General features: G+C 54.1%; 3 protein-coding genes and 1 non-coding gene across 7 annotated transcripts in view; 2 read left to right on the plus strand and 2 right to left on the minus strand.

Moving 5' to 3' along the window:
• The first annotated feature begins 6,920 nt into the window (after positions 1 to 6,920).
• Positions 6,921 to 61,647, plus strand: LRP5 (LDL receptor related protein 5). The gene is made up of 23 exons (XM_049781186.1): positions 6,921 to 7,049; positions 22,085 to 22,481; positions 23,909 to 24,106; positions 27,879 to 28,075; positions 28,428 to 28,559; positions 35,180 to 35,576; positions 36,679 to 36,850; positions 38,283 to 38,499; positions 39,840 to 40,129; positions 41,452 to 41,678; positions 42,658 to 42,842; positions 43,034 to 43,357; positions 44,900 to 45,099; positions 49,014 to 49,222; positions 49,975 to 50,165; positions 50,412 to 50,621; positions 51,466 to 51,591; positions 53,788 to 54,024; positions 56,162 to 56,272; positions 56,995 to 57,231; positions 58,204 to 58,340; positions 59,918 to 60,015; positions 61,211 to 61,647. The coding sequence occupies exons 1-23, from the start codon at positions 7,001 to 7,003 to the stop codon at positions 61,470 to 61,472; spliced, it is 4,803 nt and encodes a 1,600-aa protein (XP_049637143.1). The 5' UTR covers positions 6,921 to 7,000; the 3' UTR covers positions 61,473 to 61,647.
• A 3,604-nt stretch (positions 61,648 to 65,251) lies between these two features.
• Positions 65,252 to 65,324, minus strand: TRNAA-AGC (transfer RNA alanine (anticodon AGC)). The gene has a single exon. It is a non-coding gene; the product is annotated as a tRNA-Ala (tRNA).
• Positions 65,325 to 98,124: 32,800 nt separating this feature from the next.
• The window catches only part of PPP6R3 (protein phosphatase 6 regulatory subunit 3), a 59,667-nt gene continuing 18,664 nt past the window's right edge, over positions 98,125 to 139,127 (plus strand). For all 4 annotated transcript variants that reach the window (XM_049781194.1, XM_049781195.1, XM_049781196.1 and 1 more), the window contains exons 1-13: positions 98,125 to 98,261; positions 104,637 to 104,869; positions 114,184 to 114,370; positions 116,986 to 117,123; positions 118,179 to 118,244; positions 119,753 to 119,865; positions 123,360 to 123,473; positions 129,958 to 130,087; positions 132,085 to 132,237; positions 134,588 to 134,737; positions 136,450 to 136,514; positions 138,396 to 138,511; positions 138,933 to 139,018. In XM_049781194.1, the coding sequence (XP_049637151.1) occupies positions 104,643 to 104,869; positions 114,184 to 114,370; positions 116,986 to 117,123; positions 118,179 to 118,244; positions 119,753 to 119,865; positions 123,360 to 123,473; positions 129,958 to 130,087; positions 132,085 to 132,237; positions 134,588 to 134,737; positions 136,450 to 136,514; positions 138,396 to 138,511; positions 138,933 to 139,018 (1,545 nt within the window). In that variant the 5' untranslated portion in view covers positions 98,125 to 98,261; positions 104,637 to 104,642. The remainder of the gene's footprint in view (positions 98,262 to 104,636; positions 104,870 to 114,183; positions 114,371 to 116,985; positions 117,124 to 118,178; positions 118,245 to 119,752; positions 119,866 to 123,359; positions 123,474 to 129,957; positions 130,088 to 132,084; positions 132,238 to 134,587; positions 134,738 to 136,449; positions 136,515 to 138,395; positions 138,512 to 138,932; positions 139,019 to 139,127) is intronic.
• Positions 110,488 to 110,961, minus strand: LOC126019095 (60S ribosomal protein L27-like). Its single transcript, XM_049781282.1, has one exon. It carries the CDS (start codon positions 110,948 to 110,950, stop codon positions 110,540 to 110,542), a length of 411 nt encoding a protein of 136 aa, XP_049637239.1. The 5' UTR covers positions 110,951 to 110,961; the 3' UTR covers positions 110,488 to 110,539.

Genomic DNA, 139,127 nt, shown 5'->3' on the forward strand with positions numbered 1-139,127 from the left:
TCTAGGCTCCAGGCAAGCTAGATCGTCCAATCCAAGACATTGTCTGTAGTGCCAACACACTTATATTTTTCACACAGTCTCTGTTGTTGGTATCAAGCTTCTGTATTAAAGATCCTGGTATCTGTATATCCAACATTGAAGTCAGGATGTGGAGCGTCCTCTGGTTTCACGTCACAATCAAAGGGCAATGCAGGGAGCCCTGTCCTGTAAGCAAGTCGTTGTTGTTGTTAAGTCTTCTCAGTGTTAATGGAAGTCTCTTTTGAGCAGGACAATGTCTGAGCAGTGTAGAGTCTTCCTTGGTAGAGGATTGCTTCCAGGTGATGCTATAGAGCAGCCTGGATGTTTTGTGGATGGCTCCCCTGGTTCAGGGAAAAGCCCTTTCTTCTGAGGTCTGTGCCAGGTTGTTATGTCAATGTTCAGGGTGTAAGGTCCCTTTGCACTATAAGATTTGTCTGTACCAATCTCTATTAGATAGGCTCTTATTTATATGTATAGTATTTTCCCATTTTAATGTGCCTATGCAAAAAAGGAGCAATGCCACGTGGTGTTCTTGGCGCATATGGGGGTGATAAGAACAATTATGATTCAATCATAAGCATTAATCTGGGGGATTCTTTCTCTAAGATTACTTGTTAAACAGCTCAAAAAGAGAAGATGAAAAGTGGTTAGAATCGTCACTATATAAGACAACATTTAGTAAGAATTATAGCTGTCAGAGAAAAAACATAAAATATTCTAAAGAAATACGTGTCCATTTTATGTATCTTGAAACAGTTTGGGGTTGTTACACACAATACACGGCTTTGGTCTGTGATAAGGCTTGTACACTACTGATTAAAAAGAGTAATGTAGATTAGAGATGTTTGGGGGGGGATAGAGAGTAAAGGAATAAAAAAGAGCTTTGTAGGGATGTGGGAAAGGTCACAATACAAAATAAAGATTCTGGATACGTAAAATGTAACATAACAGTAAGGAATACTCTTAATATATGAAGTACGCGCGGGGGCATAAGCCCCCGCGCGGTTCTGTAGTTTCTGGATGCATAGGGAGGGATTTCTCCCCCCTCCCCCCAGGGCCCGATTAACCAGGCGTGGCCCTGAAGACCCACCAGGTTTGGGGGGATCTTGGTCCCCTGGACTAGGAGTTCAGCCCAGGGGGCCTGTGGCTAGCTGTCCCGCCCAGAGCCCCCAACATACCAGTCAAAGACCCAGAAATCCTGGCATGCGAGTGCTCTGAGCCCAGCCTTGCCCCTGTAGTTTCTGGATGCATTTATTTATTTATTTATTTATTTATTTATTTATTTATTTATTTATTTATTTATTTATTTTGGGCCACACCCGGCAGCGCTCAGGGGTTCCTCCTGGCTCTACGCTCAGAAATCGCCCCTGGCAGGTTCAGGGGACCATATGGGATGCCAGGATTTGAACCAATGACCTTCTGCATGAAAGGCAAAGGCCTTACCTCCATGCATTCTCTCCGACATATGTACTTTATCTACCACCAGGGCCCCATTCCTGGCCCCAGCCCCCCATGAGTTTTCATCCTGATAGGTGGGTGCAGAGGCTGCTTCCCCCAGTCGCCCTTTTGAGGAGCCCTGTCCCCGGGTAGTGTCCAGTGGGGTCACCGGGCCTGGCAGAGCTCCAGGATAGGCCGCTGCTGCCCCCTCGTGGCTGAATGACTTCCTGCAGACCCCAGGATATACTCCTGGGCCCTGCCTCACTCTTTTCCTCCCCCAAGAAGCACCCTGAACTCAAGTGTATGTATGTGAAAGGGGGTCTTCAGCTCCACCCTGTGCTTGCCAATGACCTGGTCAAATTGTATGGTTTTCTCCAGGCCCCAGTTTCCCCAACTGCAGGACGGGTATATGCAAAAAGATCCTTAAAGGCTGCTAGGATTCCTGAGCTGGATGGGGCTGGGTTTCTGCCAGAAGTCCTTGTCTTCCCTTCCTGAGGGACCCACAAGAGAAGCACAGGATCCTGGGGGTTGTGAGGGGACACTGTTCCAGAGCCAGTTGGCTCCCACCAACGTGCCAATGCTGGAGAAATGCAAGGGGCTGAACTTAGAGTCTGGCAGGGTTCAAGTTCTGGCTGTCCCAAGAGCCTCTTAAGTCTGAAAATGGGGGTAGGGTTCCCTGGGAGGTGAGAAATGGCCCCTGCTCCTGCTCTATAGGGATGAGTGGGGGGGGGGCCTGCATGGAACTAGCAGTGGCCCCGAGCCCCTGATTCAGGACAAGCCCCCTGCCCTGGGCTCCTTTCCCTCAGTACCCTGGGGTCTGTCTTTTTGTCTGTCTGTCTGTTTCTCTCTCTGTCTCTCTCTCTCTGTCTCTCTCTGTCACTCTCTCTCTGTCTCTCTCTGTCTCTCTGTCTCTCTCTGTCTCTCTGTCTCTCTCTCTCTCTCTCTCTCTCTCTCTCTCACACACACACACACACACACACACACACACACTTTCTCTTTTGTTTTTGGACCACAATAAGCAGAGCTCAGAAATTACTCCTGGCAGGTTCAGGGGCCCCTATGGCATCCCATGGATCAACCCGGGTGGGCTGTGTGTAAGGCAAACACCCTTTCAGCTGTGCTATCGCTTGGGCCCACCCTGGGGCCCCTTGAGGGTGCGTGGCCCAGAAAAGTGGGGTGTGCAGCCCAGCCCCAGAGGTGATCACCCAATAGCTCATTTGAAATTGGGATCGACTTCTCGGGGGGGGGGGGCGGGGGGGACATCTGCTTGGTTACACACCACAAACCAGGTGCAGTGCCCACTGGGTTTACCACCGTGGATATACCCTCTCTCCCTGGAGAATCTCCTCCTCGCCCCTCACCGCCAAAAAACCTAAATGCCCAGACACAGGACAGGGCCTGGGAACTGGGAACTCCCTAGTCACAGGGGCTCATGGAGGGGCGCAGGGATCCCCAGAACCAGGAATCAGGCCAAGACCTTGGGGGAGGGGCTAAGAGGCACTTCCCTGTGGCAGTGATGTCTCTGCCAGCCCCACCCCTCGCAGGGCACCTACCTGCTCCTGCACCTCTCGGGGCCACCCCTGCACCCACCATTCAGAGCTCTGGTGGTCCTGCTTGGGTTCGAGTCGTCTCTGAGCTCCGCACTGAAAAGCACTAGAAAGTTCTACCCCATGTTGCTTTCCTGGAATTGACAAACATTCAAGCTATTGTTTTAAATTAAGAGATTTTTTTTTGTTTGTTTTTTGGATGCACCCGGCAGTGCTCACGGGTTACTCCTGGCTCTGTGCTTAGGAATTTCTCTTGGCAGGCTCAGGGGACCATATGGGATGTTGGGGATTGAACCTGGTCCAACTGCATGCCTGGCAAATCCTTACTGATCATCTTATCCACTGTACTATCAACTCTGGACCTTTTAATTAATTAATTAATTAAATTTATTTTTGTTTTTTTGGGCCACACCCGGTGATGCTCCGGGGTTACTTCTGGCTATGCGCTCAGAATCGGTCTTGGCTTGGAGGACCATATGGGACTCTGGGGGATTGAACCGCTGTCTGTCCTAGGTCAGCTGGGTGCAAGGCAAACACCTGACCACTGTGCCACTGCTCCAGCTTTCTTTCTTTCTTTTTTTTTTTTTTTGTTTTTGGGCCACACCCATTTGACGCTCAGGGGTTACTCCTGGCTATGTGCTCAGAAATCGCCCCTGGCTTGGGGGGACCATATGGGACGCCGGGGGATCGAACCGTGGTCCTTCCTTGGCTAGCGCTTGCAAGGCAGACACCTTACCTCCAGCGCCACCTACCCGGCTCCTCCAGCTTTCTTTCTTTCTTTCTTTCTTTCTTTCTTTCTTTCTTTCTTTCTTTCTTTCTTTCTTTCTTTCTTTCTTTCTTTCTTTCTTTCTTTCTTTCTTTCTTTCTTTCCTTCTTCCTTCCTTCCTTCCTTCCTTCCTTCCTTCCTTCCTTCCTTCCTTCCTTCCTTCCTTCCTTCCTTCCTTCCTTCCTTCCTTCCTTCCTTCCTTCCTTCCTTCCTTCCTTCTTTCTTTCTTTTTGTTTTTTTGGGTCATACCCAGCAGCGTTCAGGGGTTACTCCTGGCTCTACGCTCAGAAATTGCTCCTGGCAGTCTCGGGGGACCTTATGGGATGCTGAGATTTGAACCACCGACATTCCGCATGCAAGGAGAACGCCTTACCTCCATGCTATCTCTCCAGCCCCCCTTTTTATTTTTTTTAACTAAAAAAAATGTTTAGGGGCTGGAGCTGTGGCGCAGGGCATAAGGCAGACGGATGGACCAGGGTTCAATTCCCCGGTGTCCCATATGGTCCTCCAAGCCAGGAGCGATTTCTGAGCACAGAGCTGGGAGTGACCTCAGAGGACCGTGGGGTGTGGCTCAAAGTTAAAAAAGTTTAAATTTATTTTTGGGTCACACCCAGCGATGATCAGGGGTTACTCCTGGCTTCATGCTCAGGAATTACTCCTGGTGGTGCTCAGGACCCTATGGGATGCCAGGGTCGAACCCTGGTTGATGGTTGACTCTGGTTGACCCGCTGTCTTTCCTCAGCCTTCAGGGCTGCTAAGCCACAACCTTCCCTGCAGCGAAACCGGCACCCCCTGCTCTGCACAGCCTCACAGTTGTTTATTTGCTTGCTCATTTTTCTTGTTTGTTGTTCCGGGGCCACCCCCAGGGTTCTCGAGGCTGACCTTGGCTCTGTGCTCAGGGATCACTCCTGGCTGTGTCTGAGAGGTCCATGAGGTGCCTGGGCTCGAACCTGTCTCCCGCCTCCACAGTGTGACCTCAGCCATTTGAGCTTTCCTGGGCCCTTCTGCCTGGGAAAGGCTTCCTGCCTATGTGCCCACCCAACGGAGGCTGGGTGCTGTCCACCCCTGCCCTGAGCCCCAATGTACCCCAGTTCCTAGGGGTGCCCCTGATCAGGGGGGTCCCCTCACCTCTGGGTTCAGGGCTCAGCCATAGACTCTCTTTCTTCCTAGCTGCTCCTTTGGACCATCATGGGGACAGGGAAGAGTTCCACAGACAGGTTCAGCTCAGGCCTCTGTTTTAGGATCAGAGGACGACAGAAATTGGGGAGTCTGTGCCCCCACCCATGAGGATTTGTTCCTTCTACTTACCAGTGTGTGTGGGGGAGACTGTTATCTTGGCCCAGTCTCCCTCCCCTCATGCAAATCTGGAACCAACTGCATGTCCTGCCTCGATTTGAACTGTTAAACTTGTATTCCAGTGGGCCTTGGGCTATGTCCCCCCCACAACGGCCCCTGCAGCGTCCCCGTCTCTTTCACCCGAGTCCTCCTGTCCCTTGTCTGTCCACTGCTGGCCCTGGGTATGACAGGTGTCCTGGCCCAGAATAAGTGAGTGGCCCTGAGTTCTGCTGGGACTGAAAAGCCACAATTCTTCTCTGGGACACCCTCTGGTGGGAGCCGGGAGGACACCCCAGTGTAGCCCCCAAGGACCACAGGGAACCAGTGGGTCCTCAGTTTTCAGTGTGAATTGAGGGGTGGGGTCCCTTGAATCAAGGCTGAGACCCAGGGGCAAGTCCTCCAGGGAATGGACATTGAGCGCTTTCCCCAGTTCTGCTCCAAGGATCCATGATGTCCTGCAGGGCACATCAAGGCTTTGTAGACGGAAATCTGCCGCCAACTTTACTTAAACTTCTGCCCACTTAGGATACCCGAGGTTGTTCTTTTGGGTGCCCCCGGCTCATTAGGGTGGGCATGGGGGACTCTGTGTCCCTTCCACAGTGGACTCGCCCAGAGCCAGCACTGGAGTCCCTCGGACTCCCGGGCTCTGTGCCCACTGTACCCCCTTTCTGTGTCCTCTGGGGCAGGAAGAATTCCCAGCCAAGGCCAAGGGTCACCTTCTCTTGCGTCATTTGCTTAATGGGGGCTGGGCCTGGCCTCCCACAACCCTTTTCCCATTGGGATCTTTTTTGTGGGTTTGTTTTGTTTTTGTTTTGGGGCCATACTTGGCGGTGCTCAGGAGTTACTCCTGGCTCTGCCCTAGGGCAGACTCGGGGGAACCTTATGGATGCCAGGGATTGAACCTGAGTTGGCTGCGTGCAAGGCAAAGGCCCTCCCCTCTTATCTATCTGTAACTTGGGCCCCAGTTTTTAGTTTAGTTTTTGAGCCACAGAGGGACCCTCTGTGGTACCAGGGATAAAACCAGGCTTAGTGTTTTACCCACCTTATGTCACTTGGACCCCTGGGACACTCAGACTGCATAAACCCCCGAGGTTGCTGGGGGCCCCTTTTAGTCCTGGCCACACTTCTCCTCTGCAGCTGACCTTCGGCCCCTTTCCTGGCCTCATTCCCACCCCCACCCCCTTCATCACCCTTGACCTTTGAGTTCCTCAGGGGGTCAGGGCAGGCCCTGGTAGTGTCCCCTGCTGGCAGACGGCTGTCCTTTTTGCAGGATCCCTGACTGGGTTTGACCCAGGCATTGCCAACCCCTCCCAAGGAAGGGGACTCAGCGCATCCGGGGGTGGGGGTGATGGAGAGTGGCCTCCACTTCTCTGCATACCCCAAGACCCTCAAGGCCTCCTATCTCCTGCAGGTGGGCGTAGAGAGGGTCTGAACCCTGCGCCGGGGGACACACTGGGCACCCCCTACCCTTGGGTGGGACGTCAGTGGGGTGAGAGCAGAGCAGCCCACCAGGGCACAGTTGGGGTGCAGGGAGGGGAGCAGCCTGGACCAAGCCCCAGGCGACCCCACTCTGCCTGGAGGGTCCCCCCCTTTGCCGGAAGCGGGCCTCAGTTTCCCCAGCGTGCGTCCTGGAGCCCCCGCGCGCCTTTGCGCCTTGGCGCCTCGGCGCGTCCGTCTGGGTCTCCGCGCGCCCGGGCTCCGGGGGGCGCCCGCGGGAGGGCCCGGGGGGCGCGGCGGGGCGGGGGGCGGAGACCGGCTCGGCTTCCGCTGCGGCTTCCCCGCCTCCTGCCCGCGCCCCGGCGGGGGGAGCTGCACCCCAGCCCCGCGCCATGGAGCCCGAGTGAGGAGCGAGTCGGGGAGCGAGGCAGCGCGCGGCGCCGTCGGGCCGGAGCGGGCCATGGAGCGGCTGCTGCTCGCGCTCTGCTGCAGCCTGGCGCCCGCCGCGGGTAGGGTCGGCTTTGGGGGCGCCCCGGACGCCACTTTGCAAGTTGGGGCGCCGCAGGTCTCCTCTCCAAGCGGGACCCTTTGTCTGGCCCCGGCCCGGCCCGGGTCTGGGGGGTCTCCCACCCCGGGCGGGCGCTTCCCCAGGGCTCCGGGGGTCCCTTGGGAGGCGCGATCGCGCTCTGGGGTCGCCGACCCCGCCAGCCAGGTGCGCACGGCGCGGGCGGGCGGGTCCTCACCTGCCCGGGCCCCGGGCGCGCCCCACTGTGCGCCCGCCCGCAGGCCCGCCGGGAAGGGGCCCCGGGGTGGTGGTGTGGTGGGCCCCGATCTGGGGACACTCCCGGCCCAGCCTTGGCCGCCCCGCCCTGGTCGGTCCTGCTCAGGCCCGTGGCCCCTTTCCAATGGCCACCAACTTCTTGCTGGGACCCCCCCAGGCTGGGACCTGGCTGCCCCCCGAGTGGCAGCCCCCCAGCTGGCACCTGCCAGGAGCCCCCTGGCGCCCCTCGAGGGTCCGGGCAGGGGGTGGTGGTGGGCAGGCACCCTGCCAAGCCGTGCGCTTTGGCCGCGTCCTCTCCAAGCGCGCGCGCGCCACGCGTGGGACGGGGCGCTGCTCTGTTTTGGGGAGCTCCAGGGCCGGCCCGTGGCTTTGCCCAACTTTTTTGGAGAGTGCCAGGGGTGCCAGGTTGAGGTGTCGCCGCCTGGGAAGCTAAGCTACACGTGTTGTTTGAATCCAAGTGAGCGTTCCATGTGGTTTTGGAGTCGGTCTCTGACCCGAGTTCTTCCTTCCTTCCTGCCTTCCTTCTTTCTTTCCAGGGGTTTGGGGTGAGGCACCCCCGAGTCGGGCCTATGCCCTCCTCCCTGTCTGCCCCCTCTCTGGGGCCGCTGGGTGCTGGTGGTAGTGGCAGTTGGTGGGGAAGGGGGGGCTGGTTCCCTTTGTCTGGGCCTCTCCGAGGCAAACAGCTGTCTCCCCAAATATCTCCAGTGTGGACACGGCAGGCAGGGAAGGGGCCTGGCCTGGTTCTCGGACGGGGGGCACTGCGCCGAGATTTGGAGATTTGAGGGGCAGGGAGAGAGCCCCCCTGTTTCCCAGCCAGAGCCCCAGAGGACTCTTCCTTCCCCCACCCCGCATTTGTGTCTCTCTCCAGCCTGTTTGCACTTCCCGGCTGGGGCTGACACTGGGAAAACAAGGTGACCAAAACAATGTCCCTATCTGGGACCTTCTGCAGGGCCTGCCTGCTCCTTTTCTTTCAGGAAATGCCTGGATCCCGCGGGCAAAGGGGTTTTGTTGTTTTTTATTTTATTTTATTATTTGCTGGGGCCCCGCGGTGTCTGTGTTGAAGGTGGGGTTCCGCAGACAGCCTGGCTTTGCTGGCTTTGCTGGCTTTGCTTTTCACTCGCTCCGAGTGTTGGATTTCCTGAACTTTTGGGGGAGACGTGACTGACGCTGGCTGGCTTTCTGCTGCTGGGGCGCCAGCCCTGGAGGAGGAGATGGAATTGGAGTGTGCAGGAGACAGGAAAAGACAGATTGTTCCCACATTGGGACGCCTGGGTGTGAGGGTCTTGGCGGCTCCCACCTCCTCCAATTACAGACCAGACGGCTGTGGGACTGGCCTGAAATGGAACTTGGGGAGGTGGCCCGGCCCAGCCCTTCTTGGGTTCATAATGGTTTTGGTTTTAGTTTTATTTTATTTGGGTTCTGAGTCCAAACCCAGCAACACTCAGGGCTTACTCAGGGCTTACCCCAGGCTCCGCACTAAGGGATGACTCCTGGCGGTGCTGGGTGGGGGGCCCTAAGGCGCAACTGGGATTGAACCCTAGTCTGCCCATGCAAGGCAAACGCCCTCCTCCCCACTGTGCTGTCCCTTCTGGATTTCTGGGGTGGGTCCCATGTGGCCTCTGCCACCCTGCATACCACCTGGACCGGGCATACTGGTGTGTTGATGGCTGATTATTTCTCCCGATGGCTTCCTGTTACCATTTGAAAGTCGGGGCCCATGGAAACGCCTTTGTTCTAGGGGTCCCGGTGGAGAGCTTGGGTGGCCTGGCTTCTTTCTGCTGCTCCAACCTGTCCAAGAGCCGCCCCTAGAGAGTGATGGTTACTCAGAGCTATGGGGCCCCCTGAGAAGGCCCCCCACCAACCCTCCTGCCGTCTGCCTCTTGGAGACTTAGAGACGCCTGACCCAGGCCCTGCCCATTGGGTTTGGAGCTGGTTTCCACTCAGTGGGAGCAACCAGTGTGTGGGGAGTCCTTGAGTTTTCTGTGGGGGACTCGGTTTCCTGCAGCAGTGCGGGGCTCTGGGGTCACCCTGGCTTGCTTAACTCGCAGCATATCCCTGCCCTTCCCCAGGAAGGGGAGCCTTAGAAGTGGGGATGACCTTAGAAGTGGGCAGGAAATAGGGTGAGGAGCGGACACCTCACTAGGACTGGGACATCTAATCTGTGGGCCTGACCGGGTGGTCCTTGGACAGAGGAGCCTCAGGGTGCGCCCACTTTTCTGGAAGATGGGGCTAGAATGCTTCCCGCCTTTCCCTCGGACGAGAGCCTGGCAGGATGTCTGCGTGTCTGCGCGCGCTCCGGAGGCGAGGGAAGCTTCCTGAAGACTCGGAGGCCGGCAGCACTCGATGTCCTGGGAAAGGTGCTCAGTTGAGCTTGGGTTGATTTGGTTTTGGTTGTCCTGTTTTGGGGTCACACATGGCAGGACTCAGGGATCACTCGCAGTGGCGCTCAGGTATCTCTCGGTGGTGCTCAGGGATCAATCTTGCTGGTGCTCTGGGATCTCTCCTGGAGGTGCTCTGAGGACCATAGCTGGTGCTGGAGATTGAACTCGGGTCGGCCGTGGCTGTGTGTAGGCGGGCTCCCTACCCCGCTGAACTATCACTGTTTTGGTCTGTTGGTGTTATTGTTTAACTTAAACCCCCGTGAGATCAAAGGACCCCCGAGAAGTATCTACGGGGCTGAACAGACCCTCACTGTGGTCCATGTCCGTCTCACGCTTTCTAGCACATTCTTTCTGCCTTGAATTGGGGGGCAGGTCCCTGTTCATTCAGGAGTGACCCCTGCTCCGGCCCCGGCCACCGTCCTGCTGTCTGTGTCTGCTGCCCGTGTGTCTGTCAGCTGTCTCTGTGTCTTGTTTGTCTGCTCTGTCTGCTGTCCATGTTTATCAGTATTATTTGTATGTCTGCTTCTTGTCTGTTTGCTGCCTATGCATCCGTTAGCTGTCCGTGTGAATGTCCCTGTCTGTCTGTCTGTCTGTATGTCTGTGTCTCTTCTGTGTCCCAGTGTCTGTGTGTTGACTGTTAGTTCATGTGTCTGCTGTCTGTGTCTATATTTCTGCTGTCCCTTTGTCTGTCTGCTGTCTGTGTGTCTGTCAGCTGTTCATGTGTCTATATGTCTGCAGTCTGTCAGCTGTTCATGTATCTGTGTGTCTGTCTGCTGTCTGTGCTGTGTTGGTTGTCTGTGTGTCTGTCTGCTGTCTGTCTGTATGTTTGTCTCTTGTCTGTGTCTCTCTTGAGTCCATGCAGCTGGCATCTCAGAGCGAGGGCTCTCAGCACTGGGAATCTCAGTTCTTGCAGAGTGTACTTGGGGTCGGGGTGCAGTCTGGCCGAGCGCCCCGTTCCCTTTTATGGCCGTGCAAGCTCCCCGAAGCCCACAGTGGCTGGAAGGAGGTTTGATCTAGGTAGGCCTCAGGGCCAGCTCTGCGGGACCCTGATTTTACCACTGAGTTTGGAGATGGGAGAGGAGACAGAGAAGGAGTGGGGGGGGGGAGGCTGATTGAGGAATGCTTATTCTTTGTGTCTTTTTGTTTCTGTTTGGGGGTGCACCTGTCGGTACTCGGGTTACTCCTGGCTCTGTGCTCTTAAATTATTCCTGCTAGGCTCTGGGAACCCTCTGGGATCGAACCTGGGTTAGGTGTGAGCAAGGCAAACATCCTCCTTGCTATGCTGTCCCTCTGACCCCCACATGCATTTTTCTGGGAAAAGAAACGGTGGTGACGTTGTGGCCAGTGCTCGGGGCCACTCCCTGGCATTTTTGGGGGACTGTGAGGTGCTGGGGATCCACTTTGCACCTCCTGTATACGCAGTCTGCAACCCACTTTCTCTCAGAGTCTTTCTGGGCCACTTCTTGCTGGTCTTCACACATTTTCGGGGGCTTAACTGAAACAAGGGCGTGTGCAGAGAGAGGCTCCTGGGGTCCTTTGCAAGAGTCTGGGGAAGATTTGTGCATTTCCCCTCACTGTCCCCTTGTGGGATCCTGAAGGACTGCTTGTGCCTCAGTTTCCCTTTTTGTCCAGAGACAGTGTTTCCTGCTTCCTGCTGAAGCCTTGCCTGTGGGTTCCTTCCTCTCCACCTCAGGGACTTAGGGAGCACTTCCAGAAGGACCACCTGTCTGAATGGCCCAGCCCAGCTCTGCTATTTCTGGGCACGGGTCAACCCCTTGGAGGCGGCCCTACTAGGCTGACCAGAGGTCAGAAAGGGAGATAGAAGGTGGGATCTGGGGGCTCCCGGACCTGGGGAATGAGTGGTCTGTGGTCATCCCTAAGGCTCATCACTCCATTCTGAGGGATGCTGGGGAGATCTCTGCCATCACCCTTCTTTCTCTTCGAGAAATAAACCTGATATGGAGAGCTGGACCAGATGCTCATTCTGCTTTAGTTCTTTTGTGGGGGGCCCCTTGGGTAGTGCTGGGGGGCCCTGGTTTCCCGGGTTCAGCTCAGGGCCTCATGAATGCAGGACAAGTGCTACCACTTGGGGAAACATGCTTACTCGGCCCCCGGAGGTTTAGTTTTGAGAGGGGCTGCCAGACTGTCACCTGTGTGTGTATGTGTGTGTGTGTGTGTGTGTGTGTGTGTGTGTGTGTGTGTGTGAGAGAGAGAGAAGTGGGTGTGTTGTGGGTTTGCCTTTCCTAGGGTGTGTGTGTGTATGCAAGGGTGGGTGGGTGTGTTGTGGGTTTGCTTTGCACTTTCCCTGATGACTAATGATGCCAGGCGTTTCTCCCAGCACTCCTGGACTCCGTATTTGCCAATAATAATAATAACTGATCAGACTGGAGAGAGAATGTAGTAGACAGGCCATTTGCATTGTACTTAGTCAACTTGATTTAGTCCCCTCTAAGGTCCCCTGAGCATTGCCAGGTGTAGCCCCAAATCCAAAACAAACAAACAAACAAACAAACAGGGGTCGGAGAGATAGCATAGAGGTAGAGTGTTTGCCTTGGGTTTGAATCCCAGCATCCCATATGGTTCCCCCGAGCCTGCCAGGAGTAATTTCTGAGCATAGAGCCAGGAGTAACCACTGAGCACTGCTGGGTGTGACCCAAAAACAAAACAAACAAACAACAACAACCAGAAAACAACCCCAAGACAAACTCCAAAGAACCAACGCATATCTATTTGTATTTAAGTGCAGGACTGACCTGGGAACCATTTAATTTATTCACATTTTTGCACTTGGGTCAGTCGCGATGGTTCTCAAGGGTCACTTGTGGCCGTTCTTGGGGGGACTACACACGCTGGGGACCGTACTGGGACTGGCCACGTGCAAGGACTGTGACTTCCCTGCAGGGCTGGTTCTTTGGCGCTGTTCCCGAGTTTGATTTTGGGTTTGGCTTTGTTTTTATTTCTTGGGAGGCCACTCAGGGCTTATTCCTGCCTCTGCACTTGGGGTCACTCCTCCTGGTGGGCGCTGGGGACTACTCTCTGGGGTGCTGGAGGGACTGGCCTCCGGGCAAAGCAAATGTCTTCCCTGCTGCACTGTCCCTCGGCCTGTTCCTTGGTGTGAGGACTCTTGCTGTGTCTGGTGCGTTAGCTCTGTCGCTGTTGCCTTTTGCCCTGTTTCGGCTTAGAACTCGCTTCCTTTCCTTCCTTCCTGGGCTGTTCCCACTTTAGTGTTTTGCATCCAGACTTGACTGATTTTCTGTGGGTTTGGGGGGCGGAGGGGGGTTCTACAGGAAAAGCTCAGCATTTCTGTGTGTCTGGTCCATCTGGCAAGTGGAGGTGCTGCTGGCTCAGCCCGACCCCAGTCCCTTAAAACGCTCCTCTTCCAGGCACTCCTTTCCCGGTAGCTGGCTCATCCTTCTGGAACCTTCCATCCTGCAACTTTGCTTGTCAGAATCTGCTTTATCAGCGTGATGCTATTTGATTTTGAATTTTTTAAAAAAATATTTATTTTGTGGGTTTTTGGGCCACACCTGCCAATGCTCAGGTGTTCCTTCTGGCTCTGCGCTCAGGAATCAGTCCTGGCAGGCTGGGGGTGGGGGGACCCTGTGGGATGCCGGGGATTGAACCCCGGTAGGCCTCCTGCAAGACAAATGCCCTCCCCGCTGTGCTCTTGCTCTGGGGCCCCCTTGATGTTGTTTTTATCTCCGCCCATAGGATATTTTGAGATTTGTGAAGAACCCCCTCACCCCCCCATTGTTTTTTTAAACCCATGTTGGCTTTTTTATTTGTTTATTTTGGGGCCACACCCGGGGTGATCAAGGCTTGCTCTGTGCTCAGGGTCTCCGTGTTCAGGGTCACTCTGTTCAGAGTCACTCCTGTCCTTTGACCCTCGTGATCGACTTCAGAGGCGGCGACATCTGTCATCTGTCCCTTGATCTCTCGCTGGGTGATGCTGAGCAGGTGTCCTCGGGCGAGTCCCCGGCTGGTTTCAGCAGGGCTAAAGTTTGCCCCTCTGGAATTGGGGGATCTTTCTGAAACTGGGGTGTGGCCAGGGGTTGCTTTCTTTCTGCTCCCCCACCGTTTCATCACCACTCGCCCCTTCTATTCTGCAGGTCTCTGACATAGAGGCAGGACCTGGGATCCCTTAGAGGGCCTTTAAAAGCTGGGGACAGAGTAGAGCAGTGGTGCAAGCAGTAGGGCATTTGCATATGCTAACCTACGACAGACCATGGTTCGACCCCCCAGCATCCCATATGGTCCCCCAAGCCTGCCAGGGGCGATTTCTGAGTTCATAGCCAGGAGTAACCCCTGAGAGTCACTGGGTTTGGCCCAAAAAGCAAAACAACAACAACAACAACAACAACAACAAAAATCCTCAGGCCTGTGAACGGGGGATGGGGGACTGGACCCCTCGTGGTTAGGGGTGGCGCCATTTCCTTGGATTTCCCAGAACAAGCTCAGCTTTGAGCACCCTAAAGAATTTGGGGTTCAGGGGCCGGGCGGTGGCGCTGGAGGTGCGCTAGCCTAGGACGGACCGCGGTTCGATCCCCCGGTGTCCCATATGGTCCCCCAAGAAGCCAGGAGCGACTTCTGAGCGCATAGCCAGGAGTAACCCCTGAGCGTCACAGGGTGTGGCCCAAAAACCAAAAAAAAAAAGAATTTGGGGTTCAGCGGTGCTCCCCTGAAGGGCTCCCCAAGACCTAGGAAGCAACCTCAGGCTCTAGCCTTGTGCTCAGCCCACCCCTCCAGTCATAGCATGTGGTCCTTGGAGTATGCCTGAGTGGGGATGGGGAGCCCCCAAATAAACGAGTCAGTAATAAGCCTGTCAGGGGTAGAATCCTGTTTCTCGGGCTGGAGAGTCGGTACAATATTGAGGTTCTTACTTTCATGCCTAGGATGACGACCACCCTAGTTTGAGTCTCGGTTCTTTGCAACGTGGGCGTAAATAGCTCAGGTGGCCCGCAGCACCTCTGGGGCAGCCCAGATAACCTCTGGTACTACGGAACGTGGCCTGAACTTTTTCCTGTCGGGGACTCTCAATAAACTATCAGTCTGGAAAAGTCTCCCAAGTTTTGCAGGAAGTGGCCCAAACCTGGACTGGGGGGACCCGGACTGTGGTGGTCACTTGGGACTGGAGGAGGCCTAAGGAGCCCACCGTCTCACTACTGCCCATCCTGGTAGTGAGACGCCCGTCCCTGGGGGGCTGCAGTGGTGGCACCACAGCAGAGCACTTGCCTTGCATGTGAAGATCTGGGTTCCAGTCCCAGTGTCGTCTGGTCCCGAGGCCTGAACCAGGAGGGACCCCTGAGCCCACAAAATGGGCTGGAAATGGCTCCCAGATGGTGGCACATTTTTGTTTGTTTTGGTGCTCAGGAGTTACTCCTGGCTCTGTGCTTAGGGGTCAGTCCTGGTGGGCTCAGTGGGGGCCATATTGGGGGGCTGGGGTTGACTGTGTGCAAAGCAGGCACCCAACATCATGCACTATTGTTCCAGCCCCCTAGACTCCCTTTTTTCTTTTTGGGCTACATCAGGTGGCACCCAGGGGTTCCTCCTGGCTCTGTGCTCAGGGATCCCTCCTGGCAGGCGCTGGGGATGCTATGGGATGCCGGGGATGGAACTGGGTCGGCCACATTGGAGGCAAATGCTCTACCTGCTGTGCTGCACTCTGGCCCTGGTGGCAATTGTCTGAGCAGACGGCCTTTGCCTGAGCAGTCCCAGCCTGCCCTGGGGAGCCGGGACGTTTTGTGGGATGTGGGTGTCCCGTAGGCTCAGGGGCCTAGCCCTTGGAGCATGTGTTCCCCAGTGCTGATGTTCCCAAGGCTGTGGGCTCAGGGAGTTAGTTACTTGGTGTCTCATGCCTCAGTTTCCCCAACCTTGATGCTGCTGGGGTCACCCGGTGTGGACCTTCGGTGGGTCTGGGTGCTGTCAAACACAGGAACGCGGCCCACTGTGGGGGGCTGGGAGAAGTGTTTGGGGGCGCCCCGGAAGCTGCCCCTCGGAGAGGACATCTTGTGATGGCACCTGGGGCTTCGTGTGCCCGGCTTGTCCTGTTGGGCCTTCCTGGCTGCGTCCTGCTTGGCTGTGGTGCCCGTGGCCACTGTCCCATCTGGAGAAGCTCTGGAGAGTTGGTTTTGGGGTTAAACTGTGACTTTGGGGCTCCTGTGTGACCCACTCTGGGCCTGGCATCAGGACCGCGCTGCTCCATCGCCCCTCAACACCTGCTCTTGGGGCCTCCTGCATATGTTGCTGCTCCTGACCAGGAGGCACATCCCAGGAGGGTCCCCCCAGCCAGGAGATTAGGAGGAGTGTGGGGAAACACTTCTGAGGTGCTCGGACCTCCATGTATGCCCCTAAGTATCATGAGTTCCCTTGTGTCCATGTAAGCTCCTGTGCTGCTCTTCTGGGGCCAGGCCCACATAAGAAAGGAACATGTGTACATGCTTCTACATACCTGAACATGCACGCAAACACACTCTCAGACACAGGGGGGCACATGCCCGCTCCCATCCAGGAACACACACGGCGCACACTTTTATTCGTGTTCATAGCCACACGCACAGGTGATCCCATCCAGGAACACACAGGCATGGAAGAATAGGCGATTCCATACGTGTGTACCAGCAGGCAGGCACGAATGCAGCTCTGCAGATACATGCACACGGATCCATGTTTCCACTCCCAGACACATTAGTTAGCATGTGCACGGCATTTTCATTTGCAGGCACAGAGGCTTACGCACACAGACACTCATGCAAGGGAAGACATCTGTACACACATTCTCACACATAGACACATCCCCACACGCATGCACAGGGCTGTCACATGCACACACAGACACACACAGGCATACATGCACCTGCTACACACTAACGGACACAGAGACACCTGCACGGTGCTGTCATATGCATAGACAGACACACAGACACGCCGTCAGATGCATGTCCCGGTAGTGCCTGTCTGTCCTGCTCTGGGCAGCCAAGGGTTGCCCAGTCCTGGGTTCAAGATCCCTTAGGCCCACCCGACTGTCCCGCTACTCCCTCCAGGGAAACCCTTAGTTTCTGGGTCCCGTGTCCTGCTCTGTTCGGCTGGGCTCGGACTAAAATTAGAACAGTGTCGCCTGCCAGGGTGGCCACGCGCTGGCCAGGGCCTGACTCATTTCCTCTTGCCAGTGGCTTCAGCATTGGGCGCACTTCCTGACCCCATTTCATAGATGGGGAGACTGAGGCAGAGGCTTCGGGGTCACCTGGCAGTGCTGAGTTCTGAGCGTGTTTCTCTAGAGGCAGAGCTGGAGTGCGCTCGTTGTGCTGTCCAGGGGGTTCCTATTTGCCCCTGTCCCCTTTGTGCCTCCTGTGGGAGCTGCTGTCCGCTCTCACCCGGCGCCCCAGGCCCGTCTCTGTGTACCCCGTTCTGGGCTTTGTCTGGCTTCGACGGGTCATCCCCAAGCTATATTTTGTCGCAAATAAGCGTGTTCACGATGGGGTGGTTTCTGGCAAGTGGTACTGAGCTGGGATGGGTCACTTGTCCCCGCTCTGCCCTGAGCCTCTAATTACTGCGGGCACATGTGCCCCAAATCATGCGTCTTGCCCCTCTTCTCATCCCTGCATCGCCGAGGGTCTTCACGTACTTTTGGGGGTGCAGTGGGGTGTATGTGGGGGCACCTAGCTGGCTGATCCCTCGACTAGCTTTGTGCCCACGTGGTGCCTTTGCCAACACCCTGAAATTGTGGGGCAGCTTGACCGTTGGACTGTGGCAGGCTGATTGGGGCAGCGGAACCTCCTTTCCTTGGGCCTGACTCAGGGATCAGTAGGTTTTGGGGGCCAGAGGTCCTTTGAGCAGCCACTTGGTGGGGAGTGAGGCAGCCTAGGGGTGCTTGGGGGGCAGGAGGTGCTGATCTCTGAGCCAGGGCCCCCATGCCCCAAACACCATCCAGACCGGAAGTTGGAGATGCTTTTGTCCAGGGTGGGTAGGCTGTCCGTGGGTGTCCTCACAGTGGGTTCTCAGGATTCACAAACAGGGCCCTGGGAGGGCAGTGTCCTCTCCCCAGCACCCTCACGGGTGGTCCCCATGTACCAGGTCATGCCCAGTGGCATCTGCTAGCACTGGCTGCTGGCACCTCCTCAGTGACCTCTGGGTGCTGCTCCCTGGATGAGGGCTGGGGTGTCAGCCCCTCCTTATCCCTGGGAGGTGCCTGCAGCCTTTGTTATCTTGTGGATCCAGCACCTGAACTGCCGGGCCCCACAGTCAAGGCACAGTCAACGTGAAGGAAGGGCCCAGCCCTCCCCCATGGGCCTCCTTGCATTCTCCCTCTGGGCACCCCTCTACTGTGGCCTCCTGCTGTGATTCCTCCTGGACCCCATTGTGGTCTGTCTCTCCCTTGGCCCATTCCTGTGGTACTTCCTGGGGTATTTCTATGGTCTCTTCTGTGGTTTTTGTTGTGATATTTCTTTTTTTTTTTTGGTTTTTGGGTCTCACCCGGCTGTGCTCAGGGGTGGCAAGCACGGGGGACCATATGGGACGCCGGGATTCGAACCAATGACCTTCTGCATGAAAGGCAAATGCCTTACCTCCATGCTATCTCTCCGGCCCCGTTGTGATATTTCTTGTGTCTCTCCTGTGATCTTTCCTTTGGTCTCTCCTGAGGCCTCTCCTGTGGTATTCCCTGGGGTCTCTCCTTTGGTCTCTCCTGTGGTTTCTCCCGTGGCCCCATATGTGGCATTTCCTGTGATCTTTCCCGTGGTCGCTCCTTGGCTCTCCTGTGGCCTCTCCCTCGGTGGCCCTGCTGTGGTCCTGCTCAGTGGTCCCTCCCACTGCTGGACTCTGGGGTGCTGGATTGAGTTAGGAAGTGGCCCCTCAGGCCCGTGGATGTGGTTTCTGACTGGCCCTGTGGGTGCTGTCTGGGGATTTGTTTTGGTTTGGTTGTGGGGCCACACCCGGGAGTGCCCAGAGGTTCCTGCTGGCTCTGCACTTAGGGATCACTTGTGGTGGTGCTGGGGTGGTGCTCAGCCCTATGGGATGCCTGGAGGTGGGACCTAGGTGTAAGGCAGTTGCCTCCCCGCTGGGCTATCACCCGGCCCCTGACTAGGGGCCTTCAGATGTCCTCAGCGGGTGTTGGCCCGGAAGGCTGTGACCACCTGGCACTGCTGGCACAGGCTGGGCAGCTGGGCCTGGCGGGGCCCTCCGGGGCTGCCCTGACTCATCTCGGGTTCCAGAACAGGTTCTGGTTTTGCCCTGGGCTTGCAGGGGAAAGTGGGGCCCCCTTTGCCCTGTCTTGTGTTTCTCCTGAGGGGAAGAAGACCCCACTAAGTCCTCCCTGTCTTTTCTTGGTTTTTGTTTTGGGGCCATACTGGGCAAGTGCTCTGAGGACCTGTAGTATGTGTGGTGGAACCCAGGTCCCCTTTGTACCTTGTCTCGGCCCCTCCCTCCCTGCCTGGGGCTTGCGAAGGTGTGTCACCCCTGACCCTGGAAAATGCGTGTGTGTGTGTGTGTGTGTGTGTGTGTGTGTGCATATGCATAGATGTCATTGTCAGCCCTGCACAGGGCCAGGGGTAGCAGAATTGCAGAGACTGAGCTGGCAGGAGGGGGATTAGCTGGAGTTGTTTGGGAACCTAAATAGTGTAGCCAGAGTAACCCGAGAGCTGAGAGCTGGCAGGGGGAGGGAGCAAGAGGGGAAGGTGCAGGGTGAAGGGGGCTGGGCAAGGGGGAAGGAGGTGGGTAGTGTTGGGGGACAGGGCAGGAATGAGGGAAGCTGGCAGACTTTCGAGGCGAAGGAGGAGCCCCCACCTCAGCACTGGGCTGGGACAGAGTCTGGACGGTGGGGAGGGATCAGAGGTGGCGCCAGCCCCGCAGTGCCCACCTGGTATCCTGGGACCCAGGCAAAGAGCAGAGCTCCAGCCTTCCGGAAGTTTCTTTGAGTCTCTCTCCAGCTTGGCCCCATGTGGGAGCACCTGTGGGGTCCGGGGCTGCCTGCTCATGCCGCTCGCTCTCCGTAGTGCTCTCGGGCAGGCACTGGGGGGCCTGGTGCCCTCCCCATGGTGCCCGCCACAGCGGCTGCCCTGCCCCGGCCTCGGGCAGGAATGCGCCTCCTCCCCTGCGTGCCTGGGCCAGCTTGGGAGGTGCGGCTGTGCCTATGGGTGGCATCTCCCACCAGGGCACAGACGGCACGTCCCAGGAGGCCCTGCTGCACCTGCGCCAGGTGGCACCACTGGGAGGGGCGAGGGTGGGGAGCAGCATGCTAGGGGTGCTGCGGAGGAACCTGGATACTTTCGGTTTAGGGGGCCTCAGGGTACTGTGGAGGGGCCCCCGGAGCTCTCAGGGGTCAGCAGAGGTGGATGTCAGACTCCTCTGGGTGAGAGAGATAAAGATAGAGATGGAGAAATAGGGAGAGAGACAAAAGGAGAGAGAGAGAGGAGAGAGAGAGAGAGACAGAAAGACAGAGAATGTCTGTTTATGTATGAGTGTATGCGGGTGTCTGTGCGTGTCCCCTTCCCTGCATCCCTCTCCTTGCCCCTGCTCCCCACCCTCTCTCCTGTTTGCTGCTCACCCAGAATTACGCCCCAGCTGGGGTGTCCTTTGTCCCCAACACGTGGGGCCCCTCTGTTTGGTGTGGAGCCCAGCTCCCCCATCAACGCTTTGGAGTTTCTGTGGGCTTCGCCTCTGCTGTTGGAGTTTTGGGAACCCTGAGTTTTGGGCCTGAGGAGGAGCGGGGCTCCTGCTGGCCCCCCTAGATGGCCTCGGTGGTGCCCTAGAGAATGGGGGTCATGAGGAGCCTTCTGGGTGCTCTGACCTCACATCTGATTCCTGCACACTTGTCCCTTTAAGGCTCTGTGGCCCCTGAGATGCCTCCCAGGGCGGCCCTCCCCACCTCTCCCCTCCTTTTCAGTTCCTGGCCCCTCCGAGCCCCCCCCCCTTCCGGAGAGCATATTTGTTGTATCTGAGCAGTCTGTGTTCCTCAAACCCCAAACCCCGACACACACAGACTTTGTTTTTCTTTTTTTCTTGTTTTTGTTACTGGGCCACACCTGGCAGTGCTGAGGGGTTTCTCCTGGCTCTGTGCTTAGAAATCACTCCTGGCAGGTTTGGGTGACCCTATGGATGCCTGGGATTGAACCTGGATCAGCTGTTTGCAAGGCAAACACCCTCCCTACTGTGCTCGTCGTTCATTTGGGGGTACTCTGTGTTCAGGGGCCTGTGGTGTGGGATGGGACCCTGGCACTTGGAGCTCCACATTTCTTAATTTCCGTCTCTGGTCCGGGACCCCCTTTGATCGCAGTCAGTGTGGACCAGAGGGTCGTGCACTGCGCCTATACCCGGGACTCCTGAGTCACCCCTGAATGTTAACTTGGCTCTGGCCGTTCTGCCCCCTAATCAGGCCCTACCTGGGCTGTGGGAGCAGGATGGCAGTGGGGCTTAGTTGTGAAATAGCTTCAATTTTTTTGGGGTGCAATGCCTGGTGGCACTCAGGGATGACTTCTGACTTTTGTACCAGAAATCGCTCCTGGCAGGCTCTGGAGACCAAATGGGATGCCAGAAACCGAACCCAGAGCCGTCCTAGGTCGGCCGCAAGCAAGGCAAACACCCTAATGCTGTGCTATATCTCCAATTTATTTTACAGTCATTGCCCATTGAGTGTGTCCACGTGGAGCTGGGCAGAAATGTTCTTGGGGTTGGGGCCGGAGCAAGAGCACAGCGGGGAGGACCTTTGCCTTGCACAGGGCCAACTCGGGTTTGATTCCTGGCATTCCACAGGGTCTCCTTAGCTTGCCAGGAGTAATTCCTGAGCACTGCGGAGTGTTGCCTGCCCCAAAACCAAAAATAAAAACAAAAAAGAAAATCCAACCACTTTTGGAATAAAACTAAAACCAAATACTCTTGGCGGGGGGAGAGATAGCATAGAGGTAGGGTATTTGCCTTGCATGCAGAAGGATGGTGGTTCGAATCCCGGCATCTCATATGGTCCCCGAGCCTGCCAGGAGTGACCCCTGAAATACTCCTGGGGGGGGGGCTCTTGTCCTGTGAAGGTACTGGGACCCCATTCTGAGCTGAGCCTCTGGGGTGGCTTCCATTGTGTTGGCCCTTGAAGCATGTTTGCCCTGGACTGTGAACTGTGGAAGGAAATATGAGGCCACAGTCTCAGAAAGTGGCCTGAACAGAGACAACGCTGCTCTGCCCTGGGCACCCTGTCTGTCCATGCTAGGCCTGGCAGGGCAGAGCCTGTCTGCTCCTCCTCCCATCCCTGGGTGCTTGGGGCAGCCTCCCTCACCCCGGGAAGTGTTGGGAACTGAATTGCAGCCTTTACAGGACTGTGTGGCTTTGGGGCTGCCAGGGGTCCTCCTGCAGCATCGAAGGGTCTGCCCCATCTGAGACCTCGCACCGTTTCTGCCTGCAGCCTCGCCTCTGCTGCTCTTCGCCAACCGCCGGGACGTGCGGCTGGTGGACGCTGGCGGCGGGAAGCTGGAATCGAGCGTGGTGGTCAGCGGCTTGGAGGACGCGGCGGCTGTGGACTTCCAGTTCTCGCAGGGCGCTGTGTACTGGACCGACGTGAGCGAGGAGGCCATCAAGCAGACCTTCCTGAACCGCTCGGGCGCAGCGCTGCAGACCGTGGTGGTCTCCGGCCTGGTGTCGCCCGACGGGCTAGCCTGCGACTGGGTGGGGAAGAAGCTCTACTGGACCGACTCGGAGACCAATCGCATCGAGGTGGCCAACCTGGACGGCTCGTCCCGCAAGGTGCTCTTCTGGCAGGACCTGGACCAGCCTCGCGCCATCGCCCTGGACCCAGCCCATGGGTAGGTCCCGTCTGCCCACCTCTGTGCCCTGTGCCATCCCTGAGAAGCCCCCCCCACATCATAGAGGGTTCTGGGTAAGGCACATGATTCCTATCGATCAGGATTTGTTGATGGTGATTTTTATTTATTTATTTATTTTTGGAGTCACACCCGACAGTGCTCAGGGGTCACTCTACGCTCAGAAATCGTTCCTGGCAGGCTCGGGGGACCATATGGGATGCCGGGATCCGAACCACTGTCCTTCTGCATGCAAAGCAAACACCTTACCTCCATGCTATCTCTCCGGCCCCCGTGATTTTTATTTTCATTGTTGTTAATGGGTTTTGTTTTGGGGCCACATCGGCAGTGCCCAGGGGTTCCTGAGCTCAGAAATACTCCTGGCAGTGCTCAGGGGACCCTCTGGGATGCCAGGGATTGAACCCTGCTTGGTCTGCTGAGTGCAAAGCAAACGCCTTCTTTGCTGCGCTATCTCTCCACCTCCCCAATGAAAATTTGTTTTCTTTGGGGTCCCAGGCCCAGCAATGCTCAGGGATCACTCCTGGCAGGTCAGAAAACCCCAACAGGTGCCAAGGGTTGACCCCAGGCCGCCTATGTACAAGGTAGGCAACTACCTTTCTATTCCATTGTTTTAGCACCCTTATCTCTTTTCTTTTGGTTTTTGGGCCACACCTGGTAGTGCTCAGGGGTTCCTCCTGGCTCTGTGCTCAGGAATCACTCCTGGGGGACCCTTGGGGGACCCTTTTGGATGCCAGGGATTGAACCCGGGTCAGCCATGTACAACGCAAACACTCTATTATGCTATCACTGTAGCCCCTACTCTCTTTTCCTGTCTTTCTGGGACCCCTGCTCTCAGCCCAGAGCCTGTCTCACTGTCTTTCTCCCTTATTCTGGTCCTGCATGTGGCTTCCCTGGATTCGATCCCCAGCATCCCATAGGGTCCCCTCAGCACCGCCAGGAATGATCCCTGAGCGTAGAGCCAGGAGTTAGCCTTGAGCATCACTGGGTGTGGCTCAAAAACAACAAACAAGGGGCTAGAGCAATAGCGCATCGGTAGGGCATTTGCCTTGTACGCAGCTGACCCAGGATGGACCTCAGTTTGATTCCCGGCATCCCATATGGTCCCCCAAGCCAGGAGTGATTTCTTAATGCATAGCCAGGAGTAACCCTGAGCATCACTGGGTGTGGCCCCAAAACCAAAACCAAGCAAACAAACCCACACAAAAAGAACATGGAATTTGTTCCTGGCTACAGGAAGCCCTGGTCCCCACAGCTCTAAGAATGTGGGTTCACTGAACTGGGGGACCTTAAGCCAGACCCTCTCTCCATTCCTGTTTGTCCTGAGGAGTCCCTCACCTCTTTCTGTGTCTCTCTCTTCTCTATCTCTCCCCTCTCTCTGTTTCTGTCTCTCTCTCTGCCTCCTCCCCTAGGTACATGTACTGGACCGACTGGGGTGAGGCGCCCCGCATCGAGCGAGCAGGCATGGACGGCAGCTCCCGCAAGGTCATCGTGGATGAGGAGATCTACTGGCCCAACGGGCTGGCCATCGACCTGGAGGAGCAGAAGCTCTACTGGGCCGACGCCAAGCTCCACTTCATACACCGGGCCAACCTGGATGGCACCTTCCGGTCAGCGCCTCCTCCTCCCTTCCCCTCGCCTTCTTCCCCCATCCCTTCAGCCCTCTTCATTTGCGGGCCCTCATTTGCGGTTTTAATCCTGGGCCCAGAGCCCCACTTCCTGCAACACCCTAGTTTGCTCCATTTGGAGTGACCTCTGCATCCACACAAGCAGAGTTCGTTTGCTTGTTTTGTTTTGGGCCACACAGGTGGCGCTTAGAGATTCCTGCTGGCAGGTTCCCAGGACTCTATGAGATGCAGGGAATCGAACTTGGGTGAGCCATGGGCAAGGCAATGCCCTCCTCGATGTGCTGTCGTTCTGGGCCCCAGAATTTTTTTTTGTTGTTTTGGTTTATTTTTTTTGGTTGGTTTTTGGATCACACCTGGCTGTACTCAGAGCTTAGAGCCAAGAGGGCTCTACACTCAGGGATCCCACCTGGTGGTGCTCGGGGGACCCTGTGGGATGCTGGGGATCGAACCCCATTTGATCACGTGCAAGGCCAGTGCCTTCCCCAATGTGCTATCACTTCAACCCCTGTGTAGATTTTATATCTATATGAGCCATGCTCATTCTTGGGCGGGGGGCCTAAACAAGGAATCCCATTCGCTTCACATCTAAATAAGCTGCAAAAGTCTTCAGAATGGCAGACAGGGGTGAGGTGTATAGAGCCTAGGGTTCCCCCTGCCCCTGCTTGATCTCTGGCCCACGGCATCACTGTGGACTCAAGGAGAGGCTCAGCTGGGCGCCTCACCCATGGCTGGTGCTCAGTGCAGTGGGTGCAGTGAACAGGGGAACCCAGACGATCCTTCTTTTCTGAGGTGTGATGGCTTTGAGGACCTTCGTCAGGGACTGGGCGAGCCTCCTGGACTCTTCTCCTCAGCAGGTAGTGCTCCGATCTAGGGAGCATGTGTGGATGCTAGTTTTGGGGAGTCTGAGGGATGTCTTTGGGGGAGATGATGTCAGTGGTCGGCCATGGTAGACAGAAGCCCCAGCCCTGCAGTTGCTAGTTTGATGGCGGGGATCACGGGGGGTCAGTGGGGAAGAGTGTGTGATGGATATGTGGGGTGATGACAGTGACGGTAATAATGATGGTTGCAGTGAAGACTGTGAGGGGTGCAGAGGTGCTGGTGGAAGTAATGGTGGTTTTGGTGCTGGTAGCGATGGTGTTGTTGATGGTAGTGATGGTGGTGGTATGATGGTGATGGTGGTCTGATAATAAGTAGAGTGACGTTCATGGGCGTTTTGGTGATGACTCAAGATGATGCTATGGTCATTGGTGGTATGATGATGGTGGTGATGGAGCTATTGATGGTGATGATGGTGGTGGGATTGCTGGAGTGATGGTGATGATGGTGGTGGTGGTCTAATGATAATGATCATGTGATGGGGATGGTGGTTTTGGTGGCGATAGTGATTATGCCAATGGTAGTGATGGTGGTGGTGATGGTCGTGTTGGTGTGACTGAACCATGGTAGTGATGGTGGGGGCTTGGTGGCGCCATGGTGACGGTCATGAAGGTGACAGTAGTGATGATGGTGGTGTGGTTAATGGAAATAAAAGTCAGTGGGAGAGTTACTGGACTTTCTACAGAACTCTGAGGCTCTGAGGTGTGATATATGGAGTCCTCTGGGCTGTGCCTGGCACAGAGGGATGGTAGCCCAGCTCAGGGCCACGTTGGTTGCCAGTCTTCGTCTTTTTGGAGGCGGTAGTTGATGTCTTTGGGGTCAGTGCCCGGGCTCAGCTGGGAGCTCTGGCCTTGCATGTGGGGACTCTGGACTCTGACACACCATGGTTGGTTTCCTGGTAATGCTCTGGCGTCCCCGTAGCCTGGATGCCCAGAGGCTCCCCTGGGGCCCAGTTTCCTTTTACCCAAAGGTGGAGATGGTAGAAAGGACACCGCATAGGACATCACCCAGGAACGTGGCAGGACAGGGGGCCCCTGGAGGTTACATGTTGCCCTTCCCCCCTTTTCTTTTTTTGAGTCACACCCGGCAGCACTCAGAGGTTACTCCTGGCTCTATGCTCAGAAATCGCTCTTGGCAGGCTCAGGGGACCCTATGGGATGCTGGGATTCGAACCACCGACCTTCTGCATGCTAGGCAAATGCCTTACCTCCATGCTATCTCTCCGGCCCCATCCTACTCCCTTTTCTATGCTGCACCCAGACCATGTGGAAGTGCGGGGAGGCAGAACTGATCCCCAATTCACATTTTTGTTTAGGTTTTGGGGGGCCTTACCTGACAGTGCCGGGCGAGTCTCCTGGCTCTGTGCTCGGGTCCCGCCTGGGGGTGTTTGGGAGGACTTGACCGAGGCTCCTGCTGTCTCCTTGGGAATTCGGGTTTTAGTAATGGGCCCTTTTGAAGGGTATAGAAACATGTGGTCGTCCTGTGAAAAGGATCCATTGTGCTGGTCATCTCAGTGCGGCACATCAGAGAAAGTGGCTTCAAGCTCTGCAGCCACATTGAGCGGGGAGGGCAGGCACTCACCTTGGCCGTGACCAACCTAGGTTCAATCTCCAGCACCCCATATAGTTCCCCAAGCACTACCAGGTATGATTCCTGAGCACAGAGTGAGGAGTAACCCCTGAGTACCTCTGGAGTGGCCCAGTATACAAAAACAAGTTTTTAAAAGAAAGATAAAAAACAAGTTAGAGAAATAACTACATTAACAACTATCTTTTTTTTGTCTGTTTTTGGTTTTGGGCCACACCTGGTGACGCTCAGGACTTACTCCTGGCTATGCGCTCAGAAATTGCTCCTGACTTGGGGGACCATATGGGAAGCGGGGGGATCAAATAGCCGTCCGTCCTAGGCTAGTGCACGCAAGGCAGACGCCTTATGGCTTGTGCCACCGCTCCGGCCCCACTAACAACTATCTTGATAATGACAGTGAGTGAGAGAAATAGAATGCCTGTCTCAAAGACTGGCAGGGCGTGGGGGAGAAGGGAGGTGGAGGGCATTGGTGGTGAGAAGGTTGCACTGGTGAAGGGGGTGTCCTTTTTTATAACTGAAACCCAACTACAAACATGTTTGTAATTATGGTGCTTATGTAAAGATATTATAAAAGAAGGAAGGAAGGAAGGAAGGAGAGGAATGAGGAAGGAAGGAGGAAGGAAGGAAGGAGGAAGGAAGGAAGGAAGGAAGGAAGGAAGGAAGGAAGGAAGGAAGGAAGGAAGGAAGACGATTACTTCCTAGGTGTCCTTTTTTATAATTGAAACCCAACTACAAACATGTTTGTAATTATGGTGCTTATGTAAAGATATTATAAAGGAAGGAAGGAAGGAAGGAAGGAAGGAAGGAAGGAAGGAAGGAAGGAAGGAAGGAAGGAAGGAAGACGATTACTTCCTAGGTGTCCTTTTTTATAACTGAAACCCAACTACAAACATGTTTGTAATTATGGTGCTTATGTAAAGATATTAGGATGGAAGGAAGGAAGGAAGGAAGGAAGGAAGGAAGGAAGGAAGGAAGGAAGAAGGAAGGAAGGAAGGAAGGAAGGAAGGAAGGAAGGAAGGAAGGAAGGAAGATGATTACTTCCTAGGTTCATTCCCAGCATCCCACATGGTCTCCTGAGCCTGCCAGGAGTGATTTCTGAGCACAGAGCCAGGAGTAACCCTCTGAGTGCTGCCGGATGTGGCAGCACATCAGAAATTCAGAAAGAAGGCATTACCGAGCAAAAGGAAAAGTCAGACTCCAAACCGTGGAGGTTGGGGTCGGGGATGGAGGACACCCAGGCTAGGGGGGCTGGAGCTGGGTGGACCATGCTGAGCCCCTCTCCTCGGCGCAGGCAGAAGGTGGTGGAGGGCAGCCGGATGCACCCCTTCGCCCTGACGCTGTCCGGGGACACGCTGTACTGGACCGACTGGCAGACTCGCTCCATCCACGCCTGCAACAAGCGCAGCGGTGACAAGCGGCAGGAGCTGCTGGGGGCCCTCTACTCTCCCATGGACATCCAAGTGCTCAGCCCCGAGCGGCAGCCGCACTGTAGGTCGGGGGGGTGGGGAGGGGGCTGGGGCGGGCATGGGGAGAAGCAGCGGCACCCCGGAGGGCTGGCTTTGGGACAGGCCTCAAGCCCAAGTTCCCATGGGGTGGGAGATTTCCCGCACACAACGCGTGTTTTCTGCCTCCACATCCCCTCTGTCTCGGGGAAACCTGGTGGCCCTCCTGATGGAGTGGCCTTGCAGTGCTCTCACAGGAGAGATGGGGAAAGGGGAATGACTGGCTAGAGGTGAGTGAGACTAGGCTGGGAGCCGTGGTTGGTAGAGAGATTGGGGCAGGGGGCGCCTGGGGCCCAAGGATGCACCTCTGAGCCTGCCTTGTCGCCTGTGCTCCACAGTCCACACTCGCTGCGAGGAGGACAACGGCGGCTGCTCGCACCTGTGCCTGCTGTCCCCGAAGGCCCCGTCCTACACCTGCGCCTGTCCCACCGGCGTGCGGCTGCAGGAGGACAGCAAGACATGCAAGGCAGGTGAGACGGACGGATGGATGGCGGTGGCAGGAGGCAGTGATGGGTATGGGCCGTGGGCGTGAGGCGGGACGTGCTTCAGGGATGTCCATGCCCCATGTGTGGGGGTCTTGGGTCCCTGCTCCGTGCCCAGGTGCTCAGGGGAGCTGGTGCCCAGCTGTTCTGGCCCCACTGGCCAGTGCTCCTCCTCTCTGCCCCGCACAGTGCTCTCAGGCTGTCCTCCAACCCCGGGCTCGAGGAAAACCGCAGTGCGGGGCAGGGAGGTGCCCGTCTGTCCAGCCCATGCCATCCATGCAGCCAGCTTCTCACTGTCTGGCCACTCATTCATTCACTCATCTATTCACTGCTGGGGTGACCCTGCCAGGAGGCACAGTTTTCGCTCGTCACGCCGTGGAGGTCCCGGCCAGTGTCGCAGACCCCCAAGCCTTTCCTCTGGCGTGATTAACAATTTGTTCCTGGCTTTGTACTCGGCGTCTGCAGGGCCAGTACGTGCTCTGTGGCCAGGACGATGTGATGTGCCATTTGGGATGCAGCCGTGGCTGCCTCAGGAGCGTAAAGTGGGACCCCTGGGCTCAGAGTTAGAAACACTGACACGGGGCCAGAGTGATAGCTTGGAGGTAGGGCGTTTACCTTTACCCGGCATCCCATATGGTCTCCCGAGCCTGCCAGCGATTTCTGAGTGTAGAGCCAGGAGTAACCCCAGAGCGCTGCCGGTGTGACCCAAAAGCCAAAATAAAAACCCAAAAACCAAACAAAAAAAGAAACACCAACATGTGCCTCTTTCACTCACTCATCCATCCATCCATCCATCCATCCATCCACTCATTTATTCACTCATTCACTCATTCATTCATTCATCCATTCACTCATTCACTAATCCTCTCATTCATTCTCTCATTCACTTATTCCCTCATTCACTCCTTATTCATTAGCTCATTAGAGTTATTCATTATTCATTCACTTATGCATCATTCACTAAGCATTCACTCACTCATCTCTCCATTCCCTCATTCACTAATTCATTCCCTCATTCAGTAATTCATTCACTCCTTCACTTATTCACGTTCATTCATTCACTACTAACCCATTCCCTCATTTGTTCTTCACCTGGCCACAGCGGCTTGTGCCAACCACCCTTCCAGCAGGTGTCCACACTGAGCTGTGGAATCCCAGTGCCCCAGTGGCTCAGGCTCACGGGGTGCGGTGGGGACCCCGCAAGTTTGAAATCTGGTGCCAGAGAAAGTGGGGGGTCTGGAGCTGGCTCCCTTACCAGTCAGTATTTCCCTGCTCCCAGACAGGAAGTGTGGGGTGGCTGAGTCGAAATTTGGGGTGGGCTCTGAACTGGTGCTGTTGGCAGGATCCTATCGGCCGGTGGCAGACATGGGTCGCTCGTTGCCAGGACAGGCGGGTGACATAGGGCTACCCGCTCTCTGCTGCGGAGGGTTCTAGAAGGCGGATCTCCCAGCTGCCAGCTGTGGGTGTCCTGCCCATGCTTGGAGGGGTGAGGGCTCCTGGGGTGCCGGTTGAGCCCTGGAGTTTGGGGACCTAGAGATCATTTAGAGGCAGTATCTGGGGGTCACACCTGGCTCTGGGCTCTGGGGGCGTGGCTGGGCCTCTGAGGTGGGGTGAAGGCCCTGTATTGGGGTCCTGGGCTCTGGCCTGACTGCGGTTTCTGTGGGCTCTTTGGCCTGACCCTGGGCTCTGTGGCCTTATTGTGGTTCCAAGGCCTGAATCTGGGCTCTGTGGCATGTCTGGGGCTCTGGCAGCGCTGTGGGTTCTGGGGTGTCTCTGTAGGGTTCTATCTCCTGTGGCTCCTGTGGCCGTGGGGTGCTTGGTGGGGAGGTTCAGGATGCAGAGAGGCCCTGACCTGGCTCCTACCTGGGATCAGTCATGGCCTGGCCTAAAACTATGGGTATGTCTGGAACTCCTGAGTCCCACAGCCAGTGCTTCAGGAAGCCGGGTGAGCCCCTCTGAACCCCCCAAACGCCTCAGGCATGTGTGGAGAAAGGCAGAGTCACTGGGTTTGAGTAGAGCCCAGAAAACACAGAGGGGCTGAGATGGGGGCTCCCTGGGATGCAAGGTTCTGAGAGCCTTCCCGGGGAGGGGGGGGCACCTCCCTAGGATCCTGGGTAAAGGGATGGGAATGGGGGAACGGGCCAGCATACAGGAGTGAGCGGGGTCCTGGTGGGGCCCAGAATGACTCAGGCCCATCACCCCCAAGCCTCACCTTTGACTCCCAGCACCCCTGCTCCCCCCCAAGTTGAGCCTGAAAGAGAAGGAGTTTCTTTGTGTCATTTTGTTTTGGGATCACACCCGGCAGCGCTCAGGGGTTACTCCTGGCTCTGTACTCAGGAATCGCTCCTGGCAGTGCTTGGAGGACTTTATGGGGTGTTGGGGATCAAATCAGGGTCATGAGAATCAAACCAGGGTTAGCATGTGCAAGGCAAGCACCCTCCCCGCTGTCCTGTTTCTCCATTTCGTGTGTGTGTGTGTGTGTGTGTGTGTGTGTGTGTGTGTGTGTGTGTGTGTGTGTGTTTCTGGGGGTCCAACCCAGGTCTCTGTGCCTGCCGTGAAGGAGAGGTTGATGGGGGCTGATGGTGGAGGTGTGGGGTATAGGGAATTCCGGGTCCCGCCTCCTTGTCCCACCCTCTGAGCTGCCTGTGTCGTTTCTGGCTGTGACTCGGGTGCAGGAGCATCTCCTGGCCAGCGGATGGGGAGACCCTGTGGCTTTGGGGTGCAGCATCAGGTTCCCCAAGTGAGGATCTGGAGAGTTGGGGCTTGGAGTTTGCCTCAGCAGGCCATGCTCCCCCATCTCAGTGATGGGGCACCCACAGGCTGCAAAGGCCGACTTTCCAGAGCTGTTGGGTCTCCGCCCTGAGCCGCTCTGGCCTCCTATGTCTAGGCCGCCGCTGGGCCGCACCCGCCAGCCCATCTTTTTCCAATTATGTGAATGAGCTAAAAACAGCAGCGGCCTTGGAGAGAGGGACACCTTCTGCCTGTGCAGAACCAGCCCCCAAACTCAGCGTTCAGGGACCAGAACGATAGCACAGTGGGGAGGGCATTTGTCTTGCACGCGGCAGACTGGGGTTCAATCTCCGACATCCCATATGGTCCCCGGGCACTGCCAGGAGCGATTTCTGAGTACAGAGCCAGGAGTAACCCCGGTGCACCGCTGGGAGTGGCCCTAAAACCAAAGCAAAACCAAAACAAACAAAAACTTAGCACTCGGCTTCTGGACAGGGATCATCTCCCTTTTCTGGGGGTCAAGGGTGTGTGTGTGGGTGTGGGTGTCTCCTGACCGTGTTCCCTGGGGGTCAGGAGTGTGTGTGGATGTCTTCTGGCCATGCTCCCTGGGAGAGGGTTGGATGGGAGTCTGACCCCTCATAGACAAGTGGACTGAATCCCTGGGGGGCCGTGGCTGGCTGGGAGCATCAGGAGGTTCATGTCTGGTCCATGGGCGTCCCGACAGCTGGGGGCCGTCGTGCAGCCAGTCTAGTTCTGGAGGTTTCTGGATGTTAGCTGGGCTGGCACTTGTGGCAGAACTGGCCATTGGTGCCTGGGAAGTAGGTCAAAGGGAAGAGGGGGGCACCCCGAGGCCAGGCAGCTGCTGTGCTCAGTGCTGTGGCTCAGGACCGGCTCAGGATAGTCTTAGGACACCCCAGGAACAGGCCTGGGGGCCATGCCCCTCACCTTCCTTTTGGGGGCTGGGGTGGAGGTACAGCGAACAGACCTCTAAGGGCTTGTCCTCCTGGAACCAGGACCACTGCAAGCCTGGACTGATGTTTGTTTGGGGGTCCCCTGGGTTGCCCCGGGCCTGCGTGGAGGGGCCTGAGCTCTGCCATAGAGTGGCACATGCCACCCCCAGGGACAGTTGTCCCCCTGCAGCTGGACACCCCGGGTTTCACTTCCCAGCTTGTCTCCCCACTGCATCCCAAACTCCCTTGGGCAGGCTCCTCTTTCCTGAGGCCTGGTTCTGGGGGGGCCCCAGAGTATGCCCATGCCCTGTCCCCTGCCTGGACTGGTGGCGGCTGTGTGCTCCCCTTTGAGTTCCCCTGGTGTGTGTCTATTTCTTGAGCCCCTATCTTGTAATCTCGGGTGGTCTGTTCTAGCAGGCAGGGACTCTGTTCCTCAGGGACTCCCATCCCTTCCCCTCCTTGCGTCCCTTCTCTCTCTCTCTCCCTTCCCTCCTCCCTGACCCATCTCTATGCCCCTCCAAACCCCCTTCTTCAGTGCCAGCCTGGCCTACCTAGAGATCTGCTGGGGTTCTGGGAGCATCTCCCAGGCCCACCAATGTGGAAGCATACCCAGGGTGCTTGTGGGTTCTGGGGTGCTGGATCCGGGCACTGCTGTCAGGTGGGGTTGCTCCCGATCGCTCCTGGGTTTGGGCCCTGCTGGAGAGGTTCAGGACCCTGGACCCTCAGACATTCAGAAGATCCTGGTCAGCTGTAAAGTACTGAGTTGGGTTGACCCTGTGGTCGCGGGTGTCCCTTCCTGTGATTGGACAGCATAGCCCCACGGACCCCTGGCCCAGAACTGCAGGGAGGAGGATTAAGACTGCTGCTTCTAAGGGTCTGAATCTGGGCACCCCAACTCTGTTCCAGCCCCCCCCTCCCTGCAGGGGCCTCGGAGAGCAGGTGGGCCCAGCTGAGTCAAGGTAGAGACCCCAGTAGGGTTGCCACACTTGGCAGGTTTTTGTGGACACACTAGCCTGGTATTGGAGGATACAGCTGCCTGCCCACTGTCCTGCTTTCAGCTCCCTTCATTCATTCATTCATTCATTCATTCATTCATTCATTCATTCATTCATTCACTCCGGGTTTCGGTGGGTGGGACCCAACTCCTGCTCGAAATTCATGGGGGAATCCTGCAGTGACAGGGATAGAACCTGGGGCCTTTTGCTTACAAAGCTGGGTCTGGATGGCCTCTAGCTTGAGACAGGCTGGAGCTGGCCCTACCCATGACCCTGGCTTAACTGGACTCAGCGTCGCAGCGTTCAGAAGTGCTCTCTACACCCTGCACCCTAGCAAGGATGGGACTGCCTGGCCTAACCCACCTTGGGGTGTTGCCTGCTTACTTCTGCATATGCGCATGCGCAGGAAGCAGAGCTCAGGGGCGCCCCTGAAGGAAGTTCCAGGAACTGCAGTGGGGTCTCTTCTGCGCAGGCACCAGGGGGACCCTGGGACCCGTCCCCAGGACCCCCCATAAGTTGCTCCCAGTTGCCCCCAGCCTGAGCCCTGCCTCCAGCCTCAGCAGCCGCATCTCTTCAGCCCAGTTTCTCCATTTTCTGCAAAACTCTGGAACCTCAAAGCCCTGCCTGGCGGGTGTCAGAGCCCCCCTTTGGGGCTAATTATCACCTGCTATTAGCTCAGCCTGGTGTGCTGCAGCGCTCAGCCGGAAAAAGGGGCTCCCTGCAGGGGTGTGAGCCTGTGTTTGGGCTGGAGATGTGGGGCTGGCCTGATTTTGGGGGACTGTGGGGCATATGTTCCTTGATAGCTCAGGACCTGCGGGGGGCGTCACAGCCCCTCTGAATTCTGGAGACTCCCTGAACAGCCCAGAATCCCACCTCTCTTGACCCTGGATTTGGAGGCCCTGCTGGGGGGAGTGCAAATGCATCGTGGGGGTAACCCTGCTTCTGGCCCCTGATCTCAGCCTTAGATTCCGAAACCAACCCCAGGCCCGAGTCCAGCTGAGCCAAGTGCTGGGGAGCTGGCACTGTGCTCCCACTTTCGGGCTTCATTTGGTGGGATCATCTGTCTGTGGCTGCTCTGTGTCCTGGAGCTCAGTTTCTGCCCTTAGGGTAAAGAGGTCACATACATTTTGGGGTGGTGTGCAGAGGACGTTGATCTTAGGTGATGGAACCCAAGGATGGGGGTGGCCAGGCTGTGTTCAGGTGTCCTGTGAGGCTAGAACTGAATTAGGGTGTTGGGGGCACTATGGTAATGGGGCTTCTTGGCGCATGTTTGAGCCTGGCCTGTGCCTCAGTTTCCCCAACTCTGATCTCCTTTTGCTGTTGCTACCATGTGGGTGTCCCCTAGTGCAGAACCAGGTGCCCAGTGCCTTCCCTGAGCCTGGGTTCGAGAGGTTCTGTGAGAAGACAGGGCAGGCGGTCAACGTCTGCCACTCCCACCACACACACCCTGGGGTCCTTGCAGGCAAGCCTAATTGCCCTGAGTGGTCCCCAAACCTCAGGGTTCCTGAGACCAGAGGTGGTGCCCAGCACTGGGAGAAGTGTCCATTTTTGGATCCCCTGGGCCCCGAGATGCCAGACGTAGCTTGGGCATGTGGTAGATTTGCAGGCCTAGCATGGGGAGACCAGAAAGTCCAGACTGTTCCTGGGGACCCCTGGGCAGCCCCACCTTCTCTGCCATGCAGGAGGCAGCATCCCTGCAGCTGGGTGAGGGCTGGCAGGGGGCAGGAGCATTGCATGCTTTGAGGAGCCCAGTGTCCAGTGCCTAGGCAGGAGAGGAGCGAGCGAGGAGGCTGTACTGTGAGCCTCTTGGCTGACCCCCCTCTCTGCAGCAGCAGCCGCCTGTGCCAGCACACAGGGCCTAGTGAGGCTGAGGGCCCACTGGTGCCCAGCCCTGTGCCCGCCTCTCATCCCGAGCTCGCTGATGTCCCTGCAGGCGCCGAGGAGGTACTGCTGCTGGCCCGGCGCACGGACCTGCGACAGATCTCGCTGGACACGCCGGACTTCACGGACATCGTCCTGCAGGTGGCCGACATCCACCACGCCATCGCCATCGACTACGACCCGCTCGAGGGCCACGTGTACTGGACGGATGATGAGGTGCGTGCCATCCGCCGGGCACGTCTGGACGGCTCCGGGGCGCAGACACTGGTCAGCTCCGAGGTCAGCGACCCCGACGGCATCGCGGTGGACTGGGTGGCCCGCAACCTCTACTGGACCGACACGGGCACCGACCGTATCGAGGTCACGCGCCTCAACGGCACCTCCCGCAAGATCCTGGTGTCCGAGGACCTGGACGAGCCTCGGGCCATCGTGGTGCACCCTGTGAGGGGGTGAGTGGGGCAGCGGCATACGTTCTGGAATGTTCTCTTGCTTGCAGGGTCCTGAGGGCTTGTGGAAGTTACAATTTAAAACTTGTTCCCAAGTTTTGGGGGGACCTCAAAGGGGACAGGGATGAGGCACACCCCCCTCTTCACTTTTTCCTCCAGTTCAACTGAGGAAGTGGAGCCCAGAAAGGTTGAGGATTTGGCTGTGGCCACACAGCTGGAGGGCGTGGTTGCACCCATCTGCTTCCAGGTCATTTCAGGGCTCAATGAATCCGAGAGCTGGTCAGTCTGTGCAGTCAGTCGGAGCCTGGTGGAGTTTCCCCCAAACTTTGTAGAGGAGCAGCTGGGAACCTGAGGGGCTGTGAGCAGGACAGCAAGAGATCGAGGGGAGGAGATGGACGCAGCTCCATCATGGGGCTGGAGATGAGATGTGGGGGATCCCTTTGGGGTGTCCCAGGGACAGTTTTATGTTTGTGTTTTTGGGCCACACCCGGTGGTGCTCAGAGGTTCCTCCTGACTCTGCTATTAGAAATTACTCTTGACTGGCTCAGGGGATCCATGGGATGTTGGGGATCGAACGTGGGTCAGCCGCATGCAAGGCAAACGTCCTTCCTGCTGTGCTGTTACTCTGGTCCCATCCTGTGGACAGTTGCAGGGGACTTTGGCAGGTATGGGGCTGGGTTAGACTTTTTGCTTCTGCACAGAGTGGGGGACAGGAGAGGGTCAGTTATGGGGGACACACCAGGGAAGTAGTTTCTTGAGTTTTGGGGGGTTGGTGCAGAGTTCTGGGCTTTCCAGCCCTGCTGAGAGTCTGAGGAGTCCCACAAAGGGGTCAGGTTCAAGTGTGGAGACATTAGTGGCTAGGGATTGGTGACCAGTCAGATATGGATATGGGAGGGACTGACTCTACCCCCCAACCCTCTAGACCCTGATTCTGTCCATGGGCCCCTCACAGCGACCCCCGGGGTCCCTGCTCTTCCCCACCCCTGTGCCACCAAACCCACCCTGGGTGCTCCTCTGTTCCTGCTGTCCTTGCCTTCCCTCAGGGGGTTGGGGCGCTGGCCTGGGGGTGCCTCATCTTCATTGTCTTGGGCCTCTACTTCTGCAGCCTCATGTACTGGACCGACTGGGGGGAGCACCCCAAGATTGAGTGTGCCAGCCTGGATGGGCAAGACCGGCGTGTGCTGGTGAATACATCTCTGGGCTGGCCCAACGGCCTGGCCCTGGACCTGCAGGAGGGCAAGCTGTACTGGGGGGACGCCAAGACTGACAAGATTGAGGTGGGTTGTGCCCGCTCCCCTGTCCTCCTCAGTTCCTCTGCATGGGGGGGGGGGGGGCGTGTCACCTGGCATTTCCCACCCTGCTTCTGTGCTGTGGCTCCAGGCATTCACATGTTGGACGGTCAGCCTCACCTGTATAGTTTTGTGCCTGATGTTTTCATCAAACCCCTAAAGGCTCTGTTTTTTTATTTTTTATTTTGTTTGGTTTTGGGCCATACCCAGCAGAGCTCAGGGGTTACTCCTGGCTCTGTGCTCAGAAATCGCTCCTGGCAGGTATAGGGGACAAAATGGGATGCCAGGATTCGAACCACCATTGGTCCTGGGTCGGCTGCTTGCAAGGCAAATGCCCTACCGCTGTGCGATCTCTCCGGCCCCTAAAGCAGGGGTCTCAAACTCGTGGCCCTCGGTCGTTTGCGGCCCTCTGTACAACATTTTGTGGCCTTGCCCTAGAGGAATCTTTCTTTGTTTTGTTTTGTTTTAGTTGTTTGGGTCACACCCCCCAATGTTCAAGGCTTACTACTGACTTTGCACTCAAGGATCACCCAGACTTTGCCTCCTGCAGCCCCCAGGTAAATTGAGTTTGAGACCCCTGCCCTAAAGGCTCTGTTTTAAAGATCAGAAATAGTTGGGGCTGGAGTGATATGATAGCACAGCGGGTAGGGAATTTGCCTTGCACATGGAAGACTTGGGTTTGATACCTAGCATCCCATTGGGTCTCCCAAGCCTGCCAGAAGTAATTTCTGAGTGCGGACCCAGGAGTAACACTTGAGTCACACCTGAGCCGGATGTGGCCCAAAAACAAAAACAAAACAGATCTGAGTCAGTGGCTTCCAGTGTGTTTGGGCCAGAAAACCCCAGACTCTGAAGTTTGTGGCCCCTGATCCTTGACACTGGCAAGCAAGAATCCAGGCCTCAGCTTGCAGCAGTGTTGCCCTGGTGTTCAGTATGAGCGTCATTGTGCTCTGGAAACACAGCAGTGTGGAGGGTGCAGGAGGCTGGCCGCATCCGAGCAAACATTGCTAACCGATGCGTGTCATTGCTGGAGGCCAGGCCACAACCCTGCAGATGTAACGAACTGATTCCTTCAGTTCTGTGTGATGGTGCTGGAAGCCAGTCTGCATCCCTGCAGACATTGATAATTGATGCCTTCAGCTCTGTGGCTGCACCCAGCAGACATCACGAATCGATTTCAGACCTCCTCCCTCAGAGCCTGCCTATGCCTGAGACTCACATATAAATCCATGCTGGCATTCACTGCTCGCTGGTGTGCCAGGGGTACCAGACATGCCCCCAGTATGCCTGCAACCCAGCAGTCACACTTGGGCAGGGAGGCGGGGCTCTGCCATATCCTGGCGAGGTTCAGGACGCTCTGGGGCTCCTGTCTCTCCTGGGAGGCTCCTGCCTATGCTGACCTGAGGCTCCCATCCCGCAGGTGATTGATGTGGACGGGACAAAGAGGCGGACGCTCCTGGAGGACAAGCTGCCCCACATCTTCGGCTTCACGCTGCTCGGGGACTTCATCTACTGGACCGACTGGCAGCGGCGCAGCATCGAGCGGGTGCACAAGGTCAAGGCCAGCCGGGACGTCATCGTGGACCAGCTGCCCGACCTCATGGGGCTCAAGGCCGTGAATGTGGCCAAGGTGGCTGGTGAGTCGGCTGCCTCTGGGGCACTGCCGACGGGGTTCGAGGCTGCTGCTGGTCTGTTTGAAGCTAGAGCAGTGGTTGGGTGTCCAGGTGGAGGGGTGAAAACAGCAACTGGGGCGGCAATCGCTCAGTACTCAGAAGCTACTATTTCTTTTCTGTAGTATCAAATAATTAACGATGGGGCTGGATGGCGGTGGATGGCGATGGATTTCTCTCTGCCATCCCAGGCCACGTGGCTCAGCAGCCCCATCCAGCCGGCGGGTCCCAGGCCCAGGTGAAAGGCGAAATCACTCACAGGCAGGCATCAGGAAGTATCAGCTTTATTCATCCCTATTTACCACATGTGTGGCCCATATCATAACCAATTAAGCAATCAGCCATTCTAGGCTACCCTGCATCTAAACTTCTTTTAGCCATCTCCCTTTGGCCTCCATCCTGGTCAAACACCAAAAGAGGCAGAGACCCAAAAGCCAGAGCGCCCAGCAGCGCAGAAAGGGCAGAGACCCTAATCCCCTCGCTCCAAGGTTTATCTACTTATTCCAAGACCCCTCCCAGGAATGGGCGGGGTCTATCAGGTAAGGTCACACCTAATATTCAGTTCCCAAGACCCCTCCCAGAAATGGGTGGGTCTTAGGTAGCTACACATAATTCCAGGGTCTCAGATAGGTACACCTACACTTTTCTTTTTCTTTTGGTTTGTTTTTGGGCCACACCTGGCCGCACTCAGGGGTTACTCTTGGCTCTGCACTCAGAAATTGCTCCTGGCAGGCTCAGGGGGACCATATGGTATGCCGGGGATCCAACCTGGGTCTGTCCCGGATTGGCCGTATTCAAGGCAAATGCTCTACTGCTATGCTATTGCTCCGGCCCCAACTATTTCTTTTCTTTTTGGAGCCACACCTAGCGGTGCTGGGGGGGGGGTCACTTCAGGCAGTGCTCGGGGTACCCTATGGTATGCTGGGGATAGAACCTGGGTTGGCCTCCTATAAGGCAAGCACCTTCCCTGCTGTGCTGTCGCTCCACAAGCTAATATCTGAGGGTTCTGGGGGATATCTGGCTTCATTTCTGGGGGCTCCCCATGCAGAGCTTCCCCAAACACCTGCATCCTGGGTCTAACCATATGCAGCAGCTCCATGGAATGGGAGTTGGTGCACCCCACTTTGTGGGGTGAACCCCAGTGCAGAGTCTTTATGGAGACTCAGTCAGGGGGTGTCTAACCAGTTCAGGGTCTGGGGGTGCCCGAAGTGGAGTTGTGTCCTGTCTGGCTGAGTTCTGTTTAGGAGGCTTGACTGCCTGCCTTATTCCCCTGCCTTGGCCACACTCACGCTGCCTGTCCCCTGCAGGGACCAACCCGTGCGCGGACCAGAATGGCGGCTGCTCCCATCTCTGCTTCTTCACGCCCCATGCCACGCGATGCGGCTGCCCCATGGGCCTGGAACTGCTGGGGGACCTGCGGACGTGCGTGGTGCCCGAGGCCTTCCTGGTGTTCAGCAGCCGTGCGGCCGTGCACCGCATCTCCCTGGAGACCAGCCACAACGACGCCGCCATCCCGCTCACGGGCGTCAAGGAGGCCTCGGCGCTCGACTTCGATGTGGCCGACAACCGCATCTACTGGACGGACGTGGGCCTGAAGGTGGGCGCCTGGGAAGGCAGGGCGAGGGCTTAGGGTGCTACCTTGCGCCCGGACTGAGATGGTTGGGAAAGAACTCGTGGTTTCTGGGACTCATGGGGACCCCCTTTTCTGTTTTTATTTTGTCTCATTTGGGGGCCTCACTTCGCAGTGCTTAGGGGTTACTGCTGACTGTGCTCAGGAATCATTCCTGGCAGTGCTCAGGGCACCCTATGGGATGTCGGGATTCAAACCCAGGTCATCTGCGTGCAAGGCAAACGCCCTCCCTGCTGTGCTGTCTCTGACAGGAACCCTGTTTCTATATGCTACGACCAGGTGTAGTTATCCCCCTGACCTGTCCTCATGCCCACCCCCTGGATGCAGCATCTACTGATTTGGGGACCTGACCTCCCCTCCCCTGCTGTGCCCTAGAGCCCCAATACACCTTCTGGCCATTCTCAGCCAACCCCTGAGTGAGGGGCTGTTGTGTCTGCTCTTTCCTGCCAGCAGTAGCTCTTTTTAATCTGCCCTTTTTTTTTTTTTAACGGAGAAGGGAGGCAGTGTTGAGGGTTTGCATCTGGGTCAGCCGCGTTAAAGGTGAGTGCCCTAAACTGACTGACCTGTTGCTCTGGCCTTATTTTTGTTTTCTTGTTTTGTTTGGTGTTTGAGTCATATCCAGCAGTGCTCAGGGGTTATTCCTGGCTCTACGCTCAGAAATCGTTCCTAGCAGGCTTGGGGAACCAAATGGGATGCCAGGGATTTAACCTGGGTCCATTCTGGGTCGGGTGCATGCAAGGCAAACACCCTACCACTGTGTCCAGCCCTTCTGGCCTATTCTTGAGGCAGCTGAGTGAGCAAGTGGGAAGTAAATAACATACAAATATTGCCCAGTACTCCCTGAGGCCACCTTTCAGACCTTCTTATGCAGACTTCCAGGCCTGGGGGCGGCTCAGTGGCCTAGGTCTGGCCTTACGTATGTGAGTCACACCCCAGCTTCTAGCCTGCACCCTTTCCCACATCAAAGATACGTTTTATAAACTAAAATAAAAACTCTGGGGCTGGAGTGATAGCACAGTGGTAGCATTTGCCTTTCATTTGCCTTGCATGTAACCAACCCATATTCCATCTCCAGCATCCCATAGGGTCCCTCGAGCCTGCCAGGAGTGATTTCTGAGCACAGAGCCAGGAGTAAGCCCTGAATGCTGCTGGGCGTGGCCCCAAAACAAAAAAACAAAAACAAAAACAAAAAACCCCAAAATTTGTAAAGTCAAATATTAAAACCCTTTGATACTGCGCCTCGGCCCTCATGCCGGCTGGAGCCGCCACTGACCCCACTTCTCCCCCAGACCATCAGCCGAGCCTTCCTGAATGGCAGCTCCGTGGAGCACGTGGTACAGTTTGGCCTCGACTACCCCGAGGGCATGGCCGTGGACTGGCTGGGCAAAAACCTGTACTGGGCCGACACCGGGACCAACAGGATCGAGGTGGCCCGGCTGGACGGGCAGTTCCGGCAGGTCCTCGTGTGGAAGGACTTGGACAACCCGCGGTCACTCGCCCTGGACCCCACGAGAGGGTGAGGACCGTGTGTGCAGGGCAGGGCCAGGTCCCATTTCTGCAGCGGTCTCAGGCTGGGACTTGGAAGGGATAATGGTGGCCCCCGTGTCTCGCTGTGACTGTCCTTGGCTAGGCCCTGGGGACTTTGGGGACTGCACCGGTCCGCGCTTAAGCTGATAGGGAATGAATTGTCAGGACACAGCACCTAGAAGGTTCCAGGCATGAGAGAGAGGGCGAGCGAGGTTAGGGGTCCTGAATTGAATCCTGTGTCTTCTGTGTCTTGTCCCCAGGGTCAGGCCATCTCCTGTCCTGTATCCCCATATCCTGTCTCCAGAGCAGGCCATATTCTGTGTCCCCTGCGTCCTGGCCTCAGACTTGGGCCGTGTCCTGTGTCCCCTGTGTCCTGTCCCAGACCAGGCCCATGTCATATCCTGTCCCCAGACTTAGGTCGTGGCCTGTCTTGTGTCCCACATCCTGTCCCCAGACTTCATTCATCTCCTCTCCTGTGTCTCTAACGTCCTGTCCCCAGACTCGGCCACTGCCTGGTCATCCCGGCACAGAGGCCCAGTGAAAATTTCTTGGAGATCTTGTTACTCCTTTACCCCCATGCCTGTGCCTAGGCCCAGAACCAGGTCCCCAGAACCGGGTCCCCACCAGAGCCAGTGCAAGAGCTTTGGCAGGGTCATCTGGGCATGTACTGCATACAATCTGATCAGAACCCGACCTTACTTCCTGGCACCATTGACTGCAGTTGGATCCACTGGGGACCCACTGGAAGGGACAAGTAGCCGTCTCCGCTTCTGAAACTCTGAGTTTGTCCTCCAGAGCTGTCCTCTGGGCCTGGTAGATGGACAGTTGCCCCGTCTACAAAATTGGGGTGTCAGCTCCTGTCTCCCCTTGCTCCCAGGGTGGTGGACAAACCCTGCAGGGGGAGAGCGGGCTGAGAGGGTGAGTGGATACCCTGGAGCCCACCGTGTGCACCCCTGGCCTGTCCCCAGCTACCTCTACTGGACCGAGTGGGGCGGGAAGCCTCGAATCGTGCGGGCTGGCATGGATGGCAGTGGTGCTGTGATGCTGGTGGACAAGGTCGGCCGTGCCAATGACCTGACCATCGACTACGCTGACCAGCGTCTCTACTGGACCGACCTGGACACCAACATGATCGAGTCATCGGATATGCTGGGTGAGGATCCGTAGGGTCACCCCGGCCTGGCTGGGCAGTGATGGGTCCCCACGTTTGCGGACCGAACTCAGGCCTTTTCCCCCTGCCCCTATGCGCACTGTAACTGGTTTATCACAGACGGGGAAACTGAGGCCTGGACAGCTCACCGACCTGCCCAGGGCCCGACTGAGCAAGCTTGCGTGTTCCCACAGGCCAGGACCGGGTGGTGATCGCCGATGACCTCCCGCACCCATTCGGCCTGACCCAGTACAGCGACTACATCTACTGGACCGACTGGAACCTCCACAGCATAGAGCGGGCCGACAAGCGCAGTGGGCGGAACCGCACCCTCATCCAGGGCCACCTGGACTTCGTGATGGACATCCTGGTCTTCCACTCGTCCCGCCAGGACGGTGCCAACGACTGTGCGCAGGCCAACGGGCAGTGTGGGCAACTGTGCCTAGCTGTGCCCGGCGGCCACCGCTGCAGCTGTGCCTCGCACTATACCCTGGATCCCAGCAGCCGCAACTGCAGTCGTAAGGGCCCCGTGATCCCCACACCAGGAGGCGGAGGGGGAGAGCCTCTCCATTGGTGCCTTGGAGCACCTGGAGAGTGGGCGGGTTGTGCACTGCACGGTGTGGGCTGTGGCCCAGAGGTCTGGCCTGGTAGTTAAGCTGGAGCTTCACCCAGACACCGTGGGTGGGGAAGGCCGATCACTGTGGGGAGGTTCGTGCCCTGAACAGTGGGCTTCCTCTCCTCTATTTCTGTTTTTTTTTTTTTTTTTTTTTTTGGAAGGTGGGGTCTAAACCCAGCATGCTCAGGGGTTACTCCTGGCTCTGTGCTCAGAAGTTGCTCCTGGCAGGTTCAGGGGACCATATGGGATGCTGAGATTCGAACCAGGTCCGTCCTGTGTTGGCCACGTGCAAGGCAAATGCCTTACTGCTATGCTATCTCTCTGGCCCCTGAAATTTTATTTTATTTTATCTATTTATTTATTTATCTATCTATTTATTTATTTATTTTTTGAGTCACACCTGGTGGCACTAAGGAGTTATTCCTGGCAGGCTTAGGGAACCGTATTGAGATGCCGGGATTTGAATCCCATTCGTCCTGTGTTAGCTGCTTGCAAGGGCAAATGCCTTACAGCCCTATTGCTCCGGCCCCTGAGATTATTTAACTTTATTGATTGATTGGTTTCTGGGCAACACCCACACGTGCTCAAAGGTCACTCCTGGTTTTGTACTCAGAAATTGCCCCAGACAGGCTGGGGGATCATATGGGATGCTGGGACTCGAACTAGGTCCCTCCCAGGTCGGCTGCATGCAAAGCAAATGCCCTACCTCTGTACTATCTCTCTGGTCCCATATAACTTTATTTTTGTTCTGTGGACCACACTCGGTGATACTCAGGGGTTATTCCTGGCTATGTGCTCAGAAATTGCTCCTGGCTTGGCAGACCATATGGAATGCTGGGGGATCGAACCGCAGTCTGTCCTAGGCTTGTGCAGGCAAGGCAGACGCCTTACCGCTTGCGCCACCACTTGGGCCCAGTTTTTACCTCTTTTGTGGGGACAGGGAAGAACGTCGCCAACAGTGCTCAGATTGTCTGAGGCCATTCCTAGCAGTGCTTAGCTCAGTGTCTGGGCCTCCTCAAGCTGTCGAGACAGACAGAATGTGGGGTTGGTGGCTATGCATGTTGGGACTGAACTACTTGAGGCCTCATGTACGTGTGGCAGCCCATGGAGTTAACGATTTTTCTGCCCCTTGTGTCGGGCTTTTTTCTTTTCTGATTTTGGGGCATACCAGGTTGTGCTCCAAGAGTACTCCTAGAACATTGCTCCTGAGTCTTTCCTATGCAGGACCAGACATCCAGCACTGGCCTGCACTGCATAAAGTCCCTTTGAACATCACTCCAGCCTCTGGGTTTCTGGTTGAGGCATCAGGACCGCCAGGACGCAGACATCACCTGTGTGGTCCCGTCCACCATCCCTGCAGGCCACAGCTGCTCCTGCTCACTTGTCACCTGTGTCTGCCTGGCACCTCCCGGTCCTGACCACAATCCCCTTTTTCCTCCCCCAGCACCCACCACCTTCCTGCTATTCAGCCAGAAAGGTGCCATCAGCCGCATGATCCCTGATGACCAGCAGAACCCGGACCTGGTCCTGCCCATCCACGGGCTACGGAATGTCCGGGCCATGGACTACGACCCCCTGGACAGATTCATCTACTGGGTGGATGGGCGACAGAACATCAAGCAGGCCAAGGACGACGGTTCCCAGGCAGGTGCCCCTGTATGTGTGTGTGTATGTGTGGGGTGGACCTCTCGGTTTGGGTGGGTCTTGTCCCTGCAGGAAAGGACCCTTAGTCTGTCTTCATGCAGGACCCGTGCAGGCCTCAGGATTTCTTTTCCTTTTTCCCAGGGGTTGCAAGTGGGGCCACCTGGTGCTGGCTGTTAACTTGTGGCTCCTCAGGCATTCTGTAGGATTGCCTGCACCTGACCCTGGCCCCACGGAGACATAAGGCTTTTGAAGAGAAGGCGCAGGACACTGGGGACTCATTAGGGGCCCAGACCCGACACTGTGTGTGGTCAGCAAGAGTGGGGAGCTGGGCAGGGCTGCCTGAGCCCCAAAACATGGAGGGATGGGCCCTGTAGCTCTGAGCTGGAAGGAAGACGGAGGGGCCTGGCTGTCTGTACTTCCTCACTCATGAAAGGACTGGGGAGGGTGTCTTGGTCCCCGACCACTGCCAGAAGTGATTCCTGAGTATAGAGCTAGGAGTAAAGCATCACTAGCTGTTACCCAAACACCCTCCACCCCCAAAATTTGCAGAGCACTGATGCCGTCTGTGAGGGCAGAGTTGGGGCTCATTTGTGGCTTGACCGTATGCCCTGCAGAAGCTGCATTTGCCTGTCAGGGCTTCCTGGCCTGGCTGTACCAGGCATCTCCCATTCACCAGGGCTGTGGCCTTGGTGCCCATTGGACAGCGCCTGGCACATTCAGACCTGTCTTTATGCGGGTTCAGCACCCCTTGCAGAAGAAGCTGCAGAGTCTCAGGGCTCCTTGCGCAGGGGTCAGGCAGGACCAAAGTCTCGGGTTATCCCATGAGACCTGTTCCTTGGCTGGGTGCTGGTGCAGGAAAGCTGGGGGAGACTTGCTGGAGGTGCTGGTGTCTCCAGGCCTAGCTGCCAGGACCCTGGCAGACATAGCTTTGTGCTGGGAAGGGAGGGAAGGGGCTTACAGCATATGGGCGGAGCTAGTTAACAAATAATGGGTGGGGCTTAGGGCTGGTGGGAGGGGGTTGTATCATAATGGGTGGGGCTTAAATAGGTGGATGGTGTTAATTTATGGGCGGGGCTTGTCATGAATGGGCAACACTCACAAGTGATTGGCGGCACTCACTGCAGTGGAATTTCCCTTTATCATCCCAGAGGCAAAATCAGCCAGTCCCTCTTTGGGTCCTTCATTGAGAACTGCAGGGTGCAGACTGGTAGGGGTGGGGAGTGATTTTTTTTCATCAGGCTGATGACAAGCTCTTTGAGTAAGGAGAGGAGGAGAGAGTGAGGCTGTGGTATCCCGCAGGGACTGTTACCAGGTGCAAATTGCCTTCCAGGCCCTGCAAAGCACTTTAGTGTCTGGGAAGGAGACCCTGGACTGGCTCCGGGTCCCACCTACTGCTGGAAGCCCTGTTCCCCATCTCATTAGCACCTGCCCAGGGTGTGTGCAGTCCTTCATTTGGCTCAGCTATTTCTCTCTTCTCTTTATTCATTTTTTTGTTTTTTGTTTTGGCCACACCCGGTGACGCTCAGGGGTTACTCCTGGCTATGCGCTTAGAAGTCCCTCCTGGCTTGGACACTGGGGGATCGGACCTCGATCCATCCTAGGCTAGCGCTGGCAAGGCAGACACCTTACCTCTAGCACCACTGCGCCGGCCCCCTCTTTATTCATTTTCATTGTTTGTTTTATTCTGGGGTCACAGCCCGAGGATGCTCAGGGGTTACTCCTGGCTTTGTGCTCAGGGATGGCACGTGGGCGTGAGAGACCATCTGAGAAGCTGTTAGAGACCAAGTTGGTTGTGCCCTGTCTGTGGTCCTGGGCTCCCACATTCTCCAGCTTCCACACCCCTTCACCCTTATCTGTGTGGGTAGCACATATTCATGACCCCTGCAGCTGTTTCTGCTGGCCCTCTCCGGCCCCCCTAGGTCCCCATCTGCTGACTGTTCTACAATGGCCCCCAATCCTTTCTGTTTTTCTGTGGGTCTGTCTGTCACTCTGCACATCACGAGTCCCCAGGTGAGAGACATATTAGAACATCCTTAAGGTGGAAACGTCTGCCAGTGCGTGGGGGAGGGTCATGTCACCAGGCCCCTCCTTTGTTGCCATGGTGGTCCATGTTCCTAATGGCCACTGGCTTCTGAGTAAGAGACAAGGAGGTGGGAGTGTCCCCGAGACTTGAATTTCTTAGTGTAAGTATTGCTCCCAGCTTAGAAAGTGGAATTGGGGGCTGACATGATAGTTCAGCAGAGGTGAGGGGTGGAGTGGGCGTTTGCCTTGTGTCCGTCCGACATGGGTTCAATCCACATTATCCCTTATGGTCCCCATGCACTGCTAGGAATGATTTATAGGCACAGAGCCAGGAGTAGCCCCTGAACATTGCTGGTTGTGGCAAAAAAAAAAATTGGAATTGGAATTAGGGGCCAAAACAATAATACAGTAGGAAGGACATTTGGGCTGCAGGTTGCAACACTTGGGTTGACCTGGGTTTGATCCCTGGCATCCCACATGGTCCTGACTGATTCCTGAGCACAGAACTAGAAATATAGAAGTAAGCCCTGAGTACTGCTGGGTATGGCCCCCAAATGAAAAATAAATAAAATAAGAAAGAAAATAAGGAGGCGGGGGGGGGGGGCGGCGGCGGAGAGATAGCATGGAGTAAGGCGTTTGCCTTGCATGCAGAAGGTTGTGGTTCGAATCCCAGCATCCCATAGGTCCCCTGAGCCTGCCAGGAGCGATTTCTGAGCGTAGAGCCAGGAGGAACCCCTGAGCACTGCCGGGTGTGACCCAAAAACAAAAAACAAAAAACAAAAAAAAATAAGAAAGAAAGAAAGAAAGAAAAAAAATAAGGGGGGGTAGAGAAATAGAATGGAGGTAGGGTGTTTGCCTTGCATGCAGAAGGACGGTGGTTCGAATCCTGGCATCCCATATGGTCCCTCAAGCCTGCCTGGAGCCATTTCTGAGTGTAGAACCAGGAGGAACCTCTGAGCACTGCCGGTTATGACCCAAAAAAAAACAAAAGGAAGGAAGGAAGGAAGGAAGGAAGGAAGGAAGGAAGGAAGGAAGGAAGGAAGGAAGGAAGGAAGGAAGGAAGGAAGGAAGGAAGGAAAGAAGGAAGGGAGGGAGGGAGGGAGGGAGGGAGGGAGGGAGGGAGGGTGGGAAGGAAAAGAAATTGGAGTGGGTTGTACAAGTCGTCCTTCCTTTCTTGTGGTCCTCCCAAGTGGTGCTCACCAGGCATGGGGACCCCTCAGGCTGATGGTCCCATGAGAGCCACAGCTGCCTTGCTGCCACAGTGGTGCCCAGTCCCCAGGACACACTGAGTGATGCTCTGGGGCTCTGTGTGGATGCTGAACATGTGGCTTAACATGTGGCACATCGGGCCCTAACCCTGGGCTCCCCCTGCCCTCCTTCCTGTCTCTCTGGGAAGGGACATCTGTATCTCCTCATGGGCTTGCTTGAAGTGTCCCCAGGATTGCTTATGGCTGGTTCCCACAGACCTGCCTTCCCCAGGGTCTCAGCCAGAGTCTCCTCCACTTACACTCCACTGCCAAGCTCTGGTCTTAGGGACCAGAGTGACAGCTGGGACGGGTCCCACCCATCCACATTTGGGAGTATGGGTCAGTCCCGCTGCAGAGAAGCATGACCTTCCTTCACTGGACTCAGATGCCGGGACTCAGCACAGTTGCCCTGGGGGGCTGGACCAAAGTCTGGGGCAGTCAAGGGGGACTGGGGACTCCCTTTTCCAGTCTCGGTGCAGGAAGACGACTTGTGAAGGGGGGTTCTTGGAGGTGCCAAGTACCTGCCTGTTTGTTCTGGGGGTGCACTGTGTGTCGTGGAGGTTCTCGGGGCACGACAGGGTGGGGATGCACGGGCAAGACAGGAACCCCCCGCTGGCTCTCATGCCTCCCCTCTCCCCCTTGCAGCTGACCCTCCTGACCACCCCAGGCCCCAACCAGAACCCTGAGCGGCAGCCCCATGACCTTAGCCTGGACATTTTCGGCCGCGCGCTCTTCTGGACGTGCGAAGCCACCAACACCATCAACGTGCACCGGCTGAATGGGGCGGCACTGGGCGTGGTGCTGCGCGGAGACCGGGACAAGCCTCGCGCCATCGCCGTCAACGCAGAGCGGGGGTGCGGTGGAGGGCCCGTGGGGGGCTCTGTTGGGTGGTTTTTGCCTGGGCAGGGACATCTTGCCGAGACCAGCTGGGCTGTGTGCTCTGGCTCTGGTTACTAGGGGAGACCTTCCCCGGCATCCAGTGTAGTATGTGTCATCTAGATGGGTTCCCCCTTCAGAGCTCGGGCACAAGCTCCCTTTCCGGGGTGCCCTTTCGTCCCTGGAAGGTGTCACAGGCTCCCCAGACAGAGGTGGAGCCTTTATAGGACAGTCTGACAGAAGGGGGGCACTCGGGGGCTGAGTGCAGGAGGGTGTCTGGCACTGGTAGGGAGCACAGATGGATGAGCATAAGTGTGGGTGAGCATAGGTGTGGGGTGAACAAGATAGGTGCAGAGCTATCCAGCCCCCACTTCTTGTCCAGAGTGATCATTCCCAGCTCATTGTCCTAGTGCAGACCTGGGTTTTTATTTATTATTTTGACACGGGGGCACTCACTTGGGAGTGCTCCATGCATCACTCCCCACAGTGCCCCAGGGTCTTTGTGATGCTGTTGATGGAGCCCGGTCACTCTCTCACTCAGCCTCGTCCCTCTTTCTCCTCACCTGGCATCACCTCTGCAGACTTATCCCTCATGCGGTCTGGGGTCCTCACTGTGGCGTTGGGTTAGACTTACACTAGAGTGCGGGGGGTCCCCTTGCAGGCTCGGGGGCAGCAGGCGCATTGGGGTCCCCGCCGCCCGTCTGAGGGTCTCCCTGTGCCTTTCCTGTAGGTACCTGTACTTCACCAACATGCAGGAGCGCGCGGCCCGGATCGAGCGGGCGGCCCTGGACGGCACAGAACGCGAGGTTCTCTTCAGCTCCGGCCTCATCCGACCCGTGGCACTTGTGGTGGACAACGCGCTCGGCAAACTCTTCTGGGTGGACGCAGACCTGAAGCGCATCGAGAGCTGCGACCTGTCGGGTAGGTGCCCCTGGTCCCCCCGGGTCTGGCCGTCAGGGCAGTGGGCACCGTCGGGTGAGTTCAGGTTCCACAAGCGACCCTGAGGGGGCATATGAGCTGTTGACCTTGTGCTCTGGGTTCTACTGGCACCGTCGAGGTGGGCCTAGGCAGGAGATGCAATGCCTGGGACCCCGTGGAGGGAACAGGGCTGCAGATCGGGACAGGGGCTGAGCTAAACGGCCCCCGTGGCTCTGCCATCTTCCACAGGGGCCAACCGGCTGACCCTGGAAGACGAGAGCATCGTGCAGCCTGTGGGCCTGGCCGTGCTGGGCCCGCACCTCTACTGGGCCGACCGGCAGCAGCAGCTGATCGAGCGCGTGGACAAGGCCACGGGTGACCGGCGGACGCGGGTGCAGGGCCGAGTGCCCCATCTCACGGGCATCCTGGCAGTGGAGGATCGCAGCCGACAGGAGACCTGTAGGTGGCGGTCTCAGGGAGGGTGGCAGGGTGGGTGCTGAGCTCTGATCCACTCCTAGGAGGGAGAGGGCAGTGACCGTCTGTGGTCGTGGGTGGTGTGTGTGTGTGTGTGTGTGTGTGTGTGTGTGTGTGTGTGTGTGTGTGTGTGTATACTGGATCTCACCCCATTGTTCCTCCTGGCTCTGTGCTCAAAAATTAATTCCTGGCAAGCTCCCGGAATCCTATAGGATGCTGGGGATTGAACCCAAGTCAGCAACATATAAGGCAAATGCCTTCCTCGCTGTGCTATATTGCTTTGGCCCTAAAATCTTCCCCTGTTTTTTGGTTTTTGGGTCACACCCAGTGGCGCTCAGGGGTTACTCCTGGCTGTGCGCTCAGAAATCACTCCTGGCAGGCACCGGAGACCAAATGAGATGGCGGGAATTGAACTCAGGTCTGTCCTGGGTTGGCTGTGTTCAAGGCAAATGCCCTACCACTGTGCTATCTCTCTGGCCCCCAAATCCCCATTTTTTTGGTTTTTGGGTCACAGCTGGCAGTGCTCAGGGGATTTTACTGGCTCTACGCTCAGAAATTGCTCCTGGCAGGCTCAGGGGACCATATGGGATGCCGGGATTCTAACCGCCGCCCTTCTGCATGCAAGGCAAACACCTTACCTCCATGCTATATCTCCGGCCCCCAAATCCCCATTTTTAACTCCTTAGTCAGATCCCACCTGGGAAGGTTCAGCTGCTCATATCATTGGAGTTCAGCCCCAGAGCAGGGCTGTTTCTGTTGGAGGCTGCTGCTCTCTGCTCAGTGCTCTTACCAGCAGAACTACACCGGCTCCCGTTGCTTCTCTTTGCAGTCACCCACCCATGCGCCCGGGACAACGGCGGCTGCTCCCACATCTGTATCGCCAAGGGCGACGGCACCCCTCGCTGCTCCTGCCCCGTGCACCTCGTTCTCCTGCAGAACCTGCTCACCTGTGGCGGTAGGTGGCGCCGTGGGGCTGGTTTCTTGACTCCTTCCACAGTGCTCGGGTTTTCTGTTGCTCTGTATTCAGGGGGTCCCTTATGGTGGGATATGGTGGGATCTGGGCACCATATGAAGTGCCGGGATTTGAACTCGTGCAAGGCCAGTACTTAACCCTGCAGCTCTTTCTCTGGCCCGTCTGTGCTTTCTGTGAGACACTGGGCAGTTGCCTGGGACACTTGTCTGGTCACTTTCTAGCACCCTTTGAAAAGCACATCATGGGGCGGCCAGTCCCTAAAGCAGCCCCCATGCCCAATCCTTTCTTTATGGATACGACAGCCCTCAACTTAGGGGGATCCTTTTGAGTTTTCTGGGTTTTTGTGGCTTCCCCATCGCGTCTAGTCGAGACGTGGCTCAGCTTTGAACATCCTGCCCTGTGTGAGTGGCCTGACATGTTCTTGTGGGTGGCGGCCAGTTCCTCTCCGGGGCAGCAGAGGGTGGTGGCTGAGCTCTCCACACCAGGACAGGCTGGGCCCCCAGACAGAGCAGCCCCTTGACCTCCCCAGGCCTCACTTGTCACCCCAGCAGCTCAGCGGTGACCTGAGTAGATACATACTTCTATCGGGGCACAAGGAAAAGAGGTGCTCAGAGGCTGGGGTTCCTGATCACAGGGGTTACAGCTTTATCCAGGCTTTCTCTCATGCTCCTGCCCTTGTACTGAACTGGGGGGCATTGTCTTGGCAGGGGGATCAGTGGAAGCAGAAATGAGAGGCACAGGGCTCGGAGAGATAGCACAGTGGTGTTTGCCTTGCAAGCAGCCGATCCAGGACCAAAGGTGGTTGGTTTGAATCCCGGTGTCCCATAGGGTCCCCCGTGCCTGCCAGGAGCTATTTCTGAGCAGACAGCCAGGAGTAACCCCTGAGCACCGCCGGGTGTGGCCCCAAAACCAAAAACCAAAAAAAAAAAAAGAAAGAAATGAGAGGCACAGGGGCCCAAGAGGATAGCACAGTGGTAGAGTGGTTTGCTTTGCATGCGGCTGACCCAGGATGGACCTGGGTTTGATCCCTGGGTTCCCATAGTCCCCTGAGCCTGCCAGGAGTGATTTCTGAGCACAGAGCCAGGAGTAACCCTTGAGTACTGCTGGGGTGTGGCCCCCCAAAAAAAGAAATGAGAGGCACAGGGACGGGAATCAGGGTGCGGGCGGGGGTTCCAGTCACATATTTCCCTGCCAGGATCTGTACAACTGCCAGCTAGGAGCTCCTTTCTGGCCACCCCCAGTATGGACACTCAGTGTAGACAGTTGGGACTTGCCCCCTGCCTGCCCCATCTCTTCTCCCCTCACTTTTTTGTTTTTGTTTTTGCATCACATCTGGCAGCGCTCAGGGGTTCACCTGGCTCTATGCTCAGAAATCGCTCCTGGCAGGCTCAGAGGACCATATGGGATGCCGGGATTCGAACCACCGTCCTTCTGCATGCAAGGCAAATGCCCTGCCTCCATGCTATCTCTCTGGCTCCTCTCTTCCCCCTTTTTATAGTTTGTGTGTGGGATGAAGCCGAGACCCTCTTCCCACTCGAGGCCAGACTGGGAGACGCACAATTTGCTCCCCTCCCCAGCCGACCCCTCTTCCAGCCACTCTGGGCTTTCTGGACTTTTTTTACGAACAGTGGGGAGGTTGGGGGGGGGGGCAGCTGAGCCGAGCTCTTCTCTCTCATGTCTTGTGTTTGTGTCTGTGCCCAGTTTGCATCCGGCTCCTGGAGCAAGGAGAAGGTTGATGGGAGTGGGGGTGGTAGGAGGGACCCTTCAGTCTCGTTTGTGCACTTGGTGAGGTGCCTGCTCTGCAGTGCTCAGGAGTCCTCACCTCCCGATATGTAATAGCTCAGCGTGTCTTGGACAGTGCCACTGACTGCAGCAGACCGATTGTCTGTGGAACCCCCACCCTGTTGGCAAATGGGCCAGTAAGGACCCGAGAGCCCAGTAGAAGGCAGAGCTAGTCTGGCTGCCAGGTTCCTGGCTCTCAGGCTGAGCCTTTTCCTGCAGATGGTTGGATCTTCGATTCCTTCCTTCCTCCTGCAACTTCTCCTGCCTGTACCCAGCTAGGCAGTTGGCAGGACAGGGCCAAGGGCAGGGCAGGGCAGGAGCCTTGGATCACAAAGACACCATCTTCTGTGGCCCAGCTAGTGAGTGATGGGGTCTCTGCCCTGTCTCTGTCCCCAGAGCCTCCCACCTGCTCCCCCGACCAGTTCGCCTGTGCCACGGGGGAGATCGACTGCATCCCTGGGGCCTGGCGCTGCGACGGCTTCCCCGAGTGTGACGACCAGAGCGATGAGGAAGGCTGTCCTGTGTGCTCGGCAGCCCAGTTCCCCTGCGCCCGTGGCCAGTGCGTGGACCTGCGGCTGCGCTGCGATGGGGAGGCTGACTGCCAGGACCGCTCGGATGAGGCGGACTGCGACGGTGAGTGAGCACTGGCCGCTCACTCTGCACCCCACCCTGCCTAGGTGCCTCACCTGGCTCCTGCACCTGCCCATGCAGGCCACGCATGCCCTCAGCCACCTGCCCGTCGAGGTCCTCCCAGGACACCTGCCCCTACCAGCCCCACAGACTGCAGCACACACACCCCAGGACACACCACAAGGCAGGAAGGGAGGGATAAATGGCAAGGACCAAAATGAGCCTGACACAAAGACCGGGTTATGAGCTGGCAGGGGAGCAGGAAGCGCTCAGAAATTGCCCCTGGCTTGGGGGAACCATATGGGACACTGGGGGATCGAACCGTGGTCCTTCCTTGGCTAGCACTTGCAAGGCAGACACCTTACCTCTAGTGCCACCTCGCCGGCCCCTATAATGGTAGGACCATTGTGTCCCTTCCCTGGACCTGTCCAGGACACAATGGTCCTAGCAGGCCCCGCCCCTTCACTTAGCCCCGCCCAACACACTAAATCCCAAGACCATGCCTCTTTGTTGTCCCACCCACTACTCTCCAGGCTCCGCCCCTTCATGTCCAGGACACACCTACCTCTGTCCCTTCCCTGGTCCTGCTCTGGACACAATGGTCCCACCAGGCCCCGCCCAGTACTCTCCCAAGGCCACGCCCCTCTATGCCCCTAGGCTCCACCCCTTTTCTGGTCCCACCCAGGACACAACTCCCACAAGACCCTGCCTCTTTCTTGGCCCCGCCCAGGGCAACTCTCCAAGCTCCACCCCTCTTCTGGCCCCGCCCATGACACAAAGGTCCTATAGGCTCCGCCCCTCTCTGGCTCCACCCACTCAGGAATACCACTCCCAAGGCCCCACCCCTTCTGGCCCCGCCCAGGCCACAGCTCCCACCAGGCTCTGCCCCTTCCCTGGCCCTGTCCAGGACATGCCACTTCCAGGCTCTGTTCCTGTCTGGGTTTTTTTTTTGTTTTTTGTTTTTTTTTTTTTTGGGGGGTGTTTGGGCCACACTCAGCATCCCTCAGGAGTTATTCCTGGCTCTGGCCCCAGAAATCACCCCTGGCAGGCTTAGGGGACCCAGGGATCAAACCCGGTTGGCCACGTGCAAGACAAATGCTGTACCCTCCTCTGTGTTATCGCTCCTGCCCCCTATGTTCTTGACTTTTTATGTTTGTTTTTTTTTGGGGGGGTCACACCCGGCAGCGCTCAGGGGTTCCTCCTGGCTCTATGCTCAGGAATCACTCCTGGCAGGCTTGGGGGACCATATGGGATGCCAGGATTCGAACCACCATCCTTCTGCATGTAAGGCAAACGTCCTACCTCCATGCTATCTCTCTGGCCCTCTGTTCCTGTCTTGACTTCTTCCTGCTCCCCTGCCAGCTCATAACCTGGCTTCTCCAGTCTTGTTCCAGTCTTGCCACCTGGGTCTTTGTGTCAGGCTCATTTTGGTCCTTGCCATTTGTCCCTCCCCTTCCTGCCTCTTCCAGCTTTGTCTCTTCCACTCTGACCCCTCCAGTGGCAGAAAGAGCTCCAGAAATGGTCAGAATCCAGAAGGAAATGTCCAGTCTCTGTCCTCCCCTGCTTGGGAGTGACAGACCTTTATGTTAGTTCTTGGAGGAGGTCGCTGCCATCTGCCTCAGTCTCTTTGGTTTGGGGCCAACTGGCAGTGTTCTGGTTCGATCCCCAGTACTCTTGAATAGTCCCCTAAGCCCCGCCAGAAATGATTCCTGAGTGCAGAGCTAGGAGTACACCCTGAACACTACCAAGTGTGGCCCCAAAACAAACAAACAAAAAGTTTAGATTTATTGAACACACAACAAAGGTGTTTAGTCAAACCCATGCCATCATCAGACTAGAAATACGATATTTGGTTTGGTTTGGGCCAAACTTGAGTGTGATGCAGAGGTCCACCCTGTGCTCCCAAAGCTGCCCTGAGTTTCCAACTACCCTGAGTTCCCCTGGGAACTCCATCCAGGGAGACTGCAGGGTCCCCATGCCTCTGTGGGGCCCGGCCCAGCTCAGGAAGCCCCCTGTGTGCTCTGTCCTAAACACCCAGGCCGTAGTTGGGTGTCAGGAAGTGGCAGGGTCACCACTTCCCCTGGTCAGAGACAGAGTAGGGAACACTCATGATGGCTCCTGTACCCCTGCACCCCTACAGTCAGCTGCCTGCCCAACCAGTTCCGGTGTGCCAGCGGCCAGTGCGTGCTCATCAAACAGCAGTGTGACTCCTTCCCCGACTGCATGGACGGCTCCGACGAGCTCATGTGTGGTGAGCTCTGGGACTAGGGCCCTGGGGTGGGCCGAGATTGGAGAGTGGGCAGGTTGGCACCGAGGAAGTCCCGTTCGTGGGACTGGACCCAGTGTGGCAAGTGTCAGGATAATAGTTTTGGGGGACTGGGGAGATCCAGTCCTTTCTGGCTCAGGAGGTGCATTGTGCGTGTATGTGCTCACATCCATGCACCCCACATCCAGATACCTGTATCTGCCTGCCCCAGATACCTGTAAGGATGCAGGGGTGAGATGATCTGTGGCAGAGGACCTCCTGGAGGTGGTGACCATGAAGGGCCCCAGTTAGGAATGTCTCCTCCCCGTGTCTGGGGCGTAAAAACTTTACTTGGGAGTGGAGAGCCTGGCCTGCAGGAATGAGGAGTCTCCCGGGCTTTATTGTGTCACTGTGGCAACGACCGGGCAGCAGAGAGTGGGCCCTGGCATCCAGTGCTCAATCCCATTGTCGCTCTGGCTTGTGTCTGGTCCCCGTTTTTGTGGTTGGCCCTCAGCCTACTGTGGCCCCTATGGCCCAAGGTGTTTCTCAGCAGCCAGGCCTCACAGACCTGCCAGTGTCTCCCGGAAAACTTGGGGGGTACCTCGACATGCTCTGACTCCTAGCTCTGAGTGTTGCCCGGACCCTAGCTAGGCCCTCCTGATCCTCCCAATCTGCCCCCCACTTCCCGCAACGAGCATTGCTTCCTGGCTCACCCTGTGTTTCTGCAGAAATCACCAAGCCTCCACCTGATGACAGCCCCATGCACAGCAGCGCCATCGGGCCTGTCATCGGCATCATCCTCTCCCTCTTCGTCATGGGGGCCGTCTACTTCGTCTGCCAGCGTGTGGCGTGCCAGCGCTATTCGGGGGCTACAGGGCCCTACCCCCACGAGTACGTCAGTGCCGCCCCCCACGTGCCGCTCAATTTCATAGCCCCTGGCGGCGCACAGCACGGCCCCTTCACAGGTAAGAACCCATGGTGTACCTTCTGGTGAGGCAAGTGGTGTGGGCAGGAGAGGGGATTAGATCCCATGCCGCCAGACAGTCTCTGTACACATGGCAGACATTGTTAGTTTTTTTCTCTGGGAGCTTGTACCTGGCATCCTCAGGATGGTGGTATCATTGCGTAGCCCTTTTCTTTGGGAGATGAGCACACTCTGCAGTGCTCAGGACTTACTCCTGACTCTGCACTCAGGGATCTCTCCTGGCAGTGCTCAGGGGACCCTGTGAGTCTCGAAGGATGAAACCCAACTATGGTTACATACAAGGCAAATGCCCTTCCACTGTCCTCTCGCCCTTTACGATGTGGGGACAACCCTTTGGAACTCAGCTTTTGCTCTTTTTTGGGGGGGCAGGGCACACACAGCGATGCTCAGGGCTTCCTCCTGGCTTTGTACCTAGGGCAAGGCTTGGGAGACCCTCAGGAGTTACCGAGCTCTGCCCCAGGTGGACCGCATGCAAAGCAAACGCTCTCCCTGCTTTTCTCTCACTCCAGCCCCAAGTTGGCCTCAGTTCCTCGAGTCCAGCAGCAGGTGTGGGGGCTGTGGGGCTCCTTGGGGAGCTGAAGGCCTCACTGGGTGTCACTGCAGCATGTCTGGGTTGGGGCTAAGCAAGCTATGTGACCTGAAGGTGCAGCCCGGAAGGAGCTAGGCCCAAGCCCAGGCCATAGCCTGAGCAGCACAGTGAGCACCCAGGACAATGTGATGGCTCCGACGGGTCTCCCAGCTTCAGTGGGACTCGAGTCTGTGTGAAAGTGTCTCCTGAGCTGGATGTGTGTGTATATCCCACTGAGTGCCCCGCCTATCTGCTGGACCCTAGAGACTCAGCACATCCCCCTTTATCCGATGGGTGCCCGCAGGGCCTGCTACATCAAAGCAGATGCAGAGGCCAGTGGGGGTGGCAGTGACCTCTGACCTTCTCTGCTGTGGTCCCCCCCAGGCATCTCCTGTGGCAAGTCCATGATGAGCTCTGTGAGCCTGATGGGCCGGGGTGCGGCGCCCCTCTACGACCGGAACCACGTCACGGGCGCCTCTTCCAGCAGCTCCTCCAGCACCAAGGCCACGCTGTACCCGCCGGTGAGTGGGGCTGCGAGCGTGGGTTCCAGATGTTTCTTTCTATGGCTTTCCCAGGCCCAGGCACTTCCTTTTGATAAGGGGGCCAGGTCCCCAGCAGTGTCAGAGAGACTGTGCTACAAATTATTTCTCTTGATGGTCTCCCGACACTTGTTTAGAAAAATTTCTCTTGCAGGGAAACTTCTCATTGTGGGTGATGGGGAGCCACAGTCTAGAAAAATCTAGAACCAGGCAGAACACTCCAGAACAGAAACCTCCCTCTGAGAGCTTCCCGGCTTGGAGCTGGCCTGGGTGTTTGTCTCTGTCCTCATTGCTGCCCCTCTACATGGTGCCAGTGCCAGCTTCCCAGTCCTGGTTTGGGCTCCCTATTTCCCTCCTAGGCTGAAGTGCTCCTGGGACTTCCAATGCTGAGAGGGGGCCCTTCTATTTTCAAGCACAGTTGGTGGTAGGGAGGAAACGACAGGGTGATCCGGCTCTGCTGTTCTGGGGGCCTGCATCCCCATCAGCACTGGAGTTCAGCATTGCAGGCCTGGGGAGCAGTTTTCTGGCCACAGAAAACTCTTCTCAGAGCCCTCCCACGAGTGACCCACAATGCCAGGCTCCCCAACTTGTTCCCCCCCCCCCCCAGCCAGCCTTGGCCCCCTTGCATAGATCAGACAGACACAGCAAACTGCGAGAGGGTTCAGGCCCACATGAGACTTGGTTTTACCCCCTTACTCGCATGGTCCCCCAGCACAGAGCTTGGATTCACCCTGAGCACTGTCTGGTGTGGCCCCCAATTAAACAAGCATCCCTATTCCTCTTTGTCCCTCTTGACTGCTCCCCCTAAATCTCCTTCCCCTGCAGAGACAGGTTGGGGGGGTCAGAAACCAGCCAGCTTTGGGGGAGATAGGTCCCAGAGGTGCAGCCTGCTTTTGGGGTGTTTATGTAATTCCCAGGGCACCCGTGGGTGTTAGCATGTTTGCAGATAAGTGCAAGCACCCGAGCTAATTTTAGAGCAGGCTCAGCACCCGCAAAGGCAGCCGGGCCTGGGCGACTATTTTTGGGTGCAGCAGCTCCGAGTGGGCTGTGGGGGGAACGGACCCCCCCCAGGCAGCACGCAGGCGCAGTGAGCAGAGTCCACGCCAGAGCTGGGTCCGTTTCGCGACTGGCCTCCAGGTGTCGCCGGTGCAAAGCAATTGTGGTGCAGGCTTGCTGGGCCAGGTCCCCTTGCAGGAGGCTTGGGCAGTGGAGAGGGGTGGGCGGTCTAGTCATGCACTCGGCAAGGACAACTGCAGAGGGACCCGCAGAATTGTCCCTTGTCCCAGGGTGCACCTGCTGGATACCAAGTGCAGCCCAAACTTTCCCACACAGAGTAGCTGGGGTCACCCTTGGAGAGGGGGGTCCATGTATACTCAGGGTGGACCTCCGAGTGTAGAATTGTGGGTTTGTAGTGGGTTAGTCTGTGCCCCAGGAGGGGACAAACTGATGCTGATCAGAGGCAGGTGCCCGGCTGGCTAGGGGCCTTGTTGGCTGCTGGTGCAGGCTTGGGGGATGACATGGGAGGTAGTCAGGCTGGTGACCTTGCTTCTTCCCCACAGGTCCTGAACCCTCCGCCGTCCCCTGCCACCGACCCCTCTTTATATAACGTTGACTTGCTCTACCCCCAAAACATTCCTGCACCTGCCAGACCATACAGGTACTGACACCCTCACAATCCTGCGTGCTGCCCCCCTCCCCAGCATCCTGAGGCGGGGTACAGGGATCTGATGACCCCATCCAATGCAGCCCCACTAGGGATCTGGATTCCTGCCCTGGCCTGCTGGGAGGGCCATGGGGACTAAGAACACAGATGAGGGTCCTATGGGTCCATCTCCATCTCTCTATGTGGGCTGGCTAGGTGGGGTCCTGCTGTCAGTCTCTGTCCTCCTGACCCCCTTAATGGGCCTTCTGGGCCTGGGAGACCCACGGCTGATCACCCGTGTTCCCCCACATGTCTATTCTGGGGTGACACTTTCCTTCCCGTGTCTCTCAGAGCAGGTGGAGTGCTGGGGCCAGGGTTTGGCCCCTCAGGAAGGGACTGGGAAGTATAGGGTGTTGAGGGTGAGCTCCCAGATCAGCTGAAGGGGCAGGTGCGGGCAGGTCTCCTGTGGACCCAGAAATCACGGGCTGGGCCGTCACGATAACACAGTGGGGAAGGCGTTTGCCTTGCATGTAGCTGGGCCGGTTTTGATTCCTGGCATTCCATGGGGTCCCCTGAAACTTCCAGGAGTGATTCCTGAGTGCAAAAGCAGAAGGAACCCCTGAGCACCGCCAGGTGTGGCCCAAAAACCAAAAGCCAAAAACCAAAATCTAAAAAAAAAAAAAAAAAAAAAAAAAACCAGTAACTGAACCTGGAGCCTGGAGGTGGTGCCTGCCATCTGGTGGCTATTTCTGGGAACTGCAGGTGGGCTGGTGTTACCCCAGGGTGTCCCCAAACTGTTTCTCTAGCCTCTGTCACCCACGCTCATGGTTTGCTCCATCTGCCTTAGGATCCCTTTCTGCTTCGGGGTCCCATGACCTTTGTAATGCACCATATGTCTTTGCTGGCTTTGGGGCACTGACCCAGGCAGCCTTAGGCTGGCCTCATGGTGACTTCTGCGGATTTCTGGGACATGAGCATGGGGAGACCCTCTCTCTGTAGTCAGCCACATGCTGTGACTCGGCTGGCTGAGACCTTCCATACTCACCAGGCTGTCCGGCTTCTGGAACTTTCCATGCAGTACCTCATGAACCTTTTTGGAAACACACCCTGCTCACATGCGCCCCATTTCATCTATGAGAAAGTGGGGTCCAGAAAGGGGCTCCTATCACCTCACCCCACCTTTTCTCTCTCCCCGTTACCCCCCCTCCAGACCCTACATCCTGCGGGGTGTGGCCCCTCCGACGACGCCCTGCAGCACGGATGTGTGTGACAGCGACCACAGCATCAGCCGCTGGAAGGCCAGCAAGTACTACCTGGACTTGAACTCGGACTCGGACCCGTACCCGCCGCCGCCCACGCCCCACAGCCAGTACCTGTCGGCCGAGGACAGCTGCCCCCCGTCCCCTGCCACCGAGCGCAGCCACTTCTGCCTCATCCCACCGCCACCGTCCCCCTGCACTGACTCGTCCTGACGTCGGCACCCGCCTCTGCGCCCCTGTACATAGTTTTAAATATGAAAAGAAAAAAATATATTTTATGATTTAAAAAGACAAGGCAAGACAGAGTTGGGGCTTTAAAGGACACGCGGGGACACTGGGAGGAGGAGGAGGAGGAAGTATTTATAAAGCTCGTGTTTTGTAAACGTCACTGCCATTCTTTCAGCCCTGTGTGCTCTGAGCTCAGCGTCCCCAAGGAGTAGACGGATGTGGGTCCCCACCCTCCCGGAGGTGATCACCCCCCTGCTGAATGAAGCCACACCTTCCCTCCCTACTCCTCTCCTCGATTCCCTGCCCCTGCAGGCTTTGAGAGGCTCTTTGGATCCCAACCCCAGGCATCAGGCTCTGTCTGACCCCCCTGTGTTTTGAAGGGGAGCTTGAGAGATGAGTAATGGGGAGTCACAGGAAGCAGGCAGGAAGGAGCTCAGCATGTGGGGGGCAGAACCTCCACTTGGACCTTTGTGGGGTCAGGAAGCTGGGCAGACACTGGATGCTGGAGAAAGATCTGGGGCCCTAGAAATGCAGGTGGGATCTGCACTGGTGAGGTCAGCTCCAGCGTTGAGGTGCGTGAGGGAAGGCATGAATCCCAGCACAGTCATTCTGGGGGACTTGCCTGCACCATGGACCCCGTCGCCACTGGACTCAGCCCAGAGTGAAGAAATCCTAGGAACTGGCCCTGGCTGTGATCCGTAGGTTCACAGCTGGGGCTCAGCTCTGCGTATTCCCCTCATCTTGCTGCCCCCTTCCCCTCAGGATCTGTGCCCACTTCCTCCCGGCATGGCCAAGTGCCCAGAGCTCTGCCCTTTCCTTTGAATTCCACGCAGAGGTGCCTTGGGCCAAGGCCACATGGCCGAGGGCTGGCAGGGGTGGGTGCCTGGCTCTGCCCTTAGATCCCTCCAATATCTGGGGATTCCACTCCATCCAGGCTGGCACTTGGAAACACAGACCCCAGCTGAAGAGAAGCCCCAGTCACTTCTGGGTCCCTGAGCCTCCCAAAACACTACATGCTGCCCAGCCACGCAACTGGCAAGGCCCGGGGAAGGGGGTCCAGGGCGGGGCTCATGTCCTCTGGTGCACCCCGGAGGGCCCGTCAATGGCACCACCTGCAGGCTGGGGGCCCCAGGATCTTGGCTGAACCTTTCTGCCTTGGGGTACCTGGAGGGGTGCTGAGACCCCCTGTCAGCACCAAGTCCCCTTCCTTTTGGGCGGGGACCCACTGCTGTCCCTGCAGGGGACCCAGAGATTAGGCGCCCGAGAAACCTCCCTCGAAGGTGTGGGAGCCCTGCAGAGTAAAGATAGTCCCGGGACCAGAGATGGTGCCGTGCTGGGTTCATGTACGGATTTATGGGGTTGGGGGGTCACCCCTGGTGGTGCTCAGGGACACGCCTGGCAGTGCTCAGGGGTCCTTATGCCTCTCTCCGGCCCAATTGTGTTACTCCTTTTGCATTCCTGATTGCCTCTTGGAGGCTTCGCAGTGTTACCAAAAGAATTGTCACTTGGGCCTGGAGAGATAGCACAGCGGCGTTTGCCTTGCAAGCAGCCGATCCAGGACCAAAGGTGATTGGTTCGAATCCCGGTGTCCCATATGGTTCCCCGTGCCTGCCAGGAGCTATTTCTGAGGAGACAGCCAGGAGTGACCGCTGAGCAACGCCGGGTGTGGCCCAAAAACCCAAAAAAAAAAAAAAAAAAAAAGATTGTCACTTGTGGGCTGGATCGATAGCACAGCAGGGAGGACAGTTGTCTTGTGTGCAGCTGGGTTCGATCCCTGACATCCCATAGGGTCCCCGAGCCTGCAGGAGTGATTCCTGAAGAGGCAGGAGGAATCCCAGAGCACTGTTGTGAGTGGCCCCCCAACAAAAAACAAACAAAATAGTCTCTTGTCCTTCCAACCCTTGTCCCTCTGCGGGGGCTACCACCTCACCAGTTTTTTTTCCTACTTTATTCTTTTTTTTTTTTTCCCCCCACATGGTGATGCTCCTGGCGGGGCTCCAAGGATGCCCAGAACCTGGTTGGCTGTGAGCAAGGCAAGTACCCTGCCTGCTATACTATTGCTCTGGCTCCAAATGTGCTTTCTTTTCTGAAATAATGGAAAGAGTAAATGGAATTTAAAAATAATCATTACTTGATAGTATTAAAGTCTGGCAGCTCTTGTGGGGTTTTTTTTTCTTCCTAAAAGTTGAGGAGGAAGAGCACAGAGAGAAGGGAATGTGGGCGTTCATTCTACTTTCTTACATTCCACAGTGAAACATGCCTGCAAAGACTCATATGCGTGTATTTTTTAAAGTCTAGGTAGATGGATTGAAAATTCAAACATTAGAAATAAGTCACGAGGGGCCAGACCATACAGCGAGGAAGGAGCTTATCTTGCACAGTTCATCTGGGTTTAAGCCCCAGCACTGTTGATGGTTTTTCTCAAGCCCATCAGCAGTGTCCCTGAGCACAGAACTCCGAGCACCTCTGGAGGTGGCCCCAAACCAAATCCAAAGTAACTCTCCCCCAAAATTACCGAAAAAAAAAAAACCCCAAAACCCCACGAAAGCCTTTAGAGGGGGGGGGGGTCACAGAGGCTCATTTAAAAATGATTCAACCAAGTCCAGCTTCAAAAATCACTGTCCTGCCTCTAGCCCGGCTCTCAGAGGTGGGCTGAGTGCAGAGACTGCCTCCAGGAAGTCCCCTGGGACTTGAGCCTTTTTCAACTGGATTAGGAGATCAGTATAATTGAAGACTTGGGGCTACCGTGTCATTTTATTTAATACAAAGCCCACGTCAGAGCCGGGATGGAGGCGACGAAGCAGGTGCTGGCAAGTTCTTTGATGATGAGTGCATAGGGTGTAGGCCCAGGGGGTGGGCGGAGGCCTGGCTCCCAGGGCCCGATGCCAGCTGCTGCCCACACCCGTCTCTCAGGCACCAGCCTCTGGCCTGGGACTTGCCTGTGGCTGTTCCCTGGGCCCGCCCTGTGCTTCTCCGGGCTAGTCTGACCAGCCCGGGCTGCGCCTTTCTCGGCCCGAAGGTCACCTGGTCTCCACGGCCCAGCATAAACCTGGTCCTGCCCCTTAGTGTCCTGGCCACCAGCCCTGCTCTGCCCTGCTCTACCCCGGGGGACTTTGCACCCAGACTCTCCCTGCCCTTGCTCCTGGCCAGTCAAGTGACCCGAAGGCCCTGGTCTGGCCACCAGCCCTGCTCTGCCCGGGGGGACTTTGCACCCAGACTCTCCCTGCCCTTGCTCCTGGCCAGTCAAGTGACCCCAGGGCCCTGGGCTCCCAGGGGTGCTGGATGACACCGTCCTTGGTGGCTATTCCCTGCAGCTATCCTGATGGGCTCTTGACAGATAAGAACTGGGGCGCCCAGACCGGACCAACAGCCAAGGTCATCGCATGCTTTGTGGATCTCAGTGAACTCATCTGCAAGAAAACAAAAAAGGGGGGGTCCTGGCCGGGGTTGTCAGTCATGGGTGTTCATTTTGGTCCCAGGAGCAATCATAGTGTTTGCACTGGGTTTCTCTCATCTGGGGTGGTGGGTGCCCCAGGACAAGGCTGGGAGAGATTCAAGGGTGGGGGGTGGGGGGGCTGGGAGCACTGGATCCAGAGTCCTGGCACCTGCAGGAGGCCCCACACTATTCAGAATGCAGAATGTGGAGACCAACAATTTTTGGGGAAAATAAAAACTCGATGAGTCCATTTTGCTTGGGGTGTTTTTTTCCTGGAACAGCACCTCCCGTAGCGCTCCAAGAGGCCAAGCCCCAAAAAGCGCGAGTGTGGAGAATGCGGGCATCGATCCCGCTACCTCTCGCATGCTAAGCGAGCGCTCTACCATTTGAGCTAATTCCCCAACGCCGTAAGGGCTTCCGGGCCCGGGCCGTGTTGTGCTCACGTCACCACCGGTTTCAAACCCCAGGCCGTTCCCGCCCGCCCCCTCGAGTCCGTCTTGCCTCCCTATTGGCTCTCCGGCGACTCCGCGGGCCGCGATTGGCCGGACTTGCTTTGGTTTCAAACAGTCTTCGCCTTCTGATTGGCGGAACGACGCGCCCGTCAAGCGGAGCCCCGGCTGTTGCTACGGCGCGGGGGGGCGGCGGGGGGAAACCCAGCCAGGTGGCTCCGGCTCTCCGAGGCGCCTCTGAAGAGCGAACTTCAGGGTCCTAGATTCCGCCGCCACCACCGAGTTCCTGGGAAAGAATGCGTTGCCCCCACCCTCGCGCGTGATGGACAGGCGCCGCGAGCCAATCGCAAGGCGGGGCTCCGGGGAGGAGCCAATCACCCGCGGGGGGCGGGACGAAGGGCCAATCGGAGCGCGCCGGGGGCGGGCGCTGCGTCGCTATTGGCGGAGGGGCGTCCCGGGGGAGGGCGGGGGGAAACTCCGGGCCTGCTTGATACGTCCGCCATTTTGGGCGCTTGGCTGAGGCAGTCGGGGAGCGCGTTTCCCGCCCGAGAGCGACGAGCGCGGCGGTCGCGGCACGTCCAGGTAGGGCGGGCGGGGCTGCGGGGCGGCGGGCCGGGTCGGGTGGAGTGGAGTCGCGTTGCGGGGCCGGGCCGGGCGGCGGGGCGGACGGAGCGGGCGGGCGGGCGCCCGGTCCCCTCCCCCTCCCCCGGAATTGGCGGCCCGGGAGGTGCTGGCGGCGCCGCGGGAGGAGGAGGACGACTCGGCGCCGGGCGCGCCCCTAGCCCGGCCGGCATGGGCCCCGGAGCGGGCGGCTGGGTCCCGCGCACGCGCATGACGGGGAAGGCCTTCCGGTCCGACCCCTGACCCCCGACCCCTGACCCCCGACCCCTGACCCCTGACCTCGGGGCTTGCCGGGTTCCGTCCTGCCCCGACCCACTTGCTTGGCACCGTTTGCCGCACTCCGACCCGGCTCGGCTGTCACGCTCTCCGCGGGGCGCCCGGCCTCCGAGTCGGGGATCCCGTCGCCCAGTGCTCCGGGCCGGCCGCGAGCGGGACGCGCGCTGCCTCTGGCTGGCCCTCAAGGTCACGCGGCGCGGCCGGGCGGGTTCGGATCGCCGGGGCTGGCGGGGCCCGCGTTCGGGTTCGGGAGCGGGCTTGGGGCCCCGGTGGGCCGAGGCCGGGCGGGCCGCGCCGCGCCGCGCCGCCTCCGCTTGCCCAGTGACCTTGGGCCGGGCCCGCAGCCCCTCCGCTGGCGCCGGCGGCGGGACCGAGCCCCGAGTTGTGGCACGACGCCCGGCACCCAGGATCCCACCACCGACGGCACCTGCAGCAGTTGCCCCAGTTGACGGCTCCGATCTCGGGGCGCCCGGGTGTCTCGTGAAGTGAGCGTGGACCCCTTGGAAAGCCCCGTGTAGCTCCGTGCACTCGGGCCGCGGAAACGGGTTGCAGGCCAGTCTCTCTGGCTCCCTGGCAGGCCCGTGGGAGACGGTGCCAGGGTGCGTGGGGGTCCTTTGGGCTGCTTTGGGCGGCCAGGGCCGAGGGGCGCGTCCCTTCTGCACCGCCAGATGCAGGGCTGTGACACCGGGGACGCCTGCCCGGTCGGTCGCACACGAGCTCTTCTTTCTCCGAGCCCCTTGTTACAGCGGGGAAAGGTCCCTTGGATGGGTGGAGAGACAGACACCGTCCCGGCTGGCTGCGCCGGTAGGGTTGAGGATTGTTTGGGGTCGGGGTACAGCAAAACCATGCACGACCTCTTTGCGAGGAGGCTCGCTGAGCTGCTAGGAAAAAGATGAGAAATCAAGCTCTCACGGAGATGCAGAAGAATTTGGAAAAGGAAGACTGACTGGGCCAGGTTAGGGTTCGTTCTTGGTTCTGGTTCTTGCAATGATTCGGTCCCACTGTTCCGACAGGACAGTATCCAGCAGGCTCGGTGTTGGTTTCCCCAGTCTTTTCTTTCCATGGTTTTGGGTAATTTGATCAGCAACGTGAGTCTGTTTTGGTTTAAAGTTTGGTTGTGTGTGTGTGTGTTTTTTTTTTTGGACGCCGCCCAGCAGTGCTCACTCCTGGCTCAGGGATCACTCCTGACAGAATGGGGAGGGTCCGAGGAGGGCCGAGGATGGAGGATGGAGGATGGAGGTTAGTGGGCCGCAGCCCTGCCCTCTGGACTCACCCGCCTTACCACTCTCCCATTCTCTATTGCTCTAAAGTGTGAGGCGGCAAGAAAGGTAGATGATGGGCACAACGAACCAAGCCAGCCGCGCAGTTAAAGGCAGTCAGTGCCTACTTAGGCTCCGTTGCAGAAAACGCACAGGCGGCTGTCGATTGCCGTGCACTCTTGTTCTTCTCTCTCATTCTCTTCTCTTTCTCATACGCACACACAAATTAACACACACCACAGTGCTGTGGATGGAACCAAGTGCCTCACATGTGCAACAGTTAGTGGCCTTCTAGTGTGTGAGCTTCTGACAGGAATTGGGTTCCTGTCTGAGTGAGCTCTGAGTGTCTAGAACTTTGAAGGGGGTGGATGGGCTCCACAGAGGCATTTGGCTTCTCATCAAATCACTTTTTCTTACTCCAAGAACCAGAATGATTATTTGTTTGTTTTTGGGTCGCACATAGCAATGCTGACTTAATCCTGGCTCTGCACTCGGGAGTTATTCAGGTTTTTTTGGGGGGACCGTATGGGGTGCTGGGGATTGAACCTGGGTTAGCCTTGTGCAGTGCAAGGCAAGTGCCTTAATCATGGTGCTATTGCTCTGGCTCCTGGTTTTGCCAGTTTGTTTGGGGGCCATACCCGAGGTACTCAGAGCTTACTCTGGCTTTGCTCAGGAATCACTCCTGGCAGGCGTAGGGGACCTTACGGGGTCCTGGGGATCAAACCCAGGTCTACTGTGTACAAGGCCTAAGCCGGAACCAGTGTCCATTTATTGGCTCCGGCCCCCGACTCTTGTTTTGACTCACTCTAAAATCTAAAGACTAGGTCATGGATTCTCAACCCCGAGTGGTGGTGATTTTTATCCCCAAAGAAACTTTTGAGAGTCAGGGATGTGGCTCAGTGTCAAAGCACAGGCCTGGCATATGTAATAACTGGGTTTTGGCCTAGACTGCCCCCAAAAGAGGTTTTGGGCATTGAAAGTAAAGTGGGGGCCCAGTGAGGTGGCGCTAGAGGTAAGGTGTCTGTCTTGCAAGCGCTAGCCAAGGAAGGATCGCGTTTCGATCCCCCAGAGTCCCATATGGTCCCCCCAAGCAGGGGCAATTTCTGAGCGCTTAGCCAGGAGTAACCCCTGAGCATCAAACAGACGTGGCCCCCCCCCAAAAAAAAGAAAGTAAAAGTGGTGTGTTCAGGAGTCCCTTGGGCTGCTCCTGTCAGTATGTGGCTGTGAAGTACAGTGCTGGGGCCAGCAGGGCTCTCCAGAGCTGTGTCTAGTAATGCTGGGGAGTGAGAAGAAGGCATGGCCTCCCAGGCTCAGACCCAGGTGCACCCACGTCCCTGCCTCCACCTCACTGGCCCCAAGGAAAGAAACTTGCCAGTGTCTAGACACTTTCCTTGTGAGGTCGCACGTTCCTGGCTTCCAGAGAGCCAAGGCCTGGATGCTGCTAGACTGTTATGCTCAGCAGGGCACCCCCACCCACCCCACCAAGAACCAGATGATTATTTAGCTCCAAATCCCCAGGGCAGAGGCGGAAAGGCCCAGCCCCAGAGAGATGCTAGGCCAGCTGCCTTCCATTCATTCGGGCCACTTGAGGGGGGGTTGGGCCCCTGTTTCCGGACATTTGTGATGAGATGATAAAAAAGTGTTGGGGAGGGAGAGTCACTCCTTGGAGTGCTGGTTGAGGGGGTAAAACTCATGCCACAGTGCTCAGACACCACACTGGGCCACGTACGAGAAGTCAGACCAGGGTGTCTGCTTGCCCAGTACATGCATCCATGCTTTTGAATACCTCCTTGTCCCCAAGGAAAGATTTTTGATTTTTTTTTTTTGGTTTACAGGCCACACCCAGTGACGTTTAGGGGTTATTCCTTGCTCTGCACTCAGAAATCACTCCTGGCTTGGGGGACCATATGGGATGCCGGGGAATCGAATGGTCTGGTCCGTCCTAGGCTAGCATGGTCAAAGCAGATGCCTAACCTTGGCCCAAGATTTTTGAATTGTAAAAAATTTTTGTCTTGGGGCCGTACCTGGCCGGCTCCTAGTTCTGCACCCACGGATCACTCCTGGAGGGGCTGGGGGACACTGGGGGGTGCCGAGGATCAAACTGTGTTGGTCACATGCAAGGCAGTTGTCTTCCCTGCTGTCCTCTCGCTTTGGCTCCAGAAGAAAATATTTCTTCAAAGCCCCACAGGCGAATCTGAAATGCAGTTGGAGTTTTGAACCTCTGTTCAGTCTGTCTCTGAAATTGGTCTTTGCCTCCTTCCTCCTCCCATAGTGGTGGCCGCAGTGACCCCGGGGCCACACACAGCCTGCTGTGTGTGCAGGTGCGCTGCTGACCTGTTCAGCGGCTCTGGGAGCTCACTGTGGGGACTAGCACGGGTGCGTGTAGCTGTGCCAGGCACTGCCTCACCATCTCACCATGCCCGCTCACCAGGTATTTGGCTTTGGCCCCCCCCTCCCCCGTACCCAGCCACTGTTTTTTTTTTTTTTTTTGGGCCACACCCTGTGACGCTCAGGGGTTACTCCTAGCTATGCGCTCAGAAGTTGCTCCTGGCTTCTTGGGGGACCATATGGGATGCCGGGGGATCGAACCGCGGTCCGTCCTAGGCTAGCGCAGGCAAGGCAGGCACCTTACCTCCAGCGCCACCGCCCGGCCCCCCAGCCACTGTTTTAAACCCTGTATTGTGGGTGAAGGAGCCCTTCAGACCAAGTCTTAACCTCAGAGGTTCCTTGGTAGTGAGGAGAGACGGTTTGTTATTTGGATACCGAAGACGGACCTTTCAGAGATACTGAGTGGAGCAGTTTCCATTTTTATTTGCTCTTATACCATGCCTGGCAGTGCTCAGGGTCTGCCTCCAGCTCTGGGCATGCTGTGTTGTGCCAGGGACCACACCCAGGCTTCCTGTGCACGCAGACCGTATACTCTCACCATCTCTCTGGTCCCAAGTTGTTTTTTTATTTTTTATTTTTTATTATTTTTTTATTTTTGGGTCACACCCGGCAACGTTCAGGGGTTACTCCTGGCTCTGTGCTCAGAAATAGCCTCTGGCAGGCACGGGGGACCATATGGGATGCCAGGATTCAAACCACCGTCCTTCTGGATGTAAGGCAAGCTCCCTACTTCCATGCTATCTCTCCGGCCCCTCCAGTGGTTTTTTTGGGCCACACTCAGTGACATTTGATTACTCCTGGCTCTGTGCTCAGCAATCACTCCTGGCAGGCCATATGGGATGATGGGTAACCAATCTGAGACTGTTCCGGGTTGGCCATGTGCAAAGCTAAAGCTCTACCTGCTGTGATGTTCTGGCCTCTCTCTGGTTGCAAGTGAATTCATTTTGTTTTGTTTTGTTTTGTTTTGTTTTTGGGTCACACCCAGCAGTGCTCAGGAGTTACTCCTGGCTTTATGCTTAGAAATCGCTCCTGGTAGGCTCGGGGGACCATATGGGATGAACCACCGACCTTCTGCATGAGAGGAAAACGCCTTACACCATGCTATCTCTCCGGTCCCGTGAATTTATTTTAAGATAACTCAGGTGGTTTTCTTTCCTTTATCACTGAAAGGCTGTCCTGAACCGTGCTGAAAGGTATAAGACGCGCCTGCAGTTGCTTTGGATGTTTGCTCCAATGCAGAATAGCCGCTACTCTGCAATTATTTTCTCTTGGGGAGGGTGGGCCATACCTGGTGATGTCCAGTTATTGTTCCTTGCTCTGTGCTCAGGGAGTCACTCCTGGCAGGCTTGGGGTACAGGGAATCAAACCTAGGTGCCCACGTGTGAGGCAGGTGTCTTACCCCACTGATCTCTTGCACACGTGACCCATGTGGTGAGGTTTGAATCTTCGATCTTTTTTTCCTTTTGTTTTTTTGGGCCACACCCTGCAGCTCTGAGGGTTTGCTCCTGGTTCTGCGGTCAGAAGTCACTCCTGGCACGCTCAGGGGACCTTATGGGATGCCAGCATCGAACTATCCAAGGTTGGCCTTGTGCAAGGCAAATCCCTTACTGTTGTGCTATCACTCCAGCCCTGAATTTTCGATCTTTTTTTGTTTGTTTGTTTGTTTTTTGGGCCACACCCGGCAGTGCTCAGGGATTACTCCTGGCTGTCTGCTCAGAAATAGCTCCTTGCAGGCAGGGGGGACTATATGGGACACTGGGATTCGAACCAACCACCTTAGGTCCTGGATCGGCTGTTGCAAGGCAAACACTGCTGTGCTATCTGTCTGGGCCTGAATTTTCGATCTTGATCTTGTCAGTTCTGTTTATATTTCTTTTTTTGGCGGGGGGGGGGGGGGGGGGGGGCCACACCCGGCGGTGCTCAGGGGTTACTCCTGGCTATCTGCACTGAAATAGCCCCTGGCAGGCACAAGGGACCTTATGGAACACCGAGATTCGAACCAACCACCTTAGGTCCTGGATCCGCAGCTTGCAAAGGCAAACACCACTGTGCTATCTCTCTGGCCCCACTTTTTATTTCTAACACATGACAACATGTGAGGTTACTTTCAGCAATGCCCAAAGGGCTACCTCCCACCCCTGTTCTGTCTTTCAAGTCTTCTTAATGTGGTCACCGTGAAATGACTGGGCTTTGGACATGCATGCAATTTCCATCCTGGTCCCTCCCCCAGTGGCCTCTTTCTCCCCCCCACCAGTCTGCCTCTCCCAAAAGTGTTTTCGCACTGTGGTTGGCAGCACTGTTTCTGCCAGGCTTTCATTCAGGACACTTTTCCACACCGCCACCATGGCGCATTGCCCAGCACCCCCCCCCCCCCAGGTCTGTCTGTATTTATTTTTGGGTTGCTGGGATTGAACAAGTTAAATGCTCGACAGCGGAGCCACCTCCCGGCCCACCAGTTAGTTCTGTTTTTAGATGCCACTTTCATCATCATCTTCTTAATTTGACGGACTATTTTCAGAACGTCTGTCCTGCATCTGGTTGCAAGTTCCCATAAGAGAACTTGGTCGCTGTGTCTTCTAACAGGGGACCATGGCCTGCCGGGATGGGGCGTCCTTTGTGCCTGGGAGCTCCAGGCGAGAGCTTCCTTCCTCCGGAGATGCTTCAGATTTAGAAATCGAGTCCTCGATAGCGAGTGCTAGTTTATGGAACCCGGACTCATTTTCTGCCACCGATTGTTAATTTAAAAGGTAGAAGTGGTGCTGGAGCAGGGAGACTCTGTTACTCGTTGCTGACCCACTTTTGATCCCCGGTACTCTGTATGGTCCCCTGATCCTATCAGGAATGATCCCTGAGTGCAGAGGCAGGAGTAAGCTCTGAACACAGCTGGGTGTGACACCCCCAAACCAAAGTGTCCCTCCAAATACAGGCATTTATAATTCTTTATTGTATTTGAGCCACACTCACCTATGCGCACCGGTTACTCTTAGCTTTGCTGTGCTCAGGGATCCCTCTTGGTGGGCTTGGGGAACCACATGGGATGCCGAGGATCTAACTCGCTTGGTCTCGTGCAAGGCAGATGGTCTCTCCGCTGTGCTGTCGCTCCACTTTCTAGCATTTCTGATTCTTCACTGCAAGTTTGGCCTGTGGAGTGACAAGGGCTCCCTCCCTCTGCCACTCTACTTCCTTCGTCAGGATTGAGTCAGCGAGTTCTTTGACTCCTTAGTCTCCTGGGGAGTCACTCGATCTTAAGGGTTCCCAGACTGGAGGAAGCGACAGTTCTGTGCACTGTGGTGGTTGGGTGGCCCCGGACGATGTGTGCTAGCCCTGTGTGTGTGTGTGTGTGTGTGGAGGGGGAACGGCAGAGACTTGAGTTCACCATCCCATGGTGGCCTGGGGTGTGCCTGTGCTGGCTGGTGGGGTGGTGAAGGCGGCTGGAGGGCTCCCCAGACAGTCAGCAGCACACCGGGGTTTCTCCTGGAACATCTTACCTGGGCTGCTGTGCCTAACGGTGGTGCTGTGCTTCTTGTGCTGGGAAGTTTTGTGGTCTTGTCAGGGAGAGGATGGATGGATGCACATTCTGACTCCTTAGAAGATGTGAGCTTGTTTTGTACTAATCAGCGGCTCTGACGTAGGGTCTCGCTAAACATGTGTTGCCCCGAGGAAATGTTTTTTTCTTGTTCCACCCAGGTCCTTGCGACTGGGGCCCAGTTGCCACAGGAGCCCCTTTTCTCCCTCCACGCCCCCTTCTTTTCTTTATGGGATGAGGGGAGAGGAGTCACTCACTGGATCAATACTTGGCTTGCTTCACGTCTCAGAGGCTGTGAGCAGATGCATCTGGGTATGAGGGTCATTGGCTTCACAGAGAGAGGTGCAACGGTGGGAATCGGGCATCTGTGAGACCAGGCGTCTCAGACCCTCGTGTTCCTGCCCTGCTGCTCACCCTGCCGCAGCAGGGTGGTCCCACACCTCCGCCTCACCTTCTGAGTCATTGGACTCCTCCGAACGACGGCCACACGACAGACTGAAGTTGCACAGGGACAGTTGGACATGCTCTCGAGGCTGCGGTCATGCTCAGCCCTCAGAGGAAACACGGCTTTCCTAGGTCCCGAATGTCATCAGTGGGCCTGCAGTCCTCCTGCCTTAAAGGAAAGAAAGGGGGCCTAGGAGAGACAGAACCAAAAACGTTCCTGCAGCCTTCAGGAGTGACGGAGCGTTGAGTCAGCCTGGGAGAAAGCCCTGTGGATGGGATCTAGGGCCAGAGAGCGCTTGGGCAGGAAGGCGGACTTGCCTGAGCCTGCTGCGGCGCTGAGCCCTGTGTGGGGGCAGGAGGGATGGAGGGGGCCGGGCAGAGGGACGGGGAGGGAAGGTCAGTGGAAGGACACGGGCTTAGAAAGAGGCAGTGAGTCCCTGGCTAGCGGGAATGAAGCAAGGTGGGATTGGGTCGTCCCTGGCATGCAGGTCTCTGCATGGTGCCCGTCCCAACCAACAGGGTCTGGAGCCCAGGGGCCCTCACATGCAAGGCGAACTGTGCTCTGCTACGAGCACTTTTCCCGCACCTTGGATAGCAAGTGGGTTCATGGCTGGCGCCGCCTTTCTGGGATGAGGAGCTGGGACAGTTTACGGGTCTGGTCTTCAGAGCAAGCAGGAAACTAGCCACGAGGCTCTAGCATAAGAACACCAGCCGAGACCCTTGTCCCCAGCAGTCCCTCAGGGTCCTGTGTTCCAGGACAGTTTAAGAGATCCTTTGCTCCATCTCAGAGGGGAGCTTGGGGGTGGCTGCAGTTTAGGTCTTGAGAGGAGTGAGTGGGGCTGGGCAGTTTCCTTTGGTTTGCACCTGAGGTCTGTGCCAGGCATTCCCCCAGGTCAGTGCCATTGAGGGTATATTTGCGGGTCAAGAATGGACAGGTCTGGGCCCGGAGAGATAGCACAACAGCATTTGCCTTGCATGCAGCCAATCCAGGACCTAAGGTGGTTGGTTCGAATCCCAGTGTCCCATATGGTTCCCCGTGCCTGCCAGGAGCTATTTCTGAGCAGACAGCCAGGAGTAACCCCTGAGCAACGCTGGGTGTGGCCCAAAAACCAAAAAAAAAAAAAAAAAAAAAAGAATGGATAGGTCTGGAGTAACTAGCTGGCTTTTCAGACATTTTAATCTTGAATCCTTTTTGGAGTGGGGCCCTCCCAAGCCGTGCTCAGAGGTCCCAGGGACACCTCCTGGTAATTCTCAGTCAACCAGACTGATGGTGAGGTGTGAGGGACCCAGGACCCAATGCTGGCTCACCCGGGGTGAGGGTGTGTTTGGGGGCACTTTGTGCTTTCCTGTACCTGGTGATACTAGTGGGACCATGGATGCTGGGAATTGGACCAGGCACCCTTTTCTATTTTTTTGGTTTTTGGGTTACTCCTGGCTGTCTGTCAGAAATAGCTCCTGGCAGGCACGGGGGACTATATGGGACACCGGGATTTGAACCAACCACCTTTGGTCCTGGATCGGCTGCTTGCAAGGCAAACACCACTGTGCTATCTCTCCGGGCCCGCCCTTTCTCTTTTTAACCCCGTGTTGGTTCGTTTGTTTTATTGGGGGGCCGCACCCAGCCGTGCTCAGGGTTATTTCTGGCTCTGTGCCCAGAAATAACTCCTGGTGGGCTCTGAGAATCTTATGGGATGCCGGGGATCAAACCCTGGTCAGCCGTGTGCAAGGCAAACGTTCTCCTGAACTTTTTTCTGACTGACTCCTGTTGGCACTTGGGGACCATATGTAGTGCCCAGGAGGGATCTCCCCAGGGTTGCTGACTAGCAGGCAGGGCCAGGGCTTTCTGCTCCATGTTATTGCCAGGTGTCTGGTCGTGTGTTCTAGTTTTCCTGGTCTTACCGCTGCGTGAGCGTCTCCGGGGGGTACCCTCTGGGCTCCCTCGCCCCCTCGGAGAGGTCAGGACACAGGAACCAATGGCCGTGTTGCTGCCACTTGGCTTCAGAGTCACAAGCGACTGTGCATGCTCTCGGGCGGGCGCATCAGGCCTCTGGGGCCTCTATTGGCTTGGAGGGCGACGTCAAAGTTGGAGGGAACAGGGTGGGGGGGCTGGAGGCTAGTGTGTGGGTACCCTGGAGCTGGTTTGTGTGGAACAGCAGGTGTTGGGTGTTGGAAGTTGCCAGAGAACCTACCCTCCAGGGACGGGGCCATCTGGGACTGTGTGTGGGCAGTGCTGAGGGCTGAGGACTGAGGGGCCGAGGGTTTTAAGGGTTGAGACTTTGAGGGGCTGAGGGTTGAGAGACAGCTGAGGGGCTGTGTGCTGGGGACAGGGGCTGAGGGCTGAAGGACTGAGGGGCCGAGGAGCTGATGACTGAGGGATTGAGGGGCTGAGGGGTGAAGACTGAGGGCCGAGAGCTGAGGACTAAGGGACTGAGGTGCTGAGGAGTAGAGGGGCTGAGGGATTGAAGCACAGAGAGGCCCAGAAGCTGGGGGCTGAAGGAGTGAGGGATTGAGGGGCTAAGAGGGACTGAGGGCTGAGAAATAGCTGAGGGCTTAAGGGCCTGAAGACTAAGGGGTTAGGGCTGAGGGGTTGACGTGTGACAGGCCCAGGACTGAATGCAGAGGGCCCAAAGGGCTGAGACTGTGTCTGGGAAAGGGAAGCTGTGAGTGTTAGCTGTGAGACGGGAGGTCTCGAGCTGACCTGGCTAAGGGTCTGGAAGGCAGCAGGTGAGAAGGTCAGGGTCACGGGGCCGCTGACCACATTTCTTGGGGTTTGGAACCCCATAAGGATTGACTGAGAGGGGAGAAGCCCCAGCCTGTGATTATGCCAGGGCAGGATCGGTTTGAGGGTTTGGGCTTGCTCAGGTGAACCATGGAGGAAGCAGGAGGGGCCTGGGGGAGGGGGCTGGGCCGTGGGAGGCATTGACTGGATTGGAGGCACAGCAGGGGGAAGGGGCTCTGGACCAGGTTCTCCCTGTCCAGGGGGAGAGTATCCCGAGGAGAGAGGAGTTGGCTTTGGAGGGAGGGAGGGAGAGAGGGAGAGGGACTAGCCACTGGACTGGGCACCTGTGAGCAGCACCAGCGACCCTGTGGCCAGAGGGGAGGCCTTGCCCTCGAGGATGTGGCTGCTTCCAGGGAGGCAAGAAACACTGGAGGGAAGCGGGGAGGGGGGTGTCTCTGCAAAGCCAGTGCAATTCTGCTGCCCCCTTGCTAGGCCTGTGCTGCTAGATTTTTAAAAGATGGACAGTTGACAAGCCTGAAAGTGAGAGCAGAGCTGCAGAGAACGCGTGTCATTCCCCCCCCCCCCCCGCCCACCCCGGGCAGCTGACACTGGTCACGGTCATTGCTTCTTCGTCCCCTCTGCCAAGAGCAGCTGTGTCCTGATAACCCAGTCGGGCTTGGGCTCTGGGCGCCTCCACTGAGCAAACGTCAAACTGCTTGCATTTATAACTTTGGGTTTGTATCAGGGCCACGCCCAGCAGTGTTCAGGGCTTACTCCTGGCTCTGCACTAAGAATTGACTCCTGGGAGAGCTTGGGAAACCATATGGGATGCCAGGGATCGAAGCTGTGTCAGCTGGGTGCTAGGCAAGTGCCCTGCTTGCTGTCCTCTCGCTCCAGCCCCTAGAGTCCTGACTTAAAGTCTGGCAGTTAATTGAGGCCTGATGCTCAGGCATTATGATTCACGCAGCTGAAATGTTTACTCGGACTCTCGATTTTGGTAGACTGAACTGTGTAGGGATCTCTTCAGTCTCATTTTCATTTTTATTTTATTTTTTCTGTTTCTGGTGTTGGAGCCACACCCAGCAGTGCACAAGGGTTATTCCTGGCTCTGTACTCTGACATCACTCCTAGTGGGGCTGAGGGGACCAGATAGGATGCTGGGGATCAAATCCAGGTCCACTGTGCTCAAGGCTAGCATGCCGGGCTCTTAATGTCTATTTTTATCACCCTACAAAGGAACATTGCACCCATTAGCAGTGAGGCAGTGACACCCTCCTTTCCCATTTCCACCTCATCCCTGAGCAGCCGCTAATATATTTGACTTTTCTCTGGATTCACCTGTTCTGGAACATTTCACTTAAAGGAATCCTTCATAGCCAGTCATTCATTCCGAGCTCATTCAGCACAAGTTTCCTGATGTGGACACATCTGCTAGCGTTGCCGCCACATCGCTCTCTGGCCAGTCACGCAGCCTCTTAGGACCGCATACACCTGGGGTACTTGTGCTTTGTGGCTGCCATAGGCATCTTTGAGTAGGCCTGTGTCATGTCATTTCCCTCGCACATCTTCAGGGAGAAAATCTTCGGGTGATGTGACTGTCACACATTTTGAAGAACAACTCGGGTCTTTACCGAAGAGGCTGTGCCGTCACAAGGCACTTCCTACAGTGCTTCCCCAGGGTTCTGCTTTCTACGTGATGCCCCACGTAGATGCTTTTTATCAAAAAGCTTATAGCAGCGGCCAGGGTGCTGGTCTTGTACATGACCAACTCAGGTTCCATCCTCGCACCCCAGGAGTGATCCCTGAGTTCAGAGCCTGAACCTAAGGCCTAAGGGTCGCTGGGTGTGACCCCAAAACACAAGGTAAGTCTTCCTTGCTAGCCTGCTCAGGGCAGCGTGTGGTAGCTCAGCTCGCTCAGCTCAGCGTGGTTTCAGCATTCTTTGCCCTAGTAGCCAGCATAGCGGAAACCCTCCATGGGCTTTCTGTGTGGCTACGCTAGTTTGCCTTCTTTTTCTGGGGTTTCAGGGAGGCACACCCCGCACCGCCAGCTTACTCCCAACCATGCTCAGGGATCACTCCTGGTGGATCCGGAGAATCATCTGGGGCGAGGGTCCGCTCTATTCAAGGCCATCGCACGACTTGTGGTACTAATTCTGGCCTTTCTTTGCTTGTCCTTATTATCTTTTTGCAGGTTTGTTTTTGGACTGTACCCAGAAGTGTGTCGTACCTGTTCTTTCTTCAGCCTGTGTTCTCTTGTGCTTTGATTATATGTGGTTTTAATAGATTTTTACCAGTATGTGACTTGTCTTTATACTGTTCTTATGGGAATCATTAAAATAATGTGTTTGTGGGAAACACAGAATAAACAGTGTCTAGTGTGTCTCCCATTCCCCAAACCTATTTCTTGAAATAGATTTCTTTATATAGCTAGTTGGAGTGTGTTGTTTTGCTTTGGGTCTATACCCGATGTTGCCCAGGGCTTTCTGGCTCTGCTCAGGTCAGTCCTGGAGACGGACTTGGGACCATATGCGCTTTTGGAGAAATGAATATGGTCAGCTGCACTCAAGGCAGATACCTTAACTTCTGTAATATCCAGTCCCCAAATCCTGCAAATGTTAAGTGGAAATTCAAAAGTCGAAGCATTTTGAGTAAAATAAACATAAATGAGCGACTGGATAGTACAGTGGGTAGGGCATTTGCCTTGCATGCTGACCTGGGTATGATCCCTAGTTTCCAATGGGGTCCCCTGAGCTTCCTAAGAGATTCCTGAGGGGCTGGCGAGGTGGCGCTAGAGGTAAGGTGTCTGCCTTGCAAGTGCTAGCCAAGGAAGGACCACGGTTCGACCACTCCACCCCACCCCACCTCCACGTCCCATATGGTCCCCCAAGCCGGAAGCTATTTCTGAGCGCATAGCCAGGAGTAACCCTGAGCATCACCGGGTGTGGCCCCAAAACAATATAACAACAAAAAAACCCCAAAAAACCCTAAAAAGAAAATGAATTTAGAGTGTACCAGTCAGAGCCCTATTTGTTCGGAAGAAGTGCTCGGAGCTCCCTGCCTGTTTGTCAGGACCCCCGTGAAAAGGGAGGTTGCTGGCTGCTTAGCCTGTTTCACCCAGTCCCTAGATTCTGAGCTTTATCTGGGGAGAGAACCAGTTACTGGGTCTCAAAGGTTCCTTCTGAGCTTTGGTCGGTTTGTTTTTGGGGTGGGGAGGGGAGGGGGCTCCCAAGCAGCAAACAGGGAGCTGGGTGCTGTTCCCTTAGTGGCAGGGTTGCAGTGCTGCTGTCAGCCCCAGGCCGTGGGCCACAACCAGAAATGGGCGTTCTGCCCTGCACAGCATGCCATCACTTTGTGTGTCTCCAGCCCCTCACTTTTTATTTCTTTTGTGGCCATGCCCGGTGATGTTCAGGGGTCACTCTTGGCTCTTTATTCAAGAATCACACTTGTTGATGCTGGGGATGGGACCCCGGCTGTGTGCAAAGCAGATACCCTCCCCGCTGTGCTCTTGCTCAGGCCCTCCTCGCTTGATGCCCGCCACCCGGTGGTCTGTGTTTGGGCTTCACTAGTGTCCTTTCATCACTCGGATCCTATCACCTGGAAACGACCTTTTGGTGTCTTGTCTGCCTACTGAAAGGACTTTCCCTTCTACCTCTGGCTCCGGACTCTTGACCCCTGACTGGTTTTCTTGTGAGCCCGCCCAGTCACCGAGAAGGAAACTATGAACAAGCCTTCCAGACCCTTCTGTGGATGGTTGCAAGGTGACTGTTGCATTTTGGTTCCACTCCTGGCAGTGGGAGGGCCCACGCAGTCTTGGGCATGGACCTGTCCCTCTTGCCTGTAGAGCCTTTGCTCAGCCCTCCAGATTCACTCTCCTCAAATTTCTTTGCGTCTTCATTGGCCTGTGTATTTGGGATAAGCAGATGTTCCTGCCCAGAGTGTCAGGCACCTGTGAGGTTCTCGCTGTGGCCTGTGGCTGTGCAGAGCTCAACTGGGCTTCCCGTGAACATGTGTTTGAACATTTAGTAAAACTGAGCTATGAAAGTTATGTGTGTTGGGGGGGACAGCTGCCCCGCGGATGGGGACACCCAGTTCTGTCAGTGCAATGGTCTATTTTGTTGTTTTTTTTTTTAAGAAAACAGTTACTCAAGGGTTATTCCTGGCTCTACCCTCAGGGATTGCTCCTGACCATGTGGGTTGATGGGGACGGAACCCAGGTTGCCTGCATGAAGGCAGACAGACACCTGACCCGCTGTCCTATCTCTCTAACCTTTGTAAAAGCTTCTTTACTCTGCACCTTCTTATGCAAGTAGGTTGCATAATCAAAGCGTCACTGAGATGTAAGACAGTTCACCATACACACCAATAAATGTACTTCATTGTTTTCTAGTACTAATGTTTTACCGGTCCTGGGACTCAGGGCCTCACGCCTGGGGAGGGAGGTCTTGCGGAACCACGGCAGGACCCCCACCCCCTGGTCGGTGCTTTTTCTCTATCCTTAGAGTTGTATGATTCTTAGGACAGTCACTTCTAGAATATCTTAGTTGCTTCCGAAGAAACCCAAAGTCTTCAACAGTTACTGCCCGTTTCTCTCGCACCCTCTGAGCATGAGTTTACTCTGCTTCTGCTGTTTCTGGGCATTTCCTATTGAGGTGGGGCGGGGCTGGGGGGTAGGTCCTGGCTTTCTTCCCTTAGGGACATTCTGAGATCTGCCTGTGCTGGAGCAAGTATCAGTCATTCCTTTCAGGGAGGCAGGAATCCTGTGGCATTTGGAAGCAGCACTTTGACTTCGTCCAGTCAAGACTCAAGAGCAGCTTCGGCATTTGTTTTGCCCGTTTGCTAGGTTCACAGCGGACGTACGCTTTCCCTTTTCCTCTTTGGCTGTCTGCCGAGCGGTCATAAGATTTCCCTGTTCAAGGGAAATCTGGGTGAGCGCTCAGAACTTTCTCGAGCAGGACTATATATATCTTTTTGCATTTCAACGAAGTACCTGTGAGCATTTGGCCAGATTGGAAGCAGCTTCGCTTTTTCCTGCGAGCTGATGGCATCAAGCACATTTCAGTGCCTGACTGCGCTTCATGGCCTTGTTGCTTCCTTGTTACTTTTAGGCGTTCCTTACTAAAGTCCATCTCCAAATCCTGATGGGATTTGCAAGCACTTCCTCCTGTTAGGAACTTTTTATTTTTCACTTTCTTGATAGTGTTATCAAGTACAGAATTAACTTGATGAAGCCCACTTTCACTTTTTTGTCTTATTTTCTGTTTTCTTCTTAGAGCTCTTAACTCCAAAAAAAACTTTTATAAGAGCACAGACAGGAAAACTGCAAGGCGGATGCCACTGTCTCCTATGCCCACAAGCCCAGTCACATGCCCACAGACCCACTCACTCGCATTGGCATCTTGAGCACCCCATGGAGCCCACTGCCATGAGTGCCCGAATGAAGGCTTCTCTCATGCCAGCCTTTCCTGGGGCTGACCCGGATGTGACACTGTGTCAAGTACCATGTCATGCACGGTGCTTCACTTCCCTACAAGCCCTCTGCTCTGCTCTGGCCCTAGTTGTTGCTGGGGTTTGGTAGGCGAGAGGCTCTGCACAGGTACTGGGTACCACGAGGGCCAGGGCAGAGCACTCCAGAGTAGCATGGTGCCAGTGCTCAAGCACCAGCTCTTTGAGCTGGCCCCAGCTGTGGTTTGTGTTTGTTAGGGACCACACCTCAGGGCTTCTCCTGTGCTCAAGATCGCACCTGATGCTGCTTGGGGTCACCTGTGGTGAGAGGGATTTGAACTGGGGGTAGCTTCAGGCAAGGCCTGATTGTCTAAAGTTCTCCCATTCTAGAGCTTCCGATAGTTGGAATCATACTTTGTAGAATTTTCACATTGGTTTCTTTCACTTAGTGATATAAACTTAAGGTTTCTGTATGAGTTTTCAGAACTCGTTCTTTTTGGGGAGGGCCATGCTGTCTGGTAAGATGGCACTTTGTGTGGGGTCTCAGCTTGCAGTTCCGAACAAGAAATCAGAGTCACGGGAGAAAATGTATTTTTGGCAAGGGGCTGTGGAGCATCTTCTTGGATCTCACTGAGCCAGCCTAGCTTCTAGCTCTGCTGCTTTCCCTGCCACTTTGATTAGCCAGTCAGGGTTGACTTAATTAATGGTCAGAGAAGGTGAAAGGGGAAAGTAGAGTGATTTTTAAAGGTGTGTGACAACACTTGGAGCTTATTTCTAGTTCTGTGCTCTGAAGACAGTCCTGGAGAGTGTGGGGGCATAAAGGAAGTACCTTCATCTTAATCACTATCTTTCTAGCCTCCCAAAACATTCCTTTTTTTTTTTTTTTTTTTTTTTTTTTTTGTGCTGAGTGCTATTTCATCCAATGTCACCTCATCCCCCATCTTTCTGTGTAATATTACCTGATGGTAAGACCAGCCCGTTTCTGGGAAGGGTCTTAGGAAGGTAACGAAAGGATTGCTTCAGGGGTGTAACAAGGCTGGAGAAGCTGGCTGGCTGGAGAGTTATCAGGGAACGTTTAAATTCAGGGCGGCTTATGGAGCCTGCTTAAAAGGTTAGCTGAGAAGTCACACATGTGGCCTATTATTAATAAAGCTTCATGTCTCCTGAAACCTGACTCCCTGTGGATCATTTCTTCACTGCTCCCCTGAGCACTCAGACCCGCCGGCTGGAGGGAGTTGCAGGCACGTGGCCCGGGCCGGTAGAGAAAGGCCTCACCATCCATCACCATCCACAACCATCCAGAACTCAATAATTAATACGTATCCTTACAGTCCAAAATGTGTTAAGTAAGTTTATCTGTTTACAAAAGATGGTCTCTGTTGCTTCCAGGATCTGACAGCATGACTAAAACTGTCATAAACCTCTGGGCAGGTGTGTGGCTGTGATTTCCAGCTATTTTGGACACACTCTGGAGGAAGACTGCCCTGTTGTCTGGGGAGTTTATGCTGGACTTTTGTGTCCCTGATGGGAAGCTTTGTGCCTCTGGTCCTTCCCTGTGATCCGTTCTTAGGGACTGCATTCATTTCTTTTTTGTTTTTGTTTTTGTTTTGTTTTGTTTTGTTTTTGGGCCACACCCGGTGACGCTCAGGGGTTACTCCTGGCTATGCGCTCAGAAGTCGCTCCTGGCTTGGGGGACCATATGGGACACTGGGGGATCGAACCGAGGTCCGTCCAAGGCTAGCGCCACCGCCCGGCCCCTGCATTCATTTCTTGAGGTAGGGGAGAGTTGGTGATGGAGCTTGGGGTATCCAGGTCCATCTGTCTGCAATGTCCTGGTGTCCTGGATTAACTAGTTGACCACTGGCATTTGCACTTTATTTTTGTTACAAACTCTGGACATTGTTGCATAAAGTCACAAAAGTGGGGCCAGAGAGATAGCATAGAGGTAAGGTGTTTGCCTTGCATGCAGAAGGATGGTAGTTCGAATCCCGGCATCCCATATGGTCCCCCGAGCCAGCCAGGAGCTATTTCTGAGTTTAAAGCCAGGAGTAACCCCTGAGTGCTGCCGGGTGTGACCCAAAAACAAACAAACAAACAAACAAACAAAAGCCACAGAAGTGCAGTAATTGAGCCAAAGGATGTGTTGATATTACTTTCTTTTGATAATTTACAATGTGATTACATCTTTGTATTTTACCAACAGTTTCAGCCAGTTTTACCGTTAAGGCATTTAAAAATCTTTACAGGGCCCAGAGTGACAGCACAGCAGGGAGAGCGTTTGCCTTGTACACAGCTGACACGGGTTTGAGCCCTGGAATCTCCCTGGAATCCCATAGGCCCCTTGAACCTGCCAGGAGTGATTTTGTTTTGTTTTGTTTGTCACACCCGGTGATGTTCAGGGGTTACTTCTGGCTATGTGCTCAGAAATCTCCTGGCTTGGGGGACCATATGGGACACTGGGGGAACAAACTGCAGTCCGTCCTAGGTCTTTCCCTACCACTGCTTTACTGCTCTGGCCCTACCAGGAGTGATTTTTGAGTGCAGAGCTAGGAATAACTTAAACCCCCCAAAAAGTCTTTACTAGGATTAGGCTATACTCAGTGGTAGTGAGCACTTTGCCTTGCATATGGACTTAGTGAATTGATTTTGATCTTTTATTTGTGTATTTATTTTGTTTTAGGGCCACTCCTGGCTCTGCACTCTGGTCACTCTGGGGCTCAGAACAGACGAGTGGATGAGTGACAAGGATCCAACCTGGTCAGCTGTGTACAAGGCAGGGCGGGGTGCCTTACCGGCTCATTGTCTTCTCTCTCTGGCCCAGGAAGTATTATATTTAATTAAATGAGCTGTTGGACCTCCACCCCTATGCAGCTTTTTGTTTTGTTTTGTTTTGTTTTTGGGTCACAGTGCTTAGGGATTACTCCTGGCTCTACACTCAGAAATTGCCCCTGGTGGGCTCCGGGGACCATATGGGATACCGGGATTCGAACTACCATCCTTCTTCATGCAAGGCAAACGCCTTGCCATTGTGCTATCTCTCTGCCCTCCCCCCCCCCTTTTTTTTGTTTTTTGGGTCACACCCAGCAGCACTCAGGGATTACTCCTGGCTCTAAGCTCAGAAATCGCTCCTGGCAGGCTGGGGGAACCATATGGGATGCCGGGATTTGAACCACCGACTTTCTGCATGCAAGACAAATGCCTTCCATACCTTCATACTTTCTCTCCGGCCCCATATGCAGTGTTTTCTAGCTCTTCAGTGTTTTCAGACAGATAAGTGAATGAATAAATGTCAAGAGAGGAGCTGGCTCTTGGTTCGATCCTCTTAGTGGGCTTGGCTGTGTGTTAAGTGTTAGGGTCGAGGGAGGCCTAGCCAGAAGGATTCAGCTGGAAGCGAATCTCCTATACCAACTTCCATTTCCATCTTCATGGTCATGTGTTGGGTTACACTTTATTTTACCTAAAACAAAGTTTATCCCTGGTTTCTTTGTCTCTGTTTGTTTACAACTTGGTTTCACTCAAAACAAAGATTGTCTTACTTGTAAATCTGGTGGGTATACTGCCCCATCCAGGGGTGATCTTTGGACTCAATAAAAACGGCAGTTCTGGCTGACAGCAAGCTCCATGCTAAGGAGAAGACTGCCTGACTAATTCTGTTTCACCTTCAGTCTGGTTTGGATTATTTCATGCACCCTGATTCAGACATATTCACCTGAGCTTGGAGATACAGCGTGTGGGGTGATTTTACAGTCATGTACTTAAAAAAATTACAGAGTTGAGGGTAGACCCTTTTGTGCTTAGGAGCGCCTGTTCAGCAGTGCTCAGAGGACCAGATAGATAGTGATTCTACCCTGGACTGACAGACAGGTACGAGGTGCGCCCTTACCTGCTGTGCTGTCTTCCCAGATGGTTGTCGCGTGTCTAAATCACTGTCGCTGTGACTTTACTCTTTCTCAACAGTTTGAGGGGCACCAGGAACTCTTGGGAAATCCTTTTTTGAGTGTTCATCCCGTCCTTCCAATCCTCATAGTCGTGACTGCAGCAGTTGGGGAGATAGTGGATCTTGCATGCTACGCAGCCTCCTACCAGCATTTCCCATGCAGGGAGGCCCATTTTCATCCCTAGTCTGAGTCTGATGGTTGTGACCAGCCTGAGAGGAATAACAAGGGGCAGAAACATCAGGGGACTTAGGGCCTTGGCATGCAGCACAGTGGCCAGAGGGGCCCCGGGAGTCACAAAGGGGAAGAAGTGGGGCCTAGCGATGGAGAAAGCCTTGAGCACCCCTGGGTATGGCCCCAAACAGAAAACAAATGGGGGAGGTCAATCCTCCAGGCTCCCCATCTTGGGAAAATGCAAGTAAGGCAAGAGTGCAACCCGAGACACTGGTGTTGGTGTCCGTCCTCCTCCCTCTTCTCATGAGGAATGTTGTTGATGAGTTGGGTCTAGCCTGAGTAGCCACCAACTTGAACCCGTGGTGACCCAAATGGCCCCTTTGTCCTCTACAACTACACCCTCCCTGCTAGGTGCACTAATTGGTTTGCTTATTTTCTTCCTTTTTTCTTTTTTTTGCCATACCCAGCAGTGTTCAGGGCTTTTTCCTGGCGAGCTCAGGGGACCATGTGGGGTGCTAGAATGGAGCCCAGGTGGGCTGTGTGAAAACTAGCCTCCTCCCTGCTGTTCCATCTCCCTGGCCCCCTAGACAGAGATCTCCGGAGCTTGCTTCTCTGTCTAAGCTCTTCCTCTTGACCTCCAGTGTGACGTAGTCCATGTTACTGTGTGTAGTTCTTTGTTTTGATTGCTGTTTGAAATTTCATCACATTAACTTGGACGTTTTGGCTGCTCTGGCCAAGTATGCGTTCCTCCCTAGTGGGAACAGGCCTGGCCCTGAAACTGTGTACAACCCTTGGTTCAGAGAGCAGTGTCTGACTTTGCTAAGGCAGTTGACAGCTAAATTCCCACCATTTCTTGCCAGCTATACTGGGTTTCCTAGAGGATGTTGTAGGATACTTTCAGTTCGCATGAGTGACCTCAGACACCTTTTCACTCATCACTTGGAGATCTTGTTTTTTGGAGATTGTGTTATCTGTCCTTCCTTATCACTTTAGCTATTTCCCCAGGCTTTAAAACTAAGAACATAGTCAACTTTTTGTAAGAGAACATGTACTAGTTCTCGGTTTCTGGGAGCAGAGCCTGGACATGGCCTGGCTGTGGTCAGCCCTTGGAAGGGTCCCTCCCTGGTACGCTGGGCTAGCATCTAGTAGAAGCTGTCATTCATTTCTAGGACACAGACCAGAAGTCACATGGCTTGGATTTTGCTGTTGTCTATTTGCAGGAGGCCAGGGATGTGAATTTTCCCACCTTAATCATCAAAGGGATGAGGCTCATCCCCATTAACAGGCGGGGGGGGGGGGGCACTGCTCCTGGCATGGTGCTCAGGGTCTCCTCTGGCATTTGGGATGGCTGAGCACAGGCCTTGTGGCATTTAGCACCAAGCCATCTCCCTCACCCTGGTTTCCAGTTCTCTTCTGGATCTCTTGTCTGGTGGTGCTCAGGGCTTACTCCTCACTCAGTGCTTGGATCACTGTGCAGCCTCAATGCCCTGCAGTGGACCAAGGCTCTTGTAGTGTGGAGGTGACACAGTTGCTGCCCAGAGCCATAGGGAGATGCCTTAGGGCCAGGGGAGCCGCCTGCCCATTCCAACTAAGGAGCAGTAGGGGCCCATGTGTGGTGGAAAGCCTAAGTCCTGCTGGTGTTTGTGGGTATGCTTGGGACTTGAGTGCAGATGTGGGTGTCAGCTGCGTTTATAGAAATGGTTTATTTGGTTTTGGTTTTGGGTCACCCAGTGGTGCTTAGGGGTTACTCCTGGCTCTGCACTCAGAGATCACTCCTGGCAGGTTTTGGGGACCATATGGGATGCCGGATTGGGGTTCATCCTGTGTTGGCCACTTGCAAAGCAAATGCTCTACCACTGTGCTGGCACTTTGGCCCTTATAGAAGCGTTTTTTTTTTGTTGTTTTGTTTTGTTTTTTAGAATGCACTTGGGGTGGTGGTTCCCTATGCCTTGCTGAGTGGGGGGGCTTAGGTTATGCCTAGCCATGCTGGGCTGCAGTGGATTTGTGACTGTGGCCTTCACAAAGGTATTATCCAGCCTTGTGCCCTTTGTTTCTTTAGTGGGAGGTGACAGATCCTTCATTGGATCCCACCTCCTGCTGCATTTCCATCACCTTTTTTTTTTGTTGTTTTTTTTTTTTGTTTTTTTTTGGGTCACATCCAGCGGTGCTCAGGGGTTACTCCTGGCTGTCTGCTCAGAAATAGCTCCTGGCAGGCACGGGGGACCATATGGGACACCGGGATTCGAACCAACCACCTTTGGTCCTGGATCGGCTGCCTGCAAGGCAAACGCTGCTGTGCTATCTCTCTGGGCCCTCCATCGCCTTCTGTTCTTGCTGCTCACTAGGGTGCGCCAGGGTCTGAACCTAGGGCCTAGCCCGACCTTAGCACTCAACTAGGGGAGAAAACCTCCATGTGGGGGGCTGTGAGGCAAAGAGGGTTGGAGCATAGGACTGGTGCTTTGGCCCCGCCTGGAGATTGCCGCTTGTGACTTGTATGAGTGGGTTCCTCTGGGCTCACTTTGCTTTCTTCTCAACAAGCACCACTGGTTGTTGGCGATCTCAGTCTGTGGGGAGCAGGGACAGAGGACAGGTGTCAAAATGGCTTGGATGCATGGGCGTGTGGATGGGTCCATGGCTTCATGGCGAGTGTGGGCAGCGGGCCTGTTGCTAACATTCTCCGTTCAGCACTTGGGAGGTGTCAACTTTTTTGTCTTGCCCTGGGGCCATTGGGAGGCTCCTTGGCTCTTGGGTAGCCATTCCTTGACTGTCAGGAGGGCAAGGTTGACAGGGGAGTTGTGAGACAGCTGGTTCCTTCCTGCTCCTTCCCGTACCCTGTGCTCCCCATCCTGTCCTTTCTCTTCTGTTGTGACGGCAGAGGCTGCACATTGGGATCTGGGCCTGGACAGAGCCTCCCCCCCACTCCTGTGGCAGCTTGAGGGGGTCGAACAGGCCACATGGCAGCTGCAGGGATTGAATGCACTACGCCAAGTCGGAGGCTGCCTGCTTTTTCCCTCTTGGTCCTTGGCACGCACTAGGTGGGGTTCGGGCTTCCTCCTGCCTTGATGTGAGGCCTGTCAAGTCTGCTCTCTCTGCACTCTTGCCCTCTGGCTCTGCTGCTCCTGCTCTCTCCCTCTCCGGATCCTGCCTGCCTTGCCTTTAGGAACCCTTAGCACTCTCAGGCTCCACTGCTGAGACACTTGTCACTTGAACCAGTACTTGGGCGGAATCTTATTCACGTGTCTTCTGTAAAGCTGGGATAATGTTACGCAAGCCCAGTGGTTGCAGCTGAGTCTAGAAAGTGCTTTGTCAGGGAGCTGCCAGAGGAAACGGATGGACTAAGTGTTTCTCCTTCTGGAACTAGACTTAGTGGACAGGGTCAGTGGGAAGGGTGGAAAGAAAACATGTTCTAGAAGAAGGAAGAGGTGGGAGGTGGCCAAGAACGGATAGTGCAGTACTTGTCCGTGGAGAGGTTTCCAGAGGGAGCTGAAAGGAGCATTTACATTAAGTAAAGCATAGTTTTTCTTTGCTTTTTGCTTTCTTTTTTTGTTTCTGGGTCACACCCGGTGGCGCTCAGGGGTTACTCCTGGCTCTGCACATGGTCAAAACAGGACTGACCCCACTTCAGTTCCCAGTATCCCATCAGGTCCCCCAAGCATGCCAGGAACAATTTCTGAGTGCAGAGCCAGAGCTAAACCCCTGAGCAACACCGAATATGTCCCGAAACTCCCACCCCACCCGCCCCCCAAAAAAGAAGAAATCACTCCTGGTAGGCTTGGAGGACCACGTGGGATGCAGGGATTGGACCACTCTCTGTCCTGGATTGGCTGCGTGCAAGGCAAACACCCTACCGCTGTACCATCTCTCCAGCCCTCTTTTTGTTTTTCCTTTTTTTTTTTTTTTGGTTTTTGGGTCATATCCAGCAGCACTCAGGGGTTACTCCTAGCTCCATGCTCAGAAATTGCTTCTGACAGGCTCGGGGGACCATATGGGTTGCTGGGATTCGAACCAATGGCCTTCTGCATGAAAGGCAAACGCCTTAGCTCCATGCTATCTCTCCAGTCCCTTTTTGCTTTCTTAAAGCATATTTTAAATAAAATTCATAAGATGTTGTCTGTGTTGTCTATTTGTTGCTTTGTTTTTGTGCCACACTTAGCAAAGCTAGGTTGCAGGGGCTAATGCAGGGGCTGCTGAGGTGCTCTGCAATCAGGACCCTGTGAAACGCCAGGGATCGAATCCGGGTCAGCTTCCTGTAAGGCAAGAACCCTACCTACTGTGCTCTCTCTCCAGTTCCATTTTTTTTTTCTTTTTAAGCAAAACTTTCATTTCTAGCTTTAGCATAGAAAAGTGCTGAGTCTGCCAAATCTCAGTGAGGAACAAAGAGCATAGCAACAAGGGAGGGAAGGCAAGTGTCAGTGGGCCTTGATTGGTCCAGAAGGCCATTGGAAATCTGCCTCTGAAGAGCCGTGGACCTTTCTGCCATTTCTCTGTGTCCCGAGTGAGTTCCCACTGCGTGTACCTTCACAGCTTATCAGAAGACCCGCAGTGAGACTGGAGGGTGGGCCAGAGTGAGAGTCCTGTTTGCCTTGCACCCGGCCAACCCGGCATTGTGTGTGTGTGTGTCTGTCTGTCTGTATCTGTGGTCTCTGTGTGTGTTGTCTCTCATTGTGGATCTGTGTGTGTTGTCTGTCTCAGAGTGTGTGTCCGTCTGTCCGTTCATCCCTCCATCCATCCCAGCCCGCCAGGCGTAATTCCTGAGTACAGAACCAGGAGTAGTAACCTGAGTGCAGCGAGGTCTGGCTCACGAACCACAACCACATACAAACAAAATCCCCACACCACAGCCCCTAGCAGAGTTCGTCAGGCTTCCTGAGTCTGGGCCCCTGAGTCAGCTGTGCTGTGCTGCTTTGGTGGAAGCCGGATGCCCAGCAGGGACTCTCCAGGCTGTCTGCTGGGGACAGCAGACTGCCGGTCAGCTCTGGGATGGAGGCAGAAAGGGCCAGTTAGGAACCTTGGTGAGGTGCATGTCCACTCCCTGCAGGACCTGGCTCGCTCCCCCCCTATTTGGGAACAGCAGGCTTGTTCCCTGGAGTGAGGCAGATGAAAAGAAAAGCTAACAAAAAAAATCAGCCCAAGTATAGCTGGTTCTGTTTTATTTTTGTTGTTTTGTTTTGGGGCTCGCCTGATAGTGCTGGCCCCTGGCTGCCATATTTCCATAATGAAAATATTAAATAATGAAGATGTTCCGTTTATTGGAAAGTAGAAGGGACAGGAAATAAACTCCCCACCTAGCTGCAGAAACTTCCTGTTGGACAAAGCCAAACTTGCTTTGTGGGGGTTGAAGAGGAAAATTGGGTCTTTGTGGTGCTTTATCAAGTGATAAGAATGTAAAGAGAAAATGCAAGGTTCACGTGGAGATGTCTGTCTAGTTTGGAACCTTGTAGTTTGCCTGTTTGGCCTTTGGCCTTAGAGGTTTCTAGCCTTTGTCTTTGATCTGGTTGGATTGTTAACTTTCTGCTTATCAGAAAGTGTTCAACCAGTGCAGTTGAGAAGCCGGAATGCTGGGCCAGAGTGATGATGCAGTGGGTGGGGCACGCCACAGACCCAGGTTCAATCCCTGGCATCCCATATAGGCCCCACGCCTGCCAGGCATAATTTCTGAGCACAGAGCCAGGAGTGACCCCTGAGCACTGCCGGGTGTAGCCTCAAACTTTCCAAAACAAAAGGACAGAGGGCTTGCTCACAGAGGAGGCAAGGGGAAACCGAGGCCTCCTTCGTCACTGACTCTTGGGCCTCTGCCTGGTGTGTGGTGTGACCTAGGGCGGGGCTGCCCAGACTTGGCACCATGGCCCCGGCCTGTTTTCGAGGCCGCATTCCAGGGGCTCTGTGGCTTCGAGCGAAGGTGCCTGTGGTGTGGGACAGTTCGGGCATTTCCGTTTGGAGGACTGAAAGTGGGAAGTGGGGGGTCCAGATCTTAAGGAGGGTCTACGTGAGGCTGTGTGGGTGTAGTGGGTTCCAGACCCGGAGCCATGTCAACTTTGGCCTTGCCAAGTGCTGTGGGCCTCAGGTGGCCTTTGCCCAGGTTTCGTATCCATCATTTCCAGGACGGTAATTAAGCTCCTGTCTTCATTCAGGACCTGCTTTTCCTTCTCAGCATTCCCGTTTGGGCACTAGCATCTCAGTTGCTGTGTTGGGGTTTCCCAGGAAGTACAGATTCAGTTCCTTCCTTATGGATTCCTACAGGAAGTGTCCATTCTTTTGATGCTGCCCTGGCTCCTGGAGGTTTTGGCTGTTTGATAAAGGAAGTGGCCCCACAGGATCCCCACTCTGCGATGCTGGACTCCAGGACAGGGCGGGGCCCTGGTGATTGGCTACATCATTGCCTTGTCCTAGTGTCCATGACCAGGTGATGAGGTCATCATCCAATCACTGCCAACACTTTACTTAACATTGCTTTACCTTCATGGTTTTTGCTTTATATATTTTTTTGTTTGTTTGTTTGTTTTGTTTTTGGGTCACACTTGGCGGCGCTAAGGGGTTACTCCTGGCTCTGTGCTCAGAAATCATTCCTGGCAGGCTTGGAAGACTATGTGGGATGCCAGGATACGAACCGGGGTTCGTCCTGTGTTGGGCCATGTGCAAGGTAAATGCCCTACCGCTGTGTTATTGCTCTGGCCCCTTTTGTTTGTTTATTTGATGGGGGGAACCATAGGGTTCCTGGGATCAAACCTGGGCTTCCTGTATTCAGACCATTGAGCTATTTTCCAACCTCTGGTTAGGTTATCCTAGTGCACTGGGCTTACTCTGGGCTCAGGGCTCAGTCCTGGACGGGTTCAGGGACCATATGGAGTCAAATGCAGGCTGACCATTTCAAGGCAAGCACAATCCTTCCGATCTCTCTGACCAGGATTTATAAATGATTGACATAAGGAGAAAATTAATTGAGGGGCTGGGGACAGTACAGTGGGTGGTGTCCTTGCCTTGTATGCCACCCATTTTGTTTCTATTCCTGGCATTTCACATGGTCTCAGGAGTACTTCCAGGAATGATCTTTGAGCCCAGAAGAAGGGAGTTACTCCTAAACATTGTTGGGTGTGGCCCAAGCCAAAAAGTTAAAAAAAAAAAAGGGAATTTAGTCCTTCCCTTTGTGCTGTAGACTAAATGACTCGTTTTTTCAGCCATTTGTTGAGGAGTTTAAGTCATTGCTCTTGGGCTTGTTGCAGTATTTGGGGCCACACCCAGCTGTGCAGGGTCAGGGTGTACTCTTAGCTCAGTATCATGGATCATTTCTCCTGGTGCCTGGTGTTTGTGGTGCCTGCTGTGCATAAGACAAGCGCCTTAACCTCTTCTCTACTGCATTGCTTTCATCTCATTTGGTTTTGGGGGCTGTACCTGGCCGTTCTCCTGGCTTGTATCACTGACCACTTCCGGGCAGGGGCCTTAGGGCTCTTGTGGGATGCCTGGGATGACACCTGCATCCACAGTGTGCAAGGCAGGTCTACCTGTTGAACTGTCTCTCTGGCCTCCTCAACACCCAGCAGAACCAGGCCTGGTGAGTCGCTCCTGTCAGGGCCAAGGTCACTGCATGGTCCCTTCTGCTCAGAAATGTGTTGGAAACTTTGGTCAATGTTTTATTACTAGCAGTTAAGTTGGCAAGTCCTGGGAGGCTGATAAGATAAGCAGCTTTTCTTAGCACTCCACCCTCTCCGGCCTGGGTGCGCTTGGGGTATTTGGCAGTTAGGAGCCTTGGGCCTGCTTAGATCTGGCCATGTGTGGGGTGTGGTTTGCCTGCCCCCCCATCCCCGCAGTCGTCCAGCCCTATGCCCCCCTCTTGTTCTGTGCTAAGTTTCTGCACTACTTTCCTGCCCAAGGGGACTCACTTGGCCCCTCTCTGCAGCCTCCTAGGATGTAGCTTCACTCATTCGATCCGACCCTGAGTTCCCTGCAGGTTTTAAGTATATGTCCTGGGTGGGGGAGGGGGTCTTCCCTGCTCCTCTGCTGGGCAGGACTGTGGTCGCCCTATGGGTGCTGCTGTTTCCCTGTGAATCTTGTTTTAGGGTGAGTGAGCCCTGCAGGGATCCAGGGAGATCCTGTGTTTGTCCACTCTAAGAAGGGAGTGCGAGGCATCTGGGTTTACTACAGTTTTAGAGGAAAGTGTCTGGGAGTTGTCTGGGAGATGGGTGTTTGGGGCAGGGTGTATGGGGCATATCCACTAGGATTTTTGTGTCTTTGTGTACCGAGTGTACTTCAGTAAATGAGGCCTGTTTGGAGACTTGAAAATCATTTTCCTTCTGTCTGATTCTTAGTGACTCTAAAAATAGGACCTTTGTATTTAGCAGATGTAAGTCTATTCTTGGGATATTGTTACCATTTTATTTAGAAGGAAAGACCAAATTCAGGAATGGAGATTACTAAATTCAGTTGATTGACTTAATTATGGAAATAATTAAAAAATGGAAATTCTCCATGATAGAGTATTTTGGTATGTATGTGTTTTGGGGCCAGAGCGGTGGCGTGGAGCCATAAGGCGTCTGCCTTGCTGATGCTCGCCAAGAACAGACCACGGTTCTATCCCTCAGTGTCCCATGTGGTCCCCCAAGCAGGAGCGATTTCTGAGCACATAGCCAGGAGTAGCCCCTGAGCATTACCGGGTGTGACTCCCCCCCCCAAAAAAAAAAGAATATATGTTTTGGTGATTCTGAGAATAGATACCAGAGGCTCCAACTTAAAAGGCAACAGACACTTTACCACTGACCCACATCCCACTTTCCCTTTAACATGTTTTTCAATTCAGTTAAGTATTTTTATTTGTTTGTTTTCGGGCTACACCCAGCAATGCTCAAGGTTTGCTTCTGACTGCGCTCAAGAATTACTACTGGCAGACTTGAGGGATTCTATGGGATTCTGGGGATCAAACTTGGGTTGTCCGTGTGCAAAGCAAATGCCCTCTGTGCTCTTGCTCTACCCCCAGCTGCCTGATTTCTAAATATAGACCCCAAGCCCTTCTCTTCGTAGCCTTTACTTTGCATTTGGTCATTTACTTCCTAGCCTGTGTCTTAGAATTTGGGATCCAAGGTGGCAGGACCTGTCCTGAGAGCTCAGGCCACAGGCATCATGGACAGTACAATCATCCCACAGCTAGCGTTGTCTGCCCAGACTCGAGGCTCTGCAGCTGTAGAAGGGAATCAACTGGGTAGGTGGGCGAGTGGGTGGGGGTGCCAGGGCACTGGGGGTTCCCATTCCTGAGTGCTGCTGGGTTTGACCCAAAACAAGTCAGAGAAGGGAGCGCCTGAGACCCACAGCCTGTTCCTGGCAGAGTGGGCTGCAGGTGGGCGCAGCCAGGAGTCTGCTTGGAGGGGGTGCCTGAGCCTCCTCTCTCCTTGCACATGGGGCATGCACTTGTGCGCGCACACGTCATGGAGTCCCACCTCCCTGACTTATCTCAGTGGGTACCAGAAGCCTTCAGGAAGGTTCCTCTCCTGGCTTAGGCGCTGCTAGCCTGCCTCAGGGACACGCAAAGCTCTGCTGAGGCCTCAGGTGGCTCGCGTGAGAAGAGGTGGCAGCATCTGGGCCAGAGGTGTGGGGGACACTTGCCTTCCTGGGCTGGCTGGACACCATCCCCACTAACACATGGGGAATAGCAAGAGGGGTCCTCCCAAGCTCGCTGGGGTCTTGGGCTGGCCCCTCCCAGCCCATGTAGTTTAGAAGTTTAGTGGTGCTGCCCTACCACTGTTGGGGTCCATTTGGCCACCCCCATGGTCTGCAGGGATCAAACCACGTGTCCCCTCCTCGGGATCTTAACATTGTAGATGGTCCGTCATTCCTTTTCATTTAACTGTACAATGTTTATTTTTTTGTTTTGGGGGGTTGGTGGGGGGCTCTGGGGGCCACACCTACTGTGCTGCACCTGGCTGAGTTGGGGCTATATTTCAGTGACACTAGGAATGTCCTATGATGGTGGCATAGTAGAAGCTTGACACGGGGCAGGAGAGATGGAGCCGTGGTCTTAGATGGTCTTGGAGGATGCCAGCCTGGGTTGATCCCAGACACGCCAGGAACAAGCACTGAACTGGGAGTAATCGTGAGCATTGTTGGTGTGACACAACACCACAAACAAAACACACTGTGTGTGGGCGCCAAAACCAGTGGTTCTGTATTTAGGGGATCACTCAGCAGTGCTCGGGAGGTTTTGTGGTGCTGAGTAACTGCTCCCGGCTGCATGCAAGAACAGAACCTTACTCCCCATTTTATTTTATTTGGGGGGGGGGAACCTGGTGGTGCTCAGGGGTTACCCCAGCTCTGTGTTCAGAAATCGCTCATAGTAGGCACATGGGGACCATATGGGATGCCTGGATCCAAATCACCATTGGTCTTGGGTTAGCCGCTTGCAAGGTTAACGCCCTACCGCTGTGCTATCTCTCGGGCCCCTGTATTTTATTTTTGAAAATGTAGTCACCGTGGAATGACAAAGTCCACTGCGATTGGTTCCAGGCATCCAGAGGTTCCACACGGAGCCCTACCCTGATGCCCTGCCCCTCTGCGTCCCCCCTCCCCAGTCTGCTTCCACAAGAGGTACTTTTTTGGTAAGGTTTTGGGTTTTTGTTTGTTTGTTTGTTTGTTTTTGTTTTTGTTGGGGGATTGGGGTTTTTGGGTCACACCCGGCAGCACTCGGGTTACTCCTAACTCTATGCTCAGAAATTGCTCCTGGCATACGGGATGCTGGGATTCGAACCACTGTCCTTCTGCATGTAAGGCAAACACCTTACCTCTATGCTATCTCTCTGGCCCCACAAGAGGCACTTTTTTTTTTTTTTTTTTTTTTGTTTTTTTGGGCCACACCCATTTGACGCTCAGGGGTTACTCCTGGCTATGTGCTCAGAAATCGCCCCTGGCTTGGGGGGACCATATGGGACGCCGGGGGATCGAACCACGGTCCTTCCTTGGCTAGCGCTTGCAAGGCAGACACCTTACCTCCAGCGCCACCTACCCGGCCCCACAAGAGGCACTTTTTATATTAGTTTTTGCACTGTGGGTTATAGCACTGTTAAAGCTCATAAGGCTTTATACATAACTTCCTTGGTTGAGTATCGTTTTTTTTTCTTTCCTTTTTATTATAATAATATATTTAAGCATCATCTTACAAACATGTTCATAGTTTGGTTTCATTAATAAAATATACACACCCCTTCCTTCACCAGTGTAACCTTCCCACCACCAGTGCCCCCATCTCCCTCCTCCCCACCCTCTGCCTGTCTTGATGACATTCTATTTCTCTCCCTCTCCCTCTCCCTCTCCCTCTCCCTCTCCCTCTCCCTCTCCTCCCTCCCTGCCCATCCAGTGATGCTCTGGGATTATTCCTGGCTCTGCCCTCAGAAATTGCTCCTGGCTCAGGGGACCATAAGGGATGCTGGGGATTGAACCTGTGTCCTTCTTGAGTCAACTGTGTACATGGCAAACACCCTAACCCTGTACTACCACTCTGGCCCCTTCTATCGTTTTTTCTTTCTAAAATTAATTTTTTTATTTTTGGTTTTTCGGGCCACATCCGATTGATGCTCAGGGGTTACTCCTGGCTAAGCGCTCAGAAATTGCCTCTGGCTTGGGGACGCCGGGGGATCGAACCGTGGTTGGTCCTATGCTAGCGCTTGCAAGGCAGGCACCTTACCTCTAGTGCCACCTCACCGGCCCCTCTAAAATTAACTTTGTCAAAATATTTTTGTTTTTGAGCCACACCCAGCAACATTTAGGGGTTACTCCTGGTCTGTGCTCTGGAATCACTCCTGGTGATGCTCGGGGATCATATGGGAAGCTGGGAATCAAACCCAGGTCAGCCCAGTGCAAGGCAGGTGCCCAGCCATTGTACTGTCTCTCCAAGAAAAGACTGATGCTGCCTCAGTGCAGTGCTCTTGTGTCCCCCCCCTCCTGCCAGTGCTCACTGTAAGTGCTCTTCTGGTTCCAGGCCAACGCTGAGGCTTTTCCCGCTCCAGTGCGGCCCTGCAGACCTGCCGATGCGATAACTTGGAAGGACAGTTGCCAGGAGGACCTGGAATGGGCAAGGAGCCACCGAGAAGAAACCATTTCTTTTAGTTTTTAAATTTGGTTTGAAAGGTAAGACCATAGGCAGCCAGCCTCAGTTCTCTCCCCAGTTCTCTCTGGATTTTTGCCAGAACCAAGTTGAAGTTGGTGTTCTGGGCTAGCACTGGGTCTGGGTGAGCCGGTTTGGGACACCATGTGCCAGTGCCACGTGGCTGGGGGGTGGGGGGAAAGCGATGGCAGCAGCACCTCTGGGGGCCCGATGTGCTTAGCTGAAGTGGCGAGTGGTGAGAGGAAGAGCGGAAGAGCCCCGCTGCTGGGGAGTGTGTGTGTCTATCTGTCTCTGTCTGTCCCTATCCACGCATATACCAAGGTGCACTTGGCTTCCCTGAGGCCAGCTGACTCTTTTGGGAACCCTCTGCAGGAAAGGTCAGGGGTTCCACTTTGTGTTTTTGATTGTGGTTCAACTAGCCCAGCGGGAAAGTGGCTCGGAAGCCCTTGGGGACAAGCCACCGTTTATCATCCTGCCTTGCGTCTGTTCCCATGGGTCTCAAGGAATACTGCGCGTGACTCTTCCCGGCTTCTGTATCTTGGGTGATGCCGCTGTCCGCTCTGAGGGGTGACTGCTTCACGTGGCTGCTCCCTTTCTAAGCGACTCCCTTTGCACTCTTCTGACCCTCTGAGTGACTCTGCTCCCCTAGGGTGGCCCTCGGGGATACCTCAGCTCCCTGCCATGCTAGCTCAGTCGTCGTAGGGTTCCAACTTTTTCAGTTTCCCCTGCATTCCCTGTGGTGCTGTGGGGGCCCTGTCCTCTAGGGTCACTCTTCCTGCCTTTCCCTGTACCTAAATTCTTTCTTATGTCCCAATTTTTCTTTAAAGAAAATGCAGTACACAGTTGACCATAATACTTTGCTTCCAGATAAATGAGAGAAAAGTTATTCAAAAAGAATAGGAAGGCGGGCCAGAGAGAGAGCATGGAGGTAAGGTGTTTGCCTTGCATGCAGAAGGGCGTTGTTAGAATCCCGCATCCCATATGGTCCCCTGAGCCTGTCAGGAGCGATTTCTAAGCGCAGAGTCAGGAGTAACCCCTGAGTGCTGCCGGGTGTGACCCAAAAGCAAAAAAAGAATAGAAAAAAAAAGAAGGAAGAGAAGAAAGAAAAAGTACTATAGCAAGCACATTTGTGAAAACTGTTGTATCTCCAGTGCAGTCATTAATACAGTGGCAGAAGGTTTAGCAAGCCCTTGTAGTCCATACAGTTAAATTGGGGTGATCCTCTAGGGCTAAAAGTATCAAACAAAGTTGTCCAATTCAAAGCACTATTATCGATACTGCGGCTTTTAGGGCTGTGTTCTCAGCTGCCAGGCCTCCTGAAAAAAGGAGCCTCTTACAGCATCTTGTTGAATTACTCAAGGACTTGGGGGTGGGTTGTTCGGGTTCCACCTGGTGGCACTCAGGGCTGACCCTAGCTCTGCGCTCAGGAATGACTCCTGGCAGAGCCCGGCCGGTCTCCTTTAGGACTAATTTTGCCCTACTTAGTAGTATGTGTGAGGGGCCTGCGTTTAGACACATCACTGATTGGTGATGGGAGCTAAACACAGGAATTTTTTTTGTATGTGTGTGTGTGTGTAGTATTTATTTATTTTTGGGTTTTTGGGCCACGCCCTGTGGCTCTCAGGGCTTACAGCATCTGACTGAATTACTCAAAGACTTGGGGTAGGTGTTTGGGTTCCACCTGGCTGCGCTCAGGGCTGACACCTGGCTCCCATTCAGAAATCCATCCTGGCAGGCTCAGGGGACCATATGGGATGCCTGGGATCGAAGCTGGATTCGTCCCAGGTTGGCTGCGTGCAAGACAAACGCCCTACTGCTCCATCCCAACCGGAGATATTTTTGAGGATGGCATTGTTAATCTCTTAAGAGCATTTACATTTTCTCTGCTGACAGCTGCTGCTTTGGCAGCCTCTAGGACAGTCCCTCTCACTGTCTGGAGTCTTCCTCTCTACTGTCTCTCTCTTCTCTGTCGCTAGTCTGCTGTTCCTCCAGTCCTCTGAAATGTCCCTAAACCTAGAGTCGATGCCAGCTTGTGGGGAAGATCCCTTACTGAGCCATTTTGGTTACAAAAGCCCCATGGTAAATATGTTGATTTTGCAAGCCAGGAAGTTTGTTTGTTTTTTTTTGGCCACACCCAAGCGCTTAGAGGTTGCTCCTGGCTCTTCGCTGAAAAATCGCTCCTGTCAGGTTCAGGGGACCATATGGGTTGGTTGCCTGGGATCGGACCTGGGTCTATCCCACACATCCCACATCGCACATCGGCATCATGCAAGGCAAATGCCCTACTGCTGTGCTATAACTCTAGCCCTGATACAAAGGTTTTAACACACTAGGTGTATAGCTCAGTGCTGAAGCCGTGTGTGTGTGTGTGTGTGTGTGTGTGTGTGTGTGTGTGTGTGTGTGTGTGTGTGTAGCTCAGTGCTGAAGGTGGGGAGGGAGGGAGGGAGGGAGGGAGGGAGGGAGGGAGGGAGGGAGGGAGGGAGGAAGGAAGGTAGGAAGGAAGGAAGGAAGGAAGGAAGGAAGGAAGGAAGGTAGGTAGGTAGGTAGGTAGGTAGGTAGGTAGGTAGGTAGGTAGGTAGGTAGGTAGGTTGGTTGGTTCAGTAGGTAGGTAGGTTGGTTCGGTAGGTAGGTAGGTTGGTTCAGTAGGTAGGTAGGTAGGTAGGTAGGTAGGTAGGTAGGTAGGTAGGTAGGTAGGTAGGTACTGGGTCAGACTGAGGAACAAAAAGATTTTGATTACACAGCTTCTTTTTTTTTTTTGGTTTTTGGGCCACACCCGGCGGTGCTCAGGGGTTCCTCCTGGCTGTCTGCTCAGAAATAGCTCCTGGCAGGCACGGGGGACCATATGGGACACCGGGATTCGAACCAACCACCTTTGGTCCTGGATCGGCTGCTTGCAAGGCAAACGCCGCTGTGCTATCTCTCCGGGCCCGATTACACAGCTTCTTATAAAAAGTGCGGAATATAAAATAAGCTAGTTAGTTCCACTGTATCTTCCCATGGACCTGAGAAAAATAAAACTGTTTTCCTTGGGTTACTGCTTTTCAGCCTTCCGAGGTCGTGGGGTCCTCTTTCTGGAAGGGCTGTGAGATCTAGTGCAGTGCTCTGGGGAGGACACAGGCCCCTGTTGCTGAACACCCTGCAGGGCCCAGGGAGATCTCCTGGCTTGGTGTCCAGGGTCACTCTTGGTAGCCTTCAAGACTACGTGGGAGGGCAGGGATTGACCCAGGACTGCCGGTGCCGAGCTCAGGCCTTAACCCTTGTGCTCTCCAGCCCGGAGTTTCTCTCTGCCCAGGTACAGTCCTAGCTGTGGTGTGACTGACCTCAGCCGACAAGCGCGTGATTTTCAGGAGAGAGAGCACTTGCAGGATTGTATTTGCTCTTGTTCTTCTGTTGTCTTCCTGTCAGATAGTTTCCCCGTGAAGACTTCCTCCAAGGAAGGGCAGAGTAACAAGGCTGTGGACTGAGCCAGAAACGGCCCCATTGTTGCCAGTGAGTGGCGGGGTGTCCCCTGCCTTGATCTGGGGGTGGGCAGTGCACTTATGAGCCACGAAGTTTGCTTGTGTTTTGTGTTGGGGGCTGTGCCTAACAGTTTCCTAGAGCTGGTCTTCCAGAGCTCAGGGATCACTCCTGGCGGGACTTGGGGAACCCTGTGTCACACTTGGGGTTCGAGTCTGTGTTGGCTGTTGCAGGTTTGTCCCCAGTCTTCCTGGCCTTATTGAGTTCTTTCTCAGCAGACTTCACCAGAGTCCATTGTTGGAGCTGTCTTTCTTGTCATTTTATGTAAAATAAATCCCAGTTCCAACAGTTTTACGGTGAATTTATTAAGCATAGAGACTTCAGGGGTAGGGTGGCAAAGTTTTCAAGCCACTCGCTGTTTGTTGTGTTGGAGTTCTGAAGGTTCATTTTCCTCATTCAGAACCATTCAGTCTTGGAATTTGGCCAGAAGGTCACACTCCCAAGGCCACCTCAATCTCTGGGCAGCAGGAAGCTCTTCTGTGGCAGGAGGTCTCGGTGCTGGCCATGGGAAGAGCCATGGTGAGCGTGGCGGATTGTCCCCTTAGACCCACTTGTCTCAGCTTCTAGGGGGGTTTGGTTTGGTTTTTGTTCTGGGCCACACTCAGTGAGGTGCAGGGGATTTCCCCACCTGTCACTTGGCCCCTCAAGGGATTTTGCTTGTGTTTGCCTTTTTTTTTTATTTTTTTTTTTTTTGGTTTTTGGGCCACACCCGGTGACGCTCAGGGGTTACTCCTGGCTATGCGCTCAGAAGTCGCTCCTGGCTTGGGGGACCATATGGGACGCCGGGGGATCGAACCTCGGTCCATCCTAGGCTAGTGCAGGCAAGGCAGGCACCTTACTTCTTGCGCCACCGCCCGGCCCATGTTTGCCTTTTTATTCCTAGTGTGTGATCTGGAATTTTTGGGAGACCAGCAAGTGCTGGGATTGAACCCTGGTCAGCCACATTCGAGGGAGGAGTTGTACATACTCATATTCTCATATTCTCTGTGTGTGTCTGTCTGTCTGTCTGTTCCTCCTTCCTTCTCCGTCCCCCACCCCCAGGGCCATATAGTGGCGGAAGGGGGGAAATAACCTCTAGATCTTGACTTTGGTTGACACCTCACCATTCCCTTTGAATCACATCCCTGACCCTCACCCCCCAGGCACCCTTAAGGTCCTCTGAATGTTACGGCCACTCTTTTGTCTCCACACTGCTGCTGCATCCTGCCACGCTGGCAGGTGCCCTTAGCACTCGGCCCCATCATCCACCTCTGGAAACTGGCTTTGACGAAGGTTTGCTTTTTCCTTGAATTTTCTGTTTGAAACTGCTTTGTGGGAAGTGCTGGCCGTCAGTGTCCTGTCTGGACTGATGGCTTTCACCTGGCAGTGCTCCTGTGTGGCGCCGGACTTCAGAACAGAGGGGAGTGCTGCTAGCCTGGGTTCACAGTCTCCAGCACTCAGTGGGGTTCCCTGAACCCTGCTGGGAGTGATTCTTGAGTCAGAACTAGGAGTAACTCCTGAGTGTCACTGTCTGTGGCCCCCAAACCCTGCAGGGATGAGGGGGGCAGAATTTGGTCTTACTGTTTTCTTCTGGGAGGAGGAGACTGGGAGGGGCACACCTCAGTTCCCAAGGGCTGCTCCCGGCTCTATGTTGTGCCAGGATGGAACTCTGGCCTACTGTGTGCGAAGCATGTGTTCTGGGCCCCAAGTTCTGAGTTCTCTCCTTGGTCCCTGAATTCTGAGTTACTCTTGGACCCTAGTTCTGAGTTCTTTCTCCCTGAGCCCCAAGTCCTGATTCTTTCTCTAGGCCCTGAGTTGAGTCTGTCTGGATCCCAAGTTCTGAGATCTCTCTCTGAGCCCTGAGTTCTGAGTCTTCCCCTTTGGCCTCTTTTATTGTTCTGACTGCTGCTGGTGTGTAGAAAGTCTTCTGGGTACCGGTGCTTTCAAGTACTTTCTGTGGAACAGTACTGTTGGGGAAAGAGAAGGTCCTGGAGCTGCTGAGATCTTCCCTTTCCGGCATACGTTGTTGTTGTTATTTTTAGGAGGTCACACCGGCAGCGCTTAGGGGCTGGTTACTCCTGGCTCTGCACTTAGGAATCACTCCTGGCAGGCCTGGGGGACCATGCGGATGCCTGGGTGGGGTGTGAAACCTGGGTGAGCCTTGTGCTCGTCTAGTGCCCTCCCGCTGCCCTGTGGCCCAGCCTTGAGCACCTTTGTGGGCAGTGTCTTGACTATCCCCTGATTGAAGAGGCTTCCTCTGAGTTCCTGGGAGGTCGGGTGGCACTTAGCTCTGGAGACGTGGGGACCGTGGCCATTCAGCTAGGCACCTTGGTGGTAATGCTCAGGGTGCTGGCAGCAGGGGTGTGGGGGATCTGAGGAGACCAGTGGGTCTTCCCGTGAATCCCCTGAGATGTTTCCTGTCTAGACCTTCCATTCTGAGTGTTCCTGTAGCTGGATGGGAGGTTTCGCAGGGTTTCTGTCTCTAACATCCCATATTCTCTCCTTGCTGCTCCCATTTGATAGAACTGCTGTGGGTTTTATGGACTTCCTTTTAAAAGAAATTGGGCCTGGCATTGCTGAGGGCATACTCCTGCCTCTGCACTCAGGGATCACTCCTGGTGGTGCTTGGGACCCTATGGGGTGCCAGGGATTGAACCCGGGTTGGCTGTGTGCAAAAGGAAGCACCCTTCCCACTGTACTCCCGCTCTGGTCACAGGGGACATGGTTTTCAAACTGCATTTGGGCCCCGGTCACAGGGTTCGCACTTGATAGGCTCAGCCCGAAGCACCTGGTCCTTAAAACGGCCCAAGACGACAGCTTCCTTGGGCTGCGCCTAAACTGAGCTTTGAAAGATGAATGTGGAGTCGAAATTTTATTTCCAATACTCTCTGCGTTTCGTTTAGACCAGCATGTTTTGGAAATTTGATCTACACTCATCATCCCACATAGACACGCTTCTAGAGAGGGACGACGTCACGCTGAAGGAGCTGATGGATGAGGAGGATGTGCTGCAGGAGTGCAAGGCCCAGAATCGAAAGCTCATAGAGTTTCTGTTACGAGCAGAATGCCTCGAAGACCTAGTTTCCTTCATTATAGAAGAGCCGCCTCAAGACATGGATGAGAAGATCCGATACAAGTAAGAGCCTTCAAAGTGGAGGAGGGAGGGCTGCTGTACTGGAGACACCACCGATGTTCTAGGTTGTGGTGGTGGAAGGTTTGTGCCAAAGAGCAAAATTGTGATGAATTTCCTAAAACGGGGGGGGGGGGGGGGGGGGCAGGATGAAGGGGCTCCCTGGGATCACACGCCCCAGCTAAGCCCGAGCTGGTGCTGCGGGACACTGCATCAGGAAAAGTTACCTGGCGTTTGGTGACCCTGAAGCGCCTGGCCAGGTAGCGCCTCGCTACCTGCTGTGGCTGCTGCCTCCTCCTTGGTGCTGTCCTTCAGGTCCAGCCAGGCCCTGCCTGGCTCTTTGCTATGAGGGACTGGCATGCACGGGTCCTGCAGAGACATTCTGAAACGACCTCCTCCCCCGAATTGAAAGGATTAGGGTTCTAGTGAAAATTTTTTTAACCTGCGATTTGTTTTCATTTTGTTTTGAGCCCACCCCCACCCCCGGCCGTGCTCAGCGCTTACTTCTGGCAGTGCTCGGGGGACCATATAGGGATCAGGCGCCTTCCCACTGTGCTGTCTTCTATCCCTATTTGCGACTTTTGGAGTAGTTGGTCCCCCAACACTCAGTATTGAAAGCAAACTATTCTTTGCACTGGGTAACCATAACAAGCTAGTAAGGACTGTGTCCTAATTCTCCTTTGCACTTCCTTGGGTGACCCCAGTCTGCCCCTCCTTCCAGGTACCTTTTTATTCCTGGGGAGAATTTGACGGTCAAATGCTGGTGACTTGGATTTCTGGAAGTCCTGTTCTGTCCAGCCATTAAGACGGACATTGATGTCCAACAGCAGCCCACCTGGGCTCAGCGCCCGGCAGGGGAGAGAGGCGGTCGCAGAGCTGTTGGTCTGGTGTTTCGCCAAGTGGCTGCAAGTGTGGGATCCCGTGCTGGCTGGGGGCTGTGCTGTGCTTGGTGCCTGCCCCAGTCCTTGGCAGAGCAGAACCCTACCGGTCCCATTTCTGCCTGAATGGAGTGACCATATCCGTCACTGGGGCCACCACTGTGCTTAGGGAAGGACTCACTAGACCCCAGAGTGCTCGTGCCTTTGGCTGAGCCTGTGTAACAGGGTGCCGGGGCTCTCTGAGAGGGTGCTACCCTCTGGGTATCTTCGTCCACTCTCAGGATGGCCGACAGGTCCCTGTCAACTGTGTCTGGACAAGATCTGAGCTTTGCAGGGTTAAAGATGGAGAGGCAAGGGACATGTGTGGCGATGTGGGTGCCACATTAGGCTCCAGACCCCATGCAAGCTGCCCAGGTCTGAGCCCAGTATTGCCTTTACTTCAGGCCATGTTTCCCAAGGCTGCTGCTTTTCTTCCTTCCTTCCTTCCTTCCTTCCTTCCTTCCTTCCTTCCTTCCTTCCTTCCTTCCTTCCTTCCTTCCTTCCTTCCTTCCTTCCTTCCCTCCCTCCTTCCTTCCTCCGTCCCTCCCTCCCTCCCTCCCTCCCTCCCTCCCTCCCTCCCTCCCTCCCTCCCTCTTTCTTTCTTTCTTTCTTGCCACACCCTGTGACGCTCAGGGGTTACTCCTGGCTATGCGCTCAGAAGTTGCTCCTGGCTTCTTGGGGGACCATATGGGACGCCGGGGGATCGAACCGCGGTCCGTCCTAAACGCAGGCAAGGCAGGCACCTTACCTTCAGCGCCACCACCCGGCCCTTTCTTTCTTTCTTTCTTTCTTTCTTTCTTTCTTTCTTTCTTTCTTTCTTTCTTTCTTTCTTTCTTTCTTTCTTTCTTTCTTTCTTTCTTTCTTCCTTCCTTCCTTCCTTCCTTCCATTCCTTCCGTCCTTCCTTCCTTCCTTCCTTCCTTCCTTCCTTCCTTCCTTCCTTCCTTCCTTCCTTCCTTCCTTCCTTCCTTCCTTCCTTCCTTCCCCTCTCTCTCTCTCTCTCTCTCTCTCTCTTTCTTTTCTCTCTCTCTCTCTCTTTCTTTCTTTTCTCTCTCTCTCTCTTTCTCTCTCTTTCTCTCTTTCTCTCTCTCTCTCTCTCTTTTTCTTTTTCTTTTTTTTTTTTTTTTTTTTTGGTTTTTGGGTCACACCCGGCAGTGCTCAGGGGTTATTCCTGGCTCCAGGCTCAGAAATTGCTCCTGGCAGACACGGGGGACCATATGGGACCCCACGATTCGAACCGATGACCTCCTGCATGAAAGGCAAACGCCTTACCTCCATGCTATCTCTCCGGTCACAGGCTGCTTATTTTCTGGCAGTTGGTGTCTGTCCCTTGGCGGGGTCCTTTGAGTTGAAAACCCTGGGCAGAAATTTGCACTGAGCAAAGGTTCACAGTGGGTCCTGAGCAGAGCTAGAGAGGCAGGTTCTCCTGAGACTGGCAGGGCTGTGGGCTCAGCAGCCTTGGGGGAGCAGAGGGAGAAAGTGGGGGCCCCAGGGTCTCTTTAGACTGGGGAGGGAGTTTTCCAAGAGGACAAGTGACTCTGGTGGGGGGAGTGGACTGTGGGTGCAAAGAAATTTGGAGGGAACAAGACGGGGGGTGGGGGGGGGGGAAAGGGACCGAGCGTGTCCAAGGGACGGGGGGTCCTGCAGATCAGAGGCGCTGGGGTTTCTCCCTTGACCTCTGCACCAGAATGAGGTCAGAGCATGAAATGGGAGCAAGACAAAGTGAGCTTTTCTAAAGGGGTAGGATTGAGAGTGTTTTAGAAAACACTTGGGGTGTTTTAGAAACACGTTTGATTTGAATGGGGAGGGAGAGAAATTCCAGCTCCGAATGAAGAAATCTCTAGGGGTTAGGGACTGCACCCGTTGGTCACCCAGTGGTGCTTGGGGAGGCCCAGGCAGTGCCAGTTGGTCCCAAGCTTACTGTGAAGCTGAACTCAGGCCTTTGAGCATGGCCTTGGGCTGTTTGAGTGTTAGGACTCAGACTTTTCTGGGTAGACCACTCACGAGTGCCTGTGACATAGACATGAAGGTTTTTGTGACCAATTAAAACTTCTCTTTCTTTTTTTTTTTTTTTTTTTGGTTGTTTCTTTTGGGGGGTGAGCTCCTGGTGCTCAGGGGTTACTCCTGACTATGCGCTCAGAAATCGCTCCTTGCTCAGGGGACCATATGAGACGCCAGGGTATTGAACTGAGGTCCGTCCTGGGTCATCTGCATGCAAGGCAAACACCCTATCACTGTGCTATTGCTCTGGCCCCCAATTAAAACTTTTCTGTGTCCTTTCCTGGACCCCGGTGCCGCACTCTTGTTTGCGGCGGGGACAGTGGCTCGGACATCTCCTGTATGTCACTGGCTCTCTCAACTATTGTGAGAGGGACTTTCTGTAAAATAATTCCACCTTGTGAAATCAACCACGCACTGTATTTCCAACCCCTGGTGGACAGGTCTGATGCAGGTAAGGTAGTTGTGAAGAGTTAATAAATCAAACCAGTCAGGAGAGGTCACGAAGTCAGTGGCTTCTCGCCTCCTGGTTTCACTCTGCACCTCAAGCCAAACTGACCTTTCTTTATTAAACCAGTACAAATGCACCAGGAGGGGAAAGGTCAAGTGAGATACAAAAGTACCTGTCCAGGTAGACTTTTATATATCAAAGGACTTGGTGAAAAGAAAGACGAAATTGAGGAACACCTTTGTTTTAGAGCTTTGCAGCAGGTTTAGGAAGTAACTGATAGAGGCGAGCTCAGCTCAAGTCCCTGTTCCTGTTCCTCCGTGAGCTTTTGTGTCTCTACAGGACAGATGTAGAGTGAGGTGCAGGCGCAGGATCGGAGCTCAAGGATCTGGTTCTGCAGCGTCCTGCTGTGGGTAGCTGAGGAAGGTCCTTGTCAGCTCCTATTACAGCTGGGCGCCCATGCCCACCCAAGTGTCCGAAAGGCAAGGCCAGCCTGACTAAGCTGTCCATTCTGCCATCTTGTCTCTGCCACCATCCCCACCCTACTTCCATCCCCCTATTCCTCTTGGTTTGGAGATAGTTTGGGACCTCCCCGGCTTTCTTTCAGGCCGTGACTTTTTCCAGTCCCTTGGCTTTGCTGTCCCCACAGCATTGAGTGGTGGCCCTTGGCCTTCCTCACTGCCTTTGGATCCTGGCCACTCCCTGGGAGCTGTCAAGGCAGAGCCGGGACCTGGGTGTGCATGTGCTTGGGAAGAGCCTGCCTGACCTTCCTAACACCACTGAGAGACCAGAGGGAGCAGAGAGACAGATCTGCTCCCTGGTCGGCCACACTCAGCTGCAAGCACACTTCTGTGGGCACCCAGAGCCAGGCATCTTCCAGGGATCAGCGTTGGCCACTGGTGAGCCCAGGCCCTGCCGTGTGGCTTCCCTGGGCTCTCAAGTCCAGCCTCTGCTCATTTCGGGGCGAAAGGTTTGGTTCTCTATGTAGCTTGGTTTCCAAAGCATGTTTCAGGCATACTAGCAAATTGACGAGCAGACGAGTGTAAACCATTTCCTAGTTTGTGAAGACATTGGACCTTTTCCTCCGAACATCCTGGATGCCTCCTGGGTGTTGCAAGTCAGCCCCTGAAGAGGTTGACTGATGGAGGGATGGAGGATGAGGTCTTTCCCCTCCAGCTCGGAGCATGCATCTGCCACCCTGTTCAGCTGGCGGTTCTGAGGTGAAGCGGCGGGTAAACAGCTCGCAGACAGTCAGGCTTGTGGAAATATGAGCTTTATTCGGTGGATAAGACTGAAGTCTTGTCAGTTCCAGCATCAGTTCCAGCCAAAAAGCCCCTCGCCTTCCACAGAGTTTTTTATCCCCCAGAATCAGGTACCACCCAATGGTGGGATCAGGTACCACCCTAGGGTGGGAGCAGAATGCCAAGTCACATCCTAGGGTAGGGCACAATCACTGATCAGGGTAGGGTCAGTAACATAATAATCCCATAAAATGTTTACATACACAATAATTCCCCTGTTTGCTTTTAGTAAACAATTTATTAAAGGAAAAACTAGTCAATAATAAAAGAGCGGCTGTTTGCCGCACAGGAAAATGTAAAGAAAAACTTCTAACCTAAACACAGGGTGTCTAAAACCAGAAACATGTATCAAGGAATCAACTACAAGCTCCTGAGAAGATAAATCTAAGATGAACATAGATCCAGAAAGGTTGTGTAGCAGGCGAGAAGAAGCACCTTTTCTTTATTTGTTGTTGTTGGTTTTGGTATTAGGTTTTTGGGTCACACCTGGCAGCTCTCATGAGTTACTCCTGGCTCTATGCTCAGAAATCGCTCCTGGCAGATCCAGGATAGGAACCAATGACCTTCTGCATGAAAGGCAAATGCCTTCATGCTATCTCTCTGGACCCATTTTCTTTTCTTTTCTTTTTTTCTTTTTGGTTTTTGGGCCACACCCATTTGACGCTCAGGGGTTACTCCTGGCTATGTGCTCAGAAATTGACCCTGGCTTGGTGGGACCATATGGGACGCCGGGGGATCGAACCTCAGTCCGTTCCTTGGTAGACTTACAAGGCAGACACCTTATCTCTAGCGCCACCTTCCTGGCCCCTCCGGACCCATTTTCATTCAAGTCCAGGTAGACCAGAAAGCCCATCTTTGAGGGCTTTGGATTAGGCCCTTATTTTGGAGGAAGAAGCATATACCCCCTGCACAGTGGGGGACCACTGCAATGATGACCAATAGGCTTCTGAACTTAATCCAAGTTCTTTTTTTTTTTTAATTTGTTTGGTTTTTAATGATGGAAACAAAACAGATTTAAAACCGCAGCTTCTGGAAGAACCACTTGTTCTTGCCCGTCTTGTATCTCTCCTCAAACTTGACCTTGGCCTCTCTGCGGGCCTTGCGCTTAAGAGCCGGGTCTCTGAAGACATCCTTATTGACGATGGTTTTGTCCAAAGGGATGTCCACGGAGTACCTTGTGGGCATAAGGTGATTATAGTTATATACTTTCACGAAAGACTTGATCTTTGACCTTTTCGCGATTTTCTTCTTGCCCATGGCGGCTGTCACTTTGTGTGGATAGCAGTCAATTCCAGCCACCAGGGCATGACTGTAGGGGCGGTCTGAGGTGCCATCATCAATGTTCTTGACGATGACTGCTTTGCATCCTGAGTAGCGTCCAGCTAGCACCAGGACCACCTTCCCGGGTTTCATAAACTTGCCCATTTCGACAGCAACCACTCGGGCCTACCTTAATCCAAGTTCTTAATCCAGGCTGAAGTCCGTATAATGTCCGAAATTGATGTACCAATAAGGTTGATTATTTATAGATGGGAGCTTAAGTCACAAACCAAAACAAAATGTTTAAGGCAGAGACCCTCCCTGTGCAAATAAACAACTTGAGGATCCATCCAAAATGGATGGAACCTCCTATAAACCTAGTATTTTGCCTATGATGCGCCCACGCAAAAAACCCTGAGAACAGACAAAAATATCATTTAGGAAATTATAGACAATATCTAACCCACTAATCTAAAGTCAAGAAAGCAAAACCCTAATGTAATACAACATCAAAGATTAAAAACTAAAATAGAAAAACATTAATTACAATAGTCAAAAGAAGTGTAGTACCAAATATAACTTCAAAGGATTACAATTATAAGAAAAATACAAACGGTGAAATTTCTACAGAGTCCCATACCAATCTGTAAAGATGAGGGGTCTGGAACTCCGAAAAGAATGGCAAAAGACACTTGATGGGTCTGGAAAAACGGGTTGAAGCCTGGTACAGAAGATAACATCAAGCTGAATGAAGGAAGGCCAGAACAGTCATCCATGTGTTGGGGAATCCCCAAGCGTTACATCATTACCATCATGAGTTGGTTGGTCTTCTACATTTCCTTTGGAATCGGTGCAATCTTGGGGTAGCCGTTGTAGAAATGGTCAACAGTAGTGCTGTGTATGTGGATGGAAAACCAGAAATTTAGATAGCACAGTTTAACTGGGATCCAGGGACTGTGGGTCTTATCCATGGATCTTTTCTCTGGGGTTATATTGTGACACAAATTCCAGGTGGCTTCATTTCCAACAAGTTTGCAGCAAACATGGTGCAAAACTCCAACAGTCATGGATTTCTTCCTCAGGCCAAGATCAGGAGTCTTGTAGTTGTGGGTGAAGGAGATGAGTTGCACATGTGAAGGAAATCCTGAAAATTAAATTTTAAGGACTAGGAAGAGAGAAGGAAGGATAAGGAAGACTAAATTGGGGAAGATTAAGTTAGGAAAAAGGAACTATATACAAAATAAGCAAAACAGACAGACACTGAACAAGACATACACATACAGACTTCACAAAAAATATGGCCATAACACTCACTCATACCAAAAAATATTTGTTGGAAAGGATCCAAAATAGAGCAAAAGAAAAAAGAATTCAGCTGAATCAACTAAAAACACTTTAAAGTGTAATAGCCGGCAACTGTTAGATGAATCATTTCAAATTCAAAAAATTTTTTTTGTTTTTATGGCAGAGCAGAGCAGATCTGGAAGAGAATTTCATGCATAAAACAAACATGGAAAACTCTACTATAAGTGTATAATAGTATATATACAAAGTTATTGTATAACAGTAACTCTATGATAGTCAGTCATAGGTGAGAAGCACTGTGAAGAAAGTCCACCTAAAAATTATTATGTCAGCGTCTTAAAACCTAAATTGAGGGAAATAAAGCAATGATGTTAAAATAAAAAGAATGAAAGTCATTAAATGAGTATACCTAGAAAGAAAAACATTAATATGATGAGAAATTTTTTTTTCAGGTGAACCTTGACTAAATTAAAGTGTAAGATTTCATGATTAACTGAGACCTAGAGCAATAATGAAATTAAGACATAAATCCACCATACAAGGAAACACATTGGGGGTCCATGATTTTCAATCCATATTCATTGATCATGCCTGTGGAAAGAAGCAGAGCATTAATAGCAACCGATAAGAAAGTGAAATATGATAATTTGGTGTTCATTGTAGATCTTTAAGAAGTATAAAACAGGGGCCGGGAAGGTGGCGCTAGAGGTAAGGTGTCTGCCTTGCAAGCACTAGTGTAGGACAGACCGTGGTTCGATCCCCCCCCCCCCCCCCCCCGTGTCCCATATGGTCCACCAAGCCAGGGGCAATTTCTGAGCGCATAGCCAGGAGTAACCCCTGAGCTTCAAACGGTGTGGCCCAAAAACCAAAAAAAAAAAAAAAGAAGAAGAAGTATAAAACAAGATATATGCTGCTGTGGATTTCACCAATGTATTAGGGACTTTTTTGATGATCTTGTCATCAAGATTGATCCACTGTTGTTTCGCAGCAATTTTACAGTATGAAGTACAGTGTCCATAGTGAACTTTACCATAATGGTTTGACACTGATGATAAGTTGTATTTCTTAATCTTGCTTTTATTCTCTGAAGTGAATTCTACTAAATTGAGGTCTTCTAAAGGGAAATCTACATAAGTGCAATTTTTTTGTTTGCCATCAAAGCAAAATGTTTCAAGTGTATTATAAGTACTGGTGGCAGTTTCCATAAATACGTTTTCTTTGAAAAATCTCTTCTAGGGGCTGGAGAGATAGCATGGGGGTAAAGTGTTTGCCTTTCATGCAGGAGGTCATCGGTTCGAATCCCGGCGTCCCATATGGTCCCCTGTGCCTGCCAGGAGCAATTTCTGAGCCTGGAGCCAGGAATAACCCCTGAGCCACTGCCGGGTGTGACCCAAAAACCACAAAAAAAAAAAAAAAAAAAAAAAAGAAAAATCTCTTCTAGTTTTGCAGCTGTTGCACTGAACTTTGTTGTCATCCCTTAACTCTTCTTCTTTAAAAAATTCAGAGGCATTCCTGTAATGTACATTTGTCTGTAGATGTAACAGCCAGAGACAATTGAACAAATGTCTCATAAACTTCAGACTTTTGGTGGCATGTGAGACAACATTTTATGGGATTGTTATGTTACTGACCCTATCCTGATCGGTGATTGTGCCCTACCCTAGGATATGACCTGGCATTCTGCCCCCACCCTAGGGTGGTACCTGATTCTGCTTCCACCATTAGGTGGTATCTGATCCCACCATTGGGTGGTACCTGATTCTGGGGGATAAAAACAAGGGTCTGTGGAAGGCGAGGGGCTTTTTGGCTGGAACTGATGCTGAGGCTTTGGACTGCAGTCTTGTCCACCTAATAAAGTTAATATTCCCACAAGCCTGTCTGCAAGCTGTTTACTCGCCGCTTCGCCTCAGAACCGCTGGCTGAACAGGGTGGCAGATGCGTGCTCCGAGCTGGAGGGAAAGACCTCATCCTCCATCCCTCCATCAGTCAACCTCTTCAGGGGCTGACTTGTAACACTGGGGTGCTGCTTCAGTTGTCAAGTCAGTTGTCCTTGGAGATGTGGAGACGTTGACATGCTTGTCCTGTTCTTCCAGGTACCCGAATATATCCTGTGAGCTGCTCACTTCGGATGTCTCCCAGATGAACGACCGGCTGGGGGGTGACGAGTCCCTGCTCGTTCGGTTGTACAGCTTCCTCCTCCGTGACTCCCCCTTGAACCCCCTTCTCGCCAGTTTCTTCAGCAAGGTGCTAAGTATCCTCATCAGCAGGAAGCCAGAACAGGTAACTAAAACACGCACCAGCCAGGAGCAGGGCCGCTCGGTCACCACGAGGTGTCCAGCAGATGCCCAGGGTCTCTGATTCAGGCTTCTGGGTGGGGCCTCTCCATAGGCACTGCCAGAAACTCACTTGAACCTGCACCTTTCTTAGTGCTCTCCTCAATGCACCACCCCATCCTGACACCCTTTTTGCAGGGACACTTTCCTCGCTGTCCATTTCCTTGGATGGCCTGCCAGCGGCGTGAGTGGGCCTGATCTGTTCTGGTGATCCGAGCACTGGGGTCACTGCGAGCAGACCCATGTCTACGTGCCCACTTTAAGCCCCATCCACCCCAGAGAGTGAGGTTGGGGGGCCCCCTGTCCTCTGTGTTGCCCCGCCCTCTGTGTTGCCCCAAATGAAACGTGAATCTGCTTTTTCTGGCAAAGGGCAGTGGGTTTCATGGTTTCTAGAAACGGTGATTTCTGTTCTGGATCAACACAGAAAAGTTCGTGTTTAACCTGAGGCGTTTGGCCACAGACTTCCCATAGAGAAAATGTCTCTGTGCTGTTCAGTTCATACCTGAATGCTGGGGTGGGGGTCCCCCTGTTGCACACCTCATTTTTTTGTTGTTGTTGTTTTCCCGCCCCACCTCGATCTGTTGTTGTTTTGGGGCCGCACCTGATGGCGCTCAGGGTCACTCCTGGCTCTGCGTTCAGAAATTGTTTCTGGCAGGCTGGGGAACCATATGGGAGGAATGCCAGGGATCAAACCCAGGTCCATCCCAGGTCTGCTGTGTGGAAGGCAAATGCCCGACCTGCTATGCTATCACTCCGGTTCCTTACTCCTCTTCTGCCTCCTTTTTCTTGACCTGCCTTTGCTTTGTTTTTATTCCGGAGACAAACTCCCCACTAGCAGTTGTACAGGTTTCTGGGACGTGTGGGCCTGGCCTGGCAGCATCACCTGAGGACTGGATTATGGCCAGGACAGGGGCTGAGCAACATTTTCTGAGGGACTTGGATGGCTATTCAGCCTGAGTCTCTCAGTTGAGGGGTGCCAGAGTGAGGGCTGTTCCACACAAAAAACAGGATCCTAGGGAACAGCGCTCGGGGCAGTGGCTAAGGGCATGGGTGTCGCAACTAACTGCTGGGGCCCAGTTACCTCCTTCTTTAATCAGGCACCCTGCCCTGCCCTGCTCTTCGCAGACCTATTTTAAGCTCAGGCTGTTTGTCCAGGGCCAGGGCGACGTGGACACGTCTCGTACTTGCTCTGCAGACAGGTCACTGTCTCCTGTTGCCAGCCGAGCAGAGCACCTTTCTCTCAGGTGACACCACGTCTGTATGGACACGAAGTCCCCGTACAAATACTCCTATTATCTCCACCCTCCTTTGTACCAGTTGAGCCAAGTGCAGGCTCTCGAAGCACTCTGGCCTTGCCGGTTTCCAACAGCACAGCTTCTGGGCTCTGTGGACTCAATTGGGCCACAGCCACTAAACACTGAACAGACGGCCTGGATCTTTCACGGGGGCTCCCTCATCGGGCTTAGAATGAGCAGAGTAATGTCACTCCTCGTCAGCTCCAGTCCAGGTCCCAGGTGGCTCCACCCCTGCTTGTGGGAATTGGGGCAGTAAAGACCATCTCCCAGCAGGAACAAGGCCCAGGTGCTGTCTGCAGTTGGTGCCTCATGTACCTCATGTGGGGCATGCTTCTGTCCTTGGACCTCAGGGTGCGCTTGCTGCCCCCCAGTTCCATGGAACCCTCTTCTCTCCCAGTGCACCCTCGGCACCCTGGTAGAAAATCCTGTGTGACTCTGTTGTGACACGGACCCCTGGGCTGCTGAGCAACGCTTTGTCAGCTGCTTCGGCCTGCGTGAGCAGCATATTTGGTCACCAGTTCTGGCTAGAGTCTCTCTTGTGTGCTCAGGGAGCCCACAGTTCAGTTTCTACCAAACCACATTTTACCTTCTACTTTCCCAGCCTGGCGCTCGGTCCCTCATCCCTGCACTGAATGCAGCAACCCCACTAGCCACCTCACAAGTGTTTGGGAGGGTCCTGCCACACTAGGCCCTTCCTGTCCTGTCCTGTATGGGCAGGGTCTGGATGACCCCCAGGCCCGGTGGAACTGTTCTCCTTGAGTCCTTCCTGTATCTCCCTTCCCTGGCCATCTCGGTGGATCTGCCCTGGGGATTTGCTGGTCACCGACTACCATTGATCTGGCTGAGTCCTCCTCCCTCCCTGGCTGGAGTCTGTCTGGGTTTCAGATGTCTGCATCCTAGTGCCAGGTCTCGGAAGCTGGAGTGACACACACTCTGATCTTGATAGCATTTCAGGGTTCTGGTGCAGTGGTCTTGTCTCTTGTTCTCAGGGCATTTCAGGGGTTCCTCACTGGTTGAGAGGTTGTCGTGGAAGTGGGCAGGCCCTAGTGCTTCTGGTGGGGAAGGGACTGGGGCCATGCGTTGCTTTTTTGAGACAGTGTAACAGCAGGCACAACTGTGTGGCATGTAACTGCCCACTCAGCATTTGCTGTGCACCCTGAAATGGGCGGGGTTGGGACCCGGGGGTGCCATGAGGACCAAGAATGCTCTCGGTTGGCAGTTCCCAGTGAGGCTGCGGGCCTTTCAGTTTTGGCTTCTGGTCCTGCAGATAGTGGATTTCTTGAAGAAGAAGCGGGACTTTGTTGACCTCATCATCAAGCACATTGGGACGTCGGCGATCATGGACCTGCTGCTCAGGCTCCTCACATGCATCGAGCCCCCGCAGCCCAGGCAAGATGTGCTCAACGTGAGTAGCCATGTGGGGCCAGGGTCGGGGCTGGGTCACCCACCGTCTGATGCCGCTGGTGGGGGAAGAAGTGGCTTCGGGATCGATGGAAAGAGACTCCAGTTTGTGGGTCCAGATTCTGAGTGCGAGGGTCTGCTTGGGCTGCTTTGCTCCCAGCCTGGTGTTCCTTGGGCAGCCCTGGAAGGCTGGAGTGTAGATGGTCCTGCGGGACGGGACTGTGGGTTGCAACTGCTCAGTTGCATGTGCTCAGAGGCCCAGGAGGGCAAGACCTCTCTCTCTCTCTGACTCATCCATCCTGCCTCTTTCCCTTCCTCCCTCTCTTTCCCTTTCTCCCTCTTGCCCCACCCTCACCCCTATGGTGGTGCTCAGGGCTTACCTCTGGCTCTGTGCTCAGAGATCATTCCTGGCAGAACTCGGGGCCATATAGGGTGAACCTATAAGGGATTAAACTGAGGTCAGCTATTTGCAAGGCAAATACCCTCCCCCCTTTTGCGCTCTTAAAACCTTCTGCGCTCTGAGCGAAGACCAGAGAAGGTGCAGCTTCCACCTTTCTTGCCTTCATGCCTTAATGGCCAAGCACTCAGCCCCTCCGGTTTGTGGGGACGGGAGGTTGAAAGAGGGAGAGTTGTGTGCAGGTCTGGGCCTTTGGGGAGTCGGGTGGTGCTGGTGGTGACTGGTAAAATAGCATTTACTGCCCCTTTCTGGGGGTTTGGGTGGGTGGGGACTTTTCATTTTCTGTGGCGTTTAAAGTGCAGAGGAATCAGTAATGTTTTGCTTAAAATGTGTCGGTTGTGGAGCTAGAGAGATGGCATGGACGTAGAGTGTTTGCCTTACATGCAGAAGGATGATGATTTGAATCCCGGCATCCCATATGGTCCCTGAGCCTGCCAGGAGCAATTTCTGAGCACATAGCCAGGAAGAACCCCTGAGCGCTGCCGAGTGTGGCCCAACCAAAAACAAAAAAATGTGTCGGTTATTTCCTGGTATCTTCCTCTTCCCTGGGCTTGAACCTGAGCTACTCACGGCTCTGATCACTCCTGTGATGTGTTTTTCAGTGGTTAAACGAGGAGAAGATCATCCAGAGGCTCGTTGAAATAGTTCACCCATCGCAAGAAGAAGATGTAAGTTCTCATGACTGACTGAACTGGGTTTATGCAAAGGTGCCTGGTGTAGTTGGCCCAGGGTGTGGCTGTGGCTGTCCTGGTGGGGTGGGCCATTTTCCTAAACTCCCGAATGCTCCCAGCAATGGAGCATTCAACCCGCAGGCTGTGACTCCAGGTTTGTGTCCTCTGCAGAGCCAAGTTTTGTGCCCAACAGACTGAATAAAGAGTGGGTCTTTATTCCAGCTCTAGCACCTGGTTTTTCTTCCCCTAGTAATGTGGCTCCATCTCCATTTGGGTTTTGTTTTGTTTTGGGGGCCGTACCCGGCGGTGCTCAGGGGCTACTCCTGGCTCTGAGCTCTGAAATTGCTGCTGGCAGGCTCAGGGGACCATATGGTATGCCAGGAATTGAACCCAGGCCCATCCCGGGTCGGCCACATGCAAGGCAAATGACCTACCGCGGTGTTATCTCTGGCGCATCCGTTTGAATTTTTTACTCTGGCAGCGCAGAGTCTGGGTGTTCTCAGACCCACCCTGGGGTGACCTCCTGTCCTCACCACAGTCTGTGTCTGAAGTGCCGAAGATGGGCACGGAGAGCTGTCAGGAGGCCTGCAGGGTAGCCAGGGAATGAGCTCTCCAGGAGCTGCTCCTGTTGCCAGTATAGGGCTCTGAGCCATGAGGAACAAAGGAGCAGCCCTTTTCCCTCCAGACTGTCTTCATGTTTGCCCCTAGAAATGATGGGTTCACGAGGCACAGGCTGTGTCAGGGATCTGTGAGGGGACCTTTTCTCTAGGCTGTCGGTTACACTGGAGCCAGAGGATTTTCTCTCATGAAGCAAATACACTCTGGAGAAGGCTCCGAGGTGGGGAATTCCTGCTCTGGTGCAGGGGCCCTGGCATACATACCCCCAAGAGCCTTGCCAGATGTGGCATAGAGAATTGATGGGACCACCTGGGAAAGTGCCAAACCTCAGGGCCCAAACTCCAACGCCAAAATATCAAACCCATAGGCCGGGTCAGGAGTCTTATTGTGTGTGTGTGTGTGGGGGGGGTCCCCACACCCCTTTGTGCTCAGGGTTTACTTCTGATTCTGCACTCAGTGATCACTCCTGGCAGTGCTGTGGGAAGACCAAATGGGGGTGCTGAGGGTTGAATCGAGTTGACCACGTGCAAGGCAAACTACCCACTGTACTGTCACTCTGATCCCCAGAAAATCTCTTATTAAACTGATAATCGTGTTTATTTTTCTGTGCTGTTAAAACATTTTATTTGGCGATGCCCCCCCCCCCCCAATTGTAGGATTTTTCTTTCTTGCCACAACTTTGATCCTGTCTTCCTGTTTAGTTTAGTGGTGTGTGGTCAGCAGAGTCACATACCCAGACTGTGTGAGAGCCTGGTGTTTCCCAAGCATATCTTAATGGCCAATGTAACTTTGCGTTCCTAAGCGATTTCTTCTGTGACTTTTTATTAGAATTTTAGCTTTTGGTGTGTTTTATGGCTAAAATTGAGCCTTTCTTCTTTTTTCTTTAGCGGCACTCAAATGCATCACAGTCACTTTGTGAAATCGTTCGCCTGAGCAGAGACCAGATGTTACAAATCCAGAACAGTCCAGAGCCAGATCCCCTGCTTGCCACCCTGGAGAAGTATGTCTGCAGCCTAGCATGTCTCCTGTTCTCTGTCCCTGTCCCTGCAAGTTGGGAAGTGATTCTTCTGTGAGAGTCTTGTCTTAAGAAGATGGCCCTGGGCTGGAGGCTAAGGAGGTTTCGCCTGGGGGTGTGGGCATTGCTGTGTTTGATGCCAGGAGGCAGCCTGCAGGGAGGGAGGTCGAGGCAGCTTTGCCCTGGGCTTTGTGCTGGTCCTTGTGATGGAGAAGCCTCCCGAAGGGGCTCACCCAGCATATTTGACCCTCACTGGGGGACTCTCAGTAGCAGTGCTCAGGGAAACCTGCTGGAAAGGTTTGATTCCTTCCAGCTGCTCCTGCCCTTATTTTTAGGCAGCTTCCAGTGAAAAGCTACCTCAGGTGGGAAACAGGCTGGGGCTTCTGTGGCTTTTTGGACTGTGAATGGCAGATTCGTGAGTCATCACGTTTGCAACAGGATCTTCTCCTCTCGGGACTGAGGGCCAGTTCGTGTAGCTGCCGGTTTCTGTAAAGCACCAGGTCAGGCCAGGGGCCGCTCCCTCACATACAGTTGGGACCCTGCTCACACCTATTGTCCAACTGTGACTGTGTCAGGGCCTACAGCACCACTTCTGGGAGCTGGGACTTGCCGTTGTAACTGCTGGTTAAACGGCCGTATAGGAATTCCCAACTTTGTCTTCTGAGAAGGAAAGTTGCCTTTCCCAGTAGAAGGACTTAAGGAGCAGAATCAGAGATGGTGAGCTTTTCGATTAAATGTCCATATTTTTATTCAGTTTGAGTGATTGCTGGCATTAGGATATCTGTCCCTTTTATAGCAAACAAATCATTCTGCATTTACTGTCCCGTGCTTGTTCTAATAGCTCAGCCTCATCTGTCAGTGGTTGAAGAAGTCTCTCAGGGCGGGGCCAGAGTGGTGGCACGGTGGTAGGGCATTTGCCTTGCAGGAGGCTGACCTAGGACAAAGCACAGTTCAATCCCCTGGCATCCCATATGGTCCCCTAAGCCAGGAGCGATTTCTGAGTACAGAGCCAGGAGTAACCCCTGAGCGTTACTGGGTGTGCCCCCAAAACAAAACAAAACAAAAAGACGTCTCCTAGGGGTGTCCAACTGAGCTGGGTACACTAGAGGAAATGCCACTGAAGTCATTGGACGGTGTGAAGGTATTTTGTTAGAGGTTTGTCTCCTCAAATTCCTCTCCGATTCTTTGTACAAGTTTTGGAAATCCTGCCCTTTTATTTCCTCCCTCCCTCCCTTCCTCCCTCCCTCCTTCCCTCCCTTCCTCCCTCCCTCCCCCCCAGGTTTGTACTAGGCTAGCTCTGGCAAGGCAGATGCCTTACCACTCCCTCCATGCCACCGCTCCAGCCCCTTGCCCTTTTATTTTCCCCTCAGGACAGATGAGTTCAGACTAGTTCGACTTTGGGACTCTGTCACCCCGGGAAATTAGCCTGAGCAGCTGTGGTCTCGAGGTGTTGAGTTGCTGCTGCCGCCTCTTCACACTCACCCCAACAACTGCTTTGGCCCTCGCGCCTTCCTGGCCTCTGCCTGACATCACAGAAGGAGCCCCAGGTGCTTAGACAGCAGTAAATACTAGAAATCCCTTAGGAATTTTTTTTTTTTTTTTTTTGGGTTTTTGGGCCACACCCATTTGATGCTCAGGAGTAACTCATGGCTTTGAGCTCAGAAATCGCCCCTGGCTTGGGGGGACCATATGGGACGTCGGGGGATCGAACCGTGGTCCGTCCTATGCTAGCGCTTGCAAGGCAGACACTTTACCTCTAGCGCCACCTTCCCAGCCCCTAGGAATTCTTAAGACCTGCTGGGTCAGAACCCCTTGATGCCAGAGCCCAGCAGTCACTGCCTAGCTGTGGGACCCCTGCTCTGCATTGCTCCCTGATCTCGGGAATGAGAGCCGAGTAGGGAATGATGCCTGTGACTCAGAAAGTCAAGGTTACGGGGCTCTGAGCTGCGCAGACCTGTGTTGGGTGTACAGTTGCTCAGTTCTCTGATAATAGTGATGCTGTGCCATGTCTCTGGCCACCCAGAGTCTGCTGACAGGTGTTCTCACACCTCAGACGGGCTGTCATGGAGCTCACAGCTTGTCATGTTTCAGACCCTTTTCCTCCAAACACAGGAAGAGTTGGTGAGAGTTCAACAGAAGGTCAAGAATGGCTCAGATACTGGAAGGCCTGGGAAGGATAGCCCAAGGGTTGGTTGAAGGATCTTAGTCTGGGGAATGTGACGGTGTGGTAGCTGAGCGAAGTCGAGCGGCTCAACGTATAAAACTGAAGTCCAGAAATTCCCTTCGAGGCAGCTGTGTTTGTGCAATAGTGAGCGTAGATCAAGGTGTTTTGATTCGGGTCCATTGTAGAAAGTGAATTGCTCCCCAGCTGCTCTTGCAAGGAACCAGTGTAAGCCCTTGTCCCGGGGCCTGGGGGCCTGCTTTGCTCAGAGCCTGAGTCTTCCTGCTGCGGACCCAGGAGCTCAGTTAGTTGGTGGAGTGGCGGATGGATCCCTTTCCTGCCACAATGTCCAAGCCTTGCGATGTTTAGGCAATACCCTCGTTTCTCTCGTTCTCTGCTAAGCTCAGTCCTGCCGTCTGGGTTTCTCCCAGGGTTCTGTTTGGTGTCCCGGTGACTTGTGTGCATCCACGCACGCGGTTGGCTCCTGGGATGTCACTGTTCTAATGGGTCACCTCCCTGTGCTAGTGAGGGTGTAGGATGGTGCCTCCCCATGGGCCAGCTTGGGCGAGTTTTCTGCATTAGCTCCCAGCCCATTTTCTTTGCTTCCTTCAAATAGGAAGCTACTGTAAGTGGTTGTAGGATTAAAGGGGTCTGGCTGTCCCTGGGTGGCTGCAGGACACAGTGGCTGTGTGACAGTTCCAGATGCTAATGAATTCTGGCAAGTTCTAGGACACTTGATGTGCTTGGAGACTACACCTCTCTGACTGCTTCTTGGGCACTGTTTTCTGTTTTGTTTTTAACTTTTTTAAAATGGAATGTGAGTTAGAGGAGAGAAAAAGAGAGAGAGAGGAAGGAAGGAGGGAGGGATTGGACAATGTCATATTCCAGTTCCCTTTCCTGCTGCCATTTTACTGTGATTTGCCAGATTTGACTGTGGGGCACACACCAGTTGGATGTTTTGCTGCTTTGCACCTCTGGAGGTTCACTCTGCATATGCCTTAGCCGGGAACATAAAGGGTTCCCCAAGTGCCACCTCCAATTCTCGAGTATGCACTGGAAGGAGACTAGGGTCAGAACAGGAAGAAGGAGGTCTTACAAGGCAAGTCAGCCCCAGGTGGTTTGGCCTGAAGAAAGGGAGGGTGCTAAGAGTGAATTCACCATTACCTATGGTAATGAAAGGATCCAGATAGTGCCCAAAGCACATTCATCCAGCCTGGCAACCAGAATGCCTCAGGCCTCTGACTGCTGCCATGGTCTTTCCCCAAGGGAAAGAATGGCATGTCACGATCAGCTTTTGACTGTTGGCTCATTTCCCCAGGCAGGAGATCATCGAGCAGCTCCTGTCCAACATTTTCCAGCAAGAGAAGAATGAGTCCGCCATCGTCAGTGCCATCCAAATCCTGCTGACCTTGCTTGAGACCCGGCGACCCACGTAAGCTGCCTTTCCCTGACTACGTCAGCCGCTTGGTTTGCTTTTGGGGGGTAACGGATCGAGATGGTTAATAAATGAAAGCATTCTGACCTGGGGTATCAGGTGCTGGGTCTTTTTCTGGTGTCTAATCAGGTACATGGTTTTATCTGACTGTTGACACAAGGGGTATTTGTACGGAGTATTGTTGGTGACTGCTGAGACCTGGTCTTCAGTAGGAAGTATGCTGTGGGGGCAGGGGACAAGGACAGTGGGGGATGGCGGACACTTAGTAGGATGGGTGGCACTAGAATGATTTGTGCAAGTGACCTCATCGTGATATCTAAAATGAAAGAGACTCTTGATGAAAAACATGGGAATTCTCATCACTTGGGTTCTTGCCACGATAGAATTCTAAAAAGTACTAAATAGAATTTGTATATGACTTGTCATACACAAAACGTACTGCTTTCTTGAGAAAATGAAAATGGGCTGGCGCGATAGCACAGAAGGGAGGGGGCTTGCCTTGGCAGGCGGCCAGTCCAAGTGTGATCTCTGCCTCGAATAGGGTTTCCCAAGCACTACTGCCAGGTCTGATTCCTGAGTGCAGAGCCAGGAATGAGCCCTGAGTACATCCAGATTGGTCCAAAAAATGGAAAACGGAAAAAGTAGATCAGGTGCTCCTAAGGGCAGTTGCCTTGCACACAGCTGACTGGGTTTCAACCTCTGAACCCCAGCAGGAGTAGTCCCTGAACACAGAGCCAGAAGCAAATGCTGGGCACTGTTGTATGTGGTCCCCCAAAAGAACAAAATTTGTCTTAAAATAGCTGAGAGAAAACGTCTGTGCTTGGTGTCCCAGAATCAAGTACAATTTTCATGCCTGGGTCTTGGGTCTGGGGCTCAGTGGGGCACATGATGTGAATGAAGGCCCCAAGCCCAGTCCTAGTTCCTGAAGCAGCAGCCAAGACGAGAAGAAACCCAGTCTGACCTGCTGGCGCACACACCTGGAGCTGCACTGCCCACAGTTCAGCCATGGCATTAACGTCCTTCCTGCGTGGCTCTGGAGTGTGAGCTGTCAGGGACCCGCAGCTCTGAGGCCCACATGCTTGTGGTCTGAGGTTCCAGCTTGTCCACCCTGTAGTGTGACGGGGGCCTACTCTGAGGAGTTGCATGTTTCCCACTGGTGATCTAGCAGCAAGAGAACTGCTCTGTGTCTCCAGCTCTGGCCAGCTGTCCATCCTGATTGTCTATCCGGGCTGTTCTCAAGCAGTGGAAGGCAGGTGGCTTTGTTTGGAGGTGCAGCTGCTGTTGGCCTGGTGGTGACCCTGTAAGTCTGGTGCCATAAACGACATACCAACATGGACAGGGCTCACCAGCTGATGTGGCACCACGTTAAACTCCCCAGGCTGGCAGGCAGTCTCGGTGCCCCCTGCTGTGATCTCAGAGGCAGTGGAGCCTCTTATTGGGGTGATGGAGAAACTTTCATCCGAGAGAGAGCAGATGCAGAGATGAGGGGATTGATTCCTGGAGGAGGAGAGTCTGGGCCAGGCAGTCGCTCTAGGGATGAAGCACAAGTCATCTTCCTCTCCAGACACTGCTGCGTGCCAAGGATAAAGCGAATCCTGGGGACCTGGACAGGAAAGTGGGGGTTCACCACGAAGCACCGCCAGTGCCGGATATCAATGAGTCTTGTGAACAGGCATCTCAAGAGGCTGGGCAATGTGGCTGTTTCCGTGTGAGAACTGGATGCCCAACTTTCCCAAAGCCAAATGGAGAAACACGAGGCGGCAGCTTAGAGAGGAGAGGCCCTGGAAGAAGTGGAGAAATGGGGGCCTGAGCACAGTGGGGAGGACACTCGCTGTGCACATTGCCCATTCATGTTCAATCCCCGGCTCCTTATGCAGTTCCTAGAGCTGCTAGGTATGACCCGAGTACCACCAGGGGTGACCCCAAAACCAAAAAGCAAAAGAAGCCAGGACTCCTGGAGATAGCAGCTGCTTCTCCGAGATGGTGAGAAAGGGAGACGCCACATCTAGCCTGATGCGACGCAGGCAGTGAGGATGGTCTCACGAGCAGCCAAACCCGCAGGAGCAGCTGTGCCAGCTTTGCTTTCCCAGCGGCATCATCGGCCGGAAAAGCGTGAAACTTCATGTGTGACCCACATGGAGGCCAGTCCTCGTCCCTCCCGTGAACTGACCAAGTGAGGAAGGGGAAGAAGAGAAACTCCCCGAGGAACGGTTCAGCTAGTCCCCAAGGAGATGAGCATGCCTATCCGTGTAGACCACAGGAATTAAATTTGTCTTCCCCAGAGTTTGCCCTGTTTTTCCTGGCAGAGAAACCAAGTCGGCCTCAGAGGACGAGTTGAGGGCCCATCTGCCTACTGGATGGATTGTGAACCGTCATGATGTGTACAGATTCCCTCCATCCCAGGGCCCTGGTCCCCACAGGACAGAAAGCAGAGTCCACGTCAGGGACCAAGTCCTTTTGCAAAGGGATCAGAGTCAAAGGAACTAACAGCCAAGAGGACACAGATGGGGCCCCTACAGGTGATCGATCCACACTGAGCTGAGTGAAGCTGCCAGAACTGCTGGGCTGCACTGAGATGTTGAGACAGGAGAATTGGCAGCGTGTCCTTTTGTAAAGAGCTCACGTTGGTTAGAAACCTCATCAGCCTTCCTCTGTTGGAGACTGTCCCCTTCATAAGGGACCTGGTGAGGGGCCAGGTCATGCACAGAAGTGCCTGTCCTGGACCCTTCCATGGCTGGCTCTAAAGTTCCCACAGCTCTAAGGCCTCCCGGGCCGTGAGTGGATTTGACTTGGAGTCTTGTCAGACACCATAGACAGACACAGACACAATGTAGCAGGGACGCTTCTGCAGAGGTTGTCATTGAATTAAGAGGCTGGAAGTGGCTTCGTGACAGTCCTGCCTCAGATAGACAGTGCTGGGCCCTCCCCACCCCCAGCACAGACACAGATAAAAACAACTTCTAGGAACATACATACCTTCTATGTGTACAGCCTTTTCACTTAAGAGATAAAGGCGTGTGACCCACCCACTCCTGGAGGGGGAAAGAAACATGTTTATACTCTTTTTTTTCTTTGCATCAAAAAGAATTCTAGATGAGATTAAGAAAAAAATTTTTTGTTAAAAAAATTTTTTTTTCTTGTTTTTCAGCCACACCCAACCGCGCTCATGTTCCTCCTGGTTCTAGGCTCAGAAATTACTCCTGGCAGGCTCGGGGGACCTTATTAAATGCTGGGGATCAAACCTGAGATCATACCAGTTCAGCTGCATGCAAGGCAAACACATTACTGTTGTGCTATCACTCTGGTGCCCCTCCTCCCAATTTTTTTAATGGGGAAAACAGTTGCATTTTTTTTTTTTTATGGAATTAAAGGCTTTTAATAAACTTCGAAAGAGAAGCTGGAGGCTGAAGAGATAGCATGGAGTTAAGGCGTTGGCCTTGCATGCAGGATGGTGGTTGGAATCCCGTCATCCCATGTGGTCCCCTGAGCCTGCCAGGGGTAACCCCTAAGTGCTGCCGAATGTGACCAAAAAAGAAAAAGAAAAAGAAAGAAAGAGAAGCTATGCTTAATCTTGTCTTTTATTCTGCCCTTGAGTTTCTGAAAATTTGGAGCCTTCCTTCAACTTTTCCCTAAAAGAATGAGAGCTCTCTCATGGTTGGGTTCAGGGTATCTGCACCCATCAATGTCTAGGGCCCATTCTTGGAGAGTGAGAGTGAGTGTGAGTGTGACAGAGAGAGACAGAGACAGACAAACACCATCCCATTGCTGGTTGTGTGTGTGTGTGCTGGTGTGTGTGTGTCTGTGTGTGTCTGTGTCTAGACCTGTGACCAAGTACATCAGTGACTGGGAAGCCAAGAGCCTGAGTTGGGCTCAGGCAGGGTCACTCTAGCACAGTGATCAGCAATCCACGGTTCTCGAGCCACATGCGGCTCTTCCGTGTGCCAGGCGGCCGCTCCAGTAGTCAGGACTCTGCTCCTAGCCAGTCGGGTCATGTGTATGGCGGGGTGGGGGGGGTCGGGGACGGGGGGGGGGGGGGACGGGGACGGGGGACGGGACGGGACGTGTGACTTTCTGTGTGGCGCTGCGGCGTTGAGGCAGCATCCTCTCTCTGCTGCCCCCAGAAGGTGTTCACTATCCAGAATTAACAAACGATCAGTGGATTCAAAACCTGTATTTCATGGTGGATGTTACTTCACATCTAAATCAGCTTAATCATAAACTACAGGGGAAAGGAAACACAATTTTTTTAGTGTTAGAAGTTATTTCATTTGAAAACAAATTATCTGTTTTTGCTCAAGATTTTAACAGAGAAACTTTGATTCACTTTCCAAATCTGTTGAAACATCGCCAAGAAAATAATTCTGATATTGACATTACCTATTTTAAAACAGCACCTTTAAATATGAGGGAAGCTTTTCTCGAGAGGTTTCAGGATTTCAGAAACAGCAAAGCATTGTTGGTCTTTGTTAAAAATCCTCTGGATGCACTGTAACGGAATTAAAATTTTCTCCCTTTAATATCGACATTGGCAACTTTGAAATGCAATTGCTGGATTTAAAAAACAAAGAACTGTGGAGCTCGAAATTTGAACGTCTTTGTGCTAATTTAGAAAGATTGGAGAAACACAAATGTGAACTTAGTTCACAGCACAAGTGGTCTGCTTTGAAAGACCTGGAGAAGGAAGATATGTTGATTTTAACACCTGGAATAGTATACCTGACTCATATAATCAACTAAAAAAAGCTAGCGTTTGCTGTTCTTTCCTTGTTGGGGTCTACATATTTATGCGAACAATCATTTTCAAGCATGAATTTTACCAAAAGTAAATTGAGAAATTGTCTCATCCATGAGAACCTGGAATCGTGCCTAACATGAAAAACAACATACAAACCTGACTTACTCAAACTATGCAAGGAAATGCAAGGCCAATGTTCACATTAGTGTTTGTGACTTTGTCAGTCATTGTCAGGATGTAATTTTCTCTACACTGTAAGGCAAATTTTATGGAATTTAATGTTACCGATTATTGTATCAAATAATTAAGGATGAAGCTGGATGGTGAAGGCTAGGCCCCAGCCACATGGCTTCATCCCCCATCCAGCCGGCGGGTTCCAGGCCCAGGTGAACAGCGAAATCACTCACTCACATGCAGGCATTATGAAGCATCATCTTTATTCATGCCCTGACCACCACAGGTGTGTGGCCTCATAACCTTTCAAGCATTCGGCCATTCTTAGCCCTGCATCTTATAATTCAGCCATCTTTCTGAGCGCCCTTCATCCCCAGGCTCCAGGGTTTATCAACCTATTCCAAGACCCCTCCCAGGAATGGGCCGGGTCTTGCAGGTAAGGTCACACCTAATATCCGGTTCCCAAGACCCCTCCCAGAAATGGGTGGGTCTCAGATAGGGACACCTAAATCCAGGGTGGAGTTACAACCGATATATAATATCGTTCTAAAGTTTTTGTTTTATTAGTTGTGTTATTTGTATCCTCCCGACCTATGTGGATACTTGAATGCAGAATATTCTCAATAAAAACTTACGGAAACTAAAAACAGTGTACCATCCTATGTATTTTCGGTTTTAAAAATGTGGCTCTCAAATAAATTTCAATTGTGGTTTTGGCGAGATTTGGCTAAGTTGAAAAAAAAAGGTTGCCCACCACTGCCTGCCTAGTGGCTTGCAAAAGTCAATCATTTGCACGGAGCAGATGCTGCTTTTCCCTGCACTGGTTTTTGTCTGGTTGTTTAGAGGCCTCCACAGCTGGTCTGTATGCAAGGTTGCCTCAAGGCCTGGAGCCACTCCCCCTTAGACCAGTTTCAGGCTCCTGTGGTTCTGCGCAGCTTCCTTGTTCTGTCCTACTGTGCTTTGGGAACTTTTAATCACCTATACCAGTGGGGGAGAGGAGGGATAGGAGTCTCTCACGCGACCCCTGAGGGTTTTCTTAGGCCTGGGTTCTCCTGAGGAGAGACTGAATCAGTTTTAGAAAGTGGGAAACCATGTGTATCGCCCAAAAAAACTGTGGAAAGAATCCCAGCCTGTTTTTTATTACTTTCGATTTGGGGCCACATCTGGCTGTGCTCAGAAACCTTGTGCACTGGCTCTTCTGAAAAATAAAAAAGATACTGAAATAAGATGTAATTGTTTAAGGTATACAGCACAGTAGCTCAGTGCTTAGGCCTTCTGGTTTCTGGATTTCTTGACTGGACAAGAAACCCACAGAGTGAGTTTGAATAGGGTGTTGGGTTTAGGAGCCCAAAGGGAGCTGCTGCCCTGTTCCCCCTGGAACTTTGGATTCCAGGTCCTGTCCTGTCACTGGCCCCAGGAAAGTTGGAGCAACAACCCTGCAGAAGCGTGTATACACACGTGTGTGTTGTGTCAAGTCTGTACAATGACTGTGACCTTCCCACCAGCACTCCTGCAGGGAGCAGTTTGTTTCGAGAACTACTGCTCAGTAAAATATGCTGACTTTGTTTCCAGATTCGAAGGCCACATTGAGATGTGCCCACCCGGCATGAGCCATTCAGTTTGTTCGGTCAGCACGAGTGTTCTAGAAGCCATCCGAGGAAGACTTGGCTCTTTCCACGAGCTCCTCCTTGAGCCACCCAAGGTAGGCAGCCAGCGGAAAGGATGGGACTGAACATTTTGGGCGTTGGAGCCCCGGAACAAGGTCTCGAATACAGACACTTGTTCCTCAGTTTTGGTGCTCAGGGCTGGTTCTCAAGAGGTCCCGATTCAAGGGCTATCGGGAACAAATTCAGAGGAAGCAAAGGAGCTGCTTAGGAAACAGTTTTCTTCTTTCATGAAAATTCTTGGTTTGTTTCTTGTGTGTTTTGCTTTTGTTTATTTCTGGGCTATACTCAGTGCTGCTTGGGGCTTCCTTCTGGGTCTGCGCTCAGGGATCCCTCCTGGCAGGGCTTGGGGGACTGTCTATGATGCTGGCTTTTAAATTGATGTGGTGGCTTGGTAAAAGAGCGGGAGGTTCTTGCAACCTCTCAGCTCCACTCGGGGAGGTGCCCTGGTGGGTTGGGTTAGTCTCTGTGGGCCCATTGTTCTTCAGGGGGAAGCAAAGTTGTGAAGCAAAAGAGTTTCTTTTTCTTTTTTTTTTGGTTTTTGGTTTTTGGGCCACACCCGGCGGTGCTCAGGGGTTACTCCTGGCTGTCTGCTCAGAAATAGCTCCTGGCAGGCACGGGGGACCATATGGGACACCGGGATTCGAACCAACCACCTTAGGTCCTGGATTGGCTGCTTGCAAGGCAAACACCGCTGTGCTATATCTCCCGGCCCACAAAAGAGTTTTCTTTATTTTTATTGAAACTTGTGTGAGGGAGAGATGTGGGGGAGAAGTGTGTTCAGAACATGGGTTTCATTTCTTTTTTTTTTTTTTGGTTTTTGGTTTTTGGTGACACTCGGGGGTTATTCCTGACTATGCACTCAGAAATCACTCCTGGCTTGGACCATATATGATGCTGGGGGATCAAACCTCGGTCCATCCTAGGTTAGTGCATGCAAGGCAAACACCCTACCACTTGTGCCACCGCTCCAGCCCCAAGGATGCGGGTTTCTCCAGAGCAGAAACATAGAGGCAAGCAAGTGAGATCGTGTTTAAGGAAGAACAAAGGCTCTATGAGCACACACTGCTGTATGTGTTTTTATTTTAAATGTCTTGGCATAACCAGCGGAGTTCAGGCTGCCCCCAGCTCGGAATTCAGGGAGCACATGACTGTGCAGGGATCCCCTGGCCTCCACTTGCCCAGCACCCTCTCCACTACCAGGGACAGAAGCCGATTCCTGTCAGTCGTGTAGGTGTAACTTCCTCCTCTTGGAGAGAACTGGGTTTGTGGAGCTGACCTTGAAGTACATTTTTTCTCCTTCATAGTTGGGGGAGTAGCAGTCAAGTGGATAGGATGCCTCAGTTCAGCTGTGCTGTTATGAGCAGTGGGGTGTGAACAGTAAGGACTGGACTCAATGCGTCATGGAAAGTGTCACAAGATGGGTGTCCATGGCTGGATGGAGCAAGAGCACAGCAGGAAGGGCATTTACTTTGCACATGGCTGATGCAGGTTCGAGCTCCATCATCCCATATGGTTCCCGAGCACCGCCAGGACTGATTCCTGAGCACAGAGCGAGGAGTAACTCCTGAGTACAGCTGGGTGTAACCCAGAAAGGCCCCCCAAAATTATTTTTAAAAGGGTGTCCATAGTTCAGCAATACTCTCTCTCTCTCTCTCTCTCTCTCTGTCCACAGTCAGCCCTGTCTCCCATAATCTTTTCTCTGGCCCTGAAGTTCATATTTGATGGATTCTCTGATAGATTTGGATTTGTGGCCACACCTGGGCCGTGCTCAGGGCTTACTCGTGGCTCTGCCAGGGGACGGACCGTTTAGGCTCCTGGGCTGGAACCCGAATCAGCTGCTGCGCATGCAAGGCAACCCTCCCTCCGCCATGTACTATCACTCGGCCGTGCACTTCTTGTTTTTACATGGGTGTTGGTAGCTCTCCGCTTCCTTCCTGGTGGTTTTGATTTAATCTCTCCCGAGACATTTATTTGGAGGAGTGGAGTGACATGGGTTTCTGTTCCCAACGGGTTGGATCTCTTCCTTCCTCAGAAAAGTGTGATGAAGACGACGTGGGGTGTGCTGGACCCCCCAGTGGGGAACACACGTCTGAACGTGATCCGGTTGATCTCCAGCCTCCTTCAGACCAGCACCAGCAGCATCCACGGGGGCCTGATAGAGCTCAACAGCATCGGGGTCATCTTGGTAAGAGCCCACACTTCATTCGGCCAGATGCACAGTCATCGCCTCGCAGGTTGATCGTTTGTCCCTGACCAGACACACAGTTTTCTCTTCCGTTTTCACCTGAATGAAGAGGGTGATGGGGTTTGTTTGTTTTGGTTGGCCACGCCCTGTGGTGCTTAGGGGTTCCTCCTGGCTCTCTGTTCAGGGATCACTCCTGGCAGGCTCCGGGGACCCTATGGGATGCCAGGGATCGAGCTTGGGCCAGCTGCATGCAAGGCAAATGCCCTCCACCCTGAAGTTTGAAGGTCTTTCGTCTCTTACAAGCTGAACATACTTTTTCCTGCTGAGACAGACGATTGATATAATGTGCTGGATCTGTGCACTCCTTTTTTTCCCCTCCCCCCTTTTCCCCTTTTTCTTATTTTTATTGGGGAGGGGGCACACTGGGCCTCATCCTCTGGGAGAACTTCGAGTCTGCAGTGTGTAGGCCTGGCCTTCCTTAACTCCTGACCTGTCCCCTTTACTCTCTCCGGCTCTTGTGCACCATGTTTGTTCCCCAAACAGCAGGCTGACAGCTTGGTGGTGAAAGAAAAAGCAAGGCATGCTAGGATTGGGGGGGGGTGTCCAGGCCCCAAAGATTGCCCTTAGTCTCAGCTCCCCCAGCTGTGGTCCTTCCTGCCTCACATATGCATACATAGCACTAGGCAGGAGTCACATCACACTCTGAAAGTCGGGATATTCCCAAGGATTTGCTAACTCCCAGAAAGATCCTGTCCTGGGTGGTTTCCCCTTCACCTGTGACCCTGCCCTGTGGCCACCCAGGAGAATAGGCAGAGCATGCCCAGAAGGGGTTGTTCGGTAAGAGAGTAGAGGAAGGCTAAGGTGGCCTCTGCAGTATGTCCATGCTTCACTCATTATTCTCCACTGACAGTGCCACAACCATTCCGCTCGAGGGTGTGTTGCATTCTGGTACCTCTTGGGTCAGGTACTGCTCAGTGGAGAGCAGGACAGACCATTTGGGGAAAGGCCAACCCCTGCAGAATGCGTGTTCTGAGTAGCACCACCCCATTGCCTGGAATATCGCTTTTCCCGCCTCAGTCTGCAGTCAGTTGCTTGTCTTCCACATTATAAGAACATTTGTTGGTTGGTTGTCTTATCATTGATATTTAGTACCACTATATTTTCTGGCGTATTAGAAAGATGACTTTCAAAACGAAAAAAAGTCAACCGAAAATCGGGCGTTGTCTTATACGCTGAGTATATCCCAAAAAATGTTTCGATATGTGCTAAATGAAAATCGTCTGGATATTGCCACAAAATGAATTTTCCAACTCGATCCTGCACCAATCACTACCAGGCTGGTCGGACCGCCTCTCTGACTCAGCCAATCCAAGCAGGCTTTTGATGCATGCAAATTAGACAGTGTTCTGGGCCCGAATCTATACTGTCAAAAGCCTGCTCAGATGGGCCAGAGTCAGAGAGGAAGTCTATTACAGTATAACCTTTGAACCTTTGCTCGTTGTGATTGGCCCACTGTGGTACATACAGTTGCAGCACAGGAATGTTAGGAATATAGGCCTAAACCTATGTTTTAACTGTAAAATTAGGGGGTCGTCTTCTATGCCAGAAAATACGGTACTTGAGAACTATACATAACTTGGTGCATCTCCTTAAAGGACCATTGATCATTACTTTTTCATTTTGACATCAATAACCAGATTCATTGATAGTCTGAATATATGCTTGCATATATTTTCTGCCTTTGGGGTTTTGTTTTTGTTTTCTTTTATGTATTTATTTTTATTTATTTATTTATTTATTTATTTTGGTTTTTGGGCCACACCCGGTGGTGCTCAGGGGTTACTCCTGGCTGTCTGCTCAGAAATAGCTCCTGGCAGGCACGGGGGACCATATGGGACACCGGGATTCGAACCAACCACCTTTGGTGCTGGATCGGCTGCTTGCAAGGCAAACACCGCTGTGCTATCTCTCCGGGCCCCTATTTTTATTTATTTATTTATTTATTTATTTATTTATTTATTTTATGGCCACATCTGACAGTGCTCCGGGCTTGCTCTTGGCTTTATGCACAGAAATCATTGCTGGTGGTGCTCAGGGGGGTACCGAATTGGTTGCCTGAGACCAAACCCAATTTGGCTACCTGCAAGGCCATATCTATCGCTCCAGCCCTTTTCCGCTTTTTGGAAGTAGACCCAGAAGAAGTGTTTCATACCTCTGTAAAATAAATGTGTTCGCTCTTTTGACTTAGTCTAAGGATGGAGAACACACCTCTATGTGCTGTAAATTTTGCCAAGTGCATGTTGTGGTCCCCGAAGAGTCAAGGCAGCGGGGTTGTTTTTCTGTCTCACAGGACATGTTCTTCAAATACACGTGGAACAACTTCTTACATACGCAAGTGGAAATTTGTGTGGCATTGATTCTCGCCAGTCCCTTTGAAAACACGGAAACTGGCACCATCACCGACCAGGATTCTGCTGGGGACAACCTGTTACTGAAACACGTAAGCGTGTTTGGAATCGCCTTCCTAGTCTCGTCTAGCATCTCCCCACTGCCCTCGGGAGCGGGTTGAGGGTCCCAGGCAGCAGGTTCCATGCAGGGCCTTGGAGTTTTTTTAACCCGGAAACCCGTGATTCTCATCCTGGGCTGATCACCTTTAGAAGAACGTTCCAGAAGTCACACAGCTTGTGTCTTAAATTCAGAGGGTGACTCCAGTCTTGGGGAGGAGAAAGGAACCATTGTTGCAGTAATTATTAATTAATACATCCTAGTAGTGACGGATGGTGGATGGTGAGGCTTTTCTCAGCTCGGCCAGGCACCTGCAGCCCCTTGGGCCCACAGGTCTGTGTGTTCAGGATAATGGCGAGGAAATGACCCACAGGCAGTCAGTAGTAGTTGCAGGAGACATCAGCTTTATTACAAGGCCCTAATCACCATGCATGTATTCCCCACATAGTCTCTAAGCTAAAAGCTAAGCAGCCTCCTGGATCCAACCTGTGTTCTGATCTTCCTTGCTGCATCTGCCTCTCTCTTCCCCCCAGGCAACACCTTCATTAACCACCACAGACTCCTCCCAGCTGTGGGAGAGGCAACACACATCAGGTCTTGCTTGCTGCAGCTCAGCTGTCCTTTCTGTGCGTGTCAGGAATGAGTGTCATAGCGGGGACCCCCATACTGTGACCTCAGCTGCTTGGCCCAATGACACCGTATCACTGGGCACAAGTAACATGTCTCCCAGACCTCCTGAGCACTGCTTAGGAGCCACAGTTCCGCAGTTAAGTGCTGCCGGAAGCATTTGAGCCTCGCATTGGGGTGCAAGATATGTATGGGGAGCAGCTTCCTGGGGACCATGCGCCTCTTGGGGCCACCTCTGAGTCATCCTCAGGTGTCTGCCTGCTGGGCCTTCCCACACCTTGCCTTATCCTGGCAAGCCAGTGCTGAGGCCCCAGAGTGAGGTCAGCGGGCACTGTAGAAACCAGCACTTTGCCCTCTAGCGAAAGCCTCATGCCCTAATTCTGATGGATTTGGTGTGAAATATTAGGCTGAATATTCCACAAACCCCAGCGTAGGATGGAACGGCTAGCCAAGATGGTGGCTTCCCCTCTGGCCTTCCCAGAGAGCCTTTATTGGGAAAACAAAACCCACCTCCCAGAGCAGGGCAATTCCCAGTGAAAACTGGCTGACCCCAACCATTGGTGAGCATGGATCTGGAAGCAGACACAGGAAATGATCCACACAGATGAAGGGAATAAAACAGGTTCAGGAAAGTTCCACCACAAGCTCCCTGCTCACTCGCAAGATACCAGCAGGCAGATAAACCAGTTGTGGAAACCGAAACCACAAGCAGCTTCTTCTTGAGACTCAAGGTCTTTATTGGGAAGAGAAAGACCACCCCCAGGGAGGAGAACAGGTAGGGTAGGGGCCAATCCATGAGTGACAAGCATAAGCAAAGAATTATCCTGAATAGAATGAAAACAGTCATTCCCACCCCCATCCCTACTCCTGCTCTGCCCTCTGACAGCAGCACTGTGGTTCCCGCCAGATCTGGGCCCCACTAATCCCAGTGTCTTGATCATCGCGCTGGTTCCATCGAGCCAAGAATCCATCACCGGGTCTTCCCCGCCACACTTGAGTAGTGCCCAAGGTTATAGTTCACTTTGCTTTGCCAATTACTCATATGCATCAGCAGTAACCGGAATGTTCTCTTCCATCCAGCTTTTCCAGAAATGTCAGTTGATAGAACGTATACTTGAAGCCTGGGAACTGAATGAGAAGAAGCAGTAAGTGAAGGGAGTTGGCCAGCACTGTTGGGTACTCATCCACGGGGACCTTCTGCCTGGGCCTGGGAGCAGCAGGATGCTGCACACACCCGTTTCGATGGGCCTGTTGCTCGTGTTCTCTGCTGCCACTTTCCCCCACTTCAGGAGGGCCCACAGCCTCTGTCCTGCCCTTGGACACCAGGGTCCTTTCTGAATGGCAATTTTCATCCAAGAACAGTGGTACTTGGTGGGAGTAGTCACTATTGAGGCCACTTGGGTAACAGCAACAAGTAACACTTGGGGCAGGGAACTTTGGAGTAGCACCTGTTGTAGGGGAAAGTGGCCTTATTCAGGGAATTGGAGGGGTTCCTGGTTCCTGTTACCTGGTTGGGGGTTCGCTTGTCATTGTGTCGTGACTGTCCGGTAGGAGCTGTTTGGGCAGTGTCTTCAACAATCGCTAGCTGTTGGTCTCTCTCATGGTTGGAGCAGAACACAGCCTGTATTGGGGAACACCTTGGTGTGCCCCCTGGACTAGCATTTTAAGCCACTCACTTGTGGGTCTCAGGAACTATATGTGGCCCTGTTGGGATGTCCATTTCTAGAATCTGGCGGTGTGTGCCAGCCTAAAACACATAAATCAGAAGCTGCAATGGCCTGGCCGGGACCTGAAACAGGGAAGGGCCGTGTGGCCGAGATCCTCCCCGAGCTCTTCAGCCTAAGGCCCCACCCTAGGCTCACAACTCCTGGCAGAGTTTGAGTCAGTTTTGTGAGGTTTGGGCTTCTGAGCAGTTCAGTGCCCTCCTGGGACCTTAGTTTGTCTCTGGTAGGTGAGGCGAGATGAGGTGAGGCAAGGCGAGGCATGCTGTGAGTTAGAGGCAGGGATCTGGGTGGGTGTCTGACTGGGTCGGGCCCTCCTGGCCACCTGCGTACCCTCTCACTATCTCTGATGCTGCCTCTGCCTGCTCTGTACCATCCCCTTTGCTGCCCTCCTGCAGAGCTTCTGAATAGGGCTTGTCATGAGTTTGCATCCTGAGAGACCCCACGAATGCCCCAGTGTCTTTCGCCAGGCCACTCTGAAACCGTGTCCAGGCCTGGTCCTGATGGCTGGTGCCCTGGGAAGTGGGCAGTAATGGCCTGGAGCAGAACGAGGCTTTCAGTGATTTCTTGGAGTCAGCCCTGGGCCCTCTGGCCGGGAGGTGTCCTCAGACCCTCTTAAGGTGTTTTTATCATTTATGTACATTCTATGGGTTGTTTGGCTACCAAGTTTCTGATTGGCAGACGGCTAAGTTTTGACACTGTAGACCAGAGTGTGACAAGAAGCCTGGCCCTTTGGAAAGGTGCCTGGGAATCGAAGCGGCAAGTGCCCTCCCTGCCGTCGTAGGGCCCAGCCCACAGAGACGGGCAGGGCTCGAGGAAAAGTCAGTTGCACTGCTATGTGGGCCAGTGCAAGGGGCACTTCTCCAGCTCCAGCTGGTGGCAGGGAGGACTGAAGGCTGAACGATAGCACAGTGGGGACGGCATCGTCCTTACATGCAACTGACCCGGGTTCAATCCCAGAGAGGGTTCCCCAGAGCTCTCCCCGCCCCCCCAGAGTGATCATGAGTGCAGAGCCAGGAGTCAACCTTGAGCACTATCTTAAAGTTAAAGAGAGGCTGAGCCGAGTGTGCAGAGAGGAATGAAGGAAGGTTCCAGAAGGTCCAGTGTGGGAGTGTACGTGTGATTAGGGTGAACCCCTGGTGGACCTTGTTGGAACCAGCTGTGCTCTGCTGGCTGAGGCTCCCCCGCCTGGTCAGATTCCAGCTCTGTTCTCTGCTCCTTCTCTTCTGTTCTGGCGCTTGTGTCCATCTTGGCTTTTGTGCAGGCTTTCTTCCTCCCTGGCTAACTGTCCTCCCTCTCTGACAGGGCTGAGGGGGGCCGGCGGCATGGCTACATGGGCCACCTGACTCGGATAGCCAACTGCATCGTGCACAGCACTGACAAGGGGCCCAACAGTGCGCTGGTGCAGCAGGTCATCAAAGGTGAGGCACGCCCCCCCCACCCCCAGGGCAGGGATGTGTGTTCAGGATCAGACCTTCTCCATGGGCTGGAGCCATATAACTGCAGGGAGGGTGCTTCCTGCTTTGATCCCCAGTATCTCCTACAGTCCCCTAAGCTGGCACAGTCGCATTTCTTAATGCTGCGGCCACATGCTCCGCATTTGGTTTCTACGAAAAGAAATTTTAAATTGTGACATGTTTTCAGTGCCAGTTAAGGCTCTTGGTTTCTGTTGTGGATGAGGGAGGGAACGTTTCTTTGGGTTTCAGTCCCCCCTTCCAAGAGCTAGCAGCTGACAGGGCCCAAGCACTGAATGTGGGGCTCCCAGGCCCCTTTGTGCTTCGCTTGCCTGCCCACAGTCACTCCGGTGGTAAGGCCTTTCCTCTTCCTCCTGTCTCTCCGCAGACCTCCCCGATGAAGTCAGGGACCGGTGGGAGACATTCTGCGCGAGCTCCCTGGGGGAGACGAACAAGAGGAACACAGTCGATCTAGTAGGTTGGCAGGGCCCTGCCCATGTGCAGCGCTTCCCGTCCCGGGCTGCCCAACCCCAGTGGTGCCGGTGCAGAGAGCTTGGGCAGCTGCCAGTTCGGGCTGCATGAG

This window comes from Suncus etruscus, chromosome 9 (genome assembly GCF_024139225.1).
Source record: "Suncus etruscus isolate mSunEtr1 chromosome 9, mSunEtr1.pri.cur, whole genome shotgun sequence".
Taxonomy (NCBI): Eukaryota; Metazoa; Chordata; class Mammalia; order Eulipotyphla; family Soricidae; genus Suncus; species Suncus etruscus.

Coding starts and splice junctions, on each gene's coding strand:
- LOC126019095 (XM_049781282.1), bottom strand. CDS start 110,950: ATGGGCAAGTTTATGAAACCCGGGAAGGTGGTCCTGGTGCTAGCTGGA.
- LRP5 (XM_049781186.1), top strand. CDS start 7,001: ATGGAGCGGCTGCTGCTCGCGCTCTGCTGCAGCCTGGCGCCCGCCGCG. Junction 40,130..41,451: donor GGACGGACGTGGGCCTGAAG/GTGGGCGCCTGG, acceptor CTTCTCCCCCAG/ACCATCAGCCGAGCCTTCCT. Junction 41,679..42,657: donor GCCCTGGACCCCACGAGAGG/GTGAGGACCGTG, acceptor GCCTGTCCCCAG/CTACCTCTACTGGACCGAGT.